At 40.2% G+C, this 144,079-nt stretch overlaps 3 protein-coding genes across 5 annotated transcripts; 2 read left to right on the forward strand and 1 right to left on the reverse strand.

Moving 5' to 3' along the window:
* Positions 1 to 14,484: 14,484 nt before the first annotated feature.
* On the reverse strand, positions 14,485 to 15,994 carry rprma (reprimo, TP53 dependent G2 arrest mediator candidate a). The gene has a single exon (XM_072685124.1). The coding sequence runs from the start codon at positions 15,780 to 15,782 to the stop codon at positions 15,468 to 15,470; it is 315 nt and encodes a 104-aa protein (XP_072541225.1). The 5' UTR covers positions 15,783 to 15,994; the 3' UTR covers positions 14,485 to 15,467.
* Positions 15,995 to 21,340: 5,346 nt separating this feature from the next.
* On the forward strand, positions 21,341 to 76,447 carry galnt13 (polypeptide N-acetylgalactosaminyltransferase 13). The gene is made up of 12 exons (XM_072685894.1): positions 21,341 to 21,848; positions 29,332 to 29,582; positions 39,315 to 39,483; positions 42,476 to 42,642; positions 42,819 to 43,026; positions 46,432 to 46,602; positions 51,407 to 51,524; positions 51,817 to 51,997; positions 58,241 to 58,380; positions 63,309 to 63,407; positions 63,519 to 63,653; positions 73,418 to 76,447. Exons 2-12 carry the CDS (start codon positions 29,441 to 29,443, stop codon positions 73,556 to 73,558), a joined length of 1,671 nt encoding a protein of 556 aa, XP_072541995.1. The 5' UTR covers positions 21,341 to 21,848; positions 29,332 to 29,440; the 3' UTR covers positions 73,559 to 76,447.
* Positions 76,448 to 89,720: 13,273 nt separating this feature from the next.
* On the forward strand, positions 89,721 to 121,620 carry kcnj3a (potassium inwardly rectifying channel subfamily J member 3a). 3 transcript variants are annotated; one of them, XM_072685898.1, is made up of 5 exons: positions 89,721 to 89,807; positions 91,333 to 91,376; positions 91,563 to 92,249; positions 94,151 to 94,367; positions 118,618 to 121,620. In XM_072685898.1, the coding sequence occupies exons 3-5, from the start codon at positions 91,569 to 91,571 to the stop codon at positions 119,214 to 119,216; spliced, it is 1,497 nt and encodes a 498-aa protein (XP_072541999.1). In that variant the 5' UTR covers positions 89,721 to 89,807; positions 91,333 to 91,376; positions 91,563 to 91,568; the 3' UTR covers positions 119,217 to 121,620. The 3 variants fall into 3 exon arrangements, with proteins under 3 accessions (XP_072541999.1, XP_072541998.1, XP_072542000.1); XM_072685897.1 differs by lacking the exon at positions 89,721 to 89,807 and having other exon boundaries at positions 91,195 to 91,376; XM_072685899.1 differs by lacking the exons at positions 89,721 to 89,807; positions 91,333 to 91,376 and having other exon boundaries at positions 91,547 to 92,249.
* The last annotated feature ends 22,459 nt before the right edge of the window (positions 121,621 to 144,079 follow it).

A 144,079-nucleotide genomic window follows, 5' to 3' on the forward strand; every position in this document is an offset into this window, starting at 1 on the left:
GCTCGGTGATGAGGATATTCATGGCTGGGTTTGATAAAATGAATGATTAGGGGAGCCATGTTCTTGTTTTGCAGTTCCAGAGCTGCTGCTGTGCTAATTTTTCATGTTATCTCTTTAATGTTATTGCTTATATGCTTCACCAAACTCCACAAGATAAGTAAGATCCACCGTGTTAAACATGACAGAAAATGATGAACAACCAAACTTACTTGTGAACGGAAACACGATGGACGTCAAAGTAGAAAGCTTTTATTCCCTGCCGTTTTGGAGCATTTCTATTGGCCCATTCATAATAAATGTTTGACAGAGTGTAAAGAATAACTGTCAGGTTCAAATGATCAAAAAGTAAAAACTGCTAAAAAAAAAAAGGAGATACAAGGTTTTAGCTTGACAGCAATATCTACAAGTGCATCTCAAAAAAATTAGGATATCGAAAAAAAGTTGATTTTTGTTCAGTTTTGTGCACTTGGGTCATATTTTATAATAATAACAAATAAATGGACATATTTCAAGTTCAAATGATTCAAATATTTCATAAGTTCAAATACAAAGGATGTATGATACACAAATGTTCAACTTTTGACAAGCACTTTCATTTTTACACTCAATACTTAAATTAAAGCTCCTTTACCATGAATGGAGGCAGGCTTGTGGCACAGCTGAGGTGTTATTGAAGCCCAGGTTGCTTTGATAGTGGCCTTCAGCTTGTCTGAGTTCAGGTGTTTCTCATCTTCCTCTTGACAAGGTTTTCAGAATTGGCTGGCCAATCAAGCACAGCAATGGCATGGTCAGCAAACCATTTGATAGTAGTTATGGCACTGTGTGAAGTCTTTCTGGTAAAGGAAATTGGCACCTCTATAAAGCTTGTCTGCAGATGGAAGCACGAAGTGCTCTAAATCTTCTGCTAGATGGCTGCGTTGACCTTAGACTTGATAAAACACAGTGGACCAAGACCAGCAGATGAAATGGGACCACAGACCATTACAGACTGCAGAAACTTCCCACTGGCCTTCAGACACCACTCTTCCTCCAGACTCTAGGGTAAGACACTTCTGACACTGTCTCTCACTGTCTTTTAGGAGTGGCTTGATATTAGGAATGCTGCAGTTGTGGCCCCTTTCCTGGAGCTGTCTGTGCGTGGTGGCGCTTGAAGCATGAGCACCAGCCTCCAAGTTCTTGAATAAACGTTTCTTGACAATCCTCTCAATGCTGCCGTCATCCCTGTAGTTTTTGCACCTTTTCCTTCCACATTCTCCTTCCAGACAACCTTCCATTAATATGCTTGGACATAGCACTCTGTGCCTTTTCAGCAATGGTTGTCTATTGCTTACCCTCCGTGTGGAAGTTGTTGATTATTGTCTATTGGACAACTGTCAAGTCAGCCAAATTATGAATAAAAATGAACTGTACAGTGTTTCAGTTGCAGAATATTGCTGTATGTACTGGACAGTCCACACTCACCTAAAGAACGACAGATATCTAAATGCAACCACCAGTAACATGTAATTCTTGCCTGCTGCCACGCATGTACAAAAAACACATTCCACAGATGACACGGATGAAGTTGGTTTTAATTTGGCTGGTGTCATTTGGGGGTTGACCCTGCTTTAGTGATTTGCAGGCTGAGTTTTTTTTTCCACATGAAGCCCATATGCCACAGCAGAGACATTGAGTGTGTGTGACAGCTGTGTGGTGAAGGGAAATCGCCATTTGGGACAGACTGCTTCATGCTCTCTTTCATTTTTCCTCAGTGACAGTTTTTGCCAGTGTAAAATGTTATCTGCAGTCGTTTCCATGAGAAAGAACTAAATGCCACAAGGCAGAGGATGAGCGGACAATCCAGGTGAGGTGCTGATATTCTCAGCACCAAAATGTCATGCTGACCACTGGCTTTACCCTACAATACACTGCACCGTGCACCATGAGCAGTTTCTCCGAAAAAGTTTACCCTAAAAATAAAGTATCCTGAAAATGACATGGGGATTAGACTATATCCAAATCCAGGTTACTCACTTTAAATGTAGCTCTCTCTTTCTCGCTCTTACACACACACATACACACACACACACACACACACACACACAATTCAAACAGACTCAATAAGTCATGACCCTGTGAAGGCTCAGTCTGTGTGCACTCAGAGAAAACTCAGTGTGCTGTGACAGAGGAAGGCAGTGCACCATTAAGCAAAAGATTCCCAAAGGTAGAGACAGCAGGGCCTCAGGGACTCCACACTCATCCTGGAAAATCATATTAGAGCTCTTACGCATGGACTGTGTTTCATACATCTCCTTTACAACAGAGGGGCTTGTGCTGTCATCATCTAGAGATGTTTATGATTGCAAATTGTTTGAACATTTACTTCCAGTAAAACTAAGGGCTTTTTATGATCATTTTATGCACTTTGTGACCTCGTGAACTGCAATTTATCATCATCATTATCATTATTAGACTATTACCCATTAATGCACTATTGGTGAATCATAATTACCTACCAAGAATCTGTGTAGTAGTTAGAAATGTAAACCATTTTAAGGGTCAAATTCCACATTTTTATCATATATATATATATATATATATATATATATATATATATATATATATATATATATATATATATATATATATATAGAGAGAGAGAGAGAGAGAGAGAGATATTTATATATATATATACACACACACACACACACACACACACACCCAACAGACATATCATATAACAAAACAGACACAATGAACTTCACCTGATACAAAGTTCTAAAATGTTCTTGTACAAGAACAGAAAATCAAAATCCAGTACATTAAGACCACTCACAGGCACTTTGGCGGAACCAACAGAAGGCCTCCTGTGGCTCAGAAATTTGAATGATGAAAAAACATCCATAAATAGCCATAATATTCCTTTTTCTCCCCATTTTAAACCTCTCCTCATTTCTTCACTTTAAACAAGTAGTTTTTCTTACTCTGCCTTAAAGACGTCTCTGCTCTAATTGGGTGTCCGGTTTTGTGACTCATTCAATGTTGAGGCTGAAGCATTCTTCATAATGTCAATTTGAATGAGGGGGTAAAACTGCTGTCTGCTTAAAGGGCAGATACATGTGCTGTAGCTTTATTTATTTATTTATTTTTTGCAACATCACAGAATGAATCATTTGGATTAGACTGGTAATCCAGCCTTTTTTTCATAAACATTGAAAAGCCAATACATTAAGACCACTCTTAATTACATTAAGACCACAGCAGAAGCAACAGAAGAGCTACTGTGGCTCAGAAATTTTAATGATGCTTATGTAAGGAATATCTCCCAACATGCATTAAACTGCGTAGCTGCAGATCAGTCAAATGCCCATGCTAACCCATCTATCCACCGTCAAAAGTGCCTACCAGGGGCACACCAGTGTCTGGACTGAACCTTGGAGCAAAGGAAGAAGGTTGCCTGGTCTGAAAGGCCCTGTTTACTTTAACCTCACTTGGAAAACTGGGTATGCATGAGCCTTTTACCTGTAGATTTGTGATGGAACACCTCGCAACTGACAGGAGTCAAGGATCTGATGCTAACGCTTGCATCTTGCATGGTGAGCTATTTTAAAATATAGTGGCAAAAAAAACAAATTACATGAACCCACAGTAAACTAAATACAGACATTGGGACAAAATGTTTGTAACGTACAAGCTGCACATATCCGATTTGAATTTTTTTACATTAGATAATGAACGTCACTGGGAGAGCAAAGCTTATCAGCGACTGCAAGCTTTAGCATTCAAACTGTGAGCCCATATGTTCAGCAAATTACACCCATACAGTAGAGGCGTCAATTAAAACAGTAACTAGCACTTACCAAATGGTGTGATCACTCATTGGCTCGTCTCAACTCTTCTCAACAGACTGAGGGTTTGCTCACATGTTCTGAAGGTAGATTCATCTTCATCAGTAGTAGGATTTGAAATGGTGGATAATAGTGGAAAATTTCATGGGGTTCTCCGTTATTTGCACCTTATGCACACATATGTAAAGGTGGTCTTTACTGCTGTAACTAATAAATGGAAACATATTACATTTACCCTCATTGTTTTAATCCAGGGAAAACCTGAAGTACAAGAACATTTTAGAACTTTGTGTGAGAGTATGTTTCTTTCAGCGGATCCTTCCTTTCGGTCAAGTGAGGTTCAGTATGTCTGTTATTAATCCTTTATATGCCCAGTGGAGGTCATTTCTACCTCAGCACCGGTGCCACTTTGATGGTTCAGCTTGACATGTCATCAAGAGAAAAAGTAGTGAGCTTTTTTTTATGACTTTGATGGGCCAGTGGCTCAGCAGGTAAAAGGATGCTGGCCTTAATCGGCATCAGGGAACAGAGGGATGGGAATGGAACAATATGGGAACAGGCGCTGACCCTGTCTGCCCTCTTATCACTGTTGCTGTACCACTGAAAAACACATTTAAGCCCTGCCGCCTGTACTGTGGCAACATGGTCAGGGAAGCTTCGGTCTGCGAGTGAGCACAGGTTCAAGAGGATGTGCTGAATGTTTTGAAAGAAACGTTACACAACGTCTCGAGTCAGAACCAGTAAATGGTTTTATGTAGCATGTAGAGGGGCGGGTTACCCGAGAGAACCTCTATTACACAGTCAGAGAGAGAAGAGAAAGAGAGAGGAGGAGAGACTGCCTCAGGCAAAAACGACTGGAAAGATAGAACCTTTAAAACGGTTTAATAAAAAATGCATGTCTGTTGCTCTTGAGTGGAGAGGCCAGCTCGGGGTTTGAGCTGAAATGGAGCTTTAGAGAAAGGTTTGACACAAACTAACGGCTGAGAGACGTCCTCACCGACTGGGTAAAAATATTGCTTTAATTTCACCTTCTGTGAAACACAAGAGAATAAGGTTGGGGAAATGTCTTTATCTGTTATGACAACACACTCTAGGCTCACTCTGAAGACGTAAGATACAATTCAGCTTCTCCCCAAGTATGAGATAATAAAATGAGAGCAATCTGTTTCTTTTTGCCCCAGCTCGACTCAGTAGGAAAGATTGGCCTATAAACGCCACAAGGTGATAAAGTGTCAGCAGTTAGCAGCGTGAACCTTGTTGACCTAAGCTTTGTGCGCCATTGCTGCCGTATTTTTGGACATGTTTTGGGACGCAACTCAGAAATGGGTTAATCGGATCCCTGGAAACCAGTTAAACTCTCGACTCCTGGGTGTTATCAGCACCCTTTTGTGAGCACAGCTTTCCAGAACAAGGATGTTCAAGTAAGTATCAATTAAATCCTTCAAAGCTGGAATATCGGTATTCAAGACAAACAACGATGATAAATTATAATAATTATAATAATAATAATAATAACCACCATCATCATCATCATCATTTTGTTTATAGAGCATCGTTATATATATCGTTTTTATTATTTATTTATTTTTTCTTTTTATAGATGTGTCAGGTAGGCAGAACTGCTACCTGACACAGATAGCAGGACAAAGTGTTATACAGGAATATAGGAAAGATTTCTCTAGTTTTTCTTGTACTTTACAGCAGATATTTGCTGAAGGCCAGAACCTGCAGATCTAGGATCACCTACTGGAACATGAACAGACAGACAGACAAAGTTACAAGTAGATGCTGTCTCTTTTTGTCTTTGTTTTTTTTTTTTTTTAGAAAAAAGTCATAGAGGGTGTTTGTTTTCATTTGTAGTAAATTAATCTCTTCAGTATTTATAGAAAGCTGTCTTGCTAGTATTTATTATTTATTATTATATTCATTTCTGGATTTGCAGTAAATGAATGCCTTCAGGCAGAGACATTATGTATGTTTATAACCCTTTACCAAAATGGATTCAGACGTACAAGGCGTATTGTTGAATAATATCCATTCACAAGACGGTCAAATCCTAAAAACAAAGCAGATATCTAACAAGAACTGCACCAAAGGCATACAGTTATTGGACATCAGCGTCTGGTTCATTTTTACCGGTACCATAGCTGTCGGGTTGCCATGACGATGCATCAGGTCACTTACAGAGCACACACCTTCCCGTGTGTGCTTCATAGTGCAGACTCTCTTGAGAATACCTTTAATCTCTAAAGCCATCAGCTGTGCCAGTCCCCATAGGCCCAGGTGCAACACATTCAGCAGGGCTATTATCTCTGAACTAGGCCTGCTGGCCAGCAAAGGTGCTGTGCTACAAAGACACAGTGAAAAATAGATGAACTAGAGCATAAACAGGCCTCAGACAAAGGCCATGTACACCGAGACAAGCAATGACTAAATAATGCAAACTTCTATTAAACACCTTAGTGTATGATGAAGCCTCTTCTCAGATATATCATACATAATTCAAGTCGTGACTACTGAGAAAGCGAATGCCACCATAACAGATTTTGTTGTATTTATTCCGTTTTTTAGTCAAAAAGTTTCAATAATTCAATGAGTTGCGATTGATTAAAAAAACAAACAAACCAAAAAATGCACAACTCTATCCACATTATTTTCCATTATTATTATTATTATTATTATTATTATTAATAATAATAATATAATAAAATAATAATAATAGTAGTAATAATAATAATAATAATAATAATAAAATAATAATAATAGTAGTAATAATAATAGTAGTAATAATAATAATAATAATAATAATAATAATAATCTTTGTTCAATATGTGTTAGAACTTGCAGGGCAGCAGTCAATCCATAGATCTTAAATGACAAAAAAAAACAACACACAAAATAAGTAGCACAACATGCTCCAATCGAGGGTAACAACAGTGTTATGAACACAACACAGAGGGATTGGAGTGCTGTAGGATGCCATATAACAATCAATTACCAAAATAAAGAGGACTCACAAGTCTCACATGTTGGCTTCAATGGAAGCCTCAGAACTGAGTTTCTCCTCCACATAATGGTAAGAGCAGACGTGTAGACATTTTAAAATTGTGCGCCTCCAACCACAGACACAGGTGTTCTTCTTCTTTGGATATGGTACCCCATAACACTCTGATCTTTTTGTGTTGTTTGGGAAAGCAAGTTAGCTATGCTCTACATCAGTGTTTCTCAACCCTGGTCCTGGAGACACCTTACCCCTGCACAGTTTTAGTGCGTTCCCTGCTCCCAATACACCTGATTAAACTAATCAGATCATTAACAAGCTCTTCCAGAGTTGCAGGGGTGTTTTAAATCAGGGAATCCACTAAAATGTGCAGGGCAGGGTGCCTCCAGGACCTGGGTAAAGAAACGCTGCTCTAAATAACATTAAATAGTGTTTTTAAATGCTGGGTGAGCCCAACTAGTCACTTCTTGATCAGTGTCTACAGCAGTAGCCTACTCCAGACTGCATTCTCTTTTTATATGATACAACCCGTAAGCCACTAGAAAGTAAATGACCACAATGTACAAAAAAGTGGGTGTGGCAGAATAAGGGGGTAACAATAAAGCTCAGTAAGAGATGAGAAGCACTGAGGTATCTCTGCCTTCAAAGCCACATCCAGAATCCTCATCTGAACTCATCTAGAGTCTAGTGGTCAACCTGCCCCTTCTTAAAATAGTAGTTCTGTTCTGTTTCAAGAGGATTCAAGACGAGACGCATGAAGTATGAGTTCAACATGAGTTATGAGAGTCATATTTGAAGATATTAATTATTAGAAAGCAACACTGCAGAAACAGGCATAAGCAATGTAATGCTTTAGTCAGCTGTATCTGTGTAAATTCTGTGTATCTGTGTGTTTTCCAAAAGGTCAGTCACAAGTAATCTTGCATTATTATAATTATATTTAATGGGCTTTTAGCAGAGCATATTCACAGCAACTATGCAAATCAATGTCACAGTCAAGTCATGGTCAAATTCAACACAATCAAAGCAGGAAACCGGTTTCCACAAGGACATTTAGTAGACACTGCTCCTCATTTACAGGACAATTCCCAAGGAATGATAAAGAGGAAAGTTTTTTTCATTCCAAAATAGGAATATATACGAAGGAATGGGATTAGGGTAATACAGAGAAAATGTGCCACAAATCAAATCAAATTTAATTTATTTGTATTGAACTTTTAATAACTGCAGCTTTACAAGAAATCAACAACATAAAAACACATGAAAAAAAAACACCCAGTGAACAAGCCAACAGGCAAGGAAAAACTCCCTCAAAACTTGGGAGGAACCAAGACTCTTAAGGGGGACCCATCATCCTCTGATCAGAACTTTTTAGAAATAATTGATAAAAGTCCATGAACGACCACATAAGACTGCTCAGGTGTGCAACATAATCATAATACCATAATATGATCATCTCAATTATCGTGGTAGTATAACTAATATAATCACAGTGGTGATGGTAAGAGTAATGAGAGTAATGATAGTTGATGTCGGTAATAATAAGTTAGTTAAGATAGTTAAGAGGCCATTTAGATTTTAACATGGTCAATAGGCAGGTAGCAGTGGCAGGAGGGTGTGTAGCTGGTCTGACGCAGGTAAAGGGGAACCCAATGGTCAGTTTTCAGGTTGGGTCAGATGAGTGGGGGGCCATTTACTCTGAGAAGGAAAAGAGACAGTTAGTTGGCCACTTTGGCAGGTCTGACTATAACAGCCTAATTAAAAGGAGAGAACCAGAGGGTAGCAGAGCCACGGGAGCACCCTGAAACACTGGTGACCATCTGCTCCAACATCTACAAACCTGAGTGATCGCATGCAAGCGACAGGACGACAGCTCCAGCATCTCAGTATACTACTATTCCCTGTGTCCATGAACCCCTGAATCTGACACCTTTATCTAAGGAAAACATAACTTACCAAAAGATGAGTTTTAGCCTACACTTGAAGACTGAGTATGTGTCTGAGTCCCAAACATTATCTGGAAGGTTATTCCAGAGTTGGGAGGCTTTATGAGAAAAGGCTCTTCCCCATGCTGAGGCTCTCTGAATTTTGGGAAGCAGTAAGAAGCCTGCAGCCTGTGATCTAAGTAATCGTGATGGTTCATAATAGGTAATAAGATCTTGCAACACTATGCAGTCAGTCTGCTGAACTCTCCCCATATTCTTCCCGTCAGACTGAAATAGATTTCATGATCAATACTGCAGTGCTGCTTCCATCTCTGCACGATTAATCAGGACAACATCAGCGCAGCCGTTACTCCGAAAACACTCTGCAAGATGAATGAACTTTAACTGATATATTGACAGTAATGGAAGTGGAAACAAATGGAGAGGGAACTTTCTAGAATCACTCTGTAATTAGGGAACCATTCAACATTTGTCTCAAATGAGTAAAACTTGCAAAGCACCGTTCCTATTGATCGACTATCATCAAACATGCACAGTGTTTTCATCTGCCTTCTCTGCGGTTTCCTCCACATGCATCACTTATGACCCAGAACGAAAACATTGAATGCCAGTATCTGACCTCAGGACTGCTCATGTGACTGAATGCAATCCTCACACCAATTTTTCAACATCTAATGTAAAGCTTTCTCAGAAGAGTAGAGCCTTACTGCTGTAAAGGGGGAACAACATCCATAATACCACCCTTGATTTCAGAGGATTTGTTTGATTAGCAGACATACAGTGTCTGCATGCAGTGTTTTTTGTTCCTAATAAAATCACAAAAAAGGCTTTAAACAGAACTGACACTGGTAAGACGGTAGTGCCTTGGTATCTACACTGACAGAAAATGACCAGCAGCCAATATGTCTGGGTGAAAATTCCTGTTTTTCAATCACAGGCCCCGAAGAACATGAAACCGAGTGTGGCAATAATCGGCTCTATCATGATGCAATCTGGAGCTGTCAGTCACTATCCTGCTCATTGACCACCACCGCTGAGTTGCCAAGCTGTTCTGCCTATCATGCGTGAGACGGGCCTGAGCCTAAGGGGTCTTTTCAACCATATTCAACACCCATGGGAACAGCTACTGCTGTCCTGGATGCACGCACCTCATCCTGTGCAGTATCGGCCCCATACTACGCACTAACACTAGGGAATCGCCAGCCACCTTTTATAGCAGCTGTCTTGTGGTGGCCATCACTTTGAAATGGAGCTGCACTGATAGAAAGGTGATTGTGTTTGGGACTGGTGTGTGCTCTGCTCTACCGGTCCAAAAATAATTTATTCCCAGCTATACTGCTGTGTGTACTCCAGGACTACCCTTAAACTCCAGCCAGTAAATCGACTCAGTCATACTTTACTATCAATTATTACTTATAGATTATCTACAGATGCTCAAAGTGTTAGCAAACTATCTGGTGATTAGCTAAAGCATTAGCTAGGTTTGAAGTTGAAGGGGATAGGGCTAGATTTACTACCACTTCTACAGTATTACTCTCAACTTAACATTTAGCTATATTTAATAAGCATGATTTTATAAATTATTTAAAGACAAGGTCTACAAACTATCTACAGGGGACACTACATTAGGGAAAATTAGGTGGGGCCCAATGTCACTAAGATGTTCATAGTTGTTTTATTATTATCCCTATTAGCCCATTGCCATAGACTACAATAATACCCTACTACTACTGTAGACAATTTACGATTGTTACTTCGTGACTGCTTACTTCAAATCTTCCTACAACCTACTAGAAATGCTTTTTCCATAACATTAGCACCACTGACAACAGTGGCATCTGTTAAGGGGTGGGGCATCTTAGGCAGCAGGTAAAAAAGCAGTTTGTTCTTAAAGACGATGTGTTAAAAGCAGGACAAATGCACTGGCATAAGAATCTGAGCCACTTTGACAAGGGCCAAGTTGTGATGGCCAGATGACTGAGTCTGAGGATCTTTAAAACATCAGGCAGGTCTTTTTGAGGGTTTTGTTCTGGAATGTGAAAGTAAACTAGCGACAAGTCATGGGTGCCCATGGCTCACCGATGTGATCCATGGAGGCCCCACCTCACAACCTACAGGACTTAAATGATCTGCTGCTAGCATCATCATGGTTCCAGATACCACAGGATGTCTTATGGTGTCTTGAAGGTCAGATCTGTTGTGGTGGCACGAGGGAAATCTAATTAATATTAGGCAGTTGGAGCTAATGTAATGCTACCGACTTCAGGAAAACTTTGGCACTGATTGCAAATAAAAAGGTCCATTTTTCTTTACATAATAACTAATCAAAAATAATTATTGTAAGTGGGATGGTTAATATCCCACTAACAATAGTGGAAGCCTTTTGGATGTGATATTAAATCATTTGTATATGATTTAATATAATATAAAATGCCTCCATATGGAAGCATCTACAAAAGGTTTTTTTTCTCCAATGTGAAGAACACTTCACCAAGCAAACAACCATTTATCTTCCATCAATTTCTTTGAGTTGTCATGGCTCCATAAATAACCATTGCATTAACTAATGGACCCTTGCTGTACCCCCGTCATGCATGCAATTTCTCTTTTTTTTGCGAAGTTTTGTTTCTGTTTCCATCCAGCTTTTTCTGACTTGACATTTTAACTTTTCCACTTCTTTCCATTAACTATGCTGAGGCACAAGCATAATCAGCTAATGTTCCTTGTAAACAAATTCAGACAGTAATGCATCCACCGACTGCAGGGTACACAGACTTTCTGATTACAACTGACAGGTCTCTCTCTCCCTCTCGCTCTCTCAAGGTGGGGTTCAGCCTAATCTGGATCTGTAGCATGCATTAGCTCTTCAAATATGAATAGAGACTGCATTAAGCATGGATATGAACATCCCATTTGAGGTTCTGAGTGCCTTTTACTGTGTTAAATAAAGTGGCCCCACACTCAGCTGTATGAGCCATTTTAAGCAGTCTGTCAACACTGTAGCTGTGAATAGCCCACCAAAGGTCCTTAATGTGATGTGTTTCTCAAACTGAATTGTACTGGAAATAGCACTTTATAGCTTAATGCGCGAACACATTCAGAGTCAGTGTTTGTGTTCCGGGAATTTACATTTCTGAAACAAGCTCCATTGCAGAGCTTCAGGAGTCACACATAATGAATGTGGATATTCAGTTAATTACATCAGTATAGACACAATGTACTGTGTGGTAGGACATTACGGAGTCAGAATAATGCACAGGGCAGGCAGCACTATTACATGTTGAGGTCCTACATTTATCACACCTCGTATCTCCAAGAGATTTACTTTTGGAGAAGTAAACTAACATTAAGTGTAAGTAAATGTAGCAAGACTTTATTCCAAGTGATCTGGACCAAATTCTGGTGGTCCATTCAGCATGAAGATATTACACAATGCAAAGAGCAGCTGGTGCTTTCCAGTTATGTAGTTTTCTACAGCAAATCTAACCAATATGAGCTACACCCTTGGGCAAAATGTCTAACACTACATTGGCCTACCACTGTTTTGCAAGTAACCTTGCAAGTAGCTCTGGATAAGAGCATCAGCTAAATTCCATATTTGCTTACTTAAAAATGTTTGTCTCAACGTTAATACATATCTACTTGAAATGCATATGTTTTTTGTGTAATCAAAAAGTAATCAAAATAAATTTAGTTCATTTTACTTTACATTGTATGCTTACAAAAATATCTTAAAATGCTTCTGAAAATGCTTCTTTGGTTTGTCACAATGGCAAAGGCCTTTTTGATGACGTATTAAACCATTGTTTTTTTGGTTGTACAAAGAAGCATCTACAATTATTTTTTTCACCATTGTGAGGAACCCTTTAAGAACCATTTAAGCATTCGAGCTCTGAGTTGTCATGGGTTTTATATTTAACCACTGTCTTTACTACTACTTTACTTTACGAACCCCTTTCAATTTTCCCTTTTTAAAAGCTTTTCATCCAACTTTTTCCTGACGTGACCTTTTACCTTTATATTTATATAAATTATATTTATATATTTCCACTAACTATGCAGAGACAGGCATCATTAGATAAGGTTCCTTGTAAACAAATTCAACGTTCAGCATTTTACACAATGCAAAGAGCAGCTGGAGTTTTCTAGTTACATAGTTTTTGATCTAAGCAAATGCATTCCCTATGCACTAAGGCTAAATATAGGTTTCATATATACAGTTAAAAAAGGACTGACACTTTGTAAAACACTGAAATACACTGTGCATAGGAACACACTGTATTGTACTTGTAGTCATCAAGACATGATTACTACATCTACTCACTCAGTATGTCAACTTTTCTTGCTGTGTGTGGAGCGTCCTAACCGAGTTACTCCTTCTCAGCTTAAAATAGACCTGATGTCATTGTGATGCCGCTAGATCTATATAAATGTGCCTGGACCGTAATTATTCACTGTGAAGTTAACAAGCTCACAGCTCTCTTACACTCTTATAAATAGGTCTGCCTCACAACTGGCATGCCTCTTTAATCACTGCCATTCTGCCAAGTCCCGCAAACACATTCCAGAGAGATTTGCAGGCGTTTGTGTTCAGCGAGGTAATTAATGTCAAATGATTAATATTGTCCAGTTTTAGAATATACTATAATGACCAACTGTAAGGAGGTGTCTGTTAATTAGTCTAAAAGCACAAATGCTTGATGCCTTATTGGAACAAACTGAACTAACTACATTGAGGTAGTTTACACCTGGACTGGAACTACTGACTTATTCATAGTAATTCAATCATGCAGATCTGGAAAACAAAAAGGTTTACTCATGCGTGTGTGCCACCTCTTTAGAAAGCCTGGTTTCATTATTGGATGGGCTGTGTAGATTAACAAAGTCATCAGTTTTATTTTTCATCAATAAATTCATCAGAACACCGATGATGTTTCTTTACGTTCCTGTACACGCTGTGAATGTGAATCATGATGATTCAGTGCTCTAACTGATGATTCCCACAGGTACCACTGCTTGGAAAGTTTTTTTTTTATTTTATGAAATGCTATTTTAGGTAAACAGCAATATGTTAAGGAAAAATCCAATAAAGATGTGAAACTGTAGTGGTACAGTAGTGGGTAATGATACAGGCGCAGGAGCAGGTGGTCTCCTGGAGGGATTTATTCTATATGGCACATGCAAACACCAAATGTCCTCACTCGAGGACAGAGTGATCTGCACACACATAAAAAAATAATGTGTTTATCTATACTATTAGAAAATAGATAATAATAAATAAGAGACACTGAATTAGAACTGATAAACAGCCTGTATGTAAGAAGCCGATCAAGTCTTCATTTAAAATAATGAGATAAATATAAGGAGTTAGAAATACAAATATGAGAAAGTATGCAAAATATACTGCTATTTAATATTCAGTTAAATGTGACCTCTTATTATGGTAAAATGATTCTTTTTGGGGAAAAAAACACATTTTAAAGCATAATATTATATTAAATTATAATAAATGTAATTTTGGTAAATGCATATTTTGGTGGATATCAGTAACTTATTCAAAACATTGTGCATATGCTCCTTAATTCGTCTTAAAATTAACGTTTTCTTAAAATCTGATCTAAATATTTTTTTAATTATTAAAGTATTTTGGTGGCACAGTGCAGCTAAATAACCTTACTACCATCACACAAAAAAAATCTGAAGGAGAAGATTTTCTTACATCCAATATTCAATTTATTACATCAAACAAGATACAATACAGATGGGAAGCAAGGCAGCGAGGCCGTCCTGCAGGCGTGTGTCTAAACGCAGCACAGTCCGGCAACAGAGGGTCCAGAGGTCAAACACACGGAGATCACACACAGCGTCCACCACGCTTTCATCCAGCGTCGTTTCCTAAATTCGTAAGGAGAAAAGCTTAAACACTCGGTACGGGACTGACTTCTGCAGCTTCACACTAGCTACATAAGTCCTGTGATTGGCTGCATAAAACCTCTTAAGTTTCCCTTAAGAAACCCATTAAGAGATTGGAGGCTGAGTGAGGAGTAAACAGCTCCATTAAGCCCCTTGAGCGTTTTTCCTTCCGCGCCGCTCACAGCTTAGCCTCACATCAGACGACCTGGTCGGGTTCTCCAGGTGAAAGAGCCCGGAGACAGACCTGGAAACCTTACACAGGCCAAATAAACAACCACCTCGAAATGACCGCACACAAACTGCGCGTTTTTCGGTCGTATTTAGTGAATCTCTTTAGCGAAAAGAAAAAGCTGTTAGCGAGTTGCTCATCTCCATAGCAACAGCACAGCGGCTAGTACGGGAAACTGTTGATCGTTAGCTAGCTAAAAAGTTTCCCCCACGTAAGAAAACGACCTACCTACGATTCTTTATATTACATGTTTATTTCACTTCCTTTAAGGGAGGGATAATCGGACCCCTAAGAGGCTCATCCTAAGGCGTTAAGTTGTTTTATGCAGCCGGGCGGACACTGGCGCTCAAGTCCGTGAACGCGCCGGATGGAGACATACATTAACAGCACGTTCAGTTTCCAACCACTTTGGCTACAGACAGACGGAGAATCCCGGACTTCGCTCCCTCTTCACATGAACGGGAGCGTAGGGGCGAGCCGCGGGGCAGAACAAAGCGGTCCCTGCCCCCCGTGCCCGTGCGTAACTGCCCCATGGTGAAGGGCCGGCGGTGCTAATAGGCGCCCACTATAACCGCCTCCACTTCTTTGGACGGTCTCCGGTCCGTCACCAGAAAGTTGATCATGCCCTCGGACTTGATGAGGAGGTTGCAGCCGAGGAAGAAGATGCCGAAGACCACGGTGAGCGACAGCACGCACATGACGGCGATCTGGACCACACGCATGATAAACAGAGTCCGCTCGTCCGGCCCCGTGGTCGAGAACCCCTCGTCCGTCACCACGGAGGAGAAATTACAGCAGGCGAACACGTCCGCGCTCCGGTTGGGGAACGCGCCGCCGTCCGTTTGGTTCAGCGCCGAGGCGTTCATGGTGACCCCCAGCAGCCAGGGGAAGACAAGGAAAATCGCCCGGAGGTTCTCAAAGTGTGCAGCTTGCTTTAACGTGGTCCTCGAGTTTTAAATCGGGGGGGGGGGAAAGGTCGGAGAAGTGGAGCAAAGTGGTGGAAGATCAGGAGGAGAGCACCTTGGAGCGGTTCTCTTGCGCGCAGCTCGCCATGACGCACCGAGACAGGTGTCAGTAATGAAGCCAGTTGCACTGGGATATTATACGAGGTGGGCTTTTTCCCCCCACCTGTTTTTTTCACGAGCCCCGCCCACTGAGCTGGGATTGCCTGGAAGCGTCCGGCTGTTTTACGTTAGGATTGGCTGTGTAAACTACCCACCAATCTGAGTGCAGCGGAGGCGGGGTTTGATTGACTACGGGGGTTAGAGAAAAACGCCTGTTGTACCTGGGGGGTATTTCACAAAGCAGGATTTTTCAGTTTAGCCAGATTACTTATAGTGCAATGCTTGTGGTGAGGCTCAGGTTTATGCTCTACAGGAGGACACAACTATATACATACTAACCATATAAAAATGATATTTAATAAATATAAAATACACACAAAATATACACACAATACAGAATATACCAAGACAGGAGGGATCTGTAGAAATTCTTGATATGTACATTTATGAGACAGGTATAGTCTGAGAGAGAGTGGAGCTAAATATGAATATGTATGTTTATGTCTATTCCTGTTGTATAGTAAAGTGACTTAGTGATAAAGGTGCACGTATTTGTCACTGTACAGTGTACACTGTACAGCGAAATGTGTCCTCCGCATTTAACCCATCTGGTAGTGAACACACACTCACACACACACATGTGTTAGGGGCAGTGAGTACACACACACACCCAGAGCGGTGGGCAGCCAACTCCAGCGCCCGGGGAGCAGAGAGGGTAAAGGGCCTTGCTCAAGGGCCCAACAGTGGCAGCTTGCCAAGCCCGGGAATCGAACCCACAACCCTGTTATCAATATCCCGGTGCTCCAACCGCTGAGCCACCACTGCCCCAACTGTTGTCCATAGTGCAGTGATAAATATAATAAATATAATATTAATAATAAAGTGTCCGAGTGCAGTGGTGTTGGTGAAAGGTTCACAGCCTGCCTCAGAATGAATCATATCTGTATCTGAAACTGTGCCCTATTCCCCATCCCCTACATGTGAAAATCCAGATCACGATATAGAGCACTACTACAGGGAGCAGAATTCCACAAGGTAGTGAACGACTTCGGACACCTTGTTATGCGTGTGGGTTCACTGCAAAAACAATATGAATGTTGGCCTTCCTCAGAGAAGCTGCATGGATTATGGGTATTCCATGTCTGTTTAGAGTACATACGCTTTACACTATACATTTCAGTGCATTTTCAGGCACCACCACAATGTAGAGGAATCCCAAAGTATCACACTATAATAAAAGCTGTGTTTCAAAGCCTAGGCTGCAGTCGAGGTAGGACTGTCCTATGAAAACTCCTTCTTAGTAGCTTATTGGTCACACAAATGAAACAAATGAAAGCAGTTTGGTGAAACTGCTGAAAAGGTCCTGTCTCTTGTAACTAAACTTTTAATTTCTTCATAGAAATGATTTATAATTAGAATTTTAAGTGAATTCTGCTCATGAAGCTTCAATTTCCATCATTTACATGGTGCTTTTTATTCATTTGTCCTCTAAGGGTACATCAGTTGCGTCCTCCAATTCGCGCTGAATGCAGGCTGCATTTCTGTATACAGAGAGTTCCTCCATTTGGATCTGTATTGTATGACTTGCAGCCTTGGCTTTGGTTTCAGACTCAGGTGATTTTCGACACTGTGACCGCTCACAGGAGCCACAAAACGTAGCCGGACAGTGTTTGCCCTTTTTGAGCTTGTAGTCAATTTCAGCAGCACTTTCCTTGAGGGGCTTATTTCATGTCTGCTCCTCTGAACAGTGCTTTCTCCAACTGTGGGCAGTGCACAAGCGGCCCTGTAGCATAGTAACCACTAGCTTCTCTGGCTTTTCGTTCCTGGCTCGCCAACTTGGGCTGCTCTTCTGTGGGCACAAGCAAAGCTGCGGCCATGACAACTAGCAGAGTCTGGCGTTGAAGGCCATCCTATAGAAAGATGTGAACAAAACTGCAAGTATTAAAAACACCATATTTTCCAGAAGTGACCGTTACCCATTTCCATGTTGCAGCTTTGACTAGAGCTAACAGAGCTTTCACTAGTAGGCTGGTTGTAGGTACATTTTGGGGGTGTAAATATGGTGAGACTGGTACAGTTTTTAGGTTTTGGAATTGGCCTGCTTTCCTGCCCTGTTTTGGTTGTGTTAGATTTTCTTTTCAATGCAGAGACGGCGGTGTATTATTCAACTATGCCAAGATAAATTCACTTCCATTCTAGGACACATTTAAATCCAAAGCCAAGCTTACACTTTAGCCCCATTAAAAAAAGTGTCTAATTTCTACAATTAGGTACTTTGAACTTGCCAAACTCTAGCTGTCACCCACTTCACCACTTCAGATGATACATTGGCTTCATACTGAATCAGAGAATAGCAGTTTAATGACACAGCTCTGTTCACACATCTGTTCACACACAGCCAGCTTTTTGTTCTGCGTTCTTTTTTCAGACTCACTACCTTTCTCACCTGAAATGAAAACCCATACCACCTCATTGATCTCTGCCTTCTGCCTATTTAAAATGATATTTCTTTACACAGTGACCAGCAGATGGCAGCGTTACATAAAAATGCATAAATCCAGTCCGCCAGCAGATGGCAGTGTGTGTCTGCATTACAGGACTGGATTCCTGAAACACACAAACCTATAACCTGAAAGCCTACAACCTGCTTTATAACAAAGGTACAAAACTTATACTATACAAAATCTATACTCTATCTTGACTGTTCTGCAACATCCCAACATAACATCTACATTTAACAGCACCCCAACACCACCCAAATAAGCTATGATACACAACATTAATCTGAAAGTTCATTTCACAACACTCTAGCCAACAAATCGTCTATACACGTACATTAAGCTAGTAGTATTTTTATGTAAATTCTTGCTAAAATCCCTCAAAAACTTTACAGAATAAGGAAAACAGCAAAGACAAAGGAGACGCACAGTTTATGCATAAGAGCAACTTTGTGTGTGTGATGGATAACATCTATTGTAAGCTGTAACAAAGAATATAAAACATTTTTTTTAATAATAAAATATCCCTCATATTCTGCATGCTGGCATATGATGTATTAGTAGTGGCAGTACCTCTGAGTGGCTCTGAGGATTTGGTGTACTAGACTGCATGTACTAGACTACATGTAATGAGTTTTGTTCTGGGGTTAGGTTGAGGTTGTTAATGCATACGTTCAGCACTGGTTAGGAATTGTAGCTTCCCCTTATTTAGATCTGTCTCATACTCTTGTTTTACTAATCATGTTTATCCCTCTAGAACCTACATTTTCTTTTCCCTCTGGCAATAAATTGACTTAGCATCTTAAAATTTACTTCCTCAAAATTTCTATTAATATCTGAAACTATATTCATATATGAAAATGTGCAGTCAAGTCATTTTTCAAGGCAAGTCATTTTTTCTCAATGTACTTCCCTAGAGGCCTGCCATTTTAATCCTGCCCTCTGATTGGCTGCTAGTATCCTGACCTGATAGTATCCTGATTAACTGAGGGAATGCAGATCTACGATTGGCTAGCGATAGCCAGCACTGTGATTGACTAGCTGAATCGGATGCAGTGCTTATCAGTGTCCTGGTTGGTCTGATTTGCTTTACAGGTTCCTTTTATGCATATCCTTGATATTTCATGGCAGACTGATCAAAATGTTTATCAAAAAGCTATTGTACATGTTGGGTGTCAGATAAGGTATTAAAAATGACAAATTCTTAGTAATAGAGCATTATATTCTTCTGGATAACATATGCAACTTTCTTGAGTTTCTTCAGTAATCTCAACTAGTGATCAGGTCCTCCATGATCATGGAGGCTCCCTATCCTGCACAGTTTTAGTGCTCTCTCTGCTCCCAACACACCTCATTCAACTAATCAGCTCATTAACAAGCCCTTTCAGAGTTGCAGGGGTGTGTTAAAGCAGGGAATCCACTAAAATGTGCTGGACAGGGTGCCTTCAGGATCAGGGTTGAGAAACACTGCTCTAAATCGCAACTAAAGTGTCATGCAAAAGTTTGGGCACTACTGGTTAAAATACCTGTTACTGAGAGTAAAATAAATGACATTATAAGCAAGGTTACCTTTCTATTGTCACCTTTTACAGTTTCAAAATAAAAAAAGGAAAATGGCATGAAGCAACATAAGGGCACCTTGCATGGTCAATACTTAGTAACACCCTCTTTGGCAGGTATCACAGCTTGTAAATGCAGTTTATAGCCAGATAAGAGTTTTTGTTGAGCAATTTTTACCAATTCCCACTTACAAAGGGTTTCTAGTTCTGCCGTCAACTATTTATTTTATAGCAATGTGTTACAACACTCTGGCTGATAAACGTTTAAAATGTACCTGTGTACAGTGTAGCCCTTCGTCTCTTGCCTCGCACCACTATAGCAATTCTGTATGGTTAAAAGGGCAAAGTCAGTCCAGCTCATTTCGTGTTGTCTCATCTTACACACCAGTTATCATCCACTGCTTGATTTAATGTAGAGTATACTCCTGAAACTGCCTATGTGCCGCCATATAAACTACTCTACACCACTACAGATTTTAAGGTATTTTTAAAATGACCTTTTTATGGCCCATTCCTGAATACCTCCTTAAAATAACCAAAAGAAATTGATTAGATTTTACTATTAATAAATTATTATCTTTTGAAAAACCTCCAGAGTTTTCTCAGTTGGAATTTGAGGTATGTTCCCTTACCTATTTACTGTGTGTTGTGATTAAACGTGGGCAATATAACAAAACAATTATCTATCATGTTAATTATACTGTGTTAATTAAAGCACACTGATCAACTGCATATTTCATTACAAGGAACTGCAAATTATGAAAATATCACTGCACCAATTATGCCATAATATTTAGATATTCAGCAATATCTGCTGCTATTGGTGCATTTAGACGTCACTTCAAAAATATTGGGATGAACATGAAAATGTACTTTATCATTACCTTCACGTTACACAGGCAGGTGAATGTAGTTGTTAGGAGTCTTACTCAGGGACTCTAATCGGTGTAGGGTGCTTGTCCACCTAGGGACCTGCACTCTAGTCTGCCAAGGGGAAGGCAAGTGACCAACTACACCACCCAACCACACAATTTAAATGTCTTTAAATATCACTATTTTTATTTTTTGTACCTCAACACCCAACCCTCATCTATTTTTTTTTTTTTTTTGCCATATTTTCCATCCCGAACCCAGTCCTGTCTGCGTAAATGTGGATAACCTGCCCTTATAGAAGCTGCCTGCGTCCGGCGTGCACTTGCGCCCTGACGTCATGACGGGCGCACCTATTCTCCAATCAGAGAGCGCGGCCGGTGCGCGAGGCAGTTTTTTCAATCGTTTCTCCTCCCTCTCCATCCATTAGGGTTAGCTGTCTCTCCACTACTGCCTTACAAACCCAGTGCATGGGCATATCCTGCGTTTCCGTGGTGCATATCAATCCTGTGGGCGACGAGCATCCATTCGGCTGCTCTGCGACCTCTTACCGCAGGAAGGTCCTCGGTTGAGAAGAGGAATGAATGCATCTAAAGCATGCAAGGGCATGTAGCCAGCAGCACCGAGCATCCGAGGTAACGCTAGCCACTTAGATGAAGCTGACACTGTCTATTAGCGAGCCATTTCAGCTTCAGAGACATAATCAACACACGGCAAGCCTTCCTGCATGTGCAGCTATCCGCGGTAGCTCTACGGTGGTGGAAGCTACGTGACCTGAGCTATGCTTTCCTCCTCTGGGATTATCGCGATGATAGCAGGGCACCCACGGCCATCTGACAGCGATTTCTAATTAGGAGAAGGCATCCCAATGCAACACGTTGCTGGCTGACGAGCAGGACTACCAGGACCTCGAGTTGTCATTCAGCCACAGACTTTATTCAGTAAGTGTGTCACGGTCGTTTGATTAATTGCTGGCTATTAAAATATGAGCTGTCTGCGGTAAAAGCAGGCGGGCAGGCAGCCTTAGGAAATGCTTCTGCTCTCTCTCTCTCTGTGTGTGTGTGTGTGTGTGTGTGTGTATATAAGACTATGCTATTAGTAGCGGTTTCAGAAATGAATGCGTGTCTGGTGATGTCATGCCTGAAAACCTGAAGACGTGTGTATATGAGCTATGAGCGCCACTTGAGTTGTGCACTACTGTCCATGGGCTGGGAATGAGACTGGGACAGAGACTGGGACAGAGACTGGGACTGAGACAGAGACTGAGACAGAGACTGAGACAGAGACTGAGACAGAGACAGAGACTGGGACTGAGACTGGGACTGAGACTGGGACTGAGACTGGGACTGGGACTGGGACTGAGACAGAGACTGACCTTACTGCCTGAACATAAAGATGCTCTCTTTGCTACCCAGCAAGCGCACTGCCAAGTGTGATGATTGTAGATACTTTATGTAGGCTTGTGCTTTTGGCCCTACACTTCAGTATATGATGCTCTACTATGTTTTTATGTGTATAAATATAAACACAGTATATCAGACATGCAGCGCTTTTTATGTCGACAAGATGAGGTCAAGCATCTCTAAGCAAATGGAACGAAAAGCAGACAAAACTGCTGTATGGTTCGGAGCATTTTTGTGAGAGGAAAAACATGCATATCAGTAAATAGAGCAAGTACACACACAGGCTACAGAGGATAACAGTTTGAGAAGGTAGGCAAAATGATCATATTTTGGCTCAGAAGTCATAAACTGTCTTGACCTTTATAACCCCCTGAATCTTCTCTGCACGCTTAAAAATAAAGGTGCTGCAAAAGGTGGTTTGAGTGGAGCGAGGTCGTAGAAGAAGCAGTTTTGGTTCTGTTAAGGACCATTTGTGCAATTGAGATGTGTAGGTGTGAAGAACCGCTTAATCAAAAGAAGGATCTTTTAAGTCTTTTAAAAGATTCTTCACAGCATAGCTTCTCTTTCCGTGTGGGGCAGTGCTCCTCTTTATTGTGTAACAGCCCTGAACTCGTGAACTTTGACCATAGTTAATGGGAGGACATCAATTTAGGTTGTTAACCAGGTTCTTCTCCATTTACTGTTTTCTTTTTTTTTTTAAATCCAGCCTAAAGGCCTAATGTAGACATAGTTAAAGTAGTGGGCAGTCAAACCTTTGCCCTGAAGGTCCACATGAATTGCACGTTTCTGCTTTGCATTTAAAATCATCTATTAATTACGAAACCTTTTGTGAGGTACGATGAGGTGTGATGGTACACTGACTCTCTGCATCAGATTGGGACCAAGGTTGAATTTTTTAATTATTGTTATTTTAATTGCTTTTTGTATTCGACCATGTTGCTAATATGGGAAGGCAGATTGCGAAATTCTTAATTGCTAAATGAAACTGTGTGTCACAGTAGATTACTATAAGAGCATCTCATCGTGGAGTCGCATTGCTTGCAAATTTAAAAAGGTCTTGTTGACTCTTCGGCAGCGATTGAGCATGCGCCGAGCAAGTGCCCTCTTAATTAATATTTAGTCAATGCAGTTTTCAGGTTGTTTGAGTTACAGGAAACCAATTGTACTGGCTTCGGGGGTCTCAGAAACATGGTAACGGTACACCAACAGTATGTAAATGAAATGATTCCCATTTAAGATTAGAAGGATAAGGCCTTCGGGCTAGTTTGCACCTTAATGAAACTCTAAAGTCCAAAAAATATTAAAGTGTAGTGGATTACAACAACGGAAACGGATTAGAATAGAAACAAAAGCACAGAATATGGCCCCCCGCTCCTCAACGTTGGAAAAGTTTGAAAGCATAATTGGTTTTCCATCTGCTGGCGGCTGTGCTGACTGCATAACAATGTCGGGCAGAAGCGAAACAAAAGGGGGACTGTTGCGAACATAATGTTGGGAAATCAAGAAGTATGTTAATTGCCACTCTTGGGTACTCCTCCTCCTCCACCAAAGCCCACAGTGTGTATATGTATTGGTTCCAAACCTGTGTTTACAGTTCCTGATAGTATTAATTAGGTTGCCGTCTTTGTTAAGGTGGAGAGCTCATTAGTGAAATTTTACAGGGTTGAAACAAATTCATGTAGACAGTGCTCTCTTGCTGTCCAGTGCAGGTATTAAGCTCTAATCCTGCACGACTGTACTGTTTAGAGCTTTTTCCTAGGCCGGACTCACGGACAGCATGGTAATTAGCTAATGACGTGACTAAAATGTGTTAAAAATGTACAACCGCGTGGCCCTCAAGGATTGCAGTTTGATAGCACGCACGCTCTGGATAATAAGTTGTGTGATGTGAAGATTAAGCACCCCCCCTTGAGCATTACAGTGCAACCGCAGAGTAGTCAGAAAACACTTGCGAGTGTGACATAAGTAACTGAAGGGATCCAGCTGTATTGTAGCTCAATAACCAGTCTAAAAAAAACTCTCGCTGAGGCCTTTTAATGACGTCTGCTATTCACTGCTATTTCTTTTTCCAATTTCACTGTCAATTAAGTACTTGCAATCATGGAAAATCATTTCAGCTGTGAAGTACTCCAGTACTTTAGGGGTTAAGGAGTTTATTAGCAAGCTTGTGAGAAACGTGAGGCGCTCATCCTTATGATACTCTGAGCAAGCGTTCTTGTTCATTGGTATAGTGCAGAAAATGCCAAGGACGAACATCCTTAGTAGAGCCGTTTGAAAAGCCGTCCGTGAGCTGAAATGTTCAGTGTGATTTGTGATCGCAGTGCAGGTCAGTGCTGTTGTGCGAGTGTGCTCAGCAGACAGTGAAAGCCCATCCATGCAGATGGCTGCTCTAATAACCCTGCCTTTTTTTTCGGCAGGGACTCAGGAGTACAGCCTCAGCCTATGGCATGGCTGGTGGCACTACAGCCGTACACGGCACCGGGCAGCCAAACAGATGGCCAGAGAAACAAGCAGGATCAGATTTGAAGTCTGAGTCGGAGTGTGCGAGTGTGTGGCTGTGTGTTTGTGTGAGACACATAATTGTCTGAGGTGCTTATTTTTTCAAGTTTTCAAATTGCCACAGGAGTTCTGCTGCAATTTAAATGCAATTCTTTAAATAATATGCCTATCTCTTTTAATTAGCGCAAGAGCACAGGAGGAGAGAGAATTGAGAGAGCACAAGAAGGAAATTAGATTATTAGATTTCCCTCCCAGAGGACCTGGAGGTAGGGCTTAAAATGACCAGTGCAGACTGACCTCGCTGTCCTCTTTACACTCGGTCAGAAGTTGACTGTGTTTGTGATCACATGTACAATGATTCTACTTCGTTAAACAAAATTCTCTCCTAATTCAAGGTCAGGGGCTGTGAGATGTTTGGCTTTGCCAGGATGAGATTAGTGATTGAGCCTTATTTATGGTAAAAAAAAAAAAAAAAAAAAAAAAAAAATATATATATATATATATATATATATATATATATATATATATACATATTTTGCAAGTCGCTGCAGTGTTGCAAGAGCTCACAGGATCCCGCAATTCCAACACTAGATGTACAGACCTCACACACAGCTGCAAAATGCCGTTAAAGCCAGTGTAGAAATCTGCTCTGTATGTGGAGCCAGTCTGGTGGCTTGTACCGTAGGCATTTATACGTCTATGGTTTTTACTATATCTGACTCATTTTTGTAGAATGTGTTAAACCAATGCCTCGTGGAAGAAGCAGAGAAAAAGAATGACCACTAACCAGAGACACTCTGAAAGTACACCACTCAGCCCAGTACAGTGAGTATCAGCAGAGCTAACGAACACCACTGACCACACTTGGAGCTCCACAGTGCAGTTCTGCATGGGAATTTACAGGCTCTCTCAGCTGGTGCTCGGAAGTGGACAATGTTTTAAATGTGGTTGATTTCACACATTGAACTACATTTTATCTTGAGAGACGATGCAGGGGACATTACAGAAGCCCTGCACGATGATGCATTGCCAAATGTGTCTGGAGAGCTTAATGTGGGCCTCTGTCGGTATCTGTGAACAGCTGATCATGCTAAACAACAGTCAGTGATCGGTATCGGCCCCAACAACACTGATAAAATCAGTGTCTAATAAAATCAGTGTATAGCTTGTAACAAGAGAGCAATGGGCCTTATTCACCAACTGTTCTTAAGCTCAAATTTCTTCTTACAACCCAGTTACACAGTTTTTCACAAAGATTCTGACTTTTTACCAATGTTTTCTTTTTGGGACCAGGGGAGCCATCATTACAGGAGCATAGCTGAGAACAATTCTGTGGTTTAAAACACTTCATGAATCTGACATAGAATTTTTATTAGGACCTTCCACAAGAACAAATTTCTTGGAAGATATTGGTTAATAAGCACAATGTCTTTCAGGCTCCGATAGCGATGCCGCAATACCACTTTTCTGGTTTTGAAACTGATATATATTATGGATTATACAATATTATATATTGTCTCATTCAATATAACAGTTTACACTCTGAGATGAATCTGATCCAGCCCTCTAAAAACTTAACCTGATACAACACACCGTGTGACCCAGTCATTGTTAGCTAAGTGTTTGTGGGGTAGTGGGTTGTTTGTGTGTTAAAGCATCATAGCCTGATTTTGATGCTCAGGATCGTCTGAGGCTCAAGGTGCTACTATTGATACCAGAAAAGAAAGACTTGTCATGCTGGATGTATTTACAATGAGCTATTTTTTAAACTGAAGCGCTGTTCAGAATAGCTGGTTGTAGTGCTCAACCTTCCACCTCACCCTCTGCAATCTTTTGCCTATGATTGAGATTCAGAATGGGTGGTCCAGACATTGTGCTATCTGAACCAGGACCTGTAACCGATTTGTTACTGGTTATTTTAACCGGCGTAACTTTTCTAGCCTTTACAGTACAGGGTTAGCGGCTCAGGTAACTAACACACCAATGGCGTGTGTTGTAAATATCACACATGGCACCACTGCTGATGATCATAGCGACTCGGTGAGTGGTGCTTATATGGGGAAAAAGAGAAGAGTACTGTAAAAAGTGAAAAGTGGAGCTTTTTAATGAAGAAAAAAAGAGCTTTTAATGAAGATCGAACAGACTGGTACATGGTTATTTTCCCCACAGGCAGTTTCAGACCAGTATGCCTCATATGTTTATATGTGGGCGATTATTAATAGCAGTAACGTCAAGCGGCACTAAGAGAGCGCTTTATTAAGATGCATATTTTTTCAAAAGCATTTTGTTTTATTTTGTTACATTTTGAGATTATTTTATTGAGCGTATCTGTTTTTTAAAATTCATCCAGTTCGGTGTGACTGGCAGTGAAAACTGGCAATAAATATTGCTAAAATATACTGAATTCTAACTGTAAGAGTAATTTGATTTGACAGTCTATTGTTAACTACATAAAATGTTGATGTATCTACTAGGCTGCTTCAATATACAGGATATGGCACTGAATCATAATGAATGTTCTGGACCTTAGCTTTAGGAAATGTTCTCTAACGGGACCTTATTGAATTTTTAATCAATTCTCCTGGTTGCTACATGGTTTTTACATGGTTGCTAAAGATGTTCACAATTCATGGTTTTTCCTAATAATTGTCAGAGGTATTCATCCACATCTATAGCTATGACCTTGAGATTGACAAGTCAGCAACAAAGTCTAGTGAAGCAAGAATAACATTATTGGCGAAACTAACAAACAAGCTGCTTCAGAGTGATTTTGAAGAGACACTACTTCAATGCTAATCGTTCCGGTATAGAGGCCAGCATGTTCAGTTCAGCAGCACTACAGCAAATCAGTTCATATAAATAACTGATTGCATTACTGCAGCTATACAACCCTCAGTTTGCTCTAGGGCCAGGTCTGTTAACATAATGTAGCACCCTCCGTTATTAAAGTCATTGTCGACCACAATGTGCATAAGTGGAGATTTTCACTACGACAGCTTCCTCTACTGCAGCACTCAGTCTCTCTCTCTCCATCTCTCTCTCCAGCTCTCTAATCATACACACACACAGGCACCTCCTAGCCCCCCTTTCTCTAATATGGTCGCCAGACACTATAAGCAAATGAACCAAGTGAATGAATGCTGGAGAACACACAGCCTGATGCTAACATACCCATACCAAAACATTTTCTGAACATATGATACATACCTACAGAATGCAAAACAGGGCTACCTAGCTGCCACCCACCAGACTGGCCACAAGGTACTCCTGCCACCCACGTCAGACTAGCTGCCCACCCTCCTGCCACTGCTATTTGTCTAATGGCGATGTTAAAATCTACATGGACTCTTCACTATCTGCCACTATTGTTCTTACCACCACTAATCTTCATTACTCTCATTACGCTTACCACCACTACTATGATTGTGTTATTTATACTATATAATGATTATTGAATATTATGGCATTATGATCATTTTGCACACCAGAACAGTAGAACATTCTTATGCTGTGATTACAGTGACCTTTTTATCAATAATTTATAAATAGTTCTGATCAGAGGAGGATGGGTCCCCCTTTTGAGTCTTTCTTCCTCCCAAGGTTTCATCCATCAGATCTGAAAGAGTCTTTCTATGCCATTGTTACCTTTGGCTTGCTCACTGGGGGTCTTAGGTTTTTATGTCTTGTTGATCTCTTGTACTGATTACTGATTCAGTGAAGTTGCTTTGTGACAACCAGTTGTAAGACATTGTCATTTCACTCTCACATCTTCATCGTCCGAAACATTCAACAAACAGGCTAATAGTGTTAATGCTATTTGAGACCCTGCAGCCACAAAAATTCTATAGAAAATTCATTCCAACATCTGCTAGCGCTGGCACATGCTACACGGCCTAAAAATCACACACACACACACACACACACACAGCTAGCAAAATAATCCCTCTTGTAAGACACGTTTTGCTTCTGGTTCTGCATTGTGCTGACCCAGGTCATTAAAAACAGCCGGGCAGTGTTTAGCACACACCTACAGGTTTGTACCCACTGTAGCTGGGACATCAAGAATAAACTCTCTCCACTCAGCTCTTCTGTCCTCTGATGCTGAGCAGGGTGATGCAGCGATTTGTGCTGGTCTGTGCAGCCAATAACAGAGATTAGCTCTTAGCTTCAATGTAACGCTAACAGGTCTGGCACTTGTAAGGTAAAAAGCTGTGGATGGAGCCACATATGGAACCCACATATAGAAAGATGGTATAATTCTAATGAGTTGTTCTGTGACACCGAAGGGAATCCAAATCTGAGTGACGTGTTTAGTGCTTTGTTTCTGAGGCCAAGCAGGATTTTGTAATTAGGTTTAATATGAATTTCTTCTCAGGGAAAAGTGACCCATGTTTGAGCCAGAAAAGCTTTATGTGCTCCAGAAAATTCAATTGGCTGTGTGTGATTTGCTCCTTTCAGTATAACCCATCACTATTCGACCGTGTCAAGGCTAATACATGGATCTTGTGCTTTTCTTCTTCAGTGGGATGAGGGCCCCCTCTGCGTGCTGCTGTATCGCCCCTGCGCTGCCTGGTCGATCCTCTCTCCCTCTATCTAGTCTCACTCTGGGCTCCTGACGCCTCTCAAGGCTCATGCGGCGCTTCATGTACTGTAAGGTGGTGCTGACCACCTCGCTGGTCTGGGTGCTGGTGGACGTCTTCCTGCTGCTCTACTTCAGCGAATGTAACAAATGCGATGACAGGAAGGACCGCTCCCTCCTGCCTGCTCTCAGAGGTCAGTTCAACCTTACTGTGCTTGTCATTCTCTCTCTGTAGCTCTTTTAGGTTTTAGGTTCTCTTTTGTGGACAGCTGATGAAATTCGGGCCATTTAAAAATAAAGCGAAGGTGCACAAAGGGAATGAGCGAAAAACCTTAAAATAAAGGCCCGATTTCACTGAGAAATGAGATGTCTTCAGCGAGGGGAGTGGATTAGAGTTAATGAAGGAAGGAGTTCACCTTATTTCCTATTTATATAGGACCTCAGACCTCAATCAATTTCTTATCAATTTCCCTATCATTTTCTTAATTTACTTTATACTATATTACACATACGCTTTTGCTAACACAAACAAAACTGGACTTATGTTTTTCCCACACCATTGATCACAAAAGATCACAGGAACCTAAAATATGTCATTTTAGTATGCAAAGGTACAAAGCGTATTCATCCACTGTGTCTGGAGTAGTCATACCTAGCTTTTCGTTGTTGTAATTAAGATCAGACACAATTATGGGCATAATCAACATTCAGAATAGTAGCAAACTATAAAGTCATTTCTTCCATGAAAATATTGCCATTCTTAATCTGGTAACCACATTGGCAGCCACAGGCTGTGTGATTGTCTGCTGTTCAGTTTTCTGATTGGCATTTGTAACCAATTAATCTGAGCCATATTGTGCCGGTTCAACAAGCTGGGTCCCGTCCCAACTGGGAAGTGCAGAAGGCACAATTCCTGGTTTCAGATTAGCCCCTAGAAATATGCTGCCAAAAAGGAATCCCTGCAGACTCTCAATGATGTTTTTCTATTATTGTTGTATTTGTATACCACCATGTTCATGGTACCACATCGCTTGTAGCCAGAACTTGCACAAGTCTCCATCTCTCAGTGGAAACGAGCACTGATTAGTGCTCTCCATATAGTATTTCCACAGCATGCAACAGAGCACCTGATGTTGGTTATAAGCTAACTAGACAGGTGGTTCTTCAGATGGCTGGGTTCCTTGCTGACACTATTTGCTTTGAGCCAGACAAAAAACTAGAAAGCTTTGTCTCACCCTAGCAGCACAAACTATAAACCATGAAGAGGAGAATTAAGTAAATTGTGACAGGGACACAAAGACCATTGTGATTAAAGTCGGTCTTTTGGGGGTTTCGTCTTATGTTTACAAAAACTGGTTTGAGGGCATCGATGAAACTGTGTATATGTGCAAAAGTAGAAAAGCTGTAGAAACTGGTAAACAGCGGCACTCTACCTTATTGTCAGCAGCCTCTGGAAGTACACTTTAATAAAGAAAAAAATGTAAATGGCAAATGACAAAATATTGCACAAAATAAGCCTAACTGTATCATAATTTTTGTTATTGTTAATAGTTAAGGTTATAAAACATGATCTGATTTTTCAAATGTTATTGTGTTAAAGATAAAACCATTTTTTTAATCCTTTATTTCCACCTGTAGTTTCAAAATAATAAAATAAAGCCAACTTTTGCATGGTGCTCCTTTCATTGTTGTACTTTAAAACGGTATAAAACAAAAAAATAACACAGTGTTGTAAAGAAAGTTGAACTTGGGATGTTGGGATGACCCTCAGCTTTCAACTTCACTGTATGTCAAAGTTAGACACCTGGCCACCCATTTCGTGATTTCAGGATCTCCCTTGATATACCATTGATTTCACCATTATACTAAATCAGGTACATCTTGGCCTGACCTGCCATCCTTCAAGCTTTAGAGTCATCTCTTGTAAAAACCATTTAAATAAACACTAATCTTATCTCTTGTCTTAATTTCCCTGTCTTGACTCTATATAGTGTGTTTTTGTGTCTAGTTCTCAGCACTCACTCTTGTCTTCTGGCAGTATCTTAGCTCAAGGGTATCTTTAGACACTAGCCTATTTGCATCTAGGGATTTTCTGAGTGAACAACAAAGCACTGTTGTAAGCCACTCTGGACCAGAGCATCTGCTAAATACCATAAATGTCAATGTGTTATTACAGGTGGTTCCTCTTCTGGACTACATGTGGTAGTCCTGGACTACATGTGTTTTTCAATGAAGAATCTCCCTTCAGACTGCTGTGTAGTCCTGGACTAAGCTTATTCATTGGCCATTAAACTGAGCCACAGTGTACGTTTCCAGTAGCACATCATGTGCCTGAGCTGATACGGTATATACAGCATGTTGCTCACCAACCTTCGGCCTCATAGAAACATGGCTGTGAAATATGAATCAGTTATTGTTGCAATGTGCTGCTGTGTTGTTCACGAAGCATGAAATGAGGTTTCTCTGCTACTATTTATAGATTTTACTTTATCTCACATTAGCTAGGTGTCCTGAACACTGTAGTTTGAGAAGGCACAGTGAGCTACCTCTTAGACGCTCTCTTAGACAGTCTTAAAAAGACATTTACAAGTAGTGACGTCCACCTCGCCCTCTGTTTGCCTTCAAGTTTTAAGCAAGTTCTTCCTTTCTGGACTGTACAATCTCTTAGACCCTTCCCTGGCGATGTGACTCAATGTCTTTGCTAATGCACTTTGTTGTGATGAATGACTGCCTGCCTGCCTGCTGCCAGTTCCTTGCCGTATAATCCCCAACACAACTGGTTCCTTCACTTTACTTAGATGCTCTCCCTAGTAAATAGGTTTACGACTCGCACGATAAGCAGCTTTTCGGGTTGGAATGAGGGACGGTCACATCTGCCGAATGGAAACAGCCTTTTGCTCATCTCGGTCCAGGAATATTAAATGTCTGTTATGTTCTCTGTCCTAATTACTTGATGGAAGTTTGGTGTTCACAAAATTTTGTCAGAAGAAGTTGTCAGAAAGAGAGGGCTTGTGTTGGTCTGCTTCAGGATTTAAAATGATCAGAAAAACTATTAGGGATTTAAGTAGGCAAATGAGGTCTAAGCAGCAATCGCGCCAAGAAAAGCAGGGCTTAGAGCTGTGACAGTCTGTTGCCCATTCACAGTTTTCCTTTGTTACAAGTCTGTGCCAGGTGGAAGATTCTGTGCTATTTAGGTCATGATTTCGGTTACAGTCTGGGATTTGATGCAGATAGAAAAGCAAAGCTTCTGCTTTATATTTTGAGCGAACGTTTTGTTTTGATGTCGGGAGGCCAACGTATTTCATCATCTCAGATTTTCCAGAAGCTGTAGCATGATCACATGATTAGTTAGGCATAACTGGTTATAATGCCTCCTGATAGGCTGGATTTGATTCTGGGGCAGACAAGAATAGTATGCTAAATCGCAAAGTTTTTGGGGAAGACTCTCTTAACTAAGGAGTCACAGAGGTATTGGTCTAGAACAGCAAAAAACTTTAGGCAGTGCTGGGATACTGCACTGAAATGTCTTCATTTTATCATGTAATGCACTTGTAATCCGCCACAGAGAAAAAGTTGCTGTCGGGAAACATAACCTTGGATTTTCAAATTCTAACATATTTTAATAGCACCAGATGTTCTTCAAAGTGGGAATAGAAATGGTGCCAAATAACTTTAACTTTTCTTTTTTGAATGTCATTAATGTTGTGACATCATCTGTAATTGTACCATTTTAGAAGTACACAACTTTTCCAACAGCAAAATGTTATTTTTCTGGACGTAGCCAAAATAGATGTGACCCAAATAGTTAACAGAAGCTCTGGAGCCTGTCTCCCACTCTGCCAGTGTTATTTACACTTACACACTTATCCTTTGGGAAAAAACTGAGCTGTGCACTGAAATGCTCTCTGTTCTGTGTGATGCTGTTGGGGAGCCATGAGGTTCAGGGTTGCCCCTCAAGTCGTTTGTTTTTTCTAATTTTGTTTGTCAAATTGTTTCCCCTTTTTCGCCCAATTTGGTACCGAGGTCGTAACTCCCCCTAGCACTAGCGATGCTTCTGACACTTGGAGGGTAGGGACTTAACGCATTTCTCCTCTAATACAAGCAAAGCCGGCCACCTCCTCCTCTTTTTTATATTGCAGTCGATGCAGAATCGGTAGGTTGCTGAACGCTCTGAGGAAAGCTCCAGGTCTTCAGCTCCACTATACTAACAGACGCCTGTGCCGGCCAACATCGCAATAGGAGGGATAAGGGTAGAAAGTGCCTTCTACTCACCCGGAGAGAGCATGGCCAATTGTGCTCTATCGTGCTCCAGCTGCTGATGGCGAAGTAGCATGTCCTGTTTTAGAACTGGAGGAGACTTATTTTTATTTATTTATTTATTTATTTATTTATTTATTCCACTTTTTGCTTCATTGTACAACAACCAGTAAAGTTGTCCTGGGCTGGTTCACCTCCCTACTTCCGTGCAACACACTGAACATGACTACTGTGCTGCAAGACATGGAGGTGCAGAAACCTCCATGCATTGGCAATATTGAACAACTAAAAACCAAACAGTTATTAATACAACAGTCGGTTTCATTATGCAGCCACTTTGTCACAAAACCGGCATCCATGCCCATGGCAATTCTATATATAGTAGCTCTTGTTTCTGGTGGATCTGATACCACTCCTTTTTAGGTCACTTTCTTTTCTTCATGATGATTGTGGCATCAGTCAGACCCCCGGGGCCCTTTCTTACACCCTGCGCAAGGCGTGTTGCGATGCTCATTACTATCTTACAGCCCGCCAACCGTCTTATTTTCATGCCTTCCGCCTGCGTCCTTTAAACAGTGCTTGTGAATATATCTACGCCGATGGGAGTGGAGGAAACCACAGGTGCTGACTAAAAAACAACCTAGGCAGACGTCAACAGTCAGACGTTCATTGCTATCTTGGCAGTGAATTGTCAACAGGCATGTGCCCAACTCGCATAAACCCCAGTTTTGCGGCATTGAAAAAGCAATCCGCCAAAGTCAGAGTGTACCTGGCTCTTAAAGGTTACGCCCAAAACACACCTATGATTAATTAAGAGACTTAATACATGCCTTTTGTGCGCTTCGAGCCACGCAAGGAGTACTTTTCCCGTCTGTGTGATAGCAAAGACACACTGACTCCAATTAAAGACACACGCTAAATCAAGCTGCGGTTGCTGGCTTGTCTAAAGATGGCTGAAATAGGGCCTTGGAGGTTGATTTTAGTGGAGTAAATTAATACATAGATTGGAAAATAAATAAAATCATTTTTGCTCCAGTAAGCAGTAATGCAGTAGCGGCAGTTTTGGTCTTTTTATTTTGGTCCCTTTTAAAAGATATAAATAAAATAAGCCAATTGACCCTTCCACCATTTTTTTGTTAGAAAAAATTTCACATTTCTCACATGAGTGTAAACATGGCTTGAGAATCTAATCCTGGGTTAACAGAGAAAGTTTGTTAGACTAGTTAAACATTGTTACATTTGCCTAATCCAAAACCATGTATAGGCTAAAGCTGGTTAGTGAGACAGGCCCCTCTATGTTGACCCCTTACTCAACTTACGATATGGTCTGCACTTTATTTTTAACCACAGTAAACCATGATCAAGTCTGTAATGATCGCAGTGAATTTAAATGAACAGAAATCTGGAGCATGTTCCCTTGGTCCTGGCTGTGAGGCAGCTCGCTGAAGGTTTAGATTTCATGAGGACTGTTGAGATGCTGTGTGTGTGTCTGATACATGAATATCATATCAGATGTCTGAGACCTCATCGACTTGTTTCCTGCCAGAGCCAGGGCTTATCTGTGAGTCATTTTTGCAGATGCACCACCCTAAATTCAACACAGGCTTTCAGCCAAGAGAAAAACATCCTCAGAGTAGAGCAGCTAATGGTCTTGTGTTCGTGTGTCCATGGTTGAATTCTGTCATACTCGTAATCTGGATGGAAAGTTATGCCGCCTATGGGATTGATTGATTGATTTATTTATTTATTTATATTTTTTTATTTATATATATATATATATTTTTAAATTTTTTTGTGAAAAGTTACCTTCCAGTTTCTTAATCTTCACACATTTCTGTGTTCTTTGATATTGTGACACATTTATAAGATCATGATGATGGAAAGTTGGAAAGTTTGTTGTTTAACGCTAATTTTATGGCTTAAGTTTTTACTTTGCAGAGAGTTTGGCTAACAATGAAAGTGAGCAATATTAGCATGCTAGAAAAAGACAGTCAGACTTCTCTCCAATAACATAATATAAACTCTGCCCTCTCTTTGTTCTCAAATATGCGCTATTTTTGGATGTGGCTGCTACGCAAGATGACAGCAGTGTGTGTGTGTGTGTGTGTGTGTGTGTGTGTGTGTGTGTGTGTGTGTGTGTGTGTGTGTGGAGGGATATCAGATCCCTCTGCGTCCCACGTAGAAATGATTTGACACTTGGTTAGCCTGAAATGAGAAATAAAGGGCACACGGTTTGTTGATTATTTATTTATTTTATTTACCTGGTTTGCATTTTCTCTCAAAATGAAGCATTTTAGTATTGGTTTGTTTAGAGTAGCTTATGCTATATGTCTGAATGTTTGTGGACACCCCAGTGTGGGGCAAGAGGGGCTTGAAGGGTATGAAGCCTCCCAGCATTAAGCTGTGAAACTGCGTTTGAAAGATTGTGCTCCATCCAATACTTTTGGGATGAGTTAGGGAGTTGAAGATGAGGTGTGGTGATGATTCAACATCCTGTACTCACTAACACTCTTGTTGCTAAATGCAATCACACAGTGCACATCCTCACCGCAATGCTTCTAGCCTTCCCTGGACAGTAGAGACAGTTACTCACAGTTTTTATTTATTTATTCATTTTTTGGGGGGAAATACACTTGGTTTCAGAAGAAACAATGAATGAGCAGGTGACCCAATACTTTTGTCCTTATAGTGTATTTGTTTCTTTTTTTTGCTGTCTGTACAATGAAATAATTCAATATTCCAGATTTTTTGTAGATAGCTGATTCTTATGTTGCAGCTATAGTGTGTCCTACCTATTGATCACCCAGAAATACAGTATTTTCCCTTGAAATCTCTGCCGTATGGTATGAAGATCAGAGTCTGCGTAAGTGCCACCTGAGCCTATGTTTGTTCTGCGGTTTGTGGAGTAACCCAACCCAACTCTGCCCTTTTCACCGGCAAGTTCATCTCACTCCTCTTAACAGAGAAAGCCATCAAATCAGTCAAGCCCTCAGTATGTGCTGCTCGTCTATTCAGCCTTCCTGCTGAATCCTCTTAACAGACCTGGTGCAGATGGGCTTGGTGGCCCCTGCAGACCTCTAGTCTTGGTGTGAAAGGTTATTAAAGAGATGGAGTGGTAAGCCTATAGGATGATGCTGTTTCTGGCCTTGAGGGTGCTTCTAATGACACAGTTGCATTAATGGAAATCGAAGGAATCGTGGGGATTTGACCGTGTTCGACACACACGTAGCTGGTACATGTAACTGTGCTGCTCTTTTCATGAGTTTCAGTCATTAGAGCTGATGGAGAGGAAGTTGAGCCTCAAATTGGCCGCACATCATTCAGTGCAAGTTGCAGTACGTTGAACCATGAGATTTAACGATACTAGGATGTTTGCTGTTATTTTATCAGCTCTGCATCTTCTAATATGTGTTTGATTCCTGGGATTCATGTCTCAAGGTCACTACAGTGGGCTGCACTATAGGATACTAGGGCTGTTTTTGCTTCATCCCTTCTAACAGACTGAAGTTAAATGATTATCTTCTTACACTTGCAGTCTAGTTGTGGCCTCCATGACCTTAAATGATTAATATTGAACAGGTCGGGGGAACACTTGTATTGTTTTGTCTTGTTTTATATGAGACAGACAACCTTATTCACCGTTTGTGTTGGACACAATTGGAATTTGGCCAACACACACACACACACACGATGCAATCAGGGAAGCACCCGGGGAGCAGGGAAGGTGAAGGGCCTTGCTCAAGGGCCCAACAGTGGAGTGCTTGCCAAGCCCGGCTATCAAACCCTTAACCCTGCCGATCATGATCATGACCACCGCACACAGTCGTGATGTCATTCATTAGAATAATCGTATTGATTTTGCTATTTTAGAGGTGCTATGTTTTTATTAGGGTTAGGCGGTATCTACTGTACTGGCGGTTCTCGTCCAAGGTCGAAGTTCAGTTTGCATATAGCGTCACCAACTAAGTGAATACTGTGCACAATTTAAAATCTGCACATATTAAACAATTGCGATGTTAAAGAGAATCTGGTTAGCATTAGCTTACTTAGCATGATGACATTGTTTTAACTGTTCGGCTGACAGAAACCTCGCTTATAAATGTTTAAAGGATGATGACTGAAATCAGAAAGATTTAGTCAAGCGACTGCTGGAAGGACCAAGCTGGCTTTTTCTCAGGGTGTAGCACACTCGCTCAGCTCATTTCTGCTTAGCTAACTGATCCACTACAGATCCACACAGTGTGGCACACAACACAGCTGCAATTCTGACCAACTGCTGCGCTGCTGACACAAGTGTTGTTGATAAAAAATCGTGTCTGAGAAAGTGAAGTCGAGTGACTGGTGTTGATAAAAGGTCGGAATCTCTGAGTAAGAACTTCAGGAGAATTTCAGGGGGTGAGGCCTTCAGAGCACCGAGGCTATCGCCCCCTTGCTCTTGCTCTCTCTCGCTCTATCTTTCTCTATATCTCTCTTTCTCTTATTTACCACACCTTACTCAGATCTTTCATTTCGTACTATACAGCAGGGGTGTCCAATCTTCTCCGCAAAGAACCAGTTTGACTGCTGGTTTTCATTCCAACCATACAGAAGGTTTAGAATGAAAACCTCCAGTCATGTTGGCCCCTTGCAGCTATGATTGGACACATCTGCTCTACAGGTAGTATTATATATATGTGTAGTGTTATTCATATATGGTATGAACCACTTTTATCTGTATTATAACCTCATTACTTTAGTCGTCATCCAACTGTATCGTGTAACTCGAGTTATTGAGTGCCATAAAAAAAAAATCCATCTGTTTAACCTTAAACCAGTATGAAATTTAGCCCACTGGTTTACATTGTTTATTATTCTAACCTGTAGTTATGAGCATCATGCTAATAATGTTCGTATTTAATTGGATTTAATTTAATATGCAATCTTAATGAAGATTTAATCTATTATTATAATTATACAATTAATCTTCACCGGTCCTGGTAATGGTTGTTGGTAGTTCAGGAATAAAAACCATACATCGTCCTCATTTTGAGATACTGCCAGCATTTTGAAATACCGCAGTATACTGTACTGCCATTATACCCTCCAAACTTAGTGCTTGTTGGATGTGTTTCTGTCTTGAGCTATGACTGTTTTAGCAGAACATTTAGCAGATTGGTTCATCCAGGTTTGTTTGCTCTCCCATTTGCATGAGAACTCAAATAGCTTGCTAAACGCCCATGTCCCCCATGCTAAGGCCCTCCTAAATGCACATGCAGATGGACGTAGTAACATTGGTTAAGAATGAATGTGGAGTGGCTAAATCTGATAAACAAAAGTGTTGACTGTGATTTTTGCCCATACCAATACGCTGACCATGAGTATTTAGGGACGGTTCTAGTGTTCCAAGTTATAAGCTGTAGTCCGAGGACAGCCGGATACATCCTATAACATGGATCGGTGAGTCAGGAAGCTGGTCACCACTCTCACAGTACATTCTGCATGCTGCAGTACACTCCGTTTCTGAAAGCTCCGTGATCCTAGTCCACAATACCCAGTGTTGTTTTATTGGATGATGATGATGATGATGATGATTGCAATGAACAGCTGCTGTCACTTAGGTAATGAAGTCGAGGAGTAAATGTTGTGGATGCTTAGCTAAACATTTGCGCGTTTTTTTTTTTTCCCTCCAGCGGTGATGTCGCGTACTCATGAGGGTCCCGGAGAGATGGGAAAAGCTGTGATCATCCCTAAAGAGGATCAGGAGAAGATGAAGGAACTCTTTAAAATCAACCAGTTCAACCTGATGGCTAGCGACATGATTGCACTCAACCGGAGTCTGCCTGATGTGAGATTGGACGGGTAAGGATTTGAGAGGGATGGATTAGCAGCCTTTAAACATACACAGCCATTTCTAAGGTTTGGGATTACTTGTCAAATTAATTAATTTATACAAAATTCAACTTATTCAAATAATAAACTAGATGCCAACATTTATTTAACTTTTTCTTATGTAGTACATTAATATAGTGAAGTGTTTTGTGAACAAGATAAAACAAGCAAGCCCAGTTTTGCCAATTGTCAATGGCATTGCAACAACAGGAAGTTTGGGACCAGGATTTATGCTTTTTATTTTAAAAAGGTTCTGTTGCATAAAATTGCATGTATTATGTTTTATGTGCCGTTTCATGTGACCTTGTCTGGTAAGAGCCTTAAGATGTAGACCACAATTTTATTCGTTTAGATGTGAAGAACCCAGGACTAATGCCGCGGTAGCAGTGATGGGCAGCGATGCTAATACCGCAATAGTACTTTTGCATGGTGTGGCCAGCGCGGTGGCGATGCTGGGTGAGGCCGGCAGCCACCTGATATTAACGCTGTGGTTATGGATGCTGTACAAGGCTGGCAGCCAGCCGCTGCTAGTGCTACGCTAGCGATATTGCGTCGCTGTGGACCTTGACAGTATGTCTGTATGACCTGTATGACCACAGTACGTCAAGATGACATTTCCTTTGGCAGCACACATACTTGTTAGCTTTGTGGCAGACTCTATAAAATAATGAATACCTGAATAGCAGTTATAAGACAATGGGGCTCAATTAAGTCCAGTTTCTTGTTCAGGTCCAGAAGTTCAAGCCACTGACTAACCTGATTAAGTTCTTTTGAAAAGAGGTTTTATATTAAACCATATTAAAACAGCCTGTTTTTTGAAATAGTCTTCTTTTTTTAATAACCACATTCTCTCCAATTCAGATAGATACTGTAGTTTTGCTTTTCATTTGATGGGCAGCTAATTTACCCTTCTACAATAGAAGAACACTGCAATATATTTTTTTATGTAAAGAAGAACTGCAGCCCTCATCTTAAATCTGTCAAACTGTGAGTGTTTTCTCTCCTGTCAGTGACAGCTAGATGAGGAAGGTCTTTGTTTGCTGAATCCCAAGGCCCATTTGTGGAGCATAATGAAATCCCGCAGAGCTGTTAGGGCGAAACATTACTGCATTCATCTTGGATTGCTGATTTACTCTGCTGCTCGCCTCACTGAGAGAGGCATCGCTCTTCTTCATGCTGATACTCTCTCTTGCAGGCATTTGTTAACATCTGTTTCTCTGCTAATGTACTTTTTCCCCCAGTTTTCCAATGAGATGGGTACTTTCCCCCCCCCCCTCAATTTCTTTCAATTTTACTGAACATAATATTTAATTCTTAGAGTGAGGCGGTGAATATGGAGCTTGGACATGAAAGCTTTAGAAGTCAAAGAAACAAACAAGTAAATATGGTTTGCTTTAGAGTAAATGTTAGAAGACACTTAAAGACAGGCTTAACTGGCTTCTGTTTTAGACGTGACCAGAATATTACTGTAATTATAAGTAGCATGACCACGATGTATGCCACTCCAATCAATAATATACCAAACAGAGATCAATTGGAATACATAAGAGTGCTACAGACTAGCTTTTAACAAACCACAGGCTCGCACAGTAGGCCGCCGCATGCAGTTTAACAGCATCCTGTGCCCTCTTACCCTCATTCTGTCATGCTCTTGAGAGGAGGGAGAGAAGGATCCCTGCTGTCCTTTCTGCTCATGTCCCCTCTTTTCTGCTCTGCACTCATCCATCCTCCGTCTCCCTCCCTCCATTATTGAGCTGCCGCTATCTCTAATGCAGTCTCATGCCTTATTTAAGATCAGAAAGGGACACACTACCATCACCACCCCACACACATACACACCGTCCCCCACGCCACCCGTTCCTGTGTCTGTGCAGGCCGAAGCGTCCCATTGAGCTGAGGAGACTCTGTCCTTGCTGTCAGCGGTTTGGGTTCGTTTTTTTGGGGAGGAAGGTCGCGCTTATTAGCCTCGAGTTAGTGAGAACTGTCCTTTTTAGAAGTTTTTAATAGGTGCCCTATGTAGAAAGGCAATGTGTGCGTTCTGTTCAGGCTTTTGTTCTATGCCCTTATTAATCCACATGATTCAGCTAATCACAGCCCTAAAGGGGATCATATCAGCAGAAGCAGGTCTGTTATATATTACCTAGAATTAAAAAAAAAAAAAAGCTTCTCTGTGAGGGAGCATATATGAGGCTCATAATGAGTTGTACATCTTCAGTAGTAAACTGGAACTTTTTTTTGCTCCATTTGCTTTAACGTTAATGTTGAAGTTTTCATAGATAACACTGCCATGCAGTTCAAATGAAATCTGAGGACTTTAATTGTCTTGTCACATTGAGATGAGTGTGAATGTGATTGAATTATCTTCATCTACAGTGGCATCTGTCATCTGGTGGGTGTATTGGGCAGAAAGTGAGCAGTCAGTTCGTGAAGGTGATGTTTTTAAAGCAGGAATGAAAGCATGGGTTTTAATGACGCGCTGAGTTCATTTGAAAAGGGGATTCTGATAGCATCCTGCGAGGTCAGGATGTTGGATGACCACCAGCTCACCTCATCCCAGAAGTATTGGGTAGAGCATCATTCCAGAGAACACAGTTCCACTGCTCCACAGCTCAATGCTGGGGGGGCTTTATACCTCTCTAGGCCACGGCTGGCATTGGGCCTTGTGCCAATACGTTCATGTTTATTTGCTCCAGAGAGTCCTATTCTGCATTCAGCAACTTTGATAAAAATACACTGATGATGCAAATATGACATGTGAGGACTCTACAGACTAGTAGAATACAGGCATATGTCATGTCGCACCAAGATCTTTTTCTTTATATAATAAACTACACTTTTATTGTAGTCTGAATTCTTCTAGATCTAGACAGTGTGTCAGCTAGCCCATAGCTTGCCTACAGCTGTATAAAATAGTAACTTTGTTATTTTATTTTTTTTAAATATATATAAACCTTGCTTCTAGCTGTAAGACGAAGGTTTACCCGGATGACCTCCCCAACACCAGCATTGTGATAGTTTTCCACAATGAGGCATGGAGCACTCTACTGCGCACCGTTCACAGCGTCATCAACCGCTCACCCAGACACCTGCTGGTGGAGATTCTGCTGGTGGATGATGCCAGTGAGAGAGGTAAGGCTATCTGAATGCTGGTGAGCCTGATTGTGTATTTCTACACAGGGAATTTTATGAAGCGTAAATTCTTGAGAGGCCATACCAGCCCTCTCACTTTGCTGTGGCTTTGAGGTCAAAGCACAAAGTAAATGAGGAAAGATTGACTTACCACACCATTCTCTTCTGTTTGGCAGATTTCCTAAAGAAGAAGCTGGAGGATTATGTCAAGACCTTGGAGGTTCCGGTGCGGATCTTGCGGATGGAGCAGCGCTCTGGTCTGATCCGGGCAAGGCTTAGAGGAGCCGCTGCTACAAGAGGCCAGGTCATCACCTTCCTGGATGCTCACTGTGAGTGCACTATGGGCTGGCTGGAACCTCTGCTAGCACGGATCAAGGAAGACAGGTGAGTGTATGAGTTTACCTGCTTCAGCAGTAAGAGAGAAAGCCTCTGAAAGGCTAGAGATTAGACCATAATGGCAGTAGAGTGGTTAGAGCTTGCAGTACTGTTGCTGAATGTCTTTGGGAAAGATCAGTAGGAAAAAGACTCTTGTTGCTCTTTGTTGTTTTTGGAATTGCTGGGCCTTTCCACTGCTGTGTAGATGAATATTAATATAAAAATCAAACAGAAAAGAGCTTTTGTTGTGCTTCTGCTCTGTTTTGTCACTCACAGAGATGAATGCATTATTAATAGATGCTCAGATGGCCAACCTCGGTGCTGTTGACGGGGCGAATGTCTGATTTATTTACTAGATTTAGTTTTTGTTTCTGTTCACATGTAGTAACTCAAGGTGTGTAATTCATAGCTTTACTCCTTTCTCTAAGCCCTGACTCTTAATAGAACATGACATCTCCGTGTGCTGGTTCAGTTGGGCACATCATGGATAATTCTGACGTCTTAAAGGGGCTGCCATTTCTACTGCTATTTTGGACCTATTATTATTAAACATTTCTCTCTAAAAGCTTCACTTTTTTTTTAGTGCCCCTGAAGTCTGGTTTCCTCTGGTTAAATCTGCTTCCTTATTAGAAAGTGGGATACACTCCAGCTCTATTACATTTACATCACACTGAAAAGAGGCTTAAGGTGCTTTAAAATTACATTTAGTGTGAATATCCTTTTACACACTCTCAGCTTTTACATGGGTCCTTTATGGTTCAGTCAAATCAGTACTGAGGTGGACTTTTTTAGAAAACTCTTTATAATTTGTTATATATGTATGTTTGTGGTAAACAAAATACTTTTGGATCTGCTCTTTGAGCATTGCCTGCATTGATTAAAATTGGTTCTTAAGTGGAGTAACGTCTAGTCAAGTGTGTTTACTTGATTAGTGTTGACATTGCAACTGTATAATACACACACTTAAAATGATTCAACCCCAATTGCAAATTAGGTTTATTAGCAAAATGAACAAACTTTCAGCTGTTTGCAATAAAGCAATCAAGCAAGGCCGATTTAAAAAGCTCATCACAACTAACAGAACAAGTGTTTTCCTCTCATTTAATACAAAATGCCACTTTTAACTACTGCAGTCTCAGAATTATTCAACCCCTTTGTGACAAGTGCCGTTAGTACTTTGTAGAGCAGCCTTTTGCTGTTGTGACCAGCTGCAAACGTAATGCATAGCCAGACACCAGCTTCTGGCAGCGTTCTGCACCCGTCTTATTCAAATCCCAAGATTTTTTTTCATGGGGTTCCAGGCACATGTCATAACCGCTCCAGAATCTTTCAGGACTTCTACACTACACAATGACTTGCCTAAAGCTTCCGGCAGTGTCTCAACTGTGAGGAGTCCTTTGGCTCGCCTTCTGGGTTTGAGTGTTGTACGTCGTACAGCGCGGTTAGCCACAGATTTTGCTTAACGACCAGTGGTATCCGCACCATGCTCAGTGAAATTAAATGCCTCCTCAAGCACCTCCATACTTAAGAAAGGCCGCAAAAAAATTATTTTCCACAGGAAATGATAGGAATGGTTACCCACATGCCGATTCACACGGGATTAATATAACCTGAGGTTATTCTTTACGATTCGTATTACAGAAGGTAAAAAGTGCCAGAATCTGAAGTGGAAGCATGCAGTCGATAAAAATGACCGACATGGCACTTTCAAACGGGACTAAAAGCCATGTCACTCAGCCATGTCACTCCACTGCTGCGTTCTCTTCACTGGCTTCCTGTAGCTGCCCGCATCAGATGCTGGCCTACAAAGCCAAGAACGAACCAGCCCCTCCAAACTTGATGGCAATGGTCAAAAGCCAGTCCGCACCTAAAACCCCTTCGAGTTTCAAGTACGGCTCGGCTCGACCCGCCATCCCTCAAAATCCGCGGATGACAAGCGTCCAGGCTTTTTTCTGTCCTGCACAGAGGTGGTGGAACGAACTTCCCCTGGGTGTCCGAATGGCCGAGTTGCTCACTGTCTTCAAATGCAGACTGAAGACCCACCTCTTCAGAAAGTACTTGGACGAATAGAGTACTATGGTCACTTTAGTGTCTTGTGTTTAGTAATGTCTGAGCTTAAAGGTATCTTTGAACTATTAGTCTATTCTAACTAGCTAAGGTTTTCTTGGGTAAATAGCAAAGCACTTTGTAAGTTGCTCTAGATAAGAGCGTCTGCTAAATGCTGTAAATGTAAAATCACAGAAATTGATAATGAATTGATAATGAATGAATTGATGAGAAATTGTTAATAATTAGATTACCTCCACAGGTAAAACCAATCCCCTAATAGGGCTTTAGCTAGATTTTTAACATACAATCAAACGGCACAGTCAGCAAACCCCTAGCAAGTCCAGGTGTTTGATGTGTTTTGTCTTCAGCACTCCTGATGCAACTAATGAAGCCCTTGATTTGCCACCTGGTTTGTAAATGTGATTCTGTTCAGGGGGCTGAGTAATTCTGAGACTTCAGTACTTCAGTTATTAAAAGTGGATGTGTGTTGAATTTGGAGAAAGCACTTGTTATATTACTTGGGTTAAGCTATTTAAACTGTTAACTGTTTAAACTGTTACTGGTAAATTGCAGCTGACTGCTGACAATTTGTAATTTTTTGTTTTTTTTGTGGGGGGGGTGTGATTAAATAATTTCGATTGCAGCTGAATCAAATGTTTAGGCACCAGTGAAAATTAGAATATAAAAGCTCCTAATCTGGGCAGTACGTGTTTAATTTACTTAGTACGTTTATTAATACATTTTCACATTTCATTTTCATGGGAGTCCAGAATTATTTGTAGTGATCATTCAACACCATGTTAAATCAGGTGAGCCGGTGATTGAATTGAACAAACACTGACTGGGGGCATATAGGAGACATTCAAAGCTTTGTTCTTCAAACAAATGTCCACAATATCTTTACTGTATATATGTACGTGCATCTGTTCTAATGTGAAATGGTGTTTTTACAACAAAAATGGAAAAAACAACAACAACAACTAAAACTAATGAATCAGCTTTGGGCTAAAGGTATGACCGGCACTCCGAGATTCATTTTTTTCTTGAGGGCAAAAAAAGGAAGTTCTAGAGCCTCATTCATATAAATGATTTATTCTGGGTCTGTTATGACTAAGCGCACTAGTTCCTGCCAACAAAGCATTTTTTTTTTGTCACCTGAAATGTGCACCGTTCTTTTAGAGACTTTATATGGCTCAATAGTGGGTAGAGTAAGGTCAGCGGAGTCATTTGTATAAAGTGTTTCAACCTGAAGTTGCTTATTACAGTCCCAGTAGACTCACTTCTCTGGCCTCAGTGACCCCAAATTCAGTTTTTGAAGGATCGGCTGGAAGAACTCTCACTAATGTGAGTTTTGTGCTGTTATAGGAAAGCTGTGGTCTGTCCAATCATCGATGTGATCAGTGATGAGACTTTTGAGTACATGGCGGGCTCGGACATGACTTACGGAGGGTTCAACTGGAAACTGAACTTCCGATGGTATCCAGTGCCTCAGCGAGAGATGGACAGACGCAAAGGAGACCGCACCTTACCTGTCAGGTGAGAACTAATGACTTTTAGTGATGGTCAGACAAGGACTTCAGAGAATTACATTTTCCCCCTGTGAAATGTTGGTAGACAAAGGCAAGTAAGTTTGCCCTCTGGTTAAGGCATCGTAATGTGTTCAGGAGACCGTACACATTAAATTAAGCCAGGTATAGAAACTGTAAGAAGAAGCCTCTGACTGTGAGGCTTTCCTATTACACTGACATACTCGGCTTAATTTAGAACCTCTAATGCACACTGAGCTCTGCTTATTCAGGTAATTTACATGTTTTATACTGACTGTTTAATGATTGTGGAGAACAGCTGGGAGGAAGTAGTGAGTCATTGATGTCTTTTCTACTAGAGCTGTCCAGTGCTGAAGGATTTTTCAGTTGAATTTGCAGGATGCTTATCTCGTAAGTTCTGAAGACATAAGCCCCATCGAAACATCCAGAATTTTTTGTCTCTGGCTTACACAGCACAAAACGACCCTAAAATGCTAGTGTGAGCGTGCCAGCCCAGCAGAGGGTGCTTCACTGTAAGCAGCAGGTCTCCTTAACTTCATCTCACATCTAGACTCCAGACATCCAGATGTTGCTGTGGTGACGCCATTGTCTCTAAATCTCCCTTAGGCTCCTTATCATACAGAGCTTCTTTAATCAAATTTGTGCTCATTATGTTCTGTGGCAGTCTACGCCGAGCATGTGTAATCTAACATTGTATCGTCAGTGTTTTCATATATATATATATATATATATATATATATATATATATATATATATATATATATATATATATATATATATATATATTTTTTTTTTTTTTTTAACGAAGGTTAAAGTTTCTTTAAAAATATATAGATATATTATATAATATTAATTTATTAATATTAATATTAATTATTATATAATAAAGCACTGTGATCATGTGGATAGGAGACTAAAATGCAGTGGAAAAAATAAGTTTTAAAATATCTGGATATGTGTGGACGGGACTACTTAGCAATTCTTCTAAACTACTACAGGTTCTACAATACCATACAAATCTAAAGGCTCGCAATTTAAGGGTTCCAGGAGAAACGCACGCTTGTGAAATACAGCACATACAGTGTGTTCTCCTTTTGACTGTGTGCACCGAACCACGGCGGTACTGTGACAGTTTGCTACGAATACACAAACCATTTCACCCCTTGTTACCACTGCTACAAATGTATGCTATGGCTTTTTTCTTGTGATGCGTGATGCGTTATTCAGAGACAATAACAGAGCTGCGAGATGGATAATTAAATGTAATGTAATTAAGTTTAACAGTGACTCCAGCTATATGCTTCATATGTGTAGACTGGAGTACTGTTTCCTTTGTTTAGTGGTTCTTCTGACCAGGGCTGAGTGTATCAAATGTTTGACATATTCACAATGAGGTGGGTTTTTCTTTTATTTTTTTATTTCCTTTATTTATTTTTTTACACAAAATATATGAAATTAGGCATTATTGTGAACATCACTGGGATCCTAATGCGCCTCATTATGTAGCTGGATTTCCTGAAGTCTGTGCCAGTCACACATGGTGAATAACACCATTGCCCTGCATGTGGGAGAGTGCAGCTCGTTTCTCTGTTCAAGCTGGAATACACACTCCTGATGCTGCATTTGCTTACTATATTAGGCTGCTGTGTAGAAGAGCACTGAGCACAGTCACGATTTCAAACCACATTCCCTGCAAAACAGAAGAAATATGATTTAGATACCGACATTTACTTCTGTTCTTGACCATGATTATTTAAATTATGAAGTATTATTGTTTGTTTTTACTGGATATTAGTTATTGTTGTAGTTGGGGCTGAGCAAATTAAGCAAAATCGACATGCAGAACCTCTATCTGAATTAATATTGCTTATATTGTCTAAATCTTCTTTTTTGTTCTTCTTCTGCTAGTACTTGTTGCCCTGTGTGGTTTTTATTTCCTGTCACCTTAAGGACCTACTACCCCATGTCACTTGACTCCGCCATGTCCAATCTACAACTCAAGCTCCAAGTTAACTAAGCAACTTGAGCAGCTTAGCTCAAATACCAAAGAAAAATGCAGTGTCTGTCGTTCATAAAAACAATCGATAGTTAATAAAAATCAAAGTAAAATGTTCAATTTATTGTAACATTGATTAGAGGTCAAATCGCCGAGCACTGGTTGTAGTTAGCATTTTGAATCTTTTTGAATTAATCTAGCATTTTGAATTTTACATACATTTAAACAATATCTAGTATATCCTGGTATTCAGGTACTATCCCAGAAAGAGGGAAAATGTACTTTATGTATTTTAACAATATTGTCTAGTCCTACTTCTTACCAGTATTCTGTTGCACAGCTCAAATTTCATCATAGCAAGCAATGCCACTTTGCCAACAGCAGCTGGAGTCTGAGAGAGCACAAGAACCCATGTCATCTTTTTGCTGAATGCCTGTGTGTCAGAATTAATCTGATAACACCTCACTCTCTCCGGGTGGGTAGATGATGCTCTCTCTCCTCATGACTCTTAAAGTAATGTTGACCAGCACAGGTATGTTAGTCGGTGCGGTGGAGCTGAGGAACTGGCGATTTCTCTGAGCGTATAGGCTGTTGCTGTATCAGCTGCAGTTTAAAGAGTGACGTGAAAAGTGGCCGGCTTTGCATGTATCGGGGGTGACATGTTAAGTCCCATGTTATAGGGAAGAATTTGGCAAAATGCATAAAGAAAAAAACAAAAAAAAACATTTCCTTTCTCTCCAAATAAAATTAATAATATCCCATGTTACAAACATGATGTACAGTCTAGATGACCTCAGACTCTCAGGTTCTCTAGAACACCCTGTTGAAGATTCGTGATTGCTTAGTTATCATGGACAGATATAGCCACTAGCAGAGGTTTTACTGTTACACAGTAATATACTCAGCCTATTTTAGCATCTCTATCACTCACTATGAGCTCAGCTTTCAGGTTATTTACACGTTTCAGAGTGAGTCTTGATAGTGGAGGACAGCTGGAAGGAAGTAGTGAGTCATTGTCTTCAGGAAGGCAATAAGTGTGTGTCGCTAACGCTGGAGCTACTGGAGCTTTCCAGTTCTGCTGGACTTTGCAGTTAGCTTAGCTTTGCTTACCTTTGAGGTTCTGACCGATAAAGTGCTCATGTTTTGTGCTCTTAATTCCTTGCTCATTGTTAATCCGAATACCCAAATAAGGATGCACTACATCGCTTTATAGGCATGGTATGGCCTTGATAAATTTTGATAGTTTATTTCCGGCGTGAAATTGTTTGTGTCTAATCAGTAAGCAGTTTTGTGAGACGTCGGATCCGAACAGCAGAACTAGAATCTGAGATGCATTAAGTGCAAGTTAGATATGCACTGAAAGGGTAAAGTCAAAAAGCAAGAAAGAATGAAAGAGATTCTTCCCAGTTCAGCATATCTTTCAGAGCTGCATAGTTAATTACACTAATAGTAAATTAAAAGGCCACATCCATTTAAAACGCTTTCAAATCATTAAACAGAGTAGATGTTTTTTTTTTTTTAGGTGCACCATCACCCATTTAGTTTTGCCGTTTAGCAAAAGGTGAAATCAACAGCCTGTTTAGCCCTTAGATCCTTTTGCTTTTTAGCTCTTACCCAGCCTGTCACCTGAGGGAGCTGCTCTCTCTTCTCAGCCATCTGTAATCACTGCCAACCGTCTTCATCTCCATCTCCATCTCATGAAGCACCAGCGTGCTTGAAGTGGGGGGAAATGCTGCTCTGAAGGGAGAAGTTTTCCTCTGAGAAATTACTTATACCGTGCTGATGGGTTTTAAATGGGACGAGCTGAAAAAGCAAGGCATGATCAGTCGGCTGTCTACAGTGGAATTAGCATCTTCTATCAGTCAGAGAGACAGCGGGTAGATCCATACTCTGAACGGATGCTGAATGTAGTGGTAGAATATAAGGTACACTTATATCTTTTTGGAACTCCTGAATAGTCCTCAGCAACCTTTTCTGCATATTTAAAAGCATTGCATACGTTTACATTTTTCAGGGCTGCACAATATAGACAAAATGTGATATTTGCTGATTACAGCATGAAAAACCATACAGTAGGAGTGTGTGTGTTTGTGTGTTTGTGTGTGTGTGTGTGTATATATAAAATCATTTGTACTCATTAACATAAAAAACTATTTTGTCATTATCTTCTAAATATACTTTTTTAAATAAATATTTTTTTAATATTTATTTTTTTATGATGAATTTACTCTGAGCTGGCAGAAGAAAATATCTTTTTTTATGATTTTTTAGTAGTTTTTCTTTGTGGGGTTTAAGTTGAGCAGGACAAAGATAAAGTAGATAATTCCTGCAACACCTGTGTTAATCAACATAGGCAGAATGCAACTGTGCCACTGTTTTAAGGTGAGATTTCAGCTTCATGCTGTGAGAGAAACACACAGCAATCTAATTGTGTTTTTATCTTTAATATTATATTTCAATTGCAATATTAACGCTTAACGGTACTGTTTGAATATGTATGCATGTGGGCCAATGTGGGTGCCGGATGTGGCCAAGGATTGGGCTCTGTTGACATGCTAGCTAGACTTTTAATGCTACCTACCACCAGTGTTATTAGATTACTCTAGCCCTGCACAGATACTCTAATTAGAGCCCTTAACGATGTCTCTAATTCAGAAACTTGCATCGCAATAATGTTAAAAATGCATTTTATCATTCAGTCCTACCGTTTACAGAACAGCAGCTGCAAGTATTTGCAGTTGAGTTTTCCTCCTAAACCGCTTTGTGAATTTGTTAACCGTGTGCACATTTGCCGCAGAACTCCCACCATGGCCGGCGGCCTGTTTTCTATCGACCGAAGCTATTTTGAGGAGATTGGCACCTACGATCCCGGAATGGACATATGGGGAGGAGAGAACTTGGAAATGTCTTTCAGGGTAAGTTCACAATTTGATATGCGATGGCAGCCAACAATGTAATTACTGCTAATAGTGACCATGATTGGCAGCTCATGATGGTGAAATTGACTGGAACAGCCAAACCCAATTAAACTGCCATGGCACTGATGAAGCCCTACGTTTGCTGCATTGCTTGTCAACTATAATTCACAACAACTTCGATTGATCATGAATTTGAGTTATTTTGATAGCAAAAGCTTTAAAGCGATGATTGTAATTACCAGAAGCTGTAATGTAATTCTGTAATATATTGGGAGTGTGTTGTGTCTAGATTTGGCAGTGCGGTGGGTCTCTGGAAATTGTCACATGTTCCCATGTGGGCCACGTGTTCCGGAAGGCGACGCCTTACAGCTTCCCCGGTGGAACTGGTCAGGTGATCAACAAGAACAATAGGCGACTGGCAGAGGTCTGGATGGATGAATTCAAAGACTTCTTTTACATCATATCACCAGGTAACACTTCCTTTTCATTTGCGTTTTACGCGTTTTGTAATGTAATTGTCATTTTCATAGCGACACAATTCAGTGTCATCACCGAAAAGCTCTTCAAAAGGGCTTTACTTTGCTAATTTTATGCATCTCAGTTTCTGAAATATTACTTGAGCTTGTTTACTCAGCGTGAACCCACACATGACTAAGACCCGTTGGTTCTTGTTCATAAGCCTTGCTCTCTGAGTAATTACGCGTCTCTTGCCGTCTGCTTGATTATATTAGAGCAGTGCCTTGTGTTGTCTATAAATAGCATGGCTGGATGATTTGCATCCGTGGCAGTGCTCTTGCGGAAGAGAGTAATTATGTTAGTGCTTAAACTCCTGGACCAGAGCTGAGCTCTCTGCATGCGACTCCACTCAGAAAGCACACTCAGAACACACAACGTGGTACTACAGATTGAAAGAGTCTGAGAATTATATTAGCTTGATTATTTCAGGCCTTTTTGGATGTATGTGATTATTGTTGATTATAATTAGGGGTGATGTAGACTTTTTTTGCAGCTGTGGTTTAGTGGTCAATGAACGGGGCATCAGGTTGCTTGGTTTAAGACTTTTGATGTATATCATAAAAATGTATATACTTACATAAATAATCCTTTGTCTGCCATGTGTTCCATGAGCTCTGTATCATGCCTAAATAGTAAATGTGTCTCTCAGATCAGATCAGATTAGATACTTTCTGAACAACAATTAAAAATTTCATTCAGAAATAAATTCCAGCCACAGGACACTCATCAAGAGTTGTGAGACTGTGAGATGATGCTGTAAATTCCAAAAGACCACCTGATTTCAGCTCTGATTTTGAAATATCTCAATTAATACACTAGCCATGATCCAAAAGTGAAGTCCACCAATTACAGATGTTGCTGTTTCCATGGGGTTATTACTATGTGCAGCAGAGAAGCATGAAGTGGTCTTTAATTAATTCACATCCCTTTCAGTAAACTGCATGTATGTGGTTCTGGATGTATGTGTATGCATGCAATTTTGTATTTATTTATTTATTTAGACTGTATGAGTAAGACAACTAACTTTTACTGATCTAGAATGTGGCTACTCTGAATGAGCTCTTAATGGGGTGTTGTCACTATGTAATAACTTTAAAGAGACTAACTTTTATTTCATTTATTTATTTAAACATGGAATGCCTAAACCCCAGGTTAGGAACCACTGGGCTAAGGATTTGTCTATATTTACCTGTCTATAGAGAAAACGAATGGGACAGATGACCACTGTTGGGTAATTGCTATTCAGCTCTATGTCAGTCAAAACTGATAGGCATTAGTTGTAGTGACGGGTCTGTGGTCACATGTTCTCTACATAAATCCTACAACTGAAAACCATACATATAGAATACTTAGGACCACTAAAATGATGCTCAAGTCCTAAAGTCTCTATCAGAATTAAGAGCTTGTCTGTAAATGTGCCTGCAGCTTTTGTCTCATTCAGCAGCCTAGATGCTTATTCTTGTCAGTTGCTTCATTTTATTGAAGCAATTGCTTCTATTTTCACAGCAGTTAAAAGTGTCACTGACTGACGTGTGCTGTTGTCAATCGTGTTTGTATTTGGCTCGGATGTAAATTTGCAGTGCTCCGTCAGCTCAGACCTCCCACAGCGTCACTCACTGTGAGTTTCTGGGTTACTCAGCATGTTTCGGCAGCACGTCAGCTTAAACATTTTTACTTAAATATCACATCCATCAATCTCACTCCTTTCTGCTGATGTAAGCCTTTCACACACGTCTGCACACAGACCAGATTTATCTGTGTTCAGCAGGGATCTGCAGGACCTGTGTCTCACTCTGATGCTGAATCTGCCATCTTTTATTCATGCCTTGCTTTGTACTAAGTGTCATTCAACATGCAGTGAATCACTCAGTTCAGCTCCGCTGCTCTCGTATTCATGAGCGGCTCACTTCCTGGTCCCACAGGAGACGTGGGGAACGTAGTTCTCCTGTAGCCTGGTCCTGCAGCGGGGTTAGAGCTCTGCAGCATCTCTGTACTGGGCAAGTGATCGGATTTATTCCTGATCGCTCCTGCGTCTGCTTCAGGTATTTGGAGTCGGCTGGTAATGATCTTTGTACTGCTGGTGGTGTGAGAGGAGGAGTAGTAGTAGAAGTCTGGAGTGTGAAGGTGGGGGACCAGAGGTGGAGGGTTTCCTGAAAGGCTGTCCCAGTGGAGAGAGTGCTGTGTGCACATGATAAATGAGCTTATAGTGGGGGTATAGAGAGCAGCAGGATAGCCCTGTGTGGTCTGGGCTTTTTGGCTGCTACATCTGTTGCAGGGAAGGAGAGAGAATTGGAGATGGGTGGTCTGTCACTTTGCTCAACAGAAACAAAATAGTGTGCCTGAATTCAGTTCAAATGTTTGGATAATACGTACGTGGTTTGGCCAGTCTACGACTAAATGATAATGGCAGTGGAGTTTCAAAGCTGACCAGTGTTCGAATCTGAATTTTAAATATTCAAATTACACCCACTGTACAGCCTCTGAGTGCTGAAATCGTGATTCATCACATCAGACTATGTTTTCCCAGTCAGATATCTATATCTGTCTGCTACTGCATACCGCTTTTTACAACTGTTGTCACAAAGCAGCTTTACATGATTAGTAATGAAAGAAAATAAAGAAAAATAAATAACATAAAAAGACATGAAAATTCGAAGACCCCCAGTGAGCAAGCCAACGGCGACAGTGGCAAGGAAAAACTCCCTCCGAGCTGGAGGAAGAAACCTTTGAAGGAACCAAGACTCACAAGGGGGTCATCCTCCTCTGATCAGAACTATTTATAAATTATTGATAAAAGTAACCAAACCATCTATACTGTTAAACTGCTCTGGTCAAAATCATAATATAATAATCATGTGTAGTATAACTTCACAAGCATATTCATGGCAGTGATGGTCAGAGTAATGATAGTTAATAGTGGTAATATTAATAGTGGCAGATAGTTAAGAGTCCATTTAGGTTTTAACATGGTCATACAGTTACACTTCTGGAGGAAAATGGCTTCTAAACCAGAACGTCCAGACAGAAAAAACAGAAACATCATATAGGAAGAAGCAAAGGGGAAACCGGCACTTAATGGCTGTAGGACGGAATGAAAGAAGAAAGGACTAGATGAAAGGTGGTGTGGAAGTACATAGAAAGAAAGCCTCAGAAGTGGTTCTCTACCAGAGCATGGGATGTGCTGTCCATTCTTCTTATTTTTAAACAAATTATTAATTTGTTTAAAAACACACCTATGAACTCACTTTATAATCTGAATATATATGCTAATATGAATTATGATTGCTAGAAGACTGACTGGGTCAGAACATCTCCATCTTCAAAACATCAAGCAGGTCTCGTGGGGTGTTCCCAGTATGCAGTGGTCAGTATCTACCAAAAGTGGTCCAACAAAGGACAACCGGTGAAGAGGCGACAGGGTCCTGGGAACCTAATGCTAATTGACGTGATTCATGGAGGCTCCCCCTCACAAGTTAACATCCTGGTGCCAGATACCACAGGATGTCTTCAGAGGTCTTGTAAAGTTTATGCCTCTAATGGTCAGATCTGTTGTGGTGGCACGAGGGGGACATACTCAATATTAGGCAGGTGGTATTAATGTTGTGGCTGATCAGTGTTTGCTGCTTTTATAAGCCAACCGTGACTGAAACTACACAGGCCAATTTTCTGTGTCATGATCCATTTCAAGGAAAAGAGTTTTTTGCTTTTGTGCCTTTTCCGTGACCGTTCCTAAAGTGTGAAATAGTCTCTCGTTTTTCATTAGGTCTCGTTAGCTCCATAATTTTCATTAGGTCTGTAATAATGATATTTTCAGGTTAAAAGACCCCTGTGTTCTCTCTGAATGGTTGTATTTTCCAAGCAGTGTCATTGTTATTTGTCTTTTTATTACAATGATCATTATTTTACTGCTATTATATTGTATACCATTATTATCAAATATATATATAGGTTTATTTATATTGATGTAGTTACATTTATTTTAAATGTATCATAACACTTTAATTACTGTAGTATTTTTCTTTTATGGTATTATACATTACTGATGGTCAACATCCTTTAATTTTAAACATGCTCTGTTAAAAAAAATAATAACTTGACTGGATAAAACATTGGGAACCTGCTGATGAACATGAAAAAATATCAAATATCAGGGATTTTGTTGGTCGGAAATTAAATGACCACACCAATAAAAAAAGAATATGCCAGACAACAGCATATTACAGTAAAACTGGGGTATCCGTCTAGCATTTGCCATATTGTGCCTTAATTATTTTTGTTTGAGCTACCATTCTGTTCATCTCATACTTTTATTGCTTTCATTTATCATTAAAGTTGTTAGATTAATGTATTTCCTGTGTAGACCTAAATCTTTTTCAGTCACATGTTGTACGCTTATTTTTAGGAATGTGACACAGGACCACTCTTATTTTGTGCTACACAATGGAAACAACCCTGAATTTAACTCTGTTCAGTATGTGATGTGATTCAGTTTCTTAAAAAAAAACTCAGCGTATGGCACTTCGTTAAACTTAGCTGGGACAGTGAAGGAAGTATGATGTGGAAGCACCCCCTAGTGTTCAAGACTGAGTGATGCATTGTGGATTTCTGTACAGATCTGAATTACCTGGACCTATTTTTAGCAAGTATATCAAGGATTAATAATTCAGGCTGAGACCTCATTCATCTATATACTGACATATATTTGGATATAAAGGCAGACACTGATTCTAGGTCAGCAGACTTTACTCCACCCACCCCCCACCCCCCTGAAGTAGGCCCTGGAGAATCACAGCCAAGTGTGTGCAGTTCATCCAGGGGGCACATGCACTACACTGTGAATGTTGTGGTCTAACTGCTGCCAGGCTGTATTAGCTTTCAGTAACTAGATTAATTATTGAAGTGTGAGGGGACATTGTTTTCCCCAAATCCCAAAACTCATCCTTTCCCCAAAGTTGGCCAGCATATCTGAAGCTGTAGGCATCACTGCTCTTTCAGATACATTCAACTTTAGCTCATGTCAACCGAACGTTTAGAACCTGTACACCCACATATACACATGGCCACATATGTTATAAATATATAATGCACTATTGTACTTTAATATAAAGAAATAGCATGCACTAATATTAGAAACCAGAATTGGGGTATATTTTTCTTCACAAATAAATGTGCACGTATTTCTCACTGTACTATGTACAGCGAAATGTGTCCTCCACATTTAACCCATCTGTGGTAGTGAACACACACACACTGAGCTAGGGGCAGTGAGCACACTCCAGCGCCTGAGGAGTAGAGAGGGTGAAGGGCCTTGCTCAAGGGCCCAACAGTGGCAGCTTGCCAAGCCTGGGTATCGAACCCACAACCATGTCATCAATAGCCCGGGCCACCACTGCCCCTGCATGTAGATGCACCCCTAAAATACAACAAAGTCCTTAATGTTCCTTTGTGTACCTTGAAGTATTTATATATAGTAAACAATACAGTAAATACAGTAAAACATTGTATTCCTTGCCGTTCTTGTATACACTGACACCAGTTACATTCCCTTCCTGCAGGCACAGAAGGGTTCCACAGTCTACTACCTTTTCTTTCGGAGAGTGTATACACATTTAAAACCAATCAGCCATAACAGTTAAGCCTTATATCGTGTAGAACCCTTTTGTGCCGCCAAAACAGCCCTGACCTTATGCTGCATAGCTTTCACAAGACCTCTGACGACGTCCTGTATATCTGGCACAAAGACGTTAGCAGCAGATCCTTTAAGTTCTGTAAGTTGCATTAGGTGCCCATGACCCTGTCTATGGTCAACCAGTTGTGCATCCTTGGTACTTTTGGTAGGTACTAGCCACTGCTTACTGGGAACTCCAGACAAAACCCGCTGTTTTAGAGGTGCTCTGATCCAGTCGTCTAGCAATCACACATTGACTTTTGCCAAAGTCACTCCTGCTTCCTGTTTCTAACACATCAACTCTCCACCCTTTGACAGGTGCCACTATAACGAGATGATCAGTATCATTCGCTTCACTTGTCAGTGGTTTAATGTTATAGCTGATCAGTGTACAGTGAATTCTAATACTAAGTCTAACTTCATCCTTGTATATGCACATAGAAAAACACACACTCACACACACGTATTTGAAATCTTGCCTTGATTTGTATGCTGCCCACAGTAAAGAATGTGTTGTGTATTCATGCAGGTGTGGTGCGAGTGGACTATGGAGACGTGTCTGCCCGCAAGGCTCTAAGAGAAGCTCTGCAGTGTAAACCTTTCTCCTGGTATCTCGAGAACATCTACCCTGACTCCCAGATTCCACGCAGATACTTCTCACTGGGAGAGGTATGCTCAGCCTGTTTTTACCCCCTGTTCTTTTTAGGAGATGATTCTCATTCAGTGAGGCATAGCAGATCAGTGGTTAAGAAACAGTAATTGATGCGACACTGTTATTCAGGTCTATTCATGTGTTCCTTGTTAAATTTAATTGCGTTAGGGTGAATTGTTTTTCTTTCTTTTTCTCTTGTGGAGTCGTCACTGCCTTTGCTCTTCTCATTCATGTGCTCATTTAGAGGAGAGCTCATTTCTATAGATAGCAAAGTTGGAAATGATCTCTGTTAAAGATTCTAGCTAACTTATTCTTGTTTGAGTCTGAAACAGTATAGAATAAGCAGTACCCTGCAGGGATTTTAGGCTCTTAAGCTATTTATTTATTTATATCTAAAACAATTTATCCACTCTATTTAATACCACATCCAGTAAAACCTGACATGAATGTTGAGGAAAGTAGTTCATTTCTTGTGAGCAGGTTTAAAGAACAAAGCCTGGTTCCAGATTTCTCCTGGACTCCCCCCTCTCAAGCCAGCGCATGGATTTGTTCAGTTTCTTCACCAGCTCACCTAATTTCACATTATTAAGCACTGACTTGTCAAATAACTTTAGCCTATATAATTCTAGACTCCCATTAGGAGAACTTTATTTCTGAATATGATTAGTAGTTATTCTAACATTAGTGTTTTACAATATTAGTAAATAAACACTTACTGCCTAGTTAAGAAGCTTTTACCAATCTCATTTTCACAGGTGCCTGAACCTTTCGCACAGTACTGTAGATGTTTATACATGGGCTTACGCTAATGTTTGGGCAGCCCTGGTGAAATTACAAATTTTAGTTGATTTCCTAAGCAATTGTTTTGCACTCTGATACAACTGACTGATGTGCTCGCTTATTTATATGAGAAGCAACTCAACAAATATGGTTATGTTGTGGCCACATTATGACAACCTATTGTTTTGGTGTCTCAACATTGTCACACCGATGAAATGCTCAATGTTCTAAAATATATAATGTGTTCTACTGTCAGAAGATGGATAGTGGAACATTTATTGTAAGTTTGAAAAGTTGTTTAAAGGTAGTCTTATGACAAAGGGGCAAAGTTACATAATGAGGTTGTGACCAAGTAAACAGTGCAATCTTTGGATAAGGTTTGTAGCAACGTTGTAAGAAACTAGACATATTGTGTACATTACAAACCAGGGGAGGTCATGATATTCTGAAATGACCTATTACATGTTTTAGAGCACAAAACAGTAATTATGCTTTGGATTTTGTAGAAGTGTGTTCTCTGTTAAAGAACACATTTACATGTAGAAAATTAACACCACCTGACTAAGAAATAATTATTCTTCATAAAATCACCTGTTCCACAATTATTGGCACCCCTAACATTTCTTAGGAAATAAATGTAATTAAAGTATTTCTGTCAATTCTACAGTAATTTACGAAGTTGATCAGAGTATGTAGGAACATTTAATTAGTAATTCACAACTTCCTGTTTCCCTGGGGTATAAATATGACGTGACACAGAGGCCATTTCTCTTCAACATGGGAAAGACAAAGGAACATACCATTCAAGTAAGGCAGATGTGTGTTGACCTCCACAAGTCAGGCAATGGCTACAAAAAAAATAGCCACTCACTTACACCTGTCCATATCTACTGTCAGGAATTATTAAAAAATTTTAAACAACTGGAACAGTGGTAAACAAGCATGGAAGAGGACGCAAGTTTATTTTGCCACCACGCACAGTGAGGAGGATGATAAGAGAAATAAAAAGGTCTGCAACAAATGGTAGCTTCTTGGGGTCACAAAGTCTCCAAAACAACCATCAGGCACTATCTGCATGCCAACAAGCTGGTTGGGAGGCATGCACGGAAAAAACCTTTTCTCACTCACAATCATAAACACAAACGTTTGGAGTTTGCTAAGCAGTACTGGAACTTCAACTGGGACCGTGTGCTTTGGTCAGGTGAAACTAAGATAGAGCTTTTTGGCAACAAATGCTCTAAGTGGGTCTGGTGTAACACAAGAGCCGAGTATGCAGAAAAGCACCTCATGCCCACTGTGAAATATGGGGGAGGATCAGTGATGCTGTGGGCCTGTTTCTCTTCCAAAGGCCCTGGGAACCTTGTTAGGGTGCATGGCATCATGAATGCTTTAAAATACCAGGACATTTTAAAACAAAATCTGGTGGCTTCTGCCCAAAAGCTGAAGATGGGTCGTCACTGGGTCTTTCAGCAAGATAATGACCCAAAACATCTGGCCAAATCTACACAGAAATGGTTCACCACACACAGAATCAAGCTCCTCCCATGGTCATCTCAGCCCCCAGACCTCAACCCCATTGAAAACCTGTGGGGTGAGCTGAAGAGGAGAGGACCCAGGTCGCTGGATGATTTAGAGAGATTGTGCAAAGAGGAATGGTCAAAGATCCCTCTATCTGTATTCTCCCATCTTGTGAAACATTATAAGAGAAGATTAGGTGCTGTTTTGTTGGCAAAAGGGGGTTGTACAAAGTATTAACATCAGGGGTGCCAATAATTGTGGCACACATGATTTGATGTTAAACAATTATTTCTTAATGTGGGATTTTTTTCCTACTGAATAAATTCACTTGAGTTAAAGGTTGGATTTTACTCTTTTTTTCCATCGTGGTCCTATATTATTTAGAAAAAACTCAATTTATTAGAAGCTAAAGAACACATCTTAACCAGGGGTGCCAATAATCATGGAGGGCATTGTATTATAGTAGCTTATTAACATGGCCAATTTTTATTGTTTTAGCACACATTACTTCAACCAAAGGCAGTGATAAGTCTGGCTAGTGTTTTAAACCGCTCAGCTCGGCTAAGCTAATAAATTCACCGCCAATCCACAGTGTGTAATGGACTAGCAGAAAGCTGTCAACGGGGGCTGATGGCCTTGATTAATAATTATCTGCTGAGCCAGTGTGAAAGGTCCCTGAGTGAGTGAGTGTGTGCGCGAGTGCGAGGGAGAGGAACTTTTTATTTATTTATTTATTTATTTTTTAAATAACTGTGGTAAACCTCATCTGTGTGTCTACAGCTGCTACGGCGGTGCCGTCTGCCCCGTGTCTGCTTTCTGCTGGCTTTCCACCACACCACACCCTTTTTACTACAGACTCCATTAGGCTTTGTTATTTCATTATAAACCCCACAGATGAGTCAAAGCAATAAGATGGGCATTAAATATAGATTGTGCCCATATCAAACTGGTTGACTCATTTTTTTCCTATAGCGGTCACTGATGGGAAAAACAGAGGAGCTTCAAATAATCCATGATGTTCAATTTGTGCTACCCAGCCAGGGTCGTAATTAATGAGCTAGAATGACTTGTTTCACTGTTGCTCTAATTATGTTGCAACACACGAGCAGGCTAATCAAGGCCTTGTATTATTAATTACGTGGGGAAAAAGTGATTGCTCCAGACTTAAGCCACCTGGAGAGTGAGTGACTTCATCACATGTACTGATAATATAGCCGGAGAGGTTTGGAGCTTATGCAGAGAGCCTGTGGACTCCCCTTATCTGAAGTGACATTCAAGGTTATGCTCAGTTTGTCTGTTCTGTTCCTCTTCCGGTTTTATTGAGTAGGAATCTTTAAGACTGGTGTAATTCATAATGAGGGTGGACAGGGGTCCTTTTCAGCTTGTTTCGCAGGCACATGGCCAATCTTTAGTGAAAAGTAACAGAAGGAGCTACATCAATTAGTGGCCTAAGGGCCAGATTCGGCCTGTAAGCCCCCGCCCCTACCACCATCACATTTAATATATATTCGAATACATGCAGAATCTATTTAAAAAGGTAAAGCACTCAATCATTTACCTAGTGTACAACAAAGCACTTAAGGCAGCTGCTATAGGTCATGAATGTAAATGCAATCTAAATGCATTCACCATCAAGACATTCTTGAAGCACATGACCACATGCAGAGAACGCTCCAGCGTAGCTCATAAAAAAACATGAGGCTGCAGTCATGGTGCAGAGACCATGGTAAAAAGGCTATGTGAGCAAAGTCAAGTTAGCTATTATTGCTGACTGATGGCACAGGGGGGCCTGGCTCAAGGAGCATTTGCTCTGCGAGAATTTGGCTCCACATCAAATCTACACTGTATTATTCAAATGTTCTTCTCAGATTTTGGGTATTAATTGGGACCTTATCCCCCTTGGCTTCTGTAACAGCTTCTACATTTCTGCAAAGGCTTTACACTAGATATCAGAACATTGGTGAGAGAATTTGACTGCAAGAGCATTAGTGAACCCCAGGGGCAGATGTTGAATAATTAGTTCTGAGTCACACAAAAAAAATCCCATCCTAAAGGTATTGAATGGTGCTCTGTTACTCCAGAAATATACACAGTTCCAACAACGTCCTTATAGGCAAGGATGCTTACTCATGGCCATCTCTGTAAATTTTGGATAGACCAAAATACTGAAGGTCAAATTGCTATTTCAGAAACATGTTTTACATCACCGAATAGTCATGAATCTCATGAACAGTTTGTAGTGTTTGGCTCCACAAATAAATGTGATTTTTATTTTTTTTTTTACCTTGTTCTGGCTACTGCGCTTGCACAGGAGGGGAGGTGGGGCATCGTCCCACAATATTGGCGACACACTATGGAGTTGAATGGCTCTTTTTCTTGAAGTGCAGGCTTTAGGAGAACTCCCATTCATTTAACATCTATGCTGAAAAGCAGGAAAAGCAAAACACTGTGCAGGAATCCGGCTCCCCAAGACTGGAATTGCCCATGCCTGCACTAGCCTATGCTTGGCACACTTGGCATAGTGACCTCAGGTTCTTCTATGTGCATCTTTAAGTTGGTGAAATCAGTAATTAGACCGTGTGTGATCACCTTGCTCATAGGTTTTAGCATGTTTCATTAACTGCTTTGGGCTGTGTCTTATTTGCAGATCAGAAATGTGGAGACCAATCAGTGTGTAGACAACATGGGGAGGAAAGAGAACGAGAAAGTTGGCTTCTTCAACTGTCATGGCATGGGTGGGAACCAGGTGAGAATGCACTAACCAGGGACAACATTCTTAGCAAAACACCACCATCTAAGGGGCCTCCTTTGCAAAGAATAGCTCATCAGGGAAAGTAACTGTATTTCTGTTGCACAGGTGTTTTCATACACCGCAGATAAGGAGATCCGGACTGATGACCTGTGTCTGGACGTGTCTCGTCTGAATGGACCTGTGGTCATGCTCAAGTGCCACCACATGAAGGGCAACCAGATGTTTGAATATGATGCTGAGGTATGTAGAGTGCGTAGTTGGTCACTATGAATTTTGACATACATTTTAATATTTATTTAGGATACATACATACATACATATGGTGAATATGGTTATGACTGATATAAATGTCTACTTTAAAGTTTGTCCTGTTTTTAAGAGGTGTTGGACAGTTTTAACCACCAGATGGTGCTGTAACCATTCTTTTTACTCAGCATTTGGACTGGGTTTTTTGTGTTCTACTCTCTGAAGCGAAATTAGAGTTGCTCTAAAGCACAAACATCCTTCTTCCTCTTGCTTAGTATGTTGGCAAATGGGAATATGATTTTAAGGTAAGATGAGCTTAACTGTGTTTTGCTGACTGTTGTGGTAGTTTTCTTGACGCTCTCCATCCACTTTATTAGAAACGTCTTTGTACTTTCACTTTTTGACTCAGTCTGCACAGTTTGTCCTTCTTCCCCCTTTGTATGCTGAACAGATATTATTTGGATGGTGCACTCGCAACACAGCAGTGATACTGACATGGCAGTAGTAACAGTATAGTATTGGCCAGTAGGGATGGCACAATAACAAAAATTTGGTAGTCTGTACCACTGAAATTCTACAATTCTTTAAAATACTAATTTCTAAGTTTTGTGTCAAAAAAAAAACCTAAACTAATTAACTTTATGGTGGCATATAATTCTATTGCACTGCACAGCTGCCTGGATACAATATTAATATTACAAAAAACAGTGGCATGGAGCCTTCGAGTATCTAAAATAATCAATGCTTTGTTTTAAAACTCACTCAATCTGTTATGGCACAGCATGTGAGCAGTGGTGCCCAGCCTGGGCAATAAAATCAAACAGGTAAAAAAAGCTTAAGTTCGTTACAAATTCTCTGTGACTCTTAATCATCCCTGTTCATCCAACTTAATTCCGGACGTCATTCCATGTGATCTGGTTCCCTTCATTCTTCTTCATTCTTCCCAAAATGTGTAGATTATTATGCTGCCATGTATCTACTGTGATACTGTTTGGTACCGCCACGCCATGTGATATCTGCTTGGTACCAAAGTATGGGTTCTTGTGACATCCCTATTGGCAAGAGTAGATAAACTACAGTGGTGTTGCTTGGGTTTTTTTGCACCAGTCAGTGTCACTTATTGGTGGAGCATGGCCCACCAGCCAAGAGGTGGTGAGAAACTGACCTAAAGTCAGAAAAGAAAATGGCTAAAGTCTCTAATTATGCACCAGCAATGTGTAGCTGCAGGATCAGAGTATTTCTAATAAAGTGGCTGGTTGGGGTATATAATGTTTCTGTATTACTGATGTTGAGGTGTGTAGTCTTCGGTAAAATAACCCTTGCTATGCTCTCTGGAATTCCTTGTGTTAGCTGTTAAGATATGATATAGTCTAGACACAGTTCATAGATCAAAATGTGTCACGGTGCCCTTAGCTACACTGTATCTGTTTACTGTGAAACTACTGCTTCAGTCTTCTGACATTTCCCAATCTTGTTTCACATTGATTTTTTAGGATACTGTCCCATAACTTATACGCATGTTCCATGAAGATGGCTAGTTGCCCTTTTTTTTTGAAGCACTCGCAGCCCTTGGTTACATAGAAACCACCCTGGAAAATGGATCAAACGAGTAGTGCCAGATGACCTCCCATATCAATAATGTTTCAATATGAGTGAGATAACCCCATTCATTGAGAGGCCTACTTGTGAAAATATATTTTTGGACAAATTGACCCAGGGAAATGAAAGGGGACATCACCATCAGATACTCAGCGAGAGAAAGTTGAGAAAAGGAGACTTATTTTAGACACAGATCTCCCTGCCTGTTGAGGATTAGGCCCTACCATTGGGACATATCCTTGTGTGAAAACTGTGTTTTCACTTCCAAATGATTTAGGCCTCTTGGGCCAGGCCACTGAAAGCCCCTGCAGACTAGGTTATTTATATATTGGCCAAGAGAACGCAAATTTCAGATCTTTTTGATTAGTAATTTATGCAGCATGAAATATTGAATGGTTTGGGGTTTCAGAAATGTCACCGGCTGTGAATGCTATCAAACTTTAAACTCTTTTTAAAAGCCTATAACACTCGCTGACTCCAGGATTTCATCCCATCAAAGTTTTATTGGCTTCTTGTGAAACATCTCACAGTCAATAAATCGGCTCTTTGCTTATGCCACTTGACAACCAAGGGAGTAGATAGCAAGTTTAAAAATAGCTCTAGATATTCACATCTTTCACATGAATGTTCAAATGCTGGCACTGCTGCCAACTTCTTTTCTAATTTTAGAACAAATGGTAGACGTTACAGAAGTGATACAGAAGCTGGACTAGCCCAGGTCTGCCATTCATGTACCACCCCGTCACTTACCATCACATATAAGACGTCTATCTCGCTCCTGTTACTTTAATAGCATCATCTGTGCATTCATACCGCTCACACTTTTGATGTGATGAATATTATTCGCGCAGCCCTGTCATCACGATATGAGTTCCCACAATAAATACAATGGTAAAGACTGCAGTAACAGAATGGGTAAATTGCATTACATGCACAGCATTTATATAATAATAATAATAATAATAATATAATAGAACGTAATAATAATATAATATGTAATATCCTGTATAAAATGTAATTAATACGTGTCCTGACTCTGACAGTGATTACTCATCACTCCCAGAGTAAAATTAGTCTAAAATGTGTCAGCAATTCTGCATCCCCATAGAGTTGTTTGTTTGTTTTTTCTTTTCTTTGTTTGTTTTGTTTTTAAGGAATTAAATATACAGTCATGTGAAAAGAAAGAAACATATTTAAGCATATGGTCATGTGATCAATTTCAATTTAATAATATTGTGAGGTTACTAAACAAGTAAAATTGTTTTAAAAAAATTAATAAATTATAGCAAGGAAAAATCAGGTGCACCACATCAACTGCAGATGATTAGAACATTTTGGAGCAGGGTGTCTTATCTAAACCTCAGACATTTAGTTTGGTTTGCCCTTGATTGTTGAAGTGAGTGGAATAATGCATATGAGTCTGAGAAGGGATTTAAAAAGATCTTGGAAGACTTAGGAAAAAAAGCAGTTCCAGTGTCCAAAAAATAATTTACAAGTGGAGAACATTTAAAACAACTGGCAACATGCCCGGTCAGGCTGTCCTAGCACGTTCAGAATAAGATCAGACCAATAAATGTGCAGAATGTCATCACATTCTACAGGTAGCTTTTGCTATCAAACTACAGCATCTGCCATCAAAAAGAGACTGAACAAGTTTGATTTTCATGGGAGGTGAGCTAGGAGGATACCCTTGCTATCAAAAAAACTCCAAAAAAACATCAGGGCAGGACTAAAGTTTGCCGGAGGGCACCTAGACAAAGACCAGGACTTTTCAGGATTTTCCAGAGCTTCTGGGAGGTTTTCTTGATTACATGAAAAAAAAACTGACCCGTGCTCTTTTATCCTAAAGAGCCCAACACCACTTAAACTGCAATTCCAATTTTTTATCATTTCATCATTCCATTCCAGTAGTGTTGTGATTCATGTGCTCTAGAGTAGATGTGTAGAGCTGTGTCCACGTTCCACTGTCCCATCTTCATCCATCATGCTTTGTGTTGGTGTCTCATGGTGACCATCAGAAGGGCACGTTCCTGCACATTATCACGCAGTCATGCCTTACCATCAGCCGGCTGGAGGATGGAACTTATGGGCCCACGGTTGAGTACTGTGATGATAGTCCACTTCAGACGTGGGTGCTCAAGAACTACACCAGACTGGAGGTCTTTAGGAGGCTCTACTACAGCCCCACCGATTATTTCCTGTAGCTCCTGAGCTCAGGTCACAGCAGGTTAGTGCTGGAGAGGTTAGTGGCTCAGTGCAGAATCAGCCCTTAGCCCAAGTTTCTCTTCTCCATCTCTTTGGTTAAGCACCACAGCCCTCCACAGAGTACTCTCTTCAGATCGTACCCACAAACTTCATTCTTTTTCTGCAGTTTTGTCAATCAGTTCTCAAAGGCTGCTAAATTTGGAATATTTGTCTATAATTCTGTGGTTATTTTTGGTAATTGAAATATTTCTGCAGTAATTGCAGTAATTTTCTTTTGTGATAGTGACCTTCAGCAAGAATATGTAAATGGATAAAGAAATAAATAGAAGAAAATGACAATCATGTGGCTAATCAAGGTCCTGTGGAGTGGTGGGGCTGAGTATATTATTTTGGACTCCTAGGTAATGTAGTTCTTCAGGTAGGGAGGTGCATGCTCTCTTATCTTCAGAACCGCTTATTTAAATGTAGAGATATCACTGAGAAGGGCTAAGGGGCTGTTTGAGGACTGGGACCATTCCCTCAGATAGATGTGTTACAGTAGCTCAGCTTGATATTGGTGTAAAGTAGGTGGGAGTAGGCCGTGTTTGGATGTGGTTGGTAGTCTTAGGGAGTGTGCTGTGGCTTTTTGTCTGAAGCTTGTGTCTGAAACTTCAATTTGTGGCCTTTTCAGTGTCATTTCTCAGCATTTTGGGATGGGTTGATTAGCAACCATGTATGATGACTATTTTAGTCATACACAAGAGACCGCATGTGAGCAAAAGACTCACAATGACAATAACAGCATTGCTGTAAACATACCACTGTCTCAAGAACCTTTCAGTCACCTCTGCACCAAATTAAATCTCATTTGACATTTCTGCTCCGTGCATAAATATTTCATTTTGATATGAAAATTTGGTAGCCACTGGTCCGCCCCACACATGCCAGCTCTCATTGAGCGTGAGCAGAGGAGGCGGCTTTATTCCGAGCTGATTATCTATGCGCAGAGCGGTGAAATGGGTTTGTCTTTGTTTACGAGCTCTTTTGAAGTGATCTCTCATTGTGAAAGGCCTCTTTCATGGCTGTGGCCTCTCTGAGAGCATGGCAGCGTCTGAACACTCTCTCACACTGCCACACAACATCTGTGCTCCGCACAAACAGGGGAATTTATTTATTTAATTTTTATATTGTCAGAACCCTGAATTTTAATGGCCTCTCTGCCTTTTTTTTGTTAGTTTTTTGTGACCGGTTCAGGCTTTTTGCTGGAAATGCTGTGTTGCATTTCAGACTATTAGTTATCTGCACGCTTTTATTATTTTGCTTTCCAGAGTTTGGTCTCACATTCATTCATCTCATCATCCAGACTTGTATTGTTGGTCCTTCTTTCCTTTGAACATGTTCTAGATGGAGACTCTTAATGAGAGGTTTCACCTGAAGAAGCTGCTTGTGACAATTTTGTCCTGGGGAAAAAAATAATAACTGCACCAAAAAAAAAAAAAAAAAGTTTTGATATGAAAATAATGTCAGCAACAAAGCTGACAATTTTGGCAGTTTTGTCTAGTGCTTGTGACACAAGGAAAAATAATAATCATTCACTGATCTGGCGCACTAAATGCAAACATACACTCGGACAGAATCCACGCTCAACCAACATCCTGCAGTTATGCTGGAACTCTGTCTGTTATGTAGTGATGGAAAACACAGAACTGCATAGGATGGTGCCTCCCGGAACAGCCGAAGTTCCTAAGGCTGTGTATTGGCAAAAACCTGGTGATTTAATGCGCATCTTGATACAAGGGTATTAAGGGTTCAGTATATTGCGATACTGTAACCAAGACGATATATTGCATGTTTTTTTTTTTTTATTATTAAATTTTAGGAAACCTGTCTCATTATAATAACAACCCACCACCATGTGCATGAAATCTAAGTAAAAGAAAAGTTGCGAATCAGAACAGTGGAATCTGAAGACAACACTGCTATCTAGTGGTCGGTTTAAACACAACACAATGAACCACCGTTTGCCACCAATCTTTGCATATAAACTATTTATTAAAAATCCATACTGTGCTTTTGGTCATCAATACAGTATTACAAAACAGGTTGCAATACTACAATATATCGATATTTTCTTACACCCCTAGAAGTTCCACATGTAAGCTTTATTCAAAAGCGTGCATTTTTTGTTCACTCAGTGCATCCAATACAATTAGTGAATGAAAGCAGTACAGCAAAAACAGATTCTATATGCTGATTTAATTTACTCTGTGCAGCTTGAACATGCACACAACAGAACAACAGTGATGACAGATTGAAACCAGTTAAACAGCTGATTTTAGTTTCGCCTGTGGAGCGGGGCTATTTAGTTGGTTCTGTTTGTATTGCCTCTTATTAAAGGCTCCCTACATTGTATATCCCTTTTTAATCAAACCATAGATTGCAATGACTATAAAAAGAAAATGGAACAAAAATCGTTTAGCATATGAACAATAGTGAAAGAACGATCAATTTTAGTACTTTTAACATTAGCACTGGTGTATTTAAATCAGTGCAATACACAGTACAATAATAGCAAATATCAGCCCACATCTAATCCTAATGCTTGAATACAGTACAATATGTGCATCATAAAATTCAGTTTTGAGATTTTATAGCTTTGTGGGGTCTTTTTTAAGGTTTATTCAGTTTAAATGAATATAATTAATATACTTTTATATGTATTTACTTTAATTCACTACATTTTACTGTGCAGGTTATGCAGCTACTATTCATTGGTGGTTGGTAACAGAGAACAATTCATAATTGGTCACAAATTAATCAACAAAGATATTTACATGTAAATGTACATTCAAATGTACAGTGTACATAAATGTACACTTTTTATGTTTACAGATTTAGTGTTCCAAAAGGTCTTCCCAATACCCATAACCGTCTTATTGCCCACTCCTGCTTTACTAGACTGTTATATTCAGTGACCTGCTGTAGCCGTGGCCATTACACATCTGGGCCTCAAATACATTCCTCCTGGCAAAACGAGGTTTGAGATGGCACATGTTGTGTGTGTATAGCCATTATGCCTGGGGTGGTCTAAGCATGGTTATGACTGCTGTGGCCCAAAGCACTTAGCCTTTAGAGGTGTAGGACGTGTGTGTTCTAACTCCCTGTGGTCTGCTACTGTGACAAAAACCAGTGTGGGTTCCTCACCCAGGACCAGACCATTACGGACTATTTTCATTCAATTATCCAATTCTCAAGCCTTGTGCGGAAACATGCCGCACACACACACACTGCATGCACTACAGTGACCTTCTTCTCCACTTGCTGCTGTGAATGGAAGGCCTAATTGCTGCTTTATTGGTCCCACATATGTAGTGTTTTTCTTTAATGAGAACTGATTTCGCCCTGCCTTACTTTGACACTGACACTAATCTAAATAGTTGTTTTGCCTGTGTCCTGTTTGCATGAACAGATGCCTCAGTTCATTATCTCATTAAAACACACTGTGCTATGGCATACATCATTATTAGAGCTTAGCCTTTGGGCCAGTTGTATGTAACAGTGTGCTTGCATCCACTGTGCTTGTTTTAATAATGAGGAATAAGGGAGAGGTTGTGTTTTCTGGTTATGACACCATAACACCATTGCTTGACACAGGATGGATTTTGTTTCTGTATGTGTGTCTTTCCATCATGTTTTCACTCCAAAGGACATCCCACAGTATGCCTGAACACCAGGATTAACCTTGCTCTCCCATATAAAAAAAAAGCCTCAGTTCATTCTTCAGTCAATACACGGAAAGGTTTCCATTCTGCCCCAAAGCAGCACCATACAATCAGCCTCCCTGCCCTATTACTCTCTATTCATTTCACTCTCACCGTCCATGTGAGGTTTCTGTTGTGTGACTACCTCTGGGCCCTATCCACTCCACTCCACTTAAACAAAGCTGTGCTATGCATTTTCACATGCTCCTTTTGTTCCTCCATTAGCTAGCAGCTGTTTGATGGGACAGTGTTTAATTATGAAACCCACTGAGCTGTTTGTGATTAGTGCTGAACCTGAAACCAGAGGCCAGTCGCACTCATTAGTTTCGCGTGCTGCTGCTTGAACAGTGCAAATGGAGCCGAAGCCCGGGTCCAACACGCCCTCGTTCTTCTGCCCGTGCACAGACACTGACTGATGGCACTCGTTCAGGCCAGGCGTTTGGAGGCCAGGGTTTTGGAGGGGTGCCCTCCCTCAGCGCGGCTGGCTTTATTTTCCTCCACACATTGGGTTTGCCATGGATGATAAATGTTGATGACTGATTTGAACACCAATGGCAAGTAGTGTGTGGAGAATACGTTTAACGTAGAATTTAACTGAATCCCCCAACTCCTAAAAACATGTTCAAATAAATGTCTATTTAATTACACTTCTGATAATTGTCTCCGAATTTGATCTTTTGATACAAAATTAAATTGTTCTCAAGAAGCTAAACCCTTACGTTCATATACAGTGTATTTTATAGATTTTCTCCAAATAAAATATTTGGAGAAGGAACATGCCTGAAGCCCCTCCTTCCTAATCTAATTTCCTATAAATTCCATCCCTACCAGGTCTACGACAAGTTTGCGCAACCTTCGCCACTCTGTCACCCCCTTTTTAACCCAGTCATCTATCATTCCTGGCTTCCCTCCCCTCAAAAAGTTCTTCCCCTCTCTACTACAGTCTACTCCCACCTCATTATAAGCTGAAGGAATGGTCAGAACTAGCAAAACAGTTCAGAGTGTTTGAATCTGAAACACACCATTCTTATTTATTAAAAAAATCAATAAATAAACTTGCTGAACAGCAGTAACAGATGTTTAATGCCTCCTAAAGCTGGAATAATTCAATAACAAGTAATTTTGGCTTCAAATATATTATTATAACCTACATACAAAGCTAACAAGTACATGCACAGAGTTGTAGTGACCAAGAAAAAAGCTTTTTTTCCCCAGAACTTTACATCTAAAACCTCAGACACTTGTAGGTTCACTGGTGGTTTTAACAGCAAGACAAGACACATTCACCATTTGTGTTGGATACAGATAGGATTTGGTCTCCACCTTTAACCCATCCGTGCCGTGAACACACACACTAGTAATTAAACACACACAATAGCAAATAGTGGTTGTATATAATAGATACAAATAGTTATATTTGTATCTTGTTCCCATCATCGCTACCACCACTGAGTCAATATGTTTCTCTACAATGCTCCATTTCAGATCATATCACTCTGAATGACTTTGTTTATTTCTTACCGATTTTAATTAAGCAGCTGTTTTGAAGCCAATGCCTGGCTAAAGACTAGAGATCTCTGTTGGTTCTTGATCCCTGGATATTGATTAAATTCAAAATTTCAAATAACCAAATCGTTGGGGGGGGGACCCTGCATTACAGCAGTTCTTTTTTCAGGGAGAGAAGGTAAATGACAGACTCCAACCCAAACTCCACTCCCTCCCTATTGGATTTTTTACAGCGGACTGTTCCTGAGAAGTGTTTGATATGTGCTGAAGGCTGAGAGTGGCAGATGCAGGACAGCTGAAGTGCATCAACTCTCACAAAGTGGTCATGAGTGCTTACTCAGAAGCCCTAAGACTATCTGACTTTCTCGGTCTCTAGCTTCTCTCACTCTTTCTCTCACACACTTTCTCTTTCTCTCTCTCTTAATGTACTCTTTTGATTGAGTGACTGACTGACTGTCTCTGACGTTCTAACTGGTTGAACTGCACTTTCCGTATTTCCATACTGAAATGACAGCAGGACAAAGCACACAGTTGCAGGGTGTTCCTACCTAATTGTGTATGTATCACACTGTCCACACAGCCAGCCCACTTTATAAACAGAATTTCATTCAGATGTCTGTGATAAGCGTACGCTCCATGCGTAACCTTGATGACCTGCCAGGACCTCGTTGTCATTGTTGTTTTTGTTCTTATTGTTACCCTCTCTAGCGCCTGACCTTGCTTCACGTGAACAGTAACCAGTGTTTGGACATGCCCTCGGAGGAGGACAAGATGGTTCCCACTTTGAGAGACTGCAACGGCAGCCGGTCTCAACAGTGGCTCCTGAGAAACATGACCTTAAGCATCTGAACTGGCTATGCTCTTACTCAAGCTGAGGGCACAGGAATTCACTCCACTCTGTCATTTCTGGAGCGTAATATGGTCTGCAGTGGGGCTTGCTCCAGAACTCGATCTGCTTTGACCTGACCCATTAAGAGCATGTGTCCCAGAACTCTGAGTCCCAATACAGATTTAGATGCAGAGTGTTTGGAACTCCGCCTGTGTCTCCGGTCATCTTCTCTGGGTGTCTCTCATCATGCATTTTCCTCTCTGCTCTCAACTCGAATGCTGCTGGAACTCTTGCTTTGGGAACGGGCCACTACCAGTGACTCGTACCCTACTTTCCACTCGTTCCCTAGAATAGCCTGGGGAGTGAAAGAGCTAAAGCCAGAAGCCATAATACAGTAGCATGTGTTCTGACCACTCTGGCTACGCTCAAAGTGGCCTCCATCTGGAGCTATTTGGGAGACTGATCATCATTCCACGGCTCAGATGCTTGCTGGGCCTGAAAGCTCTGTTAACTATCGTTGCTATCACCTCTGTACTACGCTACCCACAATCCTTGGAACTTCCACAAGACCACAAGAGGTTTACCAGTGATTGGCGAATGTATTCGCCATTGGTTTCAGTTCGCTTGCTAGCATTTGTGTTCTGTACTGTACAGGTCAAAGTGTCTGATTTTCCTAGTCCATATCATGGAATATTAAATATCTAAAGCAGTATTTGCACCCGCAAAACACCTGGCATTCTAGGTGTTGGCTATAATGCAGAAGTGATTAAAAAAAAAAATCTGTACAGCAAACTAGTTTTTCTCAAACCCGACAGATGTTTTATCATGTACAATGCACTGTACATACAACATTATGAAACACAGCTACCCATTTCAACACTGATATGTCTTGCTGAGAGACTGCAATATACTGATATGCCTTAATGTAACCTCAATGGAAGCATTGAAGACTTTAGGAAAATTACAAGAGCACACTGAAACTGAGCTCAAATTGTGATGCATATATACGAGTAAGGATATCACTAGTCGTTATTTTTCTTCCAGTTTTAGATGAAAACGCTACCATTATGCCATTTATCTAATTGGGCCTAGAGTGTTTGACTTTGCAGAAAGCTGAAGAAGAGCACAGTTGACATATTTAAGACTCACAAGTAGGGATGTCCTGATCCGATTCAGTGGTTCAGAATGGGGGCCGGTCCAGGCATATATTTTAATGGATCGGGCATTGGCTAGTTTAGTCCCAGTCAAGGTCTGAGTCTTTGTTCAAAGCCCCATCTGGTTTCCTCATGGCACCATTAACAGACATTATTCCCAGCCGGCAGCAGTAAGGATGTTCTGAGTTTAGAGTATGCAGTGTGTAGCTATTTCACAGTGGAGCAGGAAAACATTATCTGAAACTTTTTAAAGCTATCGCAGAAATGCTCCGGTTTACCATCGGGAGAACCGCATGCCTTTCTTTGTTTTTGACTCCAGCACTAAAGAGCACATTCAGATGCGAGTAGAGGCTAATGTTAATGCTAATACACACACACACACACACACACACACACACACACACACACACACACACACACACACTGTAAACCAGTTTTTGACCAGGAGATCAGTCCAGAGTGTTTACCACCACACACGCAAGACGTGACTTGACAGTGCAGTGTTTAAAGGATCTGGGTGCTGAAGGGTCAAAGAGGTGAGTCAGACTGGATTATAAGATATTAAATAGTAATTTTAAGAAAAGTCTCTTCTAAACTTAATATATTAGTCCAGAATGTCTAATTATAGAAACTAAACATAGTGTTTTTACTTCAGTTTAAATAAGATGTGCTACTGATAAATACTGTGTGGCTGGATTATTTATACAGACTCAAAGATCGGATCGATATCTGCCAATACTCAGCATTAACAGGCTCTGATCAGATTGGGGGCAAAATAACCTGATCAGGACATCCCTACTCATAATTGATGGATCATAGATTTTTAGATAGCTGTGTTAAACGTGGAAAAGTTAAAAGCTAGATTATAGCCTACGTATTTTAAAATAGTGCTCTGATTGGCTGGTTATTTGTGTATTATTGTCTGATTTAGCTATGATAATTAAATTCGTCATACAATTTTTCAAAACTGTCACATCAGTATTACTGCATTGCCTATTAATTTGAATATTTTGGCCCTTTTGTTGTAACTAAACCCACTATTCTCACCCATAACGTGATGGCGCAGCTTTCTGGTTGTAAATAATATTACTTCAGTCTTTTTGAGCATTGTTGTATATATGAAATCAATTATTTTTTTAAGGCAACACTTGAAGCCCTATTGAATTATATGAAGTAGAATTCCATATCAAAGTGCATTAACATGTTTTATTGTTTCTGGACTTGCTAGATATAGATCGTGTCTCTAAGCAGAAATGTATTGGCTGTTCTCAGTCCAAGACCTCTTTACTACTTTACTGACACTTCTAAATCAATATTTGCTACAGCTCACTGATTTGCTACTTCCAGGCCTGTACTGAAAAACTGAATAACTGAAATGTGTTGACATACTAAGTATTAATCAGATTCAGTTAGTGTTAAATAAATTGCTTGTGCTTCAACATCACGGAATGAAATTTACGATCACACATGAACCCAGAATCATGTCCCTCCCAGTCATGTACTGGTTTCTTAAAAAGGCTGAACAGGCCAGTGGGCTTTTTTTTTTAAGATCATCAAGTGCATGGTAGAAGTACAATGTAGATTGCCTTTCAACTTGAACAGCTCTAAAATGTGTAACTTTGTATTGCTCTTGAGTGATAGTTTGTTCATTTTTTGTAAGTAAACAAATATTGACAGAATGTGAATTTACCATGCATATTTAATAGATGAATATCAATCAGAAACTGTGACCCATAATAAACCACTGTTGTTGAATGTCGCTGCTCATTTTTGTTCTTATTATTATAATGGAACTAGAAAAAATACTCAAAACTCAGACAACCTACAATGGTAAGCATTTTGGTCGTGTTCATGTTTAACTGGCATGCTCATTTATTTTCATCATTATAAGCACTTTCAGTGTATTGCTTTTTTGTGGTATAATGCAATTACTGATAAAATACTCCTGAGAATTGGGATCTGTGGCAGTTAAAGCTTCATATCTTTCATGCCAAATGTTAAAGGCTTATCATTCTTCACTGCAGCAAATGAGATGAATTTTACACCAGGGTGATCACTCCAACTACTCTGATTACTACTCTGAACAGATCAGCTGAAGAGTGTGCAGGTTAGGGTTGTGGTGGTGGCGGTTTCTAATTTTCCTCCAGAGCCTGCATAATGATAATGATATTAATGCTTCTCAAAAGCCCCCTAGGTCTGAGTAAAGGACTCAACCAGGGCTTGAGTCAGTCTCTGTAATTACTAATCCCACATTATCTAGAAAATCCATCCCCTTCCCACCCCTCCTCCAGCGGAACCTTAGTCCTGTTCGTTCGTTTGATTTTTCTGAACATAGCTGAAAATTCAGCTGCAGTCTGTAAGGCATACTCCAAAAGGTAGTGATAGAAACCTCAAAGATTGGGTTGCAGTTAGTTTGCACAGCTCTGTCAGAACTTCTTACAAAATAATGTGGAAGCGCAGTTTTTCCTAACGCTAAATAGAGCTTTAGGTTTGGAGATGTACTAAAAAGACCTTGATCAAAGTGGAAGATGCTGCTTCTCTGTTGAGTCGTACCAAAAGTAGACAACCAGTGAACTGGCGATGGTGCCGTGGGCTTCAAATGGTTCTACACTAAACCTCACCCTTCTAGAGATACAAGTCTATACGTACAATGTCCGCTAAAACACCCCTTATAGCCAATCTGTTCAACCGTTTCCACAAAAGAAATTACAAAAAAAAAAAAAACACCCACACACACACCTTGATAAAACTTTGGAAAGGTCACTGGAGGGGTGATGGTTTAAAGTAACACCCTAATGGCATCCTTTATCTGATGCTACACACACATACTCCTGGAGCAGCTTGACATGCTCCCTCTTCACCATGGAGACCAGCTTAGCCCTCACTCTGCAACCAGACCAGCAAATCCACACTGCCAAAAGTAGTGCTCTGAATTGACTGAAACCAAACGTGTGCAATGTTTCACACATGAATAAAACATATTACACTAACACATTGTTTTCCACTCCACTTTACTTCATCTTGGCACTGATTGTGTTGATGTAGGATATTTTATTCATGTGGAAAAGATGTAGGCGAGATCAGGGCACAACCTACCACATTACCATACTGAAAAGGGGTTCTTCAAGGATTCTTTAGCAAAGGAAATCTTTCTATGTTTAAATATTTGAGCTTGATTAAGGTGTTTTGATCCAGGAACATACAAGTACATGGTTTGTGCATCTAGTGTTTATGAATACCAACACACGAACGCTGAGGAGTTTTAACAGGCTGAGGAGCTAGTTGCACTAATGTAATTGTGTAAACCTGCAAGAATACAGGGGTATCCATCTCTGAAATTATATATATAAATAATCACCACACACAAATCAAAACCCCTGGTTTGGAATTAACTTGGCCCGGGACATCACAGATGCCACGTAACAGGTTTTGCTGCATGTATTAATAAGCAAGCACACCAGTCAGTTGTTGCATTTTGCAAAACCATACAAGGGTTTTGAGAGACAGTAACAATACATATTTACACATTACTTAAAATTGGATTCACTTGGTATAATAACAGTTTATTGTTATTTTAATCAAAATATATTTATGCAGTATTGTAACATCTTAATGTTCAAAAGTCGAGAAATGTATTGCAATACACAGATACACATGTTGTGGCTGGGATCTCTTAGATGGTACAATATCACAGGCTAGTTGTAACTTTCTCTAGAGATGTCTGGCCAAAGAATGCAAACAGTCTAATTTTTAATACAAAAATAAATAGTGGGGGGAAAATTTACCTTACCAAGTCGAGGCTTCACAACAATGCTGCAACCAGCCATTAAAATAATATAGCAAGAATATTGTGCTATACACACCACTCTGAAATCACAAAGGGTACTTTCATGGTACGAAAACTCAACTCTCTTTTCTTTTCTTTGGTTCTGCTCTGTGCTCCCTCTTCCATTTGAATCAAGTACATTCTGTGCACTTTTGTCGTAACCTCCAGCACAGGTTGTACTGGACTAATCTGAGCCTGTGCTACATGCTGGAGCTCTACAGATTTTAGGTCCATTTGCTTAGTACCCGGACTACTGCTAGCGCAGAACATAGTGAACATGGGATTTTAAGCTATTCATTTTTAGCTTTAACTTTTAACAGTCGCTAATTACGAGCCAAAAATGGGCACACAGTTCTCCAGCACTCTGAAACATGCAGGCTGTTGGCGACAGTTGGTCCGATCAGAGCTAAGATTAAAACAGGACCAGAAAGGAGGAAGGAAACTAGGCCTGCCAATATTGCTCCACTTGGTGGCAGCAATTAATCAGATGCTCTTCATGTTTAGACTTGATCAGTGTTTCCTTAAATATCAGCTCTAAATAACCGCTGAATAATTTCCGTCCTCCCGAGACAGAATGTGACCGAGTCGAACAACAGCTTGTGTGTAAGAGGTGTGTGAATGGGAAAGCTTTTTAATTAGCTTTTTTAATCACTGCATTTTTGTCAGTGATTTTAATATTGTTGTTAATATAATAACATATTAAACTTCTTGTCACTGTTTATACTGCCTAAATAGGTTTAACATTGCTTTGTTAGTTCCAGAAAGATTTTAGAGCGTTTACTGAGGAGCTGGTCATGATCTCTAGTGTTTTCATGGCAATCAAATGAATGTGTTTTATGAACACTGGGTTGCAAAACATGACTTGCAGTTTTTTTTTTATCACTCTAATGTTTTGCGGTGGTGTTGGGTTAAACAGCTTTAGCAGTATCTGCACTGTAATGTTTCACAGTCAGGCCGAAGGTTTCCAACCGTATAGAGGGTCTGTCCCCTTTTGCCTCTGTGTTCATGCCTCCATTGAGTTGGAAGAAATGCAATAATGAAAAGAAAGGTGCAGATAATGAAGACCTTGCATGTTCTCTCTCTCTCTCTCTCTTTTTCTCTATTCACCCCCTCCCCCTTCCTTTCTCACCCTCTCCCTCTCTCCTCTATTCTCGGAGGAAGTCCTGTTCGTAATTGTAGAGGGGACTGGAGGTTCGATTGTCCCTGAAATGAAAAGCAGCTTTAATTAGTGGCCATTACCAGCGTGACTCTTCCTCCTGCCACCTGACTGACACACTCTGAGAAGTGGCTTTCCAACTGCAAATTGCGTCCTGCACATGCAAAATGAAGAGACAGAATGTCTTCAGTCAGAAATGAGCTCACACGTGCTAAAATACTAGTGTCTCTGTCTCTTGATATTGATGCTCGTAGAGGAAAACGCAGAAAAAACTCAATGACTCACTAAACGTCATGATTAATTGATCTTCTCCAACTGTTTACTTTGTCAAGATAGCAACCATAAATCAGAACTGAACTACACCACGCTACACCAGAGAAAGAAAGACCTTGTTTCAGCAAGACATGGCGAGTTGACATGGCAATGTTAGTTTACAGCTGCAGGAAAAAGAGAGCCCTTTTGGATTTCCTAGCATTTCTGCAGTGGTTTCTAATCAAAAATGTGATCTGATCATTATCTAATTATCTTACAATGATAGACAGAAGATACAGTCTAACTAAATAAATATCACACACATTTGTACAGTCCATGCCGTTTTTTGAGCACATTAAGTAAACATTCACAGTGCGGGCTAGAAAAGGTAAGTGGACCCTTAAATGTAATAACCTGCAGACCCCTCTGTAGCAATAGTAACCCACACAAGACCTTTCCTGTAGCAATGTTGAGAAGGACTTGCCGACCATTCCAGGCAAAGGTGTCACAGTTCATCTATATTTCTGGCAAGTTTCGTGAGCACAGGCCTCTTCAGATCATGCCACAGTATCTCATTAAGGTTAGGATCCAGACTCTGAAACCAAAAACTCCCTTTCAAAACTCTAATCTTTTTTTAGTTCAATTACTTGTGTTCTTTGGGTCACTGTCTTGTCGCATTACCCAACGTCACTTCGGCTTGAGGTCATAGACTGCCGCTCTTACGCTCTCCTGTAATTTGTTTTTATGCACCTTTAAATTCACTGCTCCCACAATGATTATAGCAAAGCAGCTCACACCCTTAAGCTTCCTCCACCATGACATTTTGGGGTTGGTGTGCAATGCATAGTGTTGTGAATTTGTGCTTCGACTTCTGTCTCTTCTGTACATAGAACATTTCCTCAGAAAGACTGTGGAACATCAAGGTGTTCTTGGGCAAACCTGAGATGGGACGCAATGTTTTTTGGGGGGTGGCAGGAGCTTTCTTTATGATATCCTGCCATGAACACCATTAGTATTAGGCTTGTACCATGGTATTTAAAAGCAGTATCTAAAAATGAGGATTTTATTTTAAAGTTACGGTGTGTCTGAGGTGTGGGAATTCTGCCCATTCCCTCATGTACATTTAAAAGAACAGGGTGGGAGTGCTGTGGGTGCTCACAGATTAGTGATGTCATGCTCTGAAAACAGGTGGGAAAACAGCAAGCCCACTGTATTTGCAAACCTGGATGAACTCTATTAAGTGTGCCTGAAAACAATCAAAAACACTCTCATGTATAAGGCTTTATCCTCTAAACATGTTTGATTTGAGCCCCAGTTAGCTGGAACACAGTCTGTGCTAATGCTAACCAGCTTCTCTCTCCTGATTTAGAGCAGTGTTACATTTGTAATTGTCAGATTGATGGTTTAACATTTATGAAGTGATTTAAAACGATGCAGTGGTAACTTTGTCACCGTGCAAGCAACATGAACGGTGTATTTGGTCATGTTTCAGTTTTAAAACAAGGCAGGATGAGATTGTATGCAAGCCACGTGAGAGTAAGACCGCCCTCTGTAATATCGTATATGGCTGTATTATTTTGAGAGTGTATAGATAGGTATATAAAATACGTGGATACAGACAACCTTAATTTGTATAACACATATTAGTTTAACTAGATTGTGTTTGTCTATAATTGTACCAATTTTAATGGGTTCACTTACCTTTTCTTGCAACTTTAATTAGTGTTAGACATTATTTTAAGCCGTGTCATGTCTATATTATTATTATTATTATTATTAATATTAGAACACATATCAGGTAGAAAGTAGCTTTTTCATTCAAACTAAAAAAACTGGACAGTGCAAAACCCCAATACACATGTCATGCATGCTAAATGGAATCAAAAGACTTCTTGCATTGTTGAAACAATATACTTAAATAATATATAGTTTTACCCAACTAACTCTGTAACAAATGTAACAGAAAGACCAGTGTAGGGAAGACTGAGGACATGTCTGTGCTTTAGAAAAAGCATGCAGCATGCTGGACACCACCTTTTCCCATTCACACCAAGGCTGATTAACTGCATTTTCAAATGCCAACCATGCATCAAGGTGAGGAGAACATTACCATGACCGGTGGAATTAGATTTCTAACCAAAGCTGCAAACAAAACAAGACCAAATCAACAGAACTGAAACAACTGTGGATATGGACATACTCTGTCTGTCCAGCTGGCTGTGCACTGATATTTGATGGATTCACTTGTCAAAGGCTGATCATTATCGTGCTCTCACTCTGTTACGTTACGGAACAGATGGGCTTTCTCCTCTGCCTTACTCACGAGGGAAAAGCGCTCGCTCTGCAGCGCGATCAAGAACATTTGAGCATGCCTAAAAAAAGTGGCTGAAAGAAGGTTTCTGTTGCATTTCTCCTCTGAAGATGAGAGATTGTCAGCATCCTCCGCAAGCCGTTATTGGTAATCAATACTCTGGTAACAAAACAATGAATCACAGCATCTGTCCAACAGCTAGCCTCGAACAACCTAATCAGCTTCAGAGAGACAGCAAAAAAAGGGCCGTAATAGACCTTTTTTAAAGCCTACTATAAAGGCGCTTGAGACCATGCAATAACTCTGATGAGAGTGATTATAGTGCATGATGAGAAATAAGAGACGATGCTCTCGAGTGATTGGCTAAGTGACCCTCTGTGACATTCCTGTTGGAGAATTGGAGCTCGATGATTGCATTTCCTTTATGTCTCTCTGATTAGATTAATAAATCAATTTCGGGCTCCCTATCAGATGCCCCAGGCCATTTTTTTTGTGAAATAGGTTATACTCCGACATCAAAATCTCTTTCATCAGCATTGGCGATGCTGTACCAGGTGGAGAGCAGAGTCATTTGGGATCACTGCTGTAAAATCGGCAGATGAATAGATGTGATATGATGCAGAAACTAAAAAGTAGGTAGATCTCTCTGAATAATACCAATAACCTATCATTTCTAGTAATCAACTGCTTTTAGTAGACTCCTCCAGGTCCATAAGTATTTGGACAGGTAGGCTTTTTTTAAATTCCTTCTAATTTTACCTTTAAACACTACCTCAGGTGATTTGGAATAAGGCAGTTAAGATGTGATTTAAGTGTAGATTTCAGCTTTAATTCAAGAAGTTTAACAAAAAAAAACTATCAACTGTTTAGGAATTACAACCATTTTTACATAGTGCCTCAATTTTCACAGGCCTAAAGGTAATTGGACAAACTAGTCATTATTAATTTTAATTTAATCAAAAAACAATTTAATCAAATCTTGAATCAAAATTAAAAATGAGCCAGACTGTAAATTAACTCTGTATATCAAGTATCAACACCCCTCATTCACTGATAAAACAGTCATTCAGTTGCACACATACAGCTTATATATCTCCACAGAACAGCATGGGATAGTCTTGAGCAGGTGCACATTAGACTAGAGTGGTATAAAGCCTCCCAGCTTTGGGCTGTAGAGTGATTCTCTGGAGTGATGGAGCTCCATCCTGACCTCACTAATACTCTTGAGATGGAATGCAATCAAATTGTCACAGCGATGTTCCAACATTTAGAGTCAACTATTCCCAGAAGAGTAGAGGCTCTTACTGCAGCAAGAGGGGGTCGAACTCCTCCGTATGAAACCCAGGAGAAACATTGGGCGAGCAGTTGTTTACAGACTTCTGGACATACAGTGTAGGTTTTTCTACAGATAGGCAGGTTCTTAAACATCTTCACATTTAAGATCGGAAGCATATTCATTCCCAATCCGAGTAAATATCTTTTCTTAAACCTTCAAGCTCCCCACAAGCGTTTTTGGCTGAGACGTTAAAGTGTGGCAATTTTAAATTCATTCATAGTTGTTGAATTCTTTCCAAGAGGGAGCAAATCTCACAATTAAAATCATCGTTCTGCAGAAGCTGTGGCGAAAGAGTCCCCTGCCACTGCTCTTGCTGGAGGCTGGCCATAAATAGTGAGGTGTTCTGGACCATATGCCACTGCTCAGACAGAAACTGACTCTGTTTCAGTCTGTCCTTCTGTGCTAACTGGGAGCGATGCTGAGAGGTAAGCGAGGAGGAATTCCAGCACCGTTCAGTCATTAAGCTTTATAAACTCATGGTTTGATGAGAAATGCACCACCATTCTGGAGAAACTGGAGAATCAGAATTGCGCCGCAGTGGTGGTGATAGGAACCAAGACGTCTAAAGAGCTTAATTCCTCTAAAAGCTACATTTCCCTCTCTCGGGGTTTGACACTACGTTCGGAAAAGGTCGGAAGCTTTTATTGGTCTTAAAGTCCCCCCAGATTAGCCACAATTAGGCAGCCATACTTAACGTCCTTCGTAGGCACAAATAGCAGGAGTGGGAATTTAACCTGTACTGTATATCATGGACAATTTGCAGTAGCGTGGCAGCAGTGTGACCTCTGCCTATTATCAGCACATACAAGACATTCAATCAGGATTCAACTTTGTCTGCATGTTTGGGAGGGGGAGAGCCGTGGGTGTCTGCATTAAGCTGTAAGGCGTGATGTATTTCAGCGTCTCGGACAATGGAGCAGTATTCATTTGAAGCCATTCAGCTGAGACTGCAGCAGGCGAGAGTGTGTTGTTTAGGGCCGGTCATTAGCAGAAACTCTGAAGCAAACATCAGAGCTTCTTCTCGTCGCTAATGAGCACAAGAGCACCAGTAAAAGTGACCCCGTCTCACCCTACACTCATTAAATAACTTCTGACTGGTCCCATTGCCCAGTCTCTTGCTGTTCTTTATCTGGCAATGAGGGTTCCTCAAGACCTAGGTAACTGATGGGAGCTTTAGGCCTTCCAGCACTGACAAAGATTGTTGAATTCCAATAGTTCTTAATTGGATGCTCCTGTAAAGAGTCTGGCTTACAGTGTGACTCTGTTCCATGTTTCCGGAATAAGAAGACAGTAGCTTGGCCAGCTGGCTGACTGAATGCACATCATATGTTCAAGTACAATCACATAAGAAAGAGAATGATATGGACTGAGAAGTAACTGCATCTAGCCTAATGTATGGCTCCTCCACTGCATCACATTTTTCTGGCCATATTTTCTTACAACTGAGCACCTGCATCACCCATGTATGGTTAGGTGGCTGAATTCACTTATCAAAATCAGGTGTCTGCATGCAGTTGGAAATACTTTATATTGTACACACAACCAGCACTGGTCCTGACGTTGATCCAGCAGCCAATAAAACCTCACATTTTTCAGTGATCTGCCTGAATGTCGACCGCTGATCCATCTGCATTTTTATAGCACAAAAGCACCCAAATGCAATTTCTAGTAAACCAATTTTGAAGTGGTGCTCTCTATAGTCATGGCCTCTTGCTTTATGGCTTTCAGTGCATGCTGGAGAGCAGGTCTGTGGAGAGCAGACAGCACCGTAATGACTGAATAGGACCTTGGGTGGGGAGTGCTCACAGCAGCAGCTGAAATGGAGAGCGCTGTAAAGCTGCCTGCTGCCTGCTGGACTCACATTGATCTGCCCAAGGCCAGGCTGAGAAAACATTTGCCAAATTGGGTGGAAAATACCTATGTCAAGCCATATTTTTAATCGCAAATTGTGATTTGTTTGCAGGTTGTTTCATCCAGCACATGTTGAATATTGAGAGCTATGCTGTTTATGTTTTGCAACATGAAACGTGGTCTAATTAATTGTATGAACATAACTTGCTGTATTTAAGAATTAATGAAACATAACTCTGTACATAATGACCAATTATTACCGGCACATAGATCATTGATCATGATTTGCACCGTAATAATCATTCATCTTTGCCACTGGCTTACTAACACCACGTTTTACTGTGCTAGACATGCAGTACAACCATAAATCACCACTGGCTTCGTAAATTTCACAGCATTGCTACAGTGGTGGGCTATAGGAGTATTCCTCTCTCTCTCTCTCTCTCTCTCTCTATATATATATATATATATATATCGTAAAATTCATAAAGGCTGTTTTTATTAATATTGGTTTACCACATACAGTACTGTGTAAGTAGGAGGAGAAATGTGTTGTTAGAAGAACACTGCAGAAGAACATAGGTTTGATTGCTGACTTCTCTGAAACTCCAGCCACAGTGTGGAATTGTCCAGCAGCTCACATTCAGCATAACCAAAACAGCTGTAAAATGGGCCAATTTCAGAACTCATATTTGCTCCATCAAAATGTACCTACACCCATCCCACTACAGAAAGCTACTGATACCCAAAGTGGTAAATGGTCAAACGCAACAGCTATTTATGAAGAAGATGATTTTGTTTTTGATACTTTTAGTAGCATCTGCTATGCTACTTGGCTCCTGTTATTTTTTTTTGCACAAGCCCACCATAAAACAGTGTCTTTTAAAATGAGGAAGAATAACAGGATTGTAAATAACCACAGCTGGGCATTTCCCCAACCAAAGACACTCACTCACTATTTATGCATCAAACACCAACTTAAGATACTGAATAAATGCATGCTATGGCACCTATAATTAAGCACTGATACATGGAGCTGTAACTGGTAAAACGCAGCAGCTGTTTCAGGAAAAAATATGGTGTTTATTACTTTTACTCTGTTTTCTGTGACAAGCATTCTCATCTCCGCCAGACTGTGCTCGTTAAAGGATGACCGCTTCCTACGCAAACAGAGTCAAATGACCGCGGCTTTTCTTGCGGAAGGGTAACTCAAACTTGCCAACTATGAGAATGAAAGCCGGGAAAGCAAGGATGTACCATGCTAGGCTAAAAGCTAACAATAGCTGGCTGGCTACAATCTCTTCAGCTAGATAACACAACACTTTCTGTTGAGGACATTGAGAAGACACCGCAGCACTATCCGGTAAGATTTTAATTACTCTAATACCAAAAATAATTATCATTGCTGTCACCTTATAAACCTAATATCTCCAAAACGACGACTTTACAGGGGAAGGAAAAATCTTATCTTTCAATGGAAGTTTAAGTAAAAAGATTTTATTCCAAGTCATTTTGGGGGATTTCTATTTATTCATTCAGCATGACATTTGAATACAATGGAAACAACAACTGCTAGATTCTAATTATGTCAAAAAAACAACAAAAAAAACAACAACAATGGAGATACATGATTTTTGTCTAACAGTGGCATTATGTTCTTCTAAAAACAAAGCTCTACTAGGCTATGCTATGCTACATGGCTCTTGTAGAGTGATGTAAATTAGCCAAAATAAGCAGAGCTTATCATTTTTTCCACTAGCATACAGCATGTGTTAAAATTAGGCAAGATAACAGGGTGGTAAATAGGCTTCCTAAACTGCATCTGGGCATTTAGTTCCAACCAAAGACACACACTTACTATTTATACATCCAAGAACAACTCTTGGATGTATAAATAGTAGATGTGTGTCTTTGGTTGGAAAGAAATGCCCAGATGCAGTTTAGGAAGCCTATTTACCACCCTGTTATCTTCTGAATAAATGCATCGTATGGCACATTTAATAAAGGACCGATTAGATTAACAAGGTATTGGTCGGTAGCTGTGAGTGCTGTTCTTCCTCGAGGATGGCAAACACACTCACCCATCCAATCACAATGTATGGTTTAATTACTCATATTTATTCTAATGCTACAAAAAAGGTACAGTAGGTACAGAACAAATAAAACAAATGTCTTCTCCCAAGATACAGATCTTACAGATCTTCATCTTACTCGAGAGATACTCAAGACTTTGGCACAACACTGTACATGCCAGAGTGTCCAGGAATAACCTGCTACTGTATAAATTATCACAGCTCTTTTATTAGAACTGGGAAGCAAAGCAATATCCTTCTGGAAAGGGAACAGAGAAGAAAACAATGGAAGAGACAGAGTGGCCATGGGAGACAGAACGAAGAGAAAAGAAAGTGTAGAGATCAGTCTTTGTCTCTCTAAGTGCTTATACACAAAGACAGCTCTCTTATTAGTTGTTCCAGTCAACAGGAGCAGGCCGCAGCATTGTCTGCAGATATCAGTTCTTTTCTATTTCCCTTCAACATTACGAAATCACTAATCTGTTCGTAAAGGAGGGGTTTTCCATTTTACAGATAAAGTGACGTCTGTCTCAGAATCGTTTGTATAAGGCAGTCAGGGTGAGGTATAAACACACACACATACACACACACACACACATTTATATCTAGGCTAAACATTACGTATGGAAAGCGCAGCAGAGTTGTAAGAGCACTGCTTGCAATAAATAAAACTTATTTACACTTGTGTTTATGCATTGGAAGGGCAAGCTCAGAAATAATCCCCTTATAGAGTCCATCAATATGTTTTATTGCCTATCTGTTTGCTTTAGATAAGAGCCAGAGGGCTTATCCGTTTACAGAAAGAGTCGAGATTCTTCAAAGTGCATCTATCCTCCCAAGGCTCTTGGTAAATCAGACTGTCAACACAAATCAAATTAGGCAGGTACGGCAATATAGGTGGCTGGCCATTCTTCTCCTTTGATGAGAAAATTACATTTGACGTTCACCCAGGCTATAAATAGACCATGAATGATGGGGGAAAAATGGTGTATCCTCATGGGTTTAACAGGTTCAACATGTGTGGGTACAGCATGAGGCATGAGGCGAAGCAAACTGTCAGATATGCTTATTGTTTTAGATTTGTATGGACAAACATGGCTATTTATGAGTTATTTATCTTTAGATAATTCAGTAATCAAAAATAGTGCAACTGTGTTTTCTGGAATGATAGCGCTCCATCCAATACTTTTGGGACGAGTTGAGATGGTGATCATGCAACATTTTTACTAATGCGGTCAACTTTACTAACCTTCGCTGCAATCAAATCCTCACAGCAATGCTCAAAAACCTAGTAAAAAGCTAGGTTACAAAGACAGTTACTCCAACAAAAGTAGGATCAACTCAAACAATTTTTTAATACCCTTGATTTTGAAATAAATAATGATAAGGTGTCCCAATACTTTTGTCCAATGAGTGTATGTTAGTTACAGCAGGAAACTCAACACTCTGCCTTACCTGAGTCACCCCATTTCAAACTGGACATCCACACTGTCTCCTATTGTCTGGCAGACCTTCTCAAGACATGAACACTGGGGCTACACCACAGCATCTCTGGTCAGTTTACAGAACAAGCCCTGCCAACATGCAACCTAGTGTGATTAAACAAACATGTAGAAGTAATTCTGTCAGATATTGGAACATTGCTGAGAGGATTTGATTACATTCCACCCCAAGAGCAATAATGAAGTCAGTCATTAATGAAGAAGGTCTCTTAGTTCTGGATCACAAAAAACATTTCAGCTCCAACCAATGTATTGGATGGAGCTCCATCACACCAGAAAATGCAGTTCCACTGCTCCACATTGGGACCTGCTCCAGTCACACAACGCCACCTCCTAACCCAGTGTCATTGGACAACTCAACACACTTGGAGAAGAACACCATGTTCTCTGTTAGCTAACAAATGCCTGCACTGGCTAGCATAGCCCTCAGTGTTTGGGTGAGAGGTATGGCCTCCTATGCACCCAGAGAAAGGGAGGCCAATTACGCTCTCTTGGACTTTCAGTCTACCGTGGCAGCATCCTGTAACAGAGCATTGTGGGAAAAGCCAGCAGCTACATTGCATAAGGAGTGTAAACCAGCCGGCACTAAGACCGGACAGACTGGGAAAACTCAGCACAGTGTCTCCAGGACGAGATGAGAATGAGCGCGATAGAAACTTATCAGTACTGACAGAGAGGCCACGAACACAGGACCCGCTCACACCCGCTCACTCCTCTCACACTCTCAACACTGATCAGCCAGAGAGAAGGACAGGGCAGAGCTCTCCCTCCTCAGATTTTCTCTCTCCACGTGCCTCGCAGCTGACGAGGTGTGTGTGTGTGTGTGTTTGTGTGTGTGTGTGAGTGCATGAGAGAGAGAGAGAGAGAGAGAGAGCCTTCGGCAACTTTGAACTGAGGGCTTGAATGCAGTTGGTGCTGAAAGTGACAGGTCTCTCTACCTCACCATCACTAAGGAGAGAGACAGGGGCAGTGAAAGAGGAGAGGGGGTAAAGAAAGAAGGTGGAGGGGAGAGGCCAAAGAAACAGAGATAGAGAAAGAGAGAGAGGGGCTAAGAAGGGAAGCGGGTGAGAGAAGGTAAGGCAAAAAAGAGAGGGGCAGTAAAAGAAAGGCACAGAAAGAGAGAGTGGGGAGAGAGGCAAAGAAGGAAAGAGGCAACTAGAGAGAGCGAGAGACGCAAAGAAAAAAGGAGGGGAGAGAGAGGAGGGTGTGAGAGAATTGAAGGAAAAGGATGAGAGAGGGGCAGTGACAGAGAGAAGGGCAAAGAAAAGAGAGGGAGGAGAAAGGGCATTAGAGAGAGAGAAAGGCGAAGAAGAGGAGAAGGCAAAAAGTGAGAGAGAGAGAAAAAAGCATAGAAATAGAGGGAGGGGAGAGAGCATCAGAGAGAGAGCGAGAGAGAGAGGGGCAAAGAATAGGTTGAGGGAAGGCAAAAACGGAGAGAGCAAGAGGCAAATAGAGAGCGTGGCAAAGAAGGAAAGAGGCAGCGAGAGAGAGAGAAAGAGATAGGGCAAAGAAAAAGAGAGGGAGGGGAGAGAGAGAGAGGGCAAAGAAAAAGAGAGGGAGGAGAGAGAGAGAGAGGGCAAAGAAGGGTAGAGAGTGAGAGAGGAGAAGGCAAAGAGTGAGAGAGAAAAAAGCATAGAAATAGAGGGAAGAAAGAAGAGTGCATCACAGAGAGAGAGAGGGGGCAAAGAATAGGTTGGGGGAAGGCAAAACGGAGAGAGCAAGAGGCAAATAGAGAGCGTGGCAAAGAAGGAAAGAGGCAGAGAGAGAGCGAGAGAGAGAGGGCAAAGAAAAAGAGGGAGGGGAGAGAGAGAGAGAGTAAAGAAAAAGAGACGGAGGAGAGAGAGAGAGAGTAAAGAAAAAGAGACGGAGGAGAGAGAGAGAGAGAGTAAAGACAAAGAGAGGGAGGAGAGAGAGAGAGAGAGTAAAGAAAAAGAGAGGGAGGAGAGAGAGAGAGAGAGTAAAGAAAAAGAGAGGGAGGAGAGAGAGAGAGAGAGAGTAAAGAAAAAGAGAGGGAGGAGAGAGAGAGAGAGAGTAAAGAAAAAGAGACGGAGGGGAGAGAGAGAGAGAGTAAAGAAAAAGAGAGGGAGGGGAGAGAGAGAGGGCAAAGAAAAAGAGAGGGAGGGGAGAGAGAGAGAGAGAGAGAGAGAGAGAGAGTAAAGAAAAAGAGAGGGAGGGGAGAGAGAGAGAGAGTAAAGAAAGAGAGGGAGGGGAGAGAGAGCAGCAGCAGCAGTCGGCTGGTTGGAGAGTTGCTCTCTGTTTTCAGTCATTTCTAATGAACAGACATGCATCGCAATCCATTTTTAATGACCCAGTAAGTCTTTACTTTCCTTCTAGCCGCACTGTGAGAGGAGGGAGAGGATCCGTATGGTCAAACACAGGTAAGACTCTCTCTCTCTCTCTCTCTCTCTCCTCATAATGACCAACTAGCGCTCAGTCGCTTCAACACTTGAAACGCGAGCAGCTCTCCTCGAGTCCGGCGCTTCTGTTTACAGACAGACTCTGTGGCTTTTTTTAAATGTCTTCTGTTCATCCCTGTCTCACCTGTCTCTCTGCCTGCCCCGCAGCCTATTATGTCCGCACTTCGGAAGAAATTCGGGGACGACTACCAGATAGTGACCACATCGTCGTCCGGTGGCTCCGGCTTCCAGCAGCCCGCGCCGGAGAAGAAGAGGAAGCGGCAGCGCTTCGTGGACAAGAACGGCCGCTGCAACGTGCAGCACGGCAACCTGGGCGGAGAGACAAGCCGCTACCTGTCCGACCTCTTCACCACGCTGGTGGACCTGAAATGGCGCTGGAACCTGTTCATCTTCATCCTCACGTACACGGTGGCCTGGCTCTTCATGGCCTCCATGTGGTGGGTGATCGCTTACGTGAGGGGCGACCTGAACCGCGCGCACGACGACAAGTACACCCCGTGCGTGGCCAACGTGTACAACTTTCCCTCGGCCTTCCTGTTCTTCATCGAGACCGAGGCCACCATCGGCTACGGCTACCGCTACATCACGGACAAGTGCCCCGAGGGCATCATCCTCTTCCTCTTCCAGTCCATCCTGGGCTCCATCGTGGACGCCTTCCTGATCGGCTGCATGTTCATCAAGATGTCGCAGCCCAAGAAGCGCGCGGAGACGCTCATGTTTAGCGAGCACGCGGCCATCTCCATGCGGGACGGCAAGCTCACCCTCATGTTTAGGGTGGGCAACCTGAGGAACAGCCACATGGTCTCCGCACAGATTCGCTGCAAGTTGCTCAAAGTAAGTGTCCCCGTGGCCGCCTGCGTACGGCACCTTTAGTGCCACCTGTATCCTAGTTCCTCAAGAAAGCGCGAGGACACGTAAAGGTCAGTGACCTCGAAATGATGTCCTTCCAGCTCGTCCTGGCAGTTTTACTTTTACTGCGTGTTTCAGACTGAAACCTACATAAACTTAGCTAGTGTTAAATGGCAAAAGCATTTAAACCTATTTTACCAGCTTTAATACAATAACGAGTTGGGAGTGTAGTGCACGCGACTTGTATGCTAAATAATGGTTAATTTACCCTTTATTAAAGAAAGAAATATTAGCCTGTACATTAGCCTTTAAATACTACACTGAATTTATAGAAATGAAAGGCTAAAAAATAAATAAATAAATAAAAACAGTGTGTGCTGCTTCTGTTGGAGGAACTGTCTGTACTGTCTAGCGGAAGGTTTTCTGCTAGGTTGTGGATGGAGCGCCATCATTCAAGAGAGCGCAGCTCCACAGCTCAACGATGGGGTCCTGTGCACCCAATACATGGGGCGAATAGGTTAGCCAACGTTTATCTGCTCCAGACAAGTGTACAAAATGTATTGGCAATACTTATTTAGCTACAGGGACTAGACAAGCTGTGCTTGTGTGTGAATTTGTAGCTATATTTCTGTCAGCAATAGGGGAAACTCTGTTGTTATAGAGGGGGTGTCCACAAACATTTTCACAGATGGTGCACCTTTAGCATAGGGTACCAAAGAGCAGGAGGTGTGAGCTCATTAACTTTATTAAATATCATATGATGCCGTGGTATTGAGTTCAATTTGCTAGATAAAACGGTCAGAAAATAGGTTCGTTTATCGCAGCTAAACTGCAAGTGTTAGCACTAGCTAGCCTGAAAAACTCGAGCTAACGGACCTTAGCAACAGCGGGACGCTATGCTAGCTAATGAGAAGAGGCAGTAAAACGGGAGCGCTAGCGCCACAGTTGTCTGGCCTAAGAAAGCGCTAACACTATTATTATAACTGCACATTTATGTAACTTAGTTAGGTGAGGGGGGATGCGAACTTTAATGGATGTTCTGAAGGAGTTGGCTATGTTTTATTAAAGTAGGCACTGAGTTCTGTGGCTAAAGCGGCAGCATAGCTAGCGCTAGCACTAATGTCCTAATCAGCTCCGTTAGCGTTAACCGCTGGTCTGCTCCTCTACCAGCTTCAGATTTGGTAACGGCTGTTTAATCGAATTGCCTTACTGATGCATTACATTTTGGGCTACGAAATGTTTTTAATGAATGCACGCTTGCTGGGTCTGCATAAATTTAGCCACAGTCCTGTACTTAGTTTTAAGCAAGTTTAGCTAGCTATAGCTATATTTGTTCAGCTGTGTATTTAGCTGAGCCATGGTCTGCCACTCTGATAGCCCCACTGTATTGTCATCAGTCTCTGATTAAATATGTTAGCGAAAGGAACAGCATTAGCAGTGAGATGTGTCTGTACCTGTTTCCTCATTCCTCTCCGTGTTTGCTGTCTAATGCCTGATGGCAGGGCTTCACTGACTGACAGTGTTTAAGTGTAACTGTTTGGCCCCTTTCTCTCTCCCACTGTCTCTCTCCCTCTCTTACTTTCTCTCTGGCCCTTAATTTCTCTTATCTGTCAGTTCAGTTCAAGTTTAACACGGCCATATTTTGGTACAGCAGTGCCAAAACACAGTTGAAGCAAAAAGACATCTTTTTTCCCCCCCTTTCTCTCTCCATCGCTCTCTCCATCTGTCTGCCTCTTTCCCTTTTCACTCTGTCTGCCTGTCTCTCGATCCTTTATTCTGTCTTCTCTGTCTCTGTCTGTCTCTCTCTCTCTGTCTCTGTCTGTCTCTCTCCTACACCCTCCATGTTTCTCGCTCTTCTCTTTCCATCTCTCTCTCACGCACCCTAGTCTCGGCAGACGCCCGAGGGTGAGTTCCTGCCTCTGGACCAGCTCGAGCTGGACGTGGGTTTCAGTACTGGAGCTGATCAGCTCTTCCTCGTGTCTCCGCTCACCATCTGCCACGTGATCGACAGCAAGAGTCCCTTCTACGAGCTCTCTCAGCGCTCCATGCAGACGGAGCAGTTTGAAATAGTGGTGATTCTGGAGGGAATTGTGGAAACGACAGGTAAGCAGTTCGCTCCTCTAGCTGCAAACTTTTCAACCAAAGCGTGACAAAAGTCACGAGCGACAGGTGTGAAGAAGTGTGCGTGGACTGAGCAGGCAGCGTTTGAGCCTTAACTGGATCTGATTGATTGCTCTGTATTGATCAGTGTGATGAAGTGCTGGTCTAAACTTGTTATTCAGGACCAGTGGTAAGCAAACATCACCCTGATGACTATGCAGGCCTGTTTAACAGAAGATAAAATGAATACATTAAATATTTTATAAAACATGATATATGACATAGATATGGCCATACCTTGCCACAGAGCATCATCTACCAACCCTTGGAAAAATGTCCTAAAATACGAATCCTGTTGTTTTGTTGTGCTGAATATCTGGTTTGGATGTAAAGGTTACATTTGGTCTGGAAAGGGATGCGGTTGAATCTAAACAGAACTGGAAGGCAGGCTAATATTTCTCTTTACAGAAATAACCAGACATGAAGCTTGTCTCTGTTTTTCACCCAAGGACTTTTTCTCATAGTAGTGTAATGTCTTTTGACATAGTCATGTGGTATATTTAGTAGTACTTTCATTTTCTCTCCTGGCATAATTACGAACATGCAGGTTAGTGGTAATAAAACTGGGAAAGACATAAACAGGTAGGGAGCTGAGCATAGCTTAGCCACCGCTATGCAGCCTGCTGCTGTTAAATGGGCTACATGTATATTTGAGTGAGCCTTTGTTTCTGGGGACTGTCAGTGTGGCTTAGAATGCAAAGTGAAAATCTTGAGAGTGAACATTTGGCATGGGGAGGGGGGTGAAGGTGGGAACATTTCATTTGATATGGGCTGATAAACCTGACATTAGAACGGGACTGTCTGTGACTTTTTTTGGGGGGGGGATGTAATGTTTATTTCCCACTGAAGATCAGCTATACATTTTAATGTAAAATATATACACCCATACACACACGCCTTCATTTTAGTTCCCTAAGGTCAGTTGGTGGTCTGTTTTGGTGTCAAGGAATAGTCAGCGTAAATGTCGAGATGGCTTTTAATTGGGCCAGAGAGGAAAGCTGGTATGGTAATGCTGGGTAGAGTGTTTGACACTGCCCTTTCATGGTTTAAACTGCTTCTGAAGCTCCTGTAGTCACTGGCTCGTGGATTAAGCGAGTGTGAGATAAAGCCAACAAAATCCTGAAGCGTAGCATTTAAAACAGTTGGCATGGGCTGACAGTGTTGTCTTCCTTCCCCCCTGCATTTTGGCACATCATTCTCATGGAGGTAAGATGAAGGGATATCAAATGCCACTGGTTATTTATGAGACTTTGTTAGATGTGGCACTGCTGTCATTTGAAGATATTTCAGCTTCAGTTTCTAAAGAGGACTAAGCATGCCTCTCGTAATTGGAAGTAGATTCGGGCAGTGTCAGTCCTAAATGAATCCAATGCAAATGGCATTGGTGTAAACTTTAAGCTTAAGCTCTGCTGATTTGATCAAGTCAAGCATAACTAAAAAATGAGTTGTGCCTTAAAAAAACAATGTTTCATTAAAAATGGATGTACAGTGAAACTCCCAGATCCCAAGACGCCCCGGTTTTCTGGTCACTGTAACTCTGTTTCCATGGCAACCTGCCTCCACCACCCCCCAGCCCCCACCTCCCCCCTATGTGCTCTCAAGGTTTTGCACAGCCACTGAACTTCTGATTATTTTGAAACCCTGAAAAGCGTGTGCAAAGCACTTCGTCTGGCTGTGCCCGTGGACACACACTGCTGTACAGCGAGAGAGAAACTGTCAATGGGGTATGTCTTGGTTTTAAAAATAAATAGACCGCACACAAGAGCTGCTGACTCTTTGGCAAGCTCTCATGAGTTTGCTGTGTGTGCTGTGACAGAGAAAAAGGAGGTGTGTTGAGTTTTTGTGTCACATTACATCAAAAAGGTGCTGGTGGATCAGCTGGTGCTGGTGGATTCGGTTGATCAGCAAGAGTAACTGCTGTTTTATCAATACATTAATTCTTATTTATGGCAGACCAAAGTGAGGCAGCAACAGTACTTTCATTTTGCCCAAATGTGACTCATATATGATATTTTCGGAGCGGTGTGGAGTCACAAGTCTGATCCTTTCAAATCAGATCTAAGCCACTTTTTATGTGGTGCTGTAGATCGTATAGATATGTATCCGATTTCTGAGCATGCAGTCTGAAAGCAATAGTTTGACAAATGACTCTAAATGCAGTCAGTCAGCCAAGGCAGGTGCTTTATTCGTTTAGGATGGGAGATGCTAGGCTAGTGTTGCAAAAAACCCTTGACGTAGACTGTTACCGTTTTTGTTTCTGTAAATACACTTCAGTCAAATGTTTCTCAACCCGCTCACAGGCAAAACGGTAGGGTCAAGAACTTGGTTTAGACTTACTTTAGTCTGTAAACAACAGTTGGGAAGACATTTTTAGTAATTGTCCTTATTCAGCTTAAAAGTGTCAGTCAGTCTGTTTAGTGTTGTAGGACTGGGCAGTATGGCCAAAAATGTATATCATATGTATATACTCGCTTGTCTGTGTGTGTTGAGAGAGAGAGAGCGATGTGAGAGAGTGTTGTTAGAATAGCTCTGTTTATGTTTGGTGTTCTCTTCGCTGTCTCTGAGCTGCTGGCTAACAGCCTCTCCTCTCAAATCTTGTAATCGCGGGGTTGGCCGACAGTAGCGATGGCTTATTTGAAATCAGGTGGATGCAAAAACAACCCATAGTCCTTGTGAGCATAGATGTGTTCTCTGGTGCAATCCTACTCTTTCTAGCAGCAAGTTAGGGCTAAGCGTTTGGGCAGACTGTGATGTGTTTAAAGGACACAGCGCTAATTATGTTTCTGCTTTTAGTTATTATTTTTTTTGTAAACCACTACAACATTACACTATGTATAAAACATGAACCGTACCATGTACAGTCATACCTCCCAGCTCTAACGTATTGAGTAAATTGTATTCTGTGCTCTGTTTGCAACGATTGGCTTATCTTTTCTTTTGTTCCAGTGCAGGATATCCAAGAATTTTTTTTGTATTGTCTTGCCTCAAAGGCAGTAATTGACAGTCTGCTTTGCAGCATGTGGTTTTGAGGTTTTGAAGGCAGCAGACCTCAGGGTCACGTTTGAAACGCCAGCTGTACCTGATAGCAGGCACTACTGTGCTGCCTCAGGCCAAGGTGCTTAAACCATGTTGTAGCAAGCCTGCTACAGTACAGGATAGCACTCTCCCCTGCCCTCTCCCATGCATTATGCATAAGTACATCATATACGTAGATGAAAGAGTAATCTGTATTAGTTAATATTTCTTTATGTAGTTGAGCAGTGTAATTCTGCCCTCTGTCAGCTTATGTGCTATGTGGGGAGGAATATATTTATAAGCTGAGTTGAAAATGAATGTGGAAACTGGGATCGTTCAGTGGATGAAACACTGTCAGCAGTGAAGGCATCATGCAAAGCAGCATTATTCAATTGCTGTGTTGAAGTGGTAATAATGTCATTTTGCTAGTGTCATATTACCCAAACCGCCACTAACTAGTAGGGAACTGATCCAATGCACTAGGATTGCCATCAATACTGATACACTTCAGTTGAAGTGTAGTTTAGACGTAACCAATCCGCTTCAGTTATAGTTTCTTTGGCTGCATTCACATTACCAGCTTTTGGACACACAAATCCAATCTTTTCTAATCAGATCTGAGCCACTTTCTATGTGTGTTCTGTTGATCCTATGGATGCATATCTGATTCCTGAGCACGTGACCTTTAAAAGAATAGTTTGGCAAAAATCTAAAGAACATTTTTCATCTCTTACCTTAGATGCAGTCAGTCAACCAAGACATAATTGACATCTTACATGTGCTTCTTTCGAATGGGAGATGCTAGGCCAATAGTTGCTAAAACACTTAGACTGTCACCAATCTCATTCTGTCAATAGACACCCAAATCTCTCAATAGAAATCTTTCAGCCTGCTCAAAACACATCCACATCTTCATTTGTTTGACACAGTCAAATCAATGTAGAATATGATCTTGTTTAGTCTATAAACACAAAGCAGAGAGGTTGGCAAGCTATTTTGAGTAACTGTTCCAATTTTAGCCTGCCATGTTAAACTACTTTTTATCATCTTGTTTATGTAGCCTTTTAATATTATTTGAGATTATACACAATGATTTCGGGTGTGTATTAATGGAGATGAGATTGGTGGCAGTGCAGTGTTTGTTAGCAGTGTTATCCTTGCATCTCCCTTTCTAAACTAACGAAGCACAAGTTACATAGTAAACATGTCTTGGCTGATCAGCTTCATCTGGGGTATGTTCTAAATCATCTTCATGGTACGGCCTTAGTCACCAGGGAGGCCAATGTGGTTCTACAGCTATGAAGTTGTTGAAGTGAGCTTGGACGGAAGTGGGTCTGGGATTCCAGACCTCACCCTTGAGCCTTCCAGGGGTATTGTTGGCTTAATGCTTAATTCAGTGAAATACTGAGGAAGGGAGGTGCCTACCTGATGACCTCTGTGAAGAGCTTGCAATTTACTGGATGATTAGAATATGGGTAAAGGGAATGGACTGGGCCCAGTGTGGTTTTTTTTTTTCTCATATTTTCCTGTAGTATTTCACTTTTTTAACTGAGCTGTTTGGCTAAGAACAGTCAGATCAGAATTTGTGGTTTTCTCCACTGCGTATGTACCATACACTTTATGGACAAAAGTATTGGGACACCTGCTCGTTCACTCCTTCACTGTTTCTTATGAAATCAACGGTATTAACAAGAGTTGATCCAGCCTTTGTTGGAGTAACTGTATACTGTACAGTTACAAGGAAGGCTTTCTCCTAGATTTTGGAGCATTGCTGTGAGGATTTAATTGCATTGAGTGACAAGTGGTTAGGTTGTTGGATGATCACCACCTCCACCTCATCCTCAACTTTTCAGCTCATCCCAGAGATTTTGGATGGAGCACCATCATTCCAGAGAACACAATTCCACTTCTCCACAGCTCACTGCTGGGGGGCTTTATATACCTCTAGCCCACGCCTGGCATTGAGCATGGTGCCAATAGGTTCATGTTTGTCTGCTGTAGAGCGTCCTATTCTATTGGCAGTACTCTACAGGGACAAGACAAGCTGTGTGTGTGCCCATTTGCACATTTGTGTCAGCAATAACTGCAGCTTAAAGTAGCCAAATGCATTCATAAGAAGGAGTGTTCACAAACATTTGGGCTTATAATGTACTTCAGTATTCATACTGCTGTTATAATAAAATAAGCAAATTATTTTCATGACTGCTTTTGGTGCACTATATAGGTCATGACAATAGGAACGTCTGTAACCCAAACCAAAAAACAAAGAGCCTATTGGGATTCAGTCCGTAGGCACAGTAGTCTACTAGCCGTCTACCTAGCCGTCTACACAGCCTTTCACAGTTGTTATAAAAATGTAACCACATGTTAGACAGTAACCTATTTTGTCATACACTATGGTTTATTTATCTTATTTATTATAATCCAGAATTAAACATCCAACATCAGTACCTAAGCTCACTAAAGCTCATGTGGCTAAATGCAATCAAATGTAGGTATTGGTACAGGTATTGAACCCACGACCTTGTGATCAATACATTAGTTATCTAACTATTGAGTCATGTAGGGTAAAGTCTACCCGGAAGATGCTCTTACCTCGATGTTATTACCCTTAATTTTAGTAAAATGTTGGGTGATCAAAAGTCTACAAACTTCTGAACATGAAGGAACTGAAGGAGGAAAATAGAGTTGGTATCATCACCAGATATCGCCCATATTCAGAGTTCACGTATCATAATTAGTCTCGGGAGGGGGAAAAAGTGGGATTGCTGCATCCTTATCAACAACTGTAGAGAATTTCAGTGGTAATGATGTTCATGCATGATGCAGTTCTCTCACCTTGCGTCTCTCCATCAGCGATCAGTGAGCTGCATGCATTATGAACAGGCTGCCAGGCTGCTCCCTTAGGTTTTAAATATTTTGTAAACTCGTGCTTGACAAATTTTGTCAGCAGCTCCTCGTGTCTAGAGGGATTTATAACACCTCAGTTCTCCCACGTTCACTGTGTATATGCATGGCTTTCACAGCTCTGAGAGGAAGCGTTTATTTTTGGGGACCTGCATTTAGTCAGCAAATACAGTATGTTTGAAAAGCTCTGACAGCATCAGCAGAAAAGCAGGGTGCTTATGTGAGTGTCATGCTGATTTGAAAGTTTGTGATGATGAATGCGGCGCTCCTTAAGCGGAGGGCTGAGACATTAACATAAGACCACACTGGCGTTTTCCCTAAAGTCATGCTGCATAAGCTCAGCTAATTCACAGACTTGCAGTGTATGTAGACTTGGTGGAAAAGCTGTTTCCGAGATAGCGAATGTGCTCTGATGTGGTCATCATGCAGCAACGACTTTTCTGAGCACAGAAGAATTTCATGAACCTTATAACCTGTTGTTGCGTTTAGGCCTGCCATGGTCTTCTTAACTGTAGAACATCCATCTGAAAATTCAACAAATTCAGATGTCCATCAAAACAACAAACAAGTGTGGCTGGGTGATGCAGGTATAATTTCATGACATTTTCCAAATATGTCACAGTATCGGATAATATTTAAGTTAGTATTAGAGGTGCCATAGAATGTACTAAGAATTTCAGACACCATAGCAAGTTGTTTAATCACTGTACAGGTTGGTGTTAATGTTGCTGTCCTCTGTGTTTTTGGAATTGCCCCATTTTCTGCAGCTCTGTTTTGGTTCATGGCGTTTCAGTTCCATGTACCTAACTCTCATTATATAACTGTTGAAAGGTAAACACACGTTTCCATTGTAGAGCGCCTTTAATAAAGTTAGTAAGTCAGAGATAATGAGGTCAATGAACACTTTGTAATAGAGGCTTGTTTTAATGGGACTGTTTTTTTGTTTTATTTGTTTCTGTTCTAAAAAATTGCATCAAAGAAAACCTTACGTTAGCCGTCTCCAACTCTCCTCCTGGAGAGTAAACTTCCTGCAAGTGTGAACTCCAACCCAAATCTAACACCCTCATTCAGCCAATCAAGAATTTCTAAATGCTGTAATGAGTTGGATCAGGTGGGGTGGATTAGGGTTGAATCCAGAGTCTGCAGGAAGGTATCTCTCCAGGAGCAGGGTTGGAAATAACTGCTTTGGAAACCACATATGCATTTTATCATTATGTATTATGTATTATTTTTATGATCTTTGAAATAGAATTTCTTTCAACATAATGTGATCCCTCCCTGCTAGGTGCATACATTGCAGATCCTGGATACCTTTGCATGAAATAAAATCATGATCATGGCACATCAGCATCGCAGTATATTAGAATAGGGGTCTTTGTCACCCAGTGCTACAATCCAGGTTAAATCAGAGGTTAAAGACTCTTTTTCACAGCAGTGATGAGCAGCATACTGAGGAGCATCTGCCTGTTCGAAAGAAGCAGAGTCTGCCATTCCTTTTTCTGTGGCTAAGCTGGAAACATCTGTAAACAACTACCATGAGACATTAAATCATTATTTGATGTAAATCTTACTTACTTCCATGTAAATCAAAGCTTGCCCTCAGAGCCGGCCGTTATTACTGAATCAAAACATATCTATCCAGCTTTTGCCCTGAGGGCAGGCGCTCCAGAATGGGCAAGTCTGATCATTTGCCTGCGAATACACAGCCTAGCAAGCACTTACAGAATGACCGAATAGGCTCCTCGCCCAGCTAGTGCTGTGTATTGGTGTGTAAAATGCCATGAAAGGCTGAGGGCAGGATTTTCACACTGCCTTCATGCCTACTTAATACTGGGCCCAGAGCCGTCTTGCTCGCTCTCTCTCCTCTCTCACTTTATCCCTTGTTCCTTTATTTGTCTCCTCTCTCCCCTCTTTCTCACAATTCACTGGTCGTGTTGAGGAAAAATAGCAATCCTCTCGCTCTTTTGTGTGTGGCGTGTCTGTGTGTTTGCCTGCTGAGAGGTGTGTGGGTGGTAGGAGACTATCTATGGCACAGCGATGTGTTGGAACCCATGCTGTAAGGCTTGTGTTTGTGTGTTCCACGCACGTGTGTGCTTGTGACCACGCAGCAGCAGTGTGCGCAAGCAGCCATCCGTGTGTACGCTTAAACCGTCTCATCTTTAATTGGGTGTATATAGAGAGAGATTTACATACTGGGCTATTTTTAATAAACTTGGTTTACCCTTTGTTCCAGAAATGATTTATTGGCATTGCAATAATTGCATAGTCCCTTAAAAGTATGCATTGTGCCGTGGGTTTATAAATGCAGTAGGAACAGATAGAATTAAACACAGTAATGCACCTGCAGACGTTTGTGTTGGTTTGGTTGTCGGCGGAGTATTTTTGCTCTGTGTACATAATTCACCATATATTAATTCACATTCATATTCAATATTCATGTTGGAATTTTGCCGGTGCTCACTGTCAGACGGAATATTGAACAAGCGCACAAAGCTGGCGCATATTAACCTGCACACTCAGAAAGCAAGAGATAGAGAGAGATTGAAAGAGGAATATGAATTTCAAATTGCGGTGCATAAGTAGGCTGGGGCATGTGTCTGAGCAGCACTCACATTGGGAATAATTAGAGTTTCAGGTAGGCACATGCTGTATATATACAAAACAACAGCTGCCAGAGCAGCTTCAGGGACATGCGTTTAGGATGAATTGTATAACAACAAAATTTCAGCTTAAATTCTGCTTTCATTGTGAAAGTGGGGTTACGGATGGCCATTATGTGCCATAGGAAAAAAACCCAGAATCACTTTATTCAGGAAGATGGTTGTGTATTGGCTCATGAGCTACCCATCATCTACTTTGTTGTTATACTCACATCAATGTATGTTTATTGCAATGCTTTTCAATATGTTTGGCACTAATTTTCCTGAAATTGATCTGGATCTTTGATTCTTCAGAATAAGAACATCTGGATTCTTAGGCAGAACAAGAGTTTTGTTTTTCACTGAGATTTCTTTTCATCATAGAAAGATCATATGAATTGTCAGCTGCGTGCTGCGGTCAGTGTTTGATACCCTTTTTGACAGAAACTGAGACCAGAATAATGAGCACGGGGGGGAGAATGGGGTGCTGTAGTTTCTGTGTCCACTTGCCTTCACTGTAGGGTTTTTGGAATGCAGCCAAACAGCAGCAAGTAGCTTTTTAAACCAGCCAGAGCAGCAGGAGGGTTGGAACGAATGGTTTGGGGTTTGGGGAGTCGAGCCTTGAGACAGGGAGTGGGTGGGTGAGGGGGGAGCAAGAAAGCAGGAGAGATTTTGACAGTTAGTCATTGTGAGCGATTAGACTGCTCTCCCTCCATTGTGCAGCGTGCCACAGTGTACTGTAATTTACAGGGTTAAAATGAGCTCCCTGCTGTGGCAGGCTTCCGCTGAACAGGTGACAGCAGGAGCACCAATTAAGTCTGATGCGCTGGAGGTCAGAGCTGCACAAACCCTGCTTTAACCCTGAGGGAAGATCCCTGTGCCACAGCGACTCTCTGTCTCTCTGTCAACTTATGCAACAGGTTATCTTTACTCGCTCAAATCATTCGTAGCCTTCAGAATAGCTGTGCCTGCCTGATGCACTGGCGAAGGTTGTGCGTGCCTGAATAGCCATGCATGCTTGAATGCCTGGAATAATGCTGATGTATGGCTGACAATAATAATAACCAATAATTAACACCTTGTTGTGATCAATATGCATACCAATAAGCAATCTTTTTTTTTTGCGTTTAATAAAATTTGCATTGAAGCTTTGAAGATGGATTATTGATTATTTTTGCATAGCCATCATGCAGCTAAATCAGACATGATGTTATTGCAATCATTTTGCATTATTTAGCAGACACCATTATCCAGAACCAGCTATAATAGTAGGTGAATGCTAGGAGACTTGCCCTAAGCTATCTATCAGCATGTCCCGGCTGACTGGAGATGTGCTGCTATCACCTATTCTGTCCATTTTAGTGAGTAGACCTTAAGAGTATAGTGTTGAAATGTCTACCACACTTTCAGAAAAACTGTACCTGACGGGGAACAAGTTCTGAAAAGATACAAATTAAAATGAAAACTCATTTAAGGGAGCATCTTGCCAACGTTTCCGTCAGAGAATTTGACGAAGGCCCTTTAAACTTTCCTAAACCTGCCAAATTACTGCATCTCCAGTTCATTGTTGCCCAAAGTTAAAGTTAGCAGTGTGTAGAATTGGAGCTTTCTGTGTGCTACCGCATTTCTTTCAACATTTAAAAGATCAAGATTGCCTTTGTTGCAGAATGCAGTGGGAAGTTTTTCTAAGCAAGCATTCAAGCTTCGAGCACAGTTCTGGTCTGTAAGCGCTTGTTATTGTTTTTATAATCAGAGTAATGATAAAATATAATTGTGATTTTTATTCCTATTTATTCACGTAGCTTGTTTTAGATGTAGCTCAATGCAGTGGACAATTGGATCTAAGATGACTGTTAGTAAAATCTCATTTGCTCAATGGAAGAGCAGTCAATAGGAGTTGATGTTGTACAAAATAAAATGAGTGTAAATAAAAACAACATTCAGCAACAGCAGTGAGAAATTGTAAATAAGGAGAAGAGCAGATTAAATGGCAAAAGTATGTTTTTGTGTTGGCTGCAAATGTTGTACCTTGCATTTATATTGTTTTGGGATCAAAATTTACTCTTTCTGGTATTTCACTGGCTCGGTTTTACATTATATAAATGAAGTTGATATTCTGTAAATTTCCCACATCAGCAAATATCAGCTATTAATATATTATGTGCCCTTATTTACTCCTACAATAATTGATCAGTTAGTTTCTAACTCTCCGGTTAGATCAGTTAGGTTTCAACTCTTCTTTACTCCTATAAATTAGTGCTGGGCGATATGACAAAAATGTTTTATCTCAATACAAATCTCATACTATATGAGAGGAATTGAAATACCCTAAAAAATGTTGCATCTGAAAGTATAATGATTTAAGTAGTAGAGTATTTTAAAAAATCACAATTCAAAATCACAGCATGCTGTTTATTTAAATAGTAACTATTTAACTGTATATGTGTATTATTTATATATATATATATATATATGTGTGTGTGTGTGTGTGTGTGTGCATGCAATTGAGGCACTGTTGTGGTATTTCACTGGCTTAGCAAACTGCAGCGAATGATGTTTGAGATCGCCATGATCTTTGAAGTCATCATGCTGATGTTTCTGCAACATACCTACAAACCTGTACTCTGTCATCCCTCCGGAAATCAATCAGTTTCTACTCAAAAATCATACACAGATGGTAAATTACAAATAAGGGCATTTGTTATGTATGTAAAATATTTTTAAATCTTATTGATATTTACAGTATATTGCTCAGCCATGCTATTTCTCATAGCAGGTTTGTCTAGATGCTTGGAATTGAATTCTGCATTCTATATGTATATAGCCCACATCTTTAACAGTTTGATTCCCAGATTTGCCTGTGACTGTAGAATTCATATATTCATGAGGGAGAATTCCCCCACAGACTTTCAGCTGTGCTTCTGCTCTGCTGTGTGTTCTGCAAGGATGCAGTTCAGTGCAGAATCCCATTACAGTGACTGATAAAGATCCCCACATAGGCAAAGTTCAAATTTAGTGCTGCTCTGAGATCAGTCTGATAAGAATCCATATAAATGCCAAGTTTAAACGCGGCTCTGCTCCGCCGCTCCCCGATCAGCGCGATAAAGGCTTTCATAAGACTGAAAGTGCAAGCCTTAATATAACCGCTTCTCTTTCAGCCAGAAAAATTGCAGCTCTTATTCTAGATATTGAGGAGATGAACCAGGCCCCATTTTTAGCACACTCTTGTGGATATTATTACTGGTGATGCCGTAGAAATATCGACCCAATGGGTGGTGGATCTGTTTCAGCACTTGCTACTAGTATCACAACATTCCTCATGCCAAGTGGAAGAATGAAATGAATGTTTAGAAAGCGTTGTATGTGTGTATTATTCAGTTTACTCAGTGCAGCTGTGTGCATTCAGACACCCCCCGAGATTAAGCCAGTTTTCACCGCCCCAGCCCCCACTGTGGTTCTACACACAAGCCAAACCCTTCGACGTCATTACACTGTAATTACACTTCTGAAGAAAGAGCTCCTAATTGACAGAAGGATGACTGGTGCTGGGCTTGGTGGCATGTTGCAGGGAGCATGTGAGCTGTGTGCTGTGTGCTGGGTCCTGCAGAGAGGGTCAGCTAATTGTGTCTTTAGGGATTTGTCAGGGATGTGTTAAATGCCGATAAATCAGAGGAGGTGGAGGTGAGGTGTGGGACCCCACATGAACCCTGTTTGCTGGGGACGGTATATCATCCCTGGAAACAGTCCTAAACCAGCAGACAGTCTAGAGCAGTGGAGGGAAAAAAAGAAGGGGGAGAAAGAGAGCGACTCAGACTGAGACTGGAAATAATTGGCACAGCAGTGTTGCTGATGTTCTCAGAGTCTATAAACGATGTGTTTCACATAGGTAATGGAGGTGATGATACAGCTTTTAGAACCGCCCTGCTTCAATGACCTGCTTTGATGGTCCCCAATGCCTTATATCACCACAAAACAGTGGCATGAGGCCGCTCGCACAATAGCTGCATAAATTTGCACCTTTTAACATCTTTCTCCTTTATAGATCACCTACATGTAGCGTGTAACTGTATTAGTTGCCTCCCGATTGAAGCAAACAATGTTCACATTCACAGTCTTTTTATGTAATTCTCTGGTGTACTGTAAAAATGCTATCCTGTGAATTATAAATGATATATTCACTTGTCATTTTAAATGTAAAATAATGTATGCAGTGTGTCCAAACCTGCCTGGATACATTGTTCTAAATGAATAATAACAGCTACTTTAAGGTGCACCCATTGCTAACACAGGCAGTCTCTATTGCAAATACACACACACACACAGCTTGTATAATCTCCATAGAAGCATTGCCAATAAAATGAGATGCTCCAGAGGAGCTGCATGGGGACCTGAGGTCACTGTGACAAATGGCAAACATTAGCTAAAGTATTGGGCTGTGTGGCACAGTAGTTCAGCACAGTAGCATAGCTCCACCTGAACACTACACTCTTCTAGATAATTGCATTAATTAATATCCAAAATATCAGACAGATCGGCTCAAGACACTCCACTATTTCCTGAGGATTGCTGGTTCGAATCCTGGCTTATGCTGCTTGCCATCAGCAGCTGGAGCCCAAGAGAACACAATTGGCCTTGCTCTCTCCGGGTGGGTAGCTCTCTCTCGCTCATCAGCTCTCTTCTAAGTGTGTTGGTTGCATTGATTTGGCAGCAGTTCGAAAAGAGGCAGTGGCTGGTGCGCATGCCCACTTCTTATCTGTTGATACAAAAATGATTTCGATATCATTGTGCAAATTAATACCCTGTATTTTTGAGGAAACTTTGGATGAGCAGGTGTCTACAAAACTGAGGATGTACAGAGCCTTAAAGCACATTGACAGATTTACAATGACTTTAAAAGCAAAAGCACTGTTTCTGTGAATGTTGCATTATCCCTCTTTTCCCTTGTTTACACACACTGTTAGCGATTCACAAACAATGCCTTCACACAAACTTCCACATGATTGAACCTGATGGCAAATGTCCCAAAATATTTAATTATCTTTTTTACAAGTTTACAAACATGCATGGTCTCACAGGTCAGATCTGATGCTCCTACTCTCAATTAACTAATTAAAAACTCATTATTTTTGTTTTGCTTAAGCATTCGTACAGAGATCTATTTTAAGCTTATTAATCAATATTGAAGAGATTGAGGAGAGATTTTTTGCTGCTCCTTTAGGATTTAAATGAATCAAAATTATCAACTCAGAGAAACCCATGCAATTTCATTTTTTCTTTTTTTTTTTGTTGCTGTATTTGACCAAAATGTGTTTCTGCTTATTTTAATAGACGTTGTGAATCTGATTCAAAGACTTTACAGGCCCAGGTTAAGCCTGATTCCGGACCAATAGTGCTTTGTGGTTGGCACTGTAGTTTAGTCTGACATTAAGAATAATTCTCGTCTGGGAAATCCTTATAGTTCTGCTAATTCTGTTCATCAATAAATACTTCCGTAAATAAATTACTGAACTAAAAATGTTTATATTAAATGATATAAAGCTTTTTATTTTTTAAGCCTCATTAGAGAGCTGTCAATCTCTGATTCAGCCTGCATGAGGGCAGGGGTAGGCTGCTGGGCTGGTAGTTTAAATGTCTTATCTCCCCTGATAAAGGCCGCAATCTGCTTTTAGTGTTTGGGTTACTGGCACTATTGATTGATCGTGTCTGTGGGTCTCTGAAGACCACATTAATCGATCTTGGATAAACACATAGGCACATAGACGTTTTGTTCGCCAGAGTGGCCACTTTCGTGAGGCAGTCCTTCTGGAGGTGAGCTGCTATTTTTGTCCCAGTGTAATGCTACGCCTGTCAAAGCTTTGGAAAAGCTGGCGTCAGAAAAAAAAAGAAAAAAAGAGTCTCTTTCTTCTCTCATTTCTTTTCTTCTTTCGTCCTTCCTTCTCCTGCCCTCTCTGTCATTTCCTTCCTTTTTCCTTTCTTTCTCATGCACATTGACTCTCAATGCAATCTGTCCACCTTATCAGCAGAAGGTCTTGAAATAAATGAACCCATATTTTCTGTATGTATAGCTAAATGAGGCTTATCATGTATCCTATTATTCTTATTATTATGATTATTATTATTATACATGAAATGTAACTTAGTAAGTTACATTTCATGTAAACATAGTTGACAGGTCCTCGCAATCATACAATGCTATAATTGGTCAGAAATTCCATAGGTAATCCTTCATAGCTAGTTTATGTATTTACTTTTTTTCTGACATACATGAACACTGTGAATTATGACTCCCTGCCATTGGCTGCAGTGTAAAAATAACAAGCGGGTAAAGTAAATGTGAATTCCTGACATGGACTATGTTAATGTGGTTAATAAGAATGAGTATGAATGTAGACATTATAGTTGACATTGCAGAAGCGACCTCGGATAAATTGTGAAACGTATATGGATGAGTGTCAGTGAGTGACCTGTAATTAACACTTTGTTTTAACTGATGGAAATTATCTTTGCATTTCAAAAGAAATTAAAGCTGTAGATGGTTAAAACTATAGATGCACAATGATATTGGAATCATATCAGTACTGTCAGATTATTTCTTGTTCTTGTAAAGCACCAGAAAACGTTGTTATGGTGGAGTCAAAAACCCCTTTTTCAGTATCTGTTTGCTTGAAGTGTAGAGGAGTCTTGCCCAAGGATTCACCCCAATTGAGGAATTTTCACTTCCCACCTAGAACTTACCTTATCAGTCGACGATACCAATGCTGGGATAGTGAGGGCTAACATGCTTTCTTTGAGTCACATGAAGCCATTTGACAGCTAATCACACCATTCTGCAGAACTGCTGCTCACTGGATGTTTTTTTTGTATTGCACTATTTTGAGTAAATTCCAGCAACTGGAGAACAGAAAATCCTAAGAGATCAGCAATTCTCGAAGTACCCTAACAAACCCTTCTGACACCAATGGTCCAGCCACACTTAAACTCAATCAAAGATAACATTTGATCTCTCTTCTGATGGCTGTGGACATTATCTGAAACTGCTGGCCAGTACCAGCATGCTTTTCATGCACTTCCAAGTGTTCAAGTGCACCCATAAGTATATTTACAAGACTGGTCATCTATGAAAAGGTGAATTATCTGGGCAGTAAGTGTTTATATGGTCAGTAAAAAAAAGTAATATTCAATCCAATAATCAATACAAATTACATTAAGACAAAGGGTGGTTTTACATCACTGTGCTCATTAAACCATTTCCAGAGCTCTCCTCGTGGGAGTGTAGTAATGTTTATAGTTATCAATCGACACCCAGTTTAGCAAATCTATGCTTAATGATGTTAAATCAAGTGAGCTGGTGATGGAAATGAACAAACCCATGCTCTGGCCAGGGCATCCAGGAGAAATCTGGAACCAAGCATTGTTCTTCAACCTAGCTACTTTTGCATCTGTTCTAATGTACGATTAATGTGTTTTTTAAAAAGCTCTAATTGTAGATATAAGTACTTTTAAATAATGTGCTTAGGTGCCTAAAATGTCTGCACAGTACATTATGTGCTACTATAAAGATACTAAATTATAAATGATCCTTTGTAATAATCTCATATCTCAGCGTTTGATCTGAAACCCAAAAGTCTTCCGTGTGTAGCAAAAACAACAGAATTGGCCTTGCCGCTCCATTGCTTTCAGAACAGACTGTGTATTGGCCGGTGATGGATCCCGCACTACTATTTAGTGGCTCAGGTGGCTGAAAAGCTTTGTGAGCATTTTACATTGAAATAGTTGACATCACAAATAGTATATAGCCACAAGTGTTGTCTGTTGTCTAATCGCTCATGACATTAAAGTATTTCTGTATGTGCACGTGGCTGCGTGCACTGCACTGATAACCTTGTCTTTATCATCATCTTTCCTCTACTTCACTACTAATGCCTCTTACTCTCTCTTTCTCTCACTCTCTGCCTCTCTCAGCCCTTCCCCCTACACAGAATGTCATTCCTCTTGCCATCGCTTTTATTCTCACTCTCCCCTTTTTCCTTTTCCCTCACCACTCCACACTGCCACTCAGCTCTATGAAGTGTTTCGAATACACACACAGCAAAATCCCCTGCGTTGAATTTAGTCTTGTAGTGTTTATTTGTGTCCAGCTGGATAGAAAAGAACACTGTAGGTGTTAAGTCAACACTGGGGATTTCGCTTTGTAGAAGCACTATATTCACTCACCCATTTTCATCTTCCTCTGCTGTAATGTATCAAATGTTTATCTTTTTATTGGGCATTAGTACAGTTGTTACTCTAAGTGACCTAAGGGAGAGAATGAAATCTGGTTTTCAGCTGCTGCAAAAAGGATAAAATATTTGGCCAATAAAACCGTGTGCAGCTTTTCATATTTAGAAAACGTAGCCTAAGCGAAAGAAAATAGCCGATCATATACTGTATATACATGTGACATAGATCTCTTTGAAGACACATAATGCCAGATTGATAAAACGCACCACCAGGTTGTCTGTGATGTTAAAAGGAAATCATGGCAGCACATTCCCTTATTCATAAACCAAGAGTATTGTCCTGTTTTACTGCATGCGTAATATCTGGCATTATGGCTCTGTGCCTTTCATAACACCACACCATCACACACAAAATATGTGGATGACCCTGACCGCAAATATCCCGGTAAATGTGCCAAATGGATTAAATGATCTTCTCTACATATTTGATCACATAGGGAAATCACATTTTAAGACAAACGAACCTGGCTCAGCCATTTATAGTTAAAACATAGCTAATTCTTGAATTCTGCCATGTATAAATTGTTTGTTCACCAAATATATATATTTTTTTCTATTGTCTCAATGTTGCTGTATATTACCAAGTACTATGTCTGCTTCTTGTATTAGACATTGTTGCTCAGATCCTGCCACTGAGCATATTATTAATATGCCTGAGCTCATTAACAGGTCAATTTTGATTTGCTGTTATTAAGGTCACGTAAAAATGGTGCATGTACTTATGAATGTGGCCTTGATCTGATTTTGATCACTCAAAAGGTTCTGATGATTTTAAAGACAGAGGACAGCTGTGTGTGTTGGATATTAAGAAGACACAGACTTTGCGTTTCATTGGGTCGCATGTTGCTAAAGTCATATCATGCCCAAAAGAGTTGGGTGAACTTATATGTAGTATAGACTTGCATCTGGTAAGACTAAGACTGTATGCTCAGTTCTTCTGTGCCTTTGCTTTGGAGAAAAAGCTTTAATGGTTATTTGTGTTAGTGAGGTTGGCAGGGGATTTCTGACAATCTGTGTCAGGGTTTCTATCCCAGTCTTTCAGCCTCACTGGACTCGAAACTGCCTCTGCCTGTGTAGACGTGCTACTGCTGTGTTTAGAAGAGTGGTTAGAAGGCACTTGAGCAAATGCGAATTGTGCATCTGTTATTAGCCATTCGCTTTAAGGTTGTACCTTGGAATTGTGGTTAATTTACTGCCCTTTCCTGTGAGACATTCTTCAGATTTCAGCAGTTTTGTTCTTTATCATGGCAAATTTAGGGTTCATGCCCTGTAATTATTCCCTCAATCTACATCTGATGATTGCCTCAAGAACAATGACAGCACAGATCAGTTTATTTTTACTGAAATAGCAGTAGACCCTTGGAACGGTTCTACAAAATATGAAAAATCCTTTTATATGAAGAGAACTGCCAGAAAATCCTGGAAAGCATTGCCACTGTACAACAATATTTAGACTGTTAAACTTTGTTGTTTGTTCGGCTTGTGAATAACTAACAACCGACAGTGATAACAGTCCATGAAGTGGAACTTAGATAAAGCTACTGGAGTCAGTGCATCAGAGTGACCATGACGAGAATCGCTCCACAAAGACATGAGTAAGAAACACAGAGAGATGAATAAAAGGTCAAAACAGGAGAGCTTTGCTGTTTGGGTAGCTGAGTTACGGACATGAAAAATAGGGGACGCTACTGTGTGTATTGTTTACCGTGTAACTCTGCGTAGAGATGCTGTATAGAGAGTTCTGTCGTCTCTCTCTTCTTCAGTGGAGTGGAAATGAAGTGAGGTGCTTTGTAGTCGTAATAATAAGTGTGCTGGTTGAACCCAGGGCTCAGGGGAGACTTGCTTGATTAATTTTCCCTCTGTTGTCATCTACTGCTCACTCTCGGCCACTTTAGCCCCAGGAGTTTGGGCCCGTGATCTGAGACTACAGCACAGGAGAAAAAGGAGTCTCAGAGGGAAGAGGGGAGGGGGGGGGAGAAAGAGGGAAATGGGAGAGAGAGGATGATAGACTTGTGGAATCATTCTACATTGTACCCTTTCTGAGATTTATTGGGTTTGTTCGGAAGACCAAAGTCCAAACACACACACATTTCTGCTGGGTTAGTTCAGTGGTCATGTACTCTGTGTCAGTCTCATTAAGTCAGTAGTGCCTAATGGCCATAATCTTCTTAAGAAATAAATGTATCTGTGTGTATGTTTGCCGAAAGCCACCTTCAAACCCGAAACCCAAACATCGCTGATCATAGCAGCTTTACATGTGCATGCTGGTAGGATTAGGTTTCCATAGAAACACACTGTTGTAGTCATGATTGCATAAGTCCTTTCCCCCCTGAGTGAAATAAATTGACATTATTTTTTCCTCTTTTACCACCTATAGTCTCGCAGAGCCATTACACACAGTGGATCGATCAGCTGTATGAAGCAGAAATGAATGAGCATTGAGCACAAATGAATAAAGTAATTGGCGTGTTTGATTTAAATTAATTATGAATTAGAAAGAGGGGGCGGGGGGGAGAAAGAGAGAAGACAATTTGTTTTGATTTGTTCTAATTTGTTGCTGGAGGGCTGGTTCGCTTTTTGTCAGGTTCGTGTTGCATCATGAATAATAAATGGAATACAGATGATCTCCAGCGCTCCCATTATTATTTTAGTGCAAACACTCAGTTACAGTAGGGATTCATGCGCTGTTTGTAGCCCTCTGGAGTTGTTGTATTCCATGTATGTTTTCCATTTCTTTTTATCTGTTGTCTCTGGAGCCAAGCTGAGCAATGTCTTTTTCTAGATGACAGGTGTTCCTTTAGATGTAGCGAAAGACAAATTGCCTCTGATGTGTCATATTCCTGGGCAGTGTGCTGGTAAATAATCCCCGCCTTCTCTTTGGCAGGTAGCAGACAAACTGACAGCACTGAGCTAATGGTCTTCTGAGTTATAGTGCTTAGCTTCCGTTGGCTTCTTTGCCTCCAGTCCTAATCAACATGGTTCCTAAGTCATCCCAGAAAATTTCTGTGCGCCCTGAGCTGCTTGCTCTACGCTCCGGAGCAATGAGGCAGAAACAATATGAACACCCTAACAGAGCTGCGTGTTCATCCTTAACACATATGTGACTTTGTGTAAAAGCTGCTGTTGGAAATATTGCCCTTTTGTGACCTTGAGAAAGACTGCCAGAACCTCACAGTTACCTCTGAATAGGATGTTTTACTCTATTGAGGAAGTACATATTACAAGCATAGAGTGTCAATGCTATGTTCCCAGAGTGAGGAGCATTATAAAGAAAACAATTAAGGTTTGTGTGTAATACTTCATTTGTCAAGCATTTACTGTAGCTGCTTTAAATAGAACACGCCTCCAGCTATATGAATGGCTTCAGCTTGTGAGAGCTTTCGCGCTCAATAAAAGGTAATAAAGCTGATGGCCGTGAGTAAGTCTGTGACATTTTTAGAGGTGCGAAAAAGATGATTGTGATTTTTTTGTGTTGTTTTTTACCACCACTATTGAAATCTGTTAGCATCATAAAATTCCTCTTTGTTCAGTTCGTGTAAATGAATAAATGAATGGTCTGTACATGGAATCTGTCTGCTCGCTCCCTCTGAAATATTTCACACTACAGAGGGGAGACGGAACAGCCACAAAAGCAAAATGGATTTTTGATGAGTATAGGTCTGCCCTCTCTGAAAGTAATTTTGTACTTTATGAAAGTGGTAACGCTATAACACCAAACCAGTCCATAGGAATAAAGTCTGTACTGCACTGATAGCACAAGGCCTCTGCTGCTCTTCATGTGAGGAATCGATTTATTTGATCCCCTCATATTACTTTTTCCATTTATAGCCTTTTTCTTTTTCTCTTGCTTTCTGTATTCTTACGTTCAGGCTGGAGGCAAGCAAGTCAGGATGGAATCTAGTTAATGTCTGAGAATGTAAAATTAGATTGTTTATCTTGCAAAGCTCAGGTTTCATGTTATTCGCTTGGTTTCTGTTCAATTCCTCGTGCCCTAGAGTTGCTCCTCATTTTTGTCAGCCAATCAAAAACAGCTGATCTGAACCGAGAAGCTCACACTGAGCGTTAAAGTTTCAGTCTTTTTGGTCCGAGTGGCTCATTAGTCTAATGCGCTGCCACTATGGCCCGGGGATCACGAGTTTGAATCCTGAGCCATGTTGCTTTGCCATCAGCAGCCAAAGTCGGAGAGAGCACAATTGGGCAGGCTCTCTCCAAGTAGACCGTTAAAGCTCTGTCCCCTCATCACTCATAAGGGATGTTGGCCAGCACAGGCATCTGTTAGCTGGTACAGTGGAGCCAGGGACTCTGCTGTGTGTGGGCTGTCTGGCGATGCCGCATCAGCCACAGTTTGAAAAGAGGTGGTGGCTGGTTTCACATCTATCATGGGGGACGTGTTTTAAGTCCTTACCCTCCTAGTGTCGGGAGCATTGCTAGTGCTATGAGGAGCTACGAACGGGTGGGTTAATTGGCAGTACCTTTTAAGGAAATCAGAGGGAGACCTTAGAAGTTTCCTCTTGATTTGTTTCTAAAATTCAGCTCCTGAGAAACAGCTCTTGGGTTTTTCTTTTTCACTTTGATCAAAATAACATCTCACAGGTGGCTTCACTCTTTTTGGTCAGGCTGATTTCCCTTCAGTCTCAGCTGAAAGATAATCACATCAGAAGAGTGTAAGATCTCATTATTTCTTTTACAGCTTTCTTCTATAACACTGGAATCTTTCTGCTGTCTATCAGAGTAGAAAAAGACCCCATGCTTCTCTCATTTGTCTCCAGACCTTCAGACAGTTAAGTGCTCATGCTGATCTTGTTTTCTCCTAAGGGAGAAAAACACCAAATTCAGAAATCTGTGATCTTTTATTAATCCAAGATTCAAGCTTTATTTCTCTTCAGACTAAGAAAAAAGACTCAACATTTTTTCCTTTTGGGTTGTGTTGACTATACATAAAAACAGTGACCCCCATCAGTGAATATTAAATATGCATGCAGATATTCAAGATGTGTTGTTTTTATTGACTTAATCTTTTAAAGCCTATCCCCCAGTTGCCATGGCCTTTCATCAGGTCTGTTTGGGATTTCCGCTCAAGTAATTTGATTATCTTAATCTTCTGTCGTTTGTTCTGACTCGGCAAGGTCAGGATGAGGCTTGAATGGTTGTAGGAGTGAAAGATTAGGAGCACTGTCAGCGGCTGCATTTGCATTCATCGGCTGTTGTGACCCAAGCAATTATGAGTGAGGGGTTCAGTAATTGAATTTGGGCTTTGTCGAGAGAATGTTTGCAGAGATACAGAGAGCAGACAGTACTGTTTCACCTCAAAAAGGAATAGAAGGAAATTTGTCACTTCACTGGCTTCGCTTCACATTATGTACATGGTCTGGTAAAGATAATTTTTATTCAAAGGTCATTTTCAACTGTATCACGCTACAGAGCATAAGAAAGACTGTGTAAATTGATTGAAGGTGTTGAAGAATAAGTTAAATGTGGGGGAAATGAAAATGACTATAGCCTGAGTGGTTTAGATGTGCTTCTATCGTTTTTGAAGGATAGAAAGAAAAGCGTCTTAATGATGCTGTAGAGAAGATGCTGGTTCAAATCCCAGCTGTTTCATTTGGCTGCTTGAAGTCCAGTGGGTGCATTTAAACTGTGTTGTCACTGGTAGGGGAGACAGTTAGCTCCCTCTGTCTCTCAGTCATGTGCAGTGTACCAGATTGGTGAGTGTGTGCATGGTCACACAGCAGAGCGTCCTTCTGTATTGAGACTCAATGCTGGTCATGGTTGGTTGTTTGTAAAGATCTTGTGACATTAAATGTCCTTGTGTCCTTCAACTACCAAGATGGGTGTGTCCATGAAATTCATGCATTACAATTGCTGGGAATAAGCCATGACTAAATTCGGATGGAAATTCAGGAAATATATGAACAATTAATAATTTCCTGAATGTGTTCGCTGGTGTGTCCATGCATAGGCTGTGAGAATTTATGGACACTTCACCCAGAAGAGTGCTCAAATGTGATTAGAACAGTTCTTTCTAAATGTCTGACTGACATTTTGTATGCAGAAAGTCTGAAGTCAAAATGTGTTTATTTGATTAGTTAGGTGAGAAGAAGAGTTAGAGATGGAAATTGGAGATAAATTCAACATAAGTTTAAACATTTATAAGATATTATAATAATAATTATTATTTTTGTATAATTTTAGTGTACAAAAGGAGCTGTCACACAGCAGTCAGATGTCACGTTACAAGATGTCTAAAATTGTTTACTGTCTTGTGGAATTCTGTTCCCTAATATAGTGCTCTTAATAGTGAGCGAGATTTTTCACATGTAGGGGATAGTGAATAGGGCACAGTTTCTGACACAACTTAAAAAGCTTTGAAATTTGCCATTGAAAAATCACTTAAGTTATCTGACTCCTCAAACTGTGGACTCTTCTAAGCAGCTCTGTTAAACTCAAAAACCAAAAATTATTCATGCCTGCAAGGGTTTTCAGGTAGATGCTTCCTCCGTGCGTAATGTAATTAAGGATTGTAGAATCTAATTAGGAATGTAGAATATAATTAAGAATCTTACTGAACTAGACACCTTCCCTGAAATCCCCTAAACAGAAACTGTGAGAGTGGCAAAAGGAAAAAAAGGGTTTATAAGCTGTGATACTTGCCAAAGGAGGTGTTACTAAGTACTGACCATGCAGGGTGTCCAAACATTTGCTTCAGGTCCTTTTGGTGTTTACAGTTTTGCAGAAAGTTAGATGAGTGTGAAGTATTATGGGAATGCTTTGACTTTGACACTGTTCTACTTCTAGTGATGTAGTCTAACTCTGGGATACTTTAGTCTGTGCTTCTTTGATAACTTCTGTGGCAGGTTGCCAGATGAGTAATTGGATGTAAACTATGGAAGCACTTTTGACAGGTTTGACTAATGCCTCAATAGTCACATGAATGCATATTCAAGATGCTCGTGTGTAGTGTGGAATTTCATGTGGCCTTGTAGATGTTTTGTACCTGTGAGACTATACAGTATGAACATGTGCACAGTGCAAAGAAAGTTTCAAACAATGTGTAGCGGTAATTAATTATCTGGATGAGTGAATCCCTGTGGGTACATTATCCATCAATATTCAGTAGTTTAGTGAAGGCACTGCTGTGTATTGCTGTGAACGCTTTTGTTATGAGCAACCGAGAAAGTTTTAAATTTCTGCTTGATGAACTGTGTTAGTCATTTGTTGTGTGATGGCGGCTACCTCTAGGGTTTCGAACAGTAATGCTCTACAAGGCTTAGAAGAGACACAGCTATTATTTCTGCTTGATTAATCCCTGTCATCTGTATTTCATGATTCCTCTCTCCATCTCCTCCCGGCCAGGCATGACTTGCCAAGCGCGGACGTCGTACACGGAAGACGAGGTGCTGTGGGGCCATCGTTTCTTCCCGGTCATCTCTCTGGAGGAGGGTTTTTTCAAGGTGGACTACTCTCAGTTCCACGCCACCTTCGAGGTGCCTACGCCTCCCCACAGTGTGAAGGAGCAGGAGGAGGCCTTGCTCATGTCCTCCCCGCTCATGGCGCCGTCGTTGTGCAACAGCGGGGAGAAGACCAGCTCCCTGGACTGCTTGGAGCTGCTGGAGGACACAGAGACCACCACCAAGCTTCCGGCCAAGCTGCAGAAGATGACGGGCCGGGACGGGCTGCCCCGGAAGCTGCTCAGGATGAGCTCCACAACGTCAGAAATGACCTATAGCCTTGGAGACCTGCCCATGAAGCTGCAGCGCATCAGCTCAGTGCCTGGGGTTTCAGAGGAAAAACAGGTCTCCAAGCCTACCAAGATGATCAGTGAGCCCATCAGCCAATCTGTGGCGGACTTGCCGCCAAAGCTGCAGCGGTTAGCAGGGGGTGGGGGAGGTGGCCGCATGGACGGACACCTGCCCCCCAAACTGCGAAAGATGAACTCTGACCGCTTCACGTAGAAGAGACCATTCACCAGACACATGTACTGCTCCTGTCTCTTAGGTCAATGACAAAAGAACATGTACTCAAAGAAAATGTACTCAAAGAAAATGTAGTGTAGACACAAATGCCTACTACACCTATAACGTAGGACAACGTAACGAGGTTCATGTGTGTGGGTTCACATGCCGTGAGCATATTTTTTCAGGTTGTTGTGATTATAAGCACAATCTGGCATGTATGAAACACTTAAGTGCATGTTAATGCAAATTTTCTCTGTCGGGCATGACGACTTGTGTATAGTATGTTTGAACAGTGAATGGAATTTGCCAAGAAAATGACAACAGACTGGACTTTTGAACATGAAGCCATAAGGTTATGCAGTGGACAGCTCCTCATACATGCCTGAGATTTTTTTAAATCTCCTCTCAGTTTTTGTTTAGTGTAAAATATTTCCTAAGATTATGTTGAAATGCATGTTTTGCTAGAGAGAGGTAATAGACACAAATGTTAGCCTTAAATATATTACCTTCTTTCTCTTTTCTCAGTTTTTGCCATAGTTATTTTTCAAATGTCACAAGGTGTTACTTTCTTCTGCGAGATGGGTTTAAAGGAGGGTCATTGAAAATGCTTCGCAAACAGAAAATCTAGCCTAAGTATATCCTTGTGGGTTTTGGAAATATCAGCTGTGAACTGAAAAAAAAGATTTTTTATGACCATAGAAATCTATATAAAATCACCCCTTCTATATAAAAAAACTGCCCTAAATTAGCCTGGAGTCTGAATGCACTGAGGTGCTTTTAGTTACCAGTTGTCCACATAAGCCTCAGAGAGAGCTGAAGCACTACATTCTCATCAATTCATTTTCCCTCTACCTTAATAGAGCAATAACTAAATGCTGTATAAACACCAAACTTTCCACACACACTACAGCAGTATGTCTTTAGTAACCATATAATTAAGACGGTTTCCAGATCTTGAATGCCTTCTATGGTCGGCTGACTGTTCAGCAAGAGGAACCTTTAATCAATTTTCTAGCTTTGCTTTGAAGTCATCATGGTAGTTTGCACATACTGTAGCCCCATGGTACTCAGACTGTTGTGTAATCATATTACCTAATCACCAAATAGCACTTCAGGGTATTTAGAAGACAAAATAAAGTACAGTTCTATGTTTAATAACCACAGAATTCAGCTTCAGCTCATGTTCTTGGCTAAAATTTTTAGCCAAGTTCAATCTTTCTTTTCTCTCTCTCTCTCTCGCTCTCTTTCTCTTTTTTCCCTCTCTCCTCTGTGATTGAACTGGCAGGTAGATCAGTGCATCAGAGTGCTTGATTGCTTGATCCTCTGAAGTCTTGAAGTGGTGTCTAAATCCTGTTAATGCACCCTGACTGAGCAGCTCTCTCTCCCCTGAGCCCGTGTCTTTATCACCATGGAGATCTCTGCACCTACTGCCATTTACTGTCCCACAGTGAGGAGATGATAGGGGAGATGGAGCCTGGCCTAAAGCATGGAAGCTTTTACACTGCAACCCCACAGATCACCGACGCCATATGGCCATGTACCAAGATCAGCACAAGTAAAGCTGCTGTAGATTTTTATATAGCCCACTACTCCACTGTGCTGCCCTTTTTATTTACTGAAAACATCAGCGTCTAGCTTTGCTCCATGTGTACAATTTTCACCATACACACACGCAGAGTTCAAAAGCAATCTTAGATCTTAGACCCACAGACGGAGAGAGAATACATACAGTATGTATCTCTTTCTATCAGGTCAGAGATCAAGGTTTTGCTTTGTAGCTCCCTAGTCTCTTTCTCTCTTACTCACTCACTCTCTTCAGGTCTGCAGTCATTCACAGTGAGATAAAGCACAAGGCTTTTATTACCTTTTTCTGGTAACCAGACCGATTAATTCATCTACAGCTGACTGCTGATACTTTACATAGTGTGTCCGTCTTACAACAGTATATTGAATCGTGTGTGACCTTTAAGCCACCCGATGCTCCAGAACATAAGTGCACAAAAATGCCTCCCATTTCTGGTTCTCATTGTCTGCATCAATTTCTGAATAATTACTTACTCTCTTTCATTAAATGATTTAATTTCATTATTGTTTTTTGTTACGGCAAATACAGTAAAAGACACTGGAGCTCATTCTACATGTTTTATTAGTGAGGTTACAGTTTCATACAGGACCGTGGGCATCCCTGTATGGAGTCCCCACAGAGTACTTATCAGAAATGGTGTACATTAGGTTATATCTAGAGCCATATCCAATTTCCCTGTAGTGTACTGTAATCTATAGGCTATAGGAAGAGTGCACAGGACTGTGGGCTATTGTGATATCTTAAGGATGAAGCTTGGATCTGGGAAGAGCAATCTGAACTGTAATGATACTACCACAAATAAAATGGTTTATTCTCTTTGTGTGTGATAAGTCGAATTTCCTGAAAAAAAAAATCACAAAAGAGGTTTTAGGCCTACTTACTATAATTCACAGATGACTGGTTTTAGATGTGCTACTGGCATGGTTGTCAAAGAACAACCCTGTTATATCACCTCAAAAAGAACATGCTGTTTAGGGAGGGTGGGGGGTGGGCTTTGTAGAAAAAAAAAAAATGACGTAGACGTTAACAGTACCAAGCATATTGAAGCCTATCATAGCCATTATAATGATTTTTGGTATTGCTGTTCTGTCAGTGTGGTGTGTGTGCGGTTAGCAGGATTGGGAGGGTTACTTTAAAATGTATTTTATTACAGATTATGAATTGCCTGGGCCACCTTTAAAAAATTACTGTCAAGTTATTGTTTTTTTTTGTTTTGTTTTTTTTAAAGCTTTTATTTTTTATTTATTTATTTATTTTTACGGTATATATGGTCATACATGCGATGGTTCCAATTTGCTGTTAAGTCTGCGTTGCATTAAGGATGAGTCCGGCCGTTTTCCATATTAAGCGACTGCTTCTCTCTGATAGGAAATGGCTGTCATTACTCCATAATTAGCCCAATAAATTCACTTACCATATAATGTGGTTAAACCACCTAAGACACCATTCAAACGACTCCTGTGTAGCCTTTGTTCGAGGTCCCCTCATAAGATTGAAATTGCCCGACTCTAAATCCGAACTGTTTCTGTCTGTTTGTCTGGGGAACGTCCTCTCAGGCAGCCGTTGGTCGTTATGATAGCTTTGTTTTTCATATCACAAATGATAGGCCAGACATGGATGCTATAATTAGAGTGTTGACTCTGTGATCGTGCAGTGTTTGCCCACTTGCTCTCCTGTTGACTGCCGGCTGAGCAGACCTTGCGTAAATCATGATCCCATGCCGCCGCAGTGGTCTTACCCCAAATAACCACCTTTTTATGCTCCCTTTTATTTCTGAAAGCCCTCAATTTAGGGGTCAGAAGTCTGAGTGACCTACATTGCATTTTCTTAAATTCAGTGGTTTTCACAGGTGCAGAACCATTTGAAAGGAACAGTCAGTGGTATTTCATCTTATGACATTGATTGTGTAGCTTACATTATCTTGCGTCCTGCGGGCACATTTTATAAAGCAAGATTTCTGACAACCTAAGCCAAAGGCTATTGGACAGTCCTCTGCTTGGGCTTTGGTCACCCAGCTTTACCTGCTTCATAAAATAGCCCGTCTGTGTAAACACCTTTTGTAAACCTTTAACATTTCTAGTTTGCGACACTGCAAACTCCTGTTAAATTAGAATGTGTGTGTGATGTTGGAGGAGTGTACGGATTGGTACAGAGGGTGCAGGCTGGCTGTGCGCTGTGCTGGTGAAGTGGACGCAGATGTTGGATTTCTTGCTCTGCTGGCAATAGCCTCAGCAGTGCTTTAGCATGTGGGCTCTGCAGGCAGATTATTTGATCTGATAACATGTATTAAACATGCCTAATAAAGATGAATCTTCCGTCAAACTACAGTCAGATAATCGTTACAATTACAAATTTCTTTACCACTTTGGAATGCATTTATTTAGTATTTTAAATTATTTCATGTATAAATCCTATGTATGTGCATTAGACCTGTGCCAAACATACTCAAACGTAATGTTAGAAGCCCTTTTACAACCCTGTTATATTTCCTCAGAACAAAACACCCTGTTTTCCCCTTAACGAAGGCCTTGTGGAGAAGAACTCTGCTTTTCTGGCTGGCGTACAGCACTATGACAGGCTCACAGAAGCGGCATATAATTGCATAGTTTTAACACTGTACCAAAAACACTGTAATTATTCCCAAGTCTTACTAGATAGTGTTACTGTCTTCTCAATGTGTCCTCTCAGCAAGATATGTGGTGAGAAGCTGAAGAGATTGCAGCTAAAATAACTTTTAGCCTTTCCCCACTCGCCGCTCCTCTGGTTTGGCCTTCTAGAGTCGTGCCAGTAAAAAAATAAGCCCAGGCTTTCTTTCTAAGGTGTGTTTAGCTCTAATTTGGTAGCCAGCCGAGGTAGTTCATTTTTTTTAAGGGAGCAGACAATAGAGAGACAAGATGGTAAAATCTAGCATCTGCTAGCGTAAGCTTTTAGCCTAGAGTGGATCCTAGTTTGCTCCCCAGGCTTTTGATTTGTCGTGTGCCACAGGCACTGCCACAGGTAAAGTCGTGGTCACAACCAGTATTTTCCTAACTAGAACAGTCTGATGGTGACTTACTGCTGTCCCCTGTCAACAAGACCATATTCTCCCAAAGTTGCCATGGTGCTTTACTGCTACTGCTATCATACTGCTTTACATGATAGGATAATCACGATAATTATGGTGTAATCATGGTGTAGTATCATAGTAGTGATGGAAAGAGTAATGATAGTTGATGGTGGTAATAATAATGGTGGCAGATAGTTAGGAGTCTATGTAGATTTTAACATAGTCAATAATCAGGTAGCGGTGCCAGGAGGGTATGACACGGGTGGTGGGTGGCAGCTGGTCTGTCGCAGGTAAAGTGGACCCCAGCGGTCAGTCTTCTGGTTGGGCCGGATGAGCGGGCGGCCATTTACTCTGAGAAAGTAAAGAAGCAGAGTTAGTTCTGAAAGGATTTATGGAACAGAGAATATTGAGCAGTATCAGAGTGTGGCTGACGACTCCGGCAGGTCTGACTGTATTAAAAGGAGAGACACAGAGGGTAGCAGAGCCACGGGAGCACCCTAAAACACTGGTGACCATCTGCTCCAACATCTACAAACCTGAGTGATCGCGTGCAAGCGACAGGACGACAGCTCCAGCATCTCAGTATACTACAATTCCCTGTGTCCATGAACCCCTGAATCTGTCACCTTTATCTAAGAGGAAACATAAATTACCAAAAGTTATTCCAGAGTCGGGGCACTTAATGAGAAAAGGCTCTTCCCTCTGCTAAGGCTTTCTGATTTTAAGTCATCTGTGTTTTGTTTTGTTTTTGTTTTTTTAATTTTGCCAAATTTAACTAGAATGAAACTAAACTGTAAAATACATTTTTTCTATCTTCATAAAAATTATCCTAGCATCACTTTTTTTCTTCTTTCCCATTTACTGCATCTATCCATCCATCCCTTCCTGCACTCAGACTGAGAAAGCACCTAATCATCAGTGCAGTGACGTTGATGGTATTAGTGGAGGTTTGGTCTCAGAGCCAGACACATGGGGGAATATCTCATCCACAACAGCTGCCTCTTCCACTGAGGGGAGTGCAGATGGGGGTGCACCTGCGGCCCATAACACTCACACAAATACACACACACTTAGTAATATTCCTCATGATCTTTATTTATGTGGCCAGAAATAAACAGCACTTGAGTGTCAAATGAGTTGATTTACTCATTTCAAGCCTGTTTCATCATACATTCTATGTCCAGATGTTTGTAGACACTCACTCATCCAATCTTTGTTTTGAAATCAAGGCTGTTAATAAAGAGTTTGTCCCCGATTTGCAGTAACAGCTTTTACTCATCTGCGAAGGCTCCACACTAGATGTTGGAACATTGCTTTGACGATTTATTTGTATTCAGCCACGAGAGCAGAGTGAGACCCTAGGTGAGTGGTACTGGATTGTGCCCCAGTTCCACTGCTGCACAGCTTAATTCCGGGGCTCTACACCTATGGTGACATTAGGCTTATGTGCAGCCTCTCCAGAGTGTCTCATTTTATTGCCAATGCCTTTCTAGGGTGATTACTTAAACGGTGTGTGTGAACTGCAAGCTTGTATGAGCAAAGGGTGCAAATTCAGTAGTTGAATTTACAGTAGTGTCTGGATACGACCGTATACATAGAGCCAGACTTAGAATGGTACACAGTAATTATGCAGCATGGTAAATGAGGCCTATTCAAAAAGTTACAGTGGTGATGCTCAGCATTCATCTCTCTTCAAGTGCCTGTCATAACACCTACCGTACTGAGCTACTGAATATTAATAATAACCTCTCAAGGGAAATCTCAAGATCAGAGCGACACTATATGTCCAAGTGTTTGTAGACATTCATTCTAATGAATGCATACAGCCACTTTCAGTTGTACCCTTTGTTGACACAAATGTGCAAATGCGCACACACAGCTTGTCTAGTTCTTGTAGAGAAGTACTGTTGATAGAATAGGACTCTCTGGAGCAGATAAACATGAATCTATTGTCAGGCCTAATGTCAGGCATGGGCTAGAGAGGTACAAAGCTCTCTAGCATTGAGCTGTGGAGCAGTGGCAATCAAATGCAATCAAGTATATACAGCAATGCTCCAACATCTGGACAGTAGGGACAGTAACTCCAACAAAAGATTTTGGAGTGGAAAATAAATGAGCAGGTGTTTGAATACTTTTGTTCATAATGTTTATAAGCCCTTAGAAGGGCTCTGTTGTAAAACTGGGCACCAAATGAAAATATATGGTAAACACACAGAGAGTGGTATCAAATGTAACAATTACTGCCAAATAGTTTTGCCATCCACTGCCAAAAACTGTAGCCAGAGAACAAAATCATCAAGACATCGAAGCAGTCTCTATGCTTGATGGGTGAGTTGAGTGGTGATTCTGATTACTGTATTTCTTCTGTTTTTTATCTGATTGGCAGAATCATGTTTGTCATTGTAAAAACCTGAAATTAAATTCAGGATTAATGTCTTCTTCAGAATCTTCTCTTACAGCTGTGATTGCCATTATTGCTCAACTCAAACAGAGCAAAATTGCCATTTTAAACATTGTCGCTGATGAAATGGTGAGTTTACAGGAGAAAAATACAAAGGTTTTTAACTTTGAGTGGAAGTGAATGTAAAATATTTCATTTCTATTGGACTATTCATCCAGAATTATTCCCACAGCGTACAGAGTAGCTGCAGGGTTCAAAGGCTGGAGTAAACTATAAACAGACAAAATTGGAGATGGATGTTTTTTTCATTGGACAGCAGCGACATATGGGTGAGTGAGTGAGTAAGTGCATAATAACTTACATGTGTGGCCAAATATGTTTATGAACAGTATATTAAATATATTTCTATCCATATTGGCTCCCTAAGACATTCGAGACATTCAACGTCTGCTCCCTCGAAAACAAACCTGACTACCACCCTGGAGCGCCATGTCACACGTCAGAAGGTAAGCCAGCAAATCTTGAGAAAGCTGTTTTTGGCTCAAAATCATGTCACGAAAAAATATTTTCTTGAAGCTTATTTAATCACTGTAATATCTACAGAAAATGGTCTTGATGTCTGACTGAATTTATCTATTTATTTTAGTATTGACTCGCAGATATGGGCAGGCAAAAGAGAGAAGTGGTATGTTGGTAGTCTCTCAGCACTGTATGACAAATGACACATTGGTTGTGCACCAGGGTGGGCTGCCGAAATTACTCACCAGGCAAACCAAACGTGCACACCTCCTGAACTCAAGTGTGGAATGGCATGTGCAGTCATTGAAATGAAAAAGAATACCACCTCCTGCAGCAGAGAACGGGCACCTCAAAATGTGCCTTGTTTAAAGGGATGCTTTAAAAAGCACCACCTCGCTTCTGAAGAAGCGTCTGGGAAGAAGAAGATAACACAGGAAGAGCATAATCCTTCTACAGCCGACACGCCGAGAGAAAGACATAATTAGAAACAGGGTCAAAGTCAGACAGACGTATCCATGCCTATACCAAAGAGCAAATCATTTATATGTCGTATGCACACCAAAGAACGCTCCAACCCTGACAGGAGTGTATTGTGTACCTCCATCATACAGTTTCCCCCTTGCAGAGAGCTAGTTTACTACTGCCCAAATGTTGTATGCTCTCCTTTGTCTGCTTTCTGTATCTCTGAGTGTCAGGCTAACATTTCCAAAAAATGTCCAGAATTCGACTGAATACTGAAGGCTGTAATAGACTGTAACTGATGTACTGATTCCTGTATGTTCCTACATTGTTCTCAGCATATATAGGACTGTACTAATCAGTGCGTAATTGACAACATTTGTTTATCTTCAGCCATTGTATATAAATCCTCCTTATGCAATCTTTTCATGCCGTTATTCCATTGATACGAGCACGGCGTAATCAGATTATGCTCGAGTCTTATTCCCTCCAGCTTGCGGAATGAGGATGAGTTCATCATAAGCACAGCCTTGAGGAATATTTCTGCGCTCCAGCCCAAAAACATGACATCACATTTGCTCCCCCATCTGTTGGTTGTGTTTAGAGGGCAGGCGAGAGAGGGAGAGAGAGTGGGGATGGAGGAGGGGAGAAAGAGAGAGGGTAGGAGAAAGATACAGAGAAAGAGAGCGAGAGGACTGGATCTGTAAAGGCACAGCAACTGAGACAATAAACAACAAAGCATTCTTTGTCACACACACATTCCTTGCTTTTTAAAGACACATGCCTTCCTTACACACGTTTGACACATTCACCTTTTTTCTCATTCCTCAGTGTCCTCTGTTTCAGCCAATTTACACTAATAAAAAATAACCAATCATGCAGGGAATCAGAACAAGACCCAGGACCAGCTGTGATTGAGAATAATGGGAATACGATCCCATTGTCACTGATTCTGTCACAGCATTAAGCCAGGCGTGCTCTGAATGGCCAGAGTTAATAACATAAAGTTGAACTGTGTTCCTCCTAAGTTTTGTGCTGTTCATTATGGCTCTTCAATTCGTGCTTAATGATCTGCTCTAAAGAAATCATGATCAGGACCCCCCCCCCCCCCTCTTCCCCACCAGTAGTTACCTAGCAACCAGAAGTCATTCTACTATAAGACTCCAGAGTTTTAGACCCCAATTTGGATTTGATTAAAAACTAAGGCTCTCCCACTCTCACACACCCCCTTTGAGTTCAGTTCAGTTCAGGTCAAGACAGCCTTAGAGATGTCATTGCATCAGTTAGAATGATCTTGCTAGAGAGGTTGGGTCACAGTGTTACAAGTGAACACTAGGTCTAAAGATCATTTACTTGATTTCAAGATCCTTCACACTCTCACATCTCTGTTACAAACATGTAAGTGGCTCTTCAGTGGCATTGTGCAGAGATCTACGTATACAGTCCATTCAGTAAGTCAGCATGGCCTGATTATTTATTAAAGATAACCATCTGAACTCACAGTCTATCAAACTAAACTTAGAGAAGATGAACTGAGCAATTTTGCTGTCTTTTTATTGAAGTTGGTTTACCTTGCTACATTTTTAAAAACTACATTTTAAAACTACAACCTTTTTCATGTTCCGTCTTGTATTTGTATGTCATGTCCTTTGCAACTCCCTCTTCAGTGTCTTCCACTCTCAGAATGGTCAATATACACTGATCAGTCTGAACATTAAAACAACCTGCCTAATATTGTGTAGGCCCCCCTCATACTACAAAATCTGCTCTGACCCATTAAGGCATGGAGCCCACAAGATCTTCAGTAAATTGCAAGATGAGGCCTCCATGGATCGCATCAATGAGCCTTGGTTCATGAGCCGTCCTTCCTTGGAACACATTTGGTAGGTATTATCTGCCATTTTGGAGACAGGGCTCTGCCTTCTCCACATGCTGCCTTAAATATTCCACATCTTTGACAGGTGACATTGTAACCAGATCATTGTTACTTCACTTATTACACACATGTCTATTTATTTATGTGTAACATAGGATTACTAATAGTCTTTCAGGTTTAATGATAAATGTATGCTCTTCCACTCTGCTCTCCAGCTCTTCAGCTGTGACCCCACTAATGCAAGAGCACTGTTGCCTCTTGAAGCTTATGAGACATGCATGGCCACTCCTGCCTGCACTCTGGACCACTCCTTGTGGTTTGCATGCACACACTTATGTAGATAGCCAATGAATATCAGATGAAAGAGCATTTAATCGTCATGTCGCTCTATTATAATCAAGAGAGTGGAGAGTCTTCAGTTCACAAAACACCATAGATCTCTTTCTCACTCTATTCATCATTTCTAATCTCAATTTCCTTTTTTTCATGCATTCTCCATCTATTTGTTTCTTTCTCTCTATCTCTCTCTTATTCTCTATCTGTCAATTTCCTTTTCCTGTCCTATTTAATCTATTTAGTTTTCAACTCTTTTTCTTTTCTCAACAGTTTTTCTCTTTTCTCCATTTCTTCATTTATTTTTTCCTTCTTTTCTTCCCGAGCTATGAATTTCTTACTTTCTTCCTATCTTTCTTTTCTCAACAGTTTTGAATTCTTAAGCTCTCATTGTCCTACTTACTTTCTTTCTTTTCTCACCTTTTCTTAATTTCCTCACTTTCCATTCAATTTTTGTTCGTTTTCTTTTTTTTTATTCATTCTTTTCTCAATTCTCCAGCACTTCATTTTTAACGCTTTTCTTTGCTCAATTTCCTGTCCATTGTTTTTGTAATTTTTCTTTTCTCTGCTGTTCTCAATTCTCAGTCTTTTAATTATTTTCATTATTTTCTTTCTTTCTTTCTTTCTTTCTTACTTACTTACTTACTTTCCTTTCTTAACTAATTCTCCAGCTTTCTATTTCTTTCTTACTTACTTTCTTTCTTTTCTCACCTTTCTCAATTCTGTGTCTTTACATTCCCTTTCCTGTTTTCTTTATTTCTTTCTTTTTTCTTTTCTCAATTCTCAATCTCTCCATTTTTTTCTTTCTGTCTTCATTCTTTTCCTTTCTTACTTTCTTTTTGCAATTCTACATTTCTCCATTTCTTTCTTACTTCTCTTAATTCTCCAGCGCTACATTTTTTACTTTCTTTCTTTTCTAACTTCTCAAGCTCTCCATTCCTTACTTACTTTCTTTTCTCGACTGTTCTTCAACTTTTTCTTTTCATTTTATTTTCCAGTCTTTCTTACTTTCTTTCTTTTCTTTATTATCCACCTCTCTATTTCTTTATTTCTTTCTTTCTTTGCTCAATCTCTCCATTTCTTACTTGCCAGCTTTTTCTAAATTCCCAAGCACTTTTTCTTACTTTCTTTTCTGAACTGCTCTCAATTCTCCATTTTTCATAATTTCTTTTCATTCATTTTTTGTTTGTTTCTTTCTTTCTTTCTTTCTTTCTTTCTTTCTTTTCTCAATGTTTAATCTCTCCATTTCTTTCTTACTTCTCTCAATTCTCTTTTTACTGTCTTTCTTTCTTTCTTTACATCTCTCCATTTCTTTCTTACTTCTCTTAATTCTCCAGGACTCAGTTTTTTACTTTTTTTCTTTTCTCACTTCTCAAACTCTCACTTCTCAAGCTCTCCATTTCTTACTTTCTTTTCTGAACTGTTCAACAATTCTCAATTTTCTCATAATTTATTTTCTTTCTTTCTTTTATTAATTCTCCGGTTCTGTATTCCTTTCTTTCTTTCTTTCTTTCTTTGCTCAACGCTTCTCAGTCTCTCCATTTCTTACTTGCCTTCTTTTTCTCAATTCTCCAGCACTCCATTACTTACTTTCTTTTCTGAACTGTTCTCAATTCTCAATTTTCTCATAATTTATTTTCTTTCTTTATTTATTTCTTACTTTAATCAATGTTTCTCAATTTTCCATCTCTCCATTTATTATTTACCTTTGTTTGCTCAGCTTTTTTTCTGTTTTTTCTTTCAGTTTTTCCTCCTGTCTGTTTTTTTACTTTCTTTCTTTCTTTTCTCAACACTTCTCAATCTCTCAATTTTGTACTTGTCTTCTATTTCTCAGTTCTCCAGCACTCCATCTTTTAGTTTTTTTTTTATTTGCTCAGTTCTCAAGCTCTTCATTTCTTATTTACAAAATTTTCTGAATTGTTCGAAATTCTCCATTTTGTCATCATTTCTTTTCATTTATGCATTCATTCTTTTTTTCTTTCTTTCTTTCTTTCTTTCTTTCTTTTTTTCTTTCTTTTCTTAATTCTCCTGTTCTGCATTTCTTTCTTTCTGTCTTTCTTTCTGTCTTTCTTTCTTTCTTTCTTTTCTTAATTCTCTTGTTCTGCATTTCTTTCTTTCTTACTTTTTAGCAATGTTTCTCAATTCTCCATCTCTTTGTTTGCTCAATTCCCTATCTTTCCATTTCTTTCTTTTTTTGTTATTTTCTTTCTTTTCTCAATGCTTCTCAATCTCTCCATTTCTTAGTTGCCTTCCTTTTCTTAATTCTCCAGCACTCAATTTTTTACTTTGTTTCTTTGCTCCATTTCTTACTAACTTTCTATTCTAACCTTTCACAATTCTTCATTTTTTTCCTAATTTCTTTTCTTTTCTTTTCTTTTTTCATTTCTTTCTTTTCTTAATTTTCCTGTTCTGCATTTCTTTTTTTCTTTCTTTCTTACTTTTATCCATGTTTCTCAATTCTCCATCTCTCCATTAATTATTTAACTTTGTTTGCTCAATTCTCTATCTTTCCATTTCTTTCTTTTTTCTTACTTTCTTTCTTTTTTCGCCTTTCTCAAGTTTCTCTTTCCATTCCATTTTCTTTGTTTTCTTTCTTTTCTCAGTTCACAATCTCTCCATGTCTTTCTTACTTCTCTCAATTCTCCAGCACTCAATTTTTACTTTCTTTCTTACCAGTTCTCAGGCTTTCCATTACTTACGTACTTTCTTTTCTGAACTGTTAGCAATTTTAAATTTTTTCTTTTCATTTCCTTTCATTCTTTCTTTTTTCTTTCTTTAATTCTCCTCTTCTGCATTTCTTTCTTTCTTTCTTTTAGCAATGTTTCTCATTTCTCCATCTCTCGATTTGTTACTTACTTTCATTTGCTCAGTTCTCTATCTTTCCATTTCTTTTTTTAGTTTTTCTTTCTTTCCTCAATTTTTAATTTCCCATTTCTTTCTTACTTTTCTCAATTCTCCAGCACTCTTTCTTTCTTTCTTTCTATCTTTCCATTTATCTCTATCTCTCCATTTATTACTTACATTCATTTGCTCAAGTCTCCATCTTTCCATTTCTTACTTTCTTTCTTTTCTTGACATTTCAGAATTTTCCATATTTTTTCTTTTTTTCTTTCTTTCTCTTACTTTCGTTTCTCAATTCTCCATCTCTCAATTTCTTTCTTTCCTTCTTTTTTCTTTTTTCAACATTTCTCAATTCTCCATATTTCTATTCCTTTTTTTCTGTTTTTCTTTCTCTCTTTTACTTCTTAATCCTCCTCTCTCCATTTCTTTCTTACTTTTCTCAATTCTCCAGAACACATTTTTTTACTTTCTTACTTTTCTCTTTCTTTCTTTCTATCTTACTTTCTTTCTTTCTTTCTTTCTTTCCTACTTTTATTAATGGTTCTCATTTCTCCATCTCTCCATTTATTACTTACCTTGATTTGCTCAATTTTCCATTTTTCCATTTCTCACTTTCTTTTCTGAACTTTTCTGAATTCTCCATGTTTTTTTCAGTTTTTCTTCCTTTCTCTTTCTTTCTTTTCTCAACATTTCTCAATTCTCCATCTTTCCAGTCCTTTTTTCAGTTTTCTTTTTTTCTTTCTTTCTTTCTTATCTCAATTCTTAATCTCTCCATTTCTTTCTTACTTTTATCAATTCTCCAGCACTGAATTTTCTTTCTTTCTTTTTTCTTTCTTTCTTTCTTTCTTTCTTTCTTACTTTTATCAACATTTCTCAGGTCTCCTTCTTTAGATTCCTTTTTTGTTTTTCTTTCTTTCTTTCATTTCTTAATCCTCCATCTCTCAATTTCTTTCTTTCTTTCTATCTTTCTTTCTTTTCTCAATACTCCGTCCACCCATTTCTTTCTTTCCTTCTTTCTTTCTTTTTTCTTTCTTTTCTGAACATTTCTCAATTCTCTCTTTCCATTCCGTTTTTCTGTTTTTCTTTCTTTCTTTTCTCAATTGTTAATATCTCCATTTCTTTCTTACTTTTCTCAATTCTCCAGCACTTAATTTTTTCTTTCTAACTTTCTTTCTTCTTTCTTTCTTTCTTTCTTTCTTTCTTACTTTTATCGTTTTTCAATTCTCCTTCTTTACATTTCTTTTTTCTGTTTTTCTTTCTTTCTTTCTTTCATTTCTTAATCCTTCTCTCTCCATTTCTTTCTTTCTTTCTTTCTCCATTTATTACTTACCTTTGTTTTCTCAATTCTAAATCTCTGCATTTCTTACTTGCCTTCTTTTTCTCAATTTTCCAGCTTTCTATGTGCTACTCACTTTCTTTCCTCAATGTTTAAATTTTCCAGCTCTTCATTTCTTTCACAATAATACAATACAATAGAAACAACAATAACAATAAATGTAAATAAATGTAAAAAAAAAAAAAAGCTTCTGAAACCAATGGGAGATGAAAGGCACTGCAGTTAAAAAGAATAAGGAATGAAACAGACAGATGACAACACTGAAAAATGATGTGCATTATATTGCTATTAAAGTAAAATGTCAGTAGTTGTGTTACCATTTTTTCTTAATTCTCTATCTCTCAGTTTCTTTCTTACTTACTTTCTTTTCTTAACTTTTCTCAATTCTATGTCTTTCCATTCCTTTTTTTCTTTCGTTCATTTTTTTAATCCTCCATCTCTCCATTTCATCTTTCTTTCTTTTCTCAATACTCCGTCCACCCATTTCTTTCTTTCCTTCCTTCTTTCTTTCTTTTCTGAATATTTCTCAATTCTGTCTTTCCATTCCTTTTTTCTGCTTTTTGTCTTTCTTTTCTCAATTCTTAATCTCTCCATTTCTTTCTTACTTTTCTCAATTCTCCAGCATTCAATTTTGTCTTTCTTTTTTTCTTTCTTTCTTTTCTTTCTTTCTTTCTTTCTTACTTTTATCAACATTTCTCAATTCTCCTTCTTTACATTCCTTTTTTCTGTTTTTCTTTCTTTCTTTCACTTCTTAATCCTTCTCTCTCCATTTCTTTCTTTCTTTCTTTCTTTCTTTATCCATTTATTACTTACCTTTGTTTTCTCCATTCTAAATCTCTGCTTTTCTTACTTGCCTTCTTTTTCTCAATTTTCCAGCTCTCCATTTCTAACTCATTTTCTTTCCTCAATGTTTCTCAATTCTCCATCCCTCTGTTTAGATAGATAGATAGATAGATAGATAGATACTTAAATGATTCAATAGGATATTTAACATCCAGTAGCAAATGAACATTACAGCAGAGTAATGCAATACAATAATCACAACAATAACAATAAATAGAATAAATGTAAATTACTGTAAAAATAAACAAGCTTTTAAAACCATCGGGAGTGTATGGAGTAAGGAATGAATAAGACAGATGACAATACTGAATAAATATGTGCATATATTGGTGTTTAAATAAAGTGCCAGTAGTTGTGTTACTTACCATTTTTTCTTAATTCTCAATGTTTTACTTACTTACTTTCTTTTCTTAACTTTTCTCAATTCTCTGTCTTTCCATTCCTTTTTCTGTTTTTCTTTGGTTCTTTTCTCAATTCTCCATCTCTCCATTTCTTTTCTTTTTGTCATTCATTTTTTCTTTCTTTTCTTGATTCTCCAGCTCTTAATTTCTTTCCTTCTTTCTTTCTTTTCTCAACTTTTCTCAATTCTCAGTTCTCTGTCTTTCTTTTTCTTTCTTACTTGCCATATTGTTTTTTTCATTTTCCATCTTCATTACTTTTCTTTCTCAACTTTTCTCCATTCTCCATTTTTCTCTTTCTTTTTCTGTTTTTCTTCCTTTTTTCTTTTCTCAAGATTTCTCAATGCTCCAACTCTCCATTTCTTACTTTCTTTCATTTATCAACTTTTTCTCAATTCTCCATCTCTCTTCCTTTTTTCTGTCTTTCTTTCTTTTCCTTAAATTTCTTTCACAATTATCCATTCTTCATTCTTACTTGCCTTCTTTTTCTTAATTGTCCAGCACTCCATTTTTCTTTCTTTCTTTTTTTAATTCGCAAGCTCTCTATTTCAGTTTCTAATTAATTTTCTTTTTTTCCAACTTCTCTCAATTCTCAGTCTGTTTTTCTTTCTTTTCCTTTCCTAATTTTCTGTCTCCACTCATTTCCTTACATCTTTCTTTCCTTTCTCAATTCTCCCCCTCTTCATTTCTTCTCTCAAGTCTTCAGTTTTCCAGCTTTCCATTTTTTTCTTTCTTTCATTTCTTAACTCTCCAACTTTCCATTTCTTTCTTTTCCTAAATCTCCATCAATTTCTTACTTACCTTCATTCTTACCCTACCAGCTTTCCTTTTATTTTTCTTTATTTTTTCTAAAATCTCCAGCTGTCGATATTTTTCTTTCTTTCTTTTGTTTTATTATTCAGCTCTCCATTTCTTATTTTCTTTCTGTTCTCAATTTCCCAGCTCTTCATTTCTTGCTTTCTGTATTTGTTTCTTTCTTTCTTACATTCTTTCTAGTTCTCCCCCCTGAAACAGTTTGTGTTTTAAATGTTGCAATGCTGCTTGACTACACTAACTCAGATTTACCTTCACTAAAGTCCATGTGGCGGAAGCACTATCAACAGGGAGCTAATTAGACAGAACAGAGTTTTAGTTCAGGAAAGAGCTGCTATGTGTTTTTCTCTGCAGCACACTGTAAAACACTACTGAGCGAAAAACACATTGCCCGTCTGTTGCCTCAGCACAGAGGCTGTTTGTGAAAACACACCCATCACTGTCTGGCAGGGTGAGGAGGTACAGTGAGGTTTAGCTGTGTCTCACAACACATAATGATGATCTCTCCAAGAATCTCTCCACACAGCAAGCTGGAAATGAACCACCTGGTTGGTGAGCCTGACTTATGGGTCCAAGCAAATGCCACATGAAATTTAAAGCCACATAAACTTGAAAAATTTTAAAAATGTTCCATTCACTTGTACACTAAAACTAATTCACAAAAGAAAAAAAACATTCAAACACTGCAGTTGCAATTCTACATTTTAGAAGCTTTTTTAAAAGTCTAAAAGTCTAAATGTGTAAAAGTCTATTTACAGTACAGGAATAAACATCAATTAACATTTTTGCTCTATTTAAGCTCCCAACACACCTGAGGCAGGTAGTCAAGGGCAGTAGCAGGCTTATTAACTCACTCAAAATCAAATCAAATCAAATCAAATTTTATTTGTCACATACATAGTCATACACAGTATAACTTGCAGTGAAATGCTTTTTTGACAGTCTGCTGTCTTTATTACACTCATATGTAAATAAAGAATATGGATTCTAAAGCCTCAGATTTCAGCAACAAAAATAAAAGAGAAATATGCAAAAGAAATAAAAGAGAAATATGCAAAAGAAATAAAAGAGAAATATGCAAGGTGATATGGATTTTTAACTATGTTGAAGGGGTATTACTGCAAAACAAAAAATAAAATGAACATGATTTATTACCCCAGATGCTGTCATGTTTGACATCTAACATTTGTTTCTTAATAATGGAGATGCTAGGCTAATGCTGGCTAATGCTAACTAACACTGGACTGGACTGTCACCAATTTTCAAGGGCATAGCTTGGGTAGGGACATAAAGGTCATGTCCATACCAATATCCAGCAACTACTGAATTGCAAAATATAACTTTCTGTCAGTGTCTTGTCAATATATTTGGTACACAAACGGTTAACAGATCTCTCTCAGTCCTGCCTCCCAAACCCATGTCGCTAACAGGATATGCATTGTCATTTCTTACTAATGTTTGCGAGGCTGAGGTTGTGAAAAGTGACAAAGCTCTGTCAACTTGATGTGCACATATGCTGAATGAGAGACACCATCAAGTCAATGTAATCTCCAAAATGATTTTCTGTTCTGGACAAAGTCCAAATACCATTTAAAACATAATTTTTTCCCCAGCTCGGGGGTTAAACTGGATCATAGTAGTCAGTAGTTCATCGCAGCGTCAAACAAAGCAAACAGACCAGAGCTCCAGTACTGTAATTTGATGGAAATGTTAATTGCGCTGTAATAAAATACGTGAACTGCACATTGTTGAGTAGGTGAGTCTGGCTCCACCCCTGGTCTCTACTGCATAGACTCTGTGAGTTTGATAACTTGGCGGACAATTTGGGCTTCATTACTATAGAATGGAAGAAAAGGGAACCATGTCCATATTTTTACAGTTATCATCACCTGCCAAACACCCTGCTGTGTCGTGCTGGTCTGGGCATTAAAAATGGACCACAAGGATACCATATCTAGAATAAAATGTCATTTTGTTTTCTGTGCAAAAGAAAATGATGTAATCTGAGTAGGTCTACAGACATTTGGGTGTGTATTTACAGAGCTGACATTGGTGGCAGTCTATGTCCAGTGCTTGTTAGCAATGTTAGGCTAGCCTCTGACCTTCTAAACTGAAGAGGCAAACTTCAGATTTTAACTTGTCTTGACCGGTCAACTGCATCTGGAGAATGTAATAATCCATGTTATGTTATTTTTTCCTTTAAGGTACACCCACTGCTAACACAGAGTGCCTGACCTGCATAATATACCAGTGGTTAAATGCAATCAAATCCTCACAGCAACAGAATACTGAGGAGCTCAAACACAATTAAATCAACACTGGATCTCCGTATATAAGCAAAACCAAATTTAAAACACTGATTCGATGACCACATTTTTGCTGGACTGTTACTCTGTAGTCATCATGGCCAAATTAGGATCTCTGGCCTTCTGGGTTTTTTTCTATGTCAAAAATTAATTGCCCTTTTCAAAATGATTGTTACCATCTATAGTAAACAAAAATGTTCCTAAGCTGATACCTTTTTCCTATGTGCAATACCTTCCCCTGAATATTGGCACTGAAATATGATTATTGCTATATGCAAGCTAACACTCCTACATATAGAATTGACAACATCAAACAACTGAACTGAAATACTCAGACTGCAAACCAGAAAGCTTTGTCAGTTGTGGTAGTTGAGATGATTTGGCAGTAGTAGCCTACAATCTCAGCAAGTGATGCACAGTCAATGCACAGTGCTAGCCTGCTTGTAGTATGTGTGTAGCATTAGACTGTTTATAAGACGTTTTGATATCCATAAAAAATGCAGACACAGGTTGCTGGCTTGTTGTGGGTGTGTTTTTATATTGGTGGGATGGGGGTGGGGATTGATGTGAGCAGAAAACTCATTTAAACATGAAAGCACATAAGCAAAAACTGCTGGCAGTTGCTGATCTTTTCATCAAAGCAAGCAAAAGAGACGTGTGTGTGTGTGTGTGTGTGTGTGTTTTAATCAAGCCAGCTGCTGTCATACTATATCTTTAGAGCTCGACTGCACCTGTAGGTAAAAGCTCACAGCAGTGATTAGTTTCTCCTTCATTTTGTTTCAGTTTGCCATGGCTGACCAAAGCCCCGTCCCAGGCCGTATGCAATTGGCTGACGCATGGGTGTTGACCTTTGTAGTTCTGTCAAAAGGTCAACACTGGTGAACCCTTTTAATGGACAATGGAGCATCGTTTTCACACATTCTCATGAGTCTGTCTGTCAATGCATAATTTATATTGAAATCAATGCCAAGAGGTGAGTTTTTTTTTTGCTGATGCAAGAATGTCCTTGTAAACGCAACCTTAAGAGGTGTCATAATTTTGAGGATTCAGTGAAATTTAAGGGAAATAATAATGTAGGACATAACATATGTCCAGCTTTGGAACATGGTGTTTATTAAATGGTGTTGCGACTTTCAGTTTTCCACAGGCTAAAACAGCTTAAACATGAAGTTCCATATTTGGGACTTTAACTAATTAACTTCAAAGTGATATAGGACTTTCCAAAACAAGTAGCTTTTCAGTAATCTGGCTATTTCATCATTCAAGTTGTAGTTCCAACATTCAGTGTTTGGCCGTCCCAGAAGAATAAAGGCTGCTTCTGCAGCAAGGGAGGGGACCAGTGGATGAGGAGGTGTCTACAAGCTTTTGAACAAATTGAGTACCAAGTAGTTTTCACAGAGGCTTCTTCTGCAGTCAAGCCGTAAAAATATTTTGCAAGCTCAAATAATAACTTCAGCTTCTCTGCAGGAATGTAAATTTTATCATCACGTGCCTGTAAGCGTTTTTTAGATGAGGAGCATCTGCTTTGCGGTTGGAGTAAAAAAAAATCTTGCTTTTCTGAGAGACATTGTGTTCCGTTTTAGCAGATTTTTTGCACACTGCTGTATACATGCACACCCGCCATGAAAAAGTTATAGAGCCCTCTGGGCCTGAAGAATGCAGATTGCTCTGTTAAAGGAGCTGCCCTTTGAAGCAGGCCACCAGGAGCACAAATGAGGGAACTTGGGATGAGACTGCAATTCTTGTCTGTTTCTTAGTCTGTAGCCGGCCTTCCGAAAAAAACGCTGCTTAAAACACTGAACTGTGGTTGTCTAAAAGAGCGCTGCAACTGTGATGGTCACGAACCAGCCTACATTTCAATCTGCCCTGCTTCTATAATTAGAGAGATATTTTGAAAACTCCGGAAAAAAAAATCAAAAGCAGGGCAGAGTAAATATTTACTGCAAACTGAGCTGGGCATGCTGGGATGCAAAATTCTACAGAGTTAGCTACCTGGGTCACTGAGGCATATAAAAATATACTATTCTCATGAATAAATTAATTTCTGTTATTTTTCATCAGTTGATCCCATTTCTTTGCACAGCCTACTTTGACATATTTTTTGGTTGGATAGTAGTGACAATTCACATCTTATAACATCACACTTATTAAAATTTACATCAAATTTAAAATCTGCCCTTTGTATATGTTTATGTATATATTATATTATATTATATTATATTATATTATATTATATTATATTTAAAAATGGCATTAGATAAATAATGGTTTATGCTAGGACTGCTGAATTATCTGCAAATTAAAGTAACTTTTTTTTTTAACTAAAGTAAGAGTGTCAGTGTAGTTCATCGCATTAAATAATATAATACTTTCACGAAGAACCAAGTTACACTTCAATTAGATTCCTCAGAGAAGCTCAGAGCTGTTCACGTTTTACATGAAATGAAGCTTTTACTGATGTAGATTCACCAACAGTGAGCGCTGCAAGATTAGAAACTGTGCAATTAAAAAAACAGTTCAATTATAATTTTGAAGTCACGAACCTGCCTTGAAAATGTAGTGAGTAAAAAGTACAGATTCTTTTGAAATGTAGTGAGTAGAATTCAAATGTTTTAGGTTAAGTACAGACATTTAAAAAATGCACACTACTCTATGCGTCTCTATGTGCCACCTCTGCTTTTAAAATCCCCGCCATCCCCCTGGCTCAACTGTCATCGACCTCCACAACCGATCTCCTAACCTTGACGAGAACACATTGGTGAAGAGCAGGAATCGCAATGATCTAAAGGGTGACAGCACAAGAAGGCAGAAAGGCCAAACACTGGGGTTTGACTGTCCGAGGAAAAGTGAGCTCAGAGAAACGCAGCTCTCCGCCGCAGAGGCCTGACAACAATGCTCGATGATGTCACAATGGGGGTTCATATGTTACACATAACAATGCTGTGGCAACATCAATTAGAATGGAATGCTGTTATGTCACAAATGTAGAGCCAGTGGTTTTCCATAATATGAGAAAGGAGTTATGTAAATATATTCGCCAAAGGTTTCTTATAAGAGTGTAGCTGCTTGAACAGTTCTGCAGTTTAAAAACACACAGTGAATCTGACCTATACTTTTCTCCAGAACAAATGCAGGAAAATGTAAGTAACACTACATTTCTACTGGACAGTCCTGCTATCCTCTCTGTGTCTGAATGATGTGTGGTTATCTAGCTGAAGGGATTGACTCCCCCTGCCTGTTTTCCATTCTTAGGGCCCTTTGGGTGAAATCAACCATATTCTGCCCTCCCATCTGACAATCTCTACTGGTCATCAATATTCAAAATCAACACAGAGAAATGCATAACAGAAACTGCAATAAAGTTTTGCCTTCTTCACAGTTGTATTGCAGTTGCATGTCAAAGGTCTTTCAGCTCAATGTGTTCATAGTTGGTTCATATTTACAGCACGTATTAACAATTTTTTAATAAGGACACCAAAGTACATGCTGAATATGACCATTTCCTTAGAGGTTATGGGAAGACTAATGGGAACCATACAGTTCATTTAAATCCAGTTCCCCTGTTCCTGAGTGTGTGGTTCACTTCAGGTCACAGGGAAGTGAGGTGCTTTAATGGTGAGTTTCATTAGAAGCATGACCCAAAATGATAATCTTACTCAGGCAGTGCCGCATGGAAACGAATTAAAGCTCCAGCAGTCTGCCTCCCACAGGTAATCACTCATATCAGCTTGAGTAAATGAGCTAATTGATCTCTGGGTTCTTGTCAATGCCCTGTCTTGCACCTGCCGCCCTCACTGCTGGAGATAGTTAAATTAAAGTGTGCAGGTGTAATTATGGTTGTGTGTGTGAAGAAGGGAGATGTAAGAAGTGCAGGGGTGTGTGTATGTGTGTGTGTTGTTAGAGTATAGTGTGTCTGTGTGTGTTGTGTTTATTTCTGAAAAGCAATTTCAAGGTGTGTGAATGGAAAGTGCAAGTTGTTGGCCAGGGGAACTATGCATGTGTGTGCACGTGTTTGAATGGAAATGTTAGATGTGTGCCAAAGAGCAATTCATAGGAGTGGCCTGATTAATAAACAGGGCGATAAACTCCTTGTGTCTCATAAATCTTAGTGTGTCAAATTATTCCTCAGATCTCTTAGGAAAAGTCTCCAGTGTAACGACTTGAACACTTATTATTCAGTTATTAATCATAACGCTTCTTTTCCAGTAACTACAATGAATTATTTAATAACTGCTGTAACACTAATATATACAGTAATGTGCAGTTTTAGACAGCTAAGCAGATTAATGAAAACCATTAGTCTCAGCAATTTGAGTGTTATTGCTTGTAAAAACACCATAACACAATAAAACAGATGGAAAAAAACAAAAGTAAATAAAATAAGCTCTAGTGAAGATTCCACCAGGAGATGCTGCATTAGCATTAGCATTAGCATTTCTTCAGCCAATCACCAGCCTCCACCTATGTTAAAAGACCTCTAATTACACGCTTTTTGATGCTTTCTGAAGTGACGCCACATCTCTCCCTCCTTCCTCCCCAACGTCACCAATTTGGTCTTGGTCAAAGATTTTACCTAGCAACAAAGAGTTTTAACATGCTAGCATTGTTCCCATCTCATTATTAGTCAACATTAAAATCACGCTTGACTGCTCTCATGTCTCCAGAGTCTTTTGGTAGAAATACAGTTAAAAATAACACATTTCTAATTTTGAAGAAAATAGTTAGATAGTTAGAATAGTAGATATCTTTTGAGTTTTAAAAGCAAAGCTTGTTTCCATATTTCTCCTGGACACCCCAGACAGCACTGATTGGCCAAACTATGTGTTGGATGATAACAATAAATAATTTATTGTAATTGGGGTAATTTGTATTAATTCTAATATTAATGTATTAATGAGTAGATAAACACATACTGCCAAGATAATTCATTTTTTCATGCTAATCGATTGGTTAAAGGATTTGTACAGCACGTTTATGTAGTTATGCAGACCTTACAGTTTAAAGGGTTTCAGACAGGCCATATTTTGTTTATGGCCGTCTATTTACATAGGCTACAATACTGTATGCCGTAGTAATAATTGGAGACCGTATGAAAAGTGGATACTGTTTAACCCTAAGCCTAACAATCTTTTTTTTTTTCATGTTATGCACCCCTTGGCTCCCCCCTAGTTTGAATGCAAAAAATGTAAATACATTCATTAAATTCCATACATGAGCTGTAAATGCTAAACGTGCATGTATATTGTTTACAAGCTCTCTTTTCCTTAAACACTCTTAAGGATGAGCAACTGTGTGACTGCGAAGTGAGCTATAGTTTAGATAGAAGAAAGCACAAAGAATTATTTTAACTTTATGGCTTTTGAAATATGGCAAAAGACCTGTTCCTAATTCCACATGAATTCTTTAGTGAATGCTTATTCAGAGTGTGCACTGAGAACTAAATGATCATTTCTGGGCTCATGCATTTGGAAGAGCAGGGTGGAAATATTGGCTGTATCGTTTTCAGCCATAAACTCCCTCTAACTCTGCTCAGCACTTTTGGCCATCTGTTCCACATAACACAGATCCAAACCCATGCTCATTTTTAATCTATCTGTGATAGTCGCCCATCGCATAACACTAGCTAACAGCAAAAAAACCTGTGCTGTATAATGTTTGGAGATGCCATTATGCAGTGGATGCTGCCAGGTACCAGAGATATTAAAATAACTACATTCAGTAAATACAAAGCAACCTCGCAGACTGAGAGTTTTGTCACTGTTATTAGAATGTGATAAATTGAACACCCTCCAAATCGCATTCACCTGCTAGAAACTGGTGTGGAAATAGAATCCCTTGATTACATTTGATGTGTGATCTCATTAATATTTCTGGTGTTATTCAGAGATTCATCAGAGCTGTGTGCTGTGTGACTGAGAACAGGTAGGGTAGTGTGTCTTTATTGTGCTGGGTGGAGTGATGGCTGCCATATTGAAGCAGGCCAGAGAGCCGCGCTCATTCATCTTCTCACCGTTCATAATGACCACAGTAGAGCCGGGCAGCTCCAGCAACCTCAGTGACTGATGAAAGAGGCCCTGAAATGAGATGGTGTACTGTAAGTAACT

This window comes from Salminus brasiliensis, chromosome 8, assembly GCF_030463535.1.
Source record: "Salminus brasiliensis chromosome 8, fSalBra1.hap2, whole genome shotgun sequence".
In the NCBI taxonomy this organism is placed as follows: Eukaryota; Metazoa; Chordata; class Actinopteri; order Characiformes; family Bryconidae; genus Salminus; species Salminus brasiliensis.

What these genes read in the sequence shown, in the direction of transcription:
- galnt13 (XM_072685894.1), top strand. Translation starts at nt 29,441, where the DNA reads ATGCGGCGCTTCATGTACTGTAAGGTGGTGCTGACCACCTCGCTGGTC. An exon ending in GGATGATGCCAGTGAGAGAG is followed by an intron (nt 42,643 to 42,818) that starts GTAAGGCTATCT and finishes TCTGTTTGGCAG; the next exon opens with ATTTCCTAAAGAAGAAGCTG. An exon ending in GCACGGATCAAGGAAGACAG is followed by an intron (nt 43,027 to 46,431) that starts GTGAGTGTATGA and finishes GTGCTGTTATAG; the next exon opens with GAAAGCTGTGGTCTGTCCAA.
- rprma (XM_072685124.1), bottom strand. Translation starts at nt 15,782, where the DNA reads ATGAACGCCTCGGCGCTGAACCAAACGGACGGCGGCGCGTTCCCCAAC.
- kcnj3a (XM_072685898.1), top strand. Translation starts at nt 91,569, where the DNA reads ATGTCCGCACTTCGGAAGAAATTCGGGGACGACTACCAGATAGTGACC. An exon ending in TTCGCTGCAAGTTGCTCAAA is followed by an intron (nt 92,250 to 94,150) that starts GTAAGTGTCCCC and finishes CACGCACCCTAG; the next exon opens with TCTCGGCAGACGCCCGAGGG. An exon ending in GGGAATTGTGGAAACGACAG is followed by an intron (nt 94,368 to 118,617) that starts GTAAGCAGTTCG and finishes CCTCCCGGCCAG; the next exon opens with GCATGACTTGCCAAGCGCGG.